General features: G+C 62.1%; 5 protein-coding genes across 14 annotated transcripts; 3 read left to right on the top strand and 2 right to left on the bottom strand.

The window, feature by feature from the left end:
* The first annotated feature begins 27,169 nt into the window (after positions 1–27,169).
* GPR132 (G protein-coupled receptor 132) lies at positions 27,170–45,774 on the top strand. Of its 4 annotated transcripts, none has more exons than XM_045060637.1 (6): positions 27,170–27,495; positions 27,871–27,997; positions 29,451–30,981; positions 33,372–33,523; positions 37,919–38,036; positions 43,418–45,774. In XM_045060637.1, exons 5-6 carry the CDS (start codon positions 38,030–38,032, stop codon positions 44,539–44,541), a joined length of 1,131 nt encoding a protein of 376 aa, XP_044916572.1. In that variant the 5' UTR covers positions 27,170–27,495; positions 27,871–27,997; positions 29,451–30,981; positions 33,372–33,523; positions 37,919–38,029; the 3' UTR covers positions 44,542–45,774. The 4 variants fall into 4 exon arrangements, with proteins under 4 accessions (XP_044916572.1, XP_044916574.1, XP_023111899.2 ...); XM_045060639.1 differs by having other exon boundaries at positions 27,871–30,461; positions 30,768–30,981; XM_023256131.2 differs by lacking the exons at positions 27,170–27,495; positions 27,871–27,997; positions 29,451–30,981 and having other exon boundaries at positions 31,468–33,523.
* A 12,552-nt stretch (positions 45,775–58,326) lies between these two features.
* CDCA4 (cell division cycle associated 4) lies at positions 58,327–68,963 on the top strand. 4 transcript variants are annotated; one of them, XM_023256130.2, is made up of 2 exons: positions 58,327–58,468; positions 66,530–68,963. In XM_023256130.2, exon 2 carries the CDS (start codon positions 66,536–66,538, stop codon positions 67,217–67,219), a length of 684 nt encoding a protein of 227 aa, XP_023111898.2. In that variant the 5' UTR covers positions 58,327–58,468; positions 66,530–66,535; the 3' UTR covers positions 67,220–68,963. The 4 variants fall into 4 exon arrangements, with proteins under 4 accessions (XP_023111898.2, XP_044916570.1, XP_044916571.1 ...); XM_045060635.1 differs by lacking the exon at positions 58,327–58,468 and adding an exon at positions 58,700–61,371; XM_045060636.1 differs by lacking the exon at positions 58,327–58,468 and adding an exon at positions 64,452–64,936.
* A 5,062-nt stretch (positions 68,964–74,025) lies between these two features.
* Positions 74,026–80,852, bottom strand: CLBA1 (clathrin binding box of aftiphilin containing 1). 2 transcript variants are annotated; one of them, XM_006933159.5, is made up of 5 exons: positions 80,392–80,852; positions 78,692–78,837; positions 76,999–77,128; positions 75,816–75,929; positions 74,026–74,823 (listed from the first exon to the last, which is right to left on the bottom strand). In XM_006933159.5, exons 1-5 carry the CDS (start codon positions 80,839–80,841, stop codon positions 74,659–74,661), a joined length of 1,005 nt encoding a protein of 334 aa, XP_006933221.3. In that variant the 5' UTR covers positions 80,842–80,852; the 3' UTR covers positions 74,026–74,658. The 2 variants fall into 2 exon arrangements, with proteins under 2 accessions (XP_006933221.3, XP_044916569.1); XM_045060634.1 differs by having other exon boundaries at positions 80,620–80,852.
* A 6,292-nt stretch (positions 80,853–87,144) lies between these two features.
* Positions 87,145–120,618, top strand: AHNAK2 (AHNAK nucleoprotein 2). Of its 3 annotated transcripts, XM_045060632.1 has the most exons (8): positions 87,145–87,214; positions 99,912–99,970; positions 100,065–100,163; positions 100,768–100,878; positions 101,680–101,830; positions 102,104–102,288; positions 102,432–104,084; positions 104,610–120,618. In XM_045060632.1, the coding sequence occupies exons 1-8, from the start codon at positions 87,160–87,162 to the stop codon at positions 120,087–120,089; spliced, it is 17,793 nt and encodes a 5,930-aa protein (XP_044916567.1). In that variant the 5' UTR covers positions 87,145–87,159; the 3' UTR covers positions 120,090–120,618. The 3 variants fall into 3 exon arrangements, with proteins under 3 accessions (XP_044916567.1, XP_044916565.1, XP_044916566.1); XM_045060630.1 differs by having other exon boundaries at positions 102,432–120,618; XM_045060631.1 differs by lacking the exon at positions 87,145–87,214 and adding an exon at positions 93,322–93,410 and having other exon boundaries at positions 102,432–120,618.
* A 1,255-nt stretch (positions 120,619–121,873) lies between these two features.
* On the bottom strand, positions 121,874–130,289 carry PLD4 (phospholipase D family member 4). Its single transcript, XM_003988052.6, has 11 exons — positions 130,044–130,289; positions 129,466–129,659; positions 127,523–127,716; positions 126,962–127,145; positions 126,700–126,820; positions 126,187–126,314; positions 125,423–125,623; positions 124,726–124,865; positions 124,419–124,584; positions 124,234–124,330; positions 121,874–123,731 (listed from the first exon to the last, which is right to left on the bottom strand). Exons 2-11 carry the CDS (start codon positions 129,490–129,492, stop codon positions 123,529–123,531), a joined length of 1,461 nt encoding a protein of 486 aa, XP_003988101.2. The 5' UTR covers positions 129,493–129,659; positions 130,044–130,289; the 3' UTR covers positions 121,874–123,528.
* Between the last annotated feature and the right edge of the window lie 5,764 nt (positions 130,290–136,053).

Here is a 136,053-nt window from a genome sequence, read left to right as displayed (position 1 = left end):
AGAAATTCTTTCTGGTTCTTCCTGTTTAACAGCTTCGTTGAGGTATGTTTTCTGTGCTGCAAAATCCACTTGCTTGAAGCGTGCGGTTCAATCATCTTTCACAGATTTAGAGGCTTGCAAGGGTCCCCCCAGTCTCATTTTAGAACGTCTCCATCTCGCCAGAAAGAGCAGGGCAGCCGGGGCAGGGCCCGGCCGAGTCCCGGAGGCCATGACCTCCCTCGACGGCAGACCCGCCTCCTCTGCACCACCTGTGGTCTTTTGTGTCTGGTCTCGTCTCCCGCGTGTCGGGACCTTGTTCTTTCGTCGCCAAGCTGTATTCCGTGGCCCGGACACGTCACGTCTCGTGTGTCCAGGCACCGTGGGTAGGCGTTTGGGTCGTTTCCAGCCGTGGGAGTCAGGCTGCCGTGAACACTCACGCTCGAGGTTCTGTGCGGACACGTTTTCCTTTCTCTTGGGTGGATTCTTGGGAGCGGAATTTCTGGGCCATATGGTAAATTTGAGTTTAATATTTTAAGAAACAGCCAAACTGCACCATTTTTCGTCCCTCTAGCAACGTGCAAGGAGCCCAGTTTCCCACGTCCTTGCCCACCCCTCGCCCTTCCCCCTTGCAGGCGCAGAAGTCCCCGAAGCACCAGTCAGAGCCTCGGCCGGTTGCACACGTGCACGCCAGCCTGGGCCGGGGGTTGGGTGGGAGCATTCGCTGGGCTTGAATGAATCTGACCACCCTGAGCCCGGCCCCCTCCAGGCTCCTGGCCAGGCCATGCGGCCCCCACCCCTGCCCGCGTGGACCCGCCTTCCTTCCCCTGACAGGCGCGTGGTGTAGGACTCTGCGTGGCCCAAAGGGGGGTCTGGCCTCGCCCTCGGCCCCTGGTCTCTAGGTCCTTGGAATGTGCTGCCTGATGAGATGGTCTCTGTTTACCCGGGGTCTGGGCCACACCAGCTCATCCCACAGCGGGATCAGGGTGGGGGCCTTGGGTCAGGCGGTACCAGTTTGACCTCCAGAGGTTCGGTCGACCACGGAACGCCAGCAGGGACCCTGGACGCCAGCGCTGGGTGGGCGCCCCCGGCTGGCAGTCCCGTGTGCGGGCGCCCCCACCTCCCAGTCGGGAAAGTCGTGCTGTTCTGACTGCAGGGGAGAGGATGGCAGAGGCCTGGCATGCGGACCCAGGGAGCAGGGGTGGGGGGGGGGTGTGACCGCTCTGCACCTCCTCCCCAGTCCGTTCGCAGGACGAACCACATTCCTGAGTGTATCGGCTCTCGTGAGTTCGGCCAGCGCCTGCAGTGAGGTCCAAACCCGAGCGTGGTCTCGGGGGCCCCCGAGGGGTGTCACCGGGGGTGTCACCGGGGGTGTCAGAGTGCGCTGGCCCTCTGCCCTCACAGCGGCCCTGTGCTGACCTCTCCTGAGGCCCCCAGCCCCCCACGGTCATCTAGACTCAGAACTAAGACCCGGCGTGCCCGGGGGACACAAGTCCCCTGGAACGCCCAGGGTGGTCATCCAAGAAGTGGGGGCACGGGCTGGTCAGGTTGCGGTCATTGACGGAGGTGGGCGGCGGCTGGGAGGACCCGAGGTTGCCGGTGGAGAGGAGGACTGGGGGACCCCTCCTGCCCCCTGGCTGCCCCCTCAGGGCCTCAGTGCCTCCTCTGGGCAGGGCCGACTTGGAGACCAGCACTCGAGAAGGGCTAACAGGGCCTTGGTCCGAGCCTTCCCAGGGCAACTCGGGTCCTCGTGGCCCGCCCGCACGACGGCTGCGCTGGGGGTACAGTGACCGCTCCCTTCGCGCAGTAAGAAACCAAGGCGGAGAGAGAGGTCGTGGAAGCGGCCGAGGGCCCACGGCCAGGGCAGCACTGACAGGCGTCCCCGGTCTCCCGCCTGCCTCACGGGAAGACGGCCCCCGGACGGTGCTTCTGTCCTCAGCATGGGTTTGGTCTCTGAATGAGGCGTGAGCCGGCCGCGGACAACGGGTGCACTAGCTGCCGGGAGCACATGGCGTTCTCAGGGACGCTGTGCCAGCTTGGAAGGACCCCCCCCCCTTCCCGCTTGGCACCTGTGACCTTTGACCCCTTCCTGAGGGGAAGAACCTCACGGGCGGGCTTTGGGCAGGAACTCAGCTCCAGCCCCAAGTGGACGCGGGGCCCTATGGCCCTGTCCCCACGGGCTCCAGGTGGCCGTTCACGCTGTCATCCCTCCTAGCCATGCATTTTGCTACTATTTTATTCAAAAATTTCAGCACTTCGGGGCGCCTGGGCGGCTCAGCTGGTTGAGCGTCCAACTGCGGCTCCGGGCATGATCGCGTGGTTTGCGAGTTCGAGCCCCGCATCGTGTCCTGTGCGGACAGCTCAGAGCCTGGAGCTGCTTCGGATTCTGGGTCCCCCTCTCTCTGCCCCTCCCTGCTCGTGCTCTGTCTCTCTGTCTCTCAAAAACAAATAAACATTAAAAAAAATGAAACATGACAGATTAACATATTATAAGACTAAATTTATATATTTAAGTGCTAATCAAAAGCATATATGTGGAATAGTTTTCTTTCCTAACTAAAGAAAGGCAATTAAAATATTTGTGGGGGGTGGTGCCTGGGAGGCTGGGTCGGTTAAGCGTCTGACTCTTGGTTTCGGCTCAGGTCATGATCTCACGGTTCATGGGTTCGAGCCCCACATCAGACTCTGTGCTGACAGCGTGGAGCCTGCTTGGGATTCTCTCTCTCCCTCTCCCCCCGCCTCTCTGTCCTTCCTAAGCTCACGTGCTCGCTCTCTCTCAGAAATGAATCAACATTAAGAAAACACATGACTGCTGCGTGCTGGGGCTATAAACAGAACCCCAGCCCTTCTCACCGAGTGCACCCGGCGTGGCCAGTCCCCCCGGAGCAGGATGGCGCGGGCTCAGGCTGTGCCCTCGCGGTGCCCCAGCTCTGCTGCCGCTGAACCGCTTCTGAGGGCGGCTGTGTCGCCCTGGGGGCACCAGGGCAAGAGTGGGCACGTTGGAGACGTGGGCCGGGCGAGGCCGAGCCCCGGGGAAAGCTGGCCGCGGGGCGGAGAGGTCCCGGCTGCGTGAGTGGGCGGGGCTTCGACGAAGGACAAAGCTTGTGACCTTGTTTGCTCACCGCGGCCCGCGAACTGACCGGCTCTGTCTGTCCGGGAAGCTTTGCTGTGAGGCGTTTCTCACGTGCACATGCTCAGACCTGCCCACTCTCCCACCGTGTGTGTTGCAGACATTTCCGCAAGTTCAGGGTCAACTGCGGCTTCCTCCTCTGAACGGAAGTGTTAGACGCGTGTGGTCGGACCGTCGCTTCGCTGTGTGCTGCACACTGTTTCCCGGCTGGTGCCTGTGGCTCTTGGCTGATCCGAAGTGGTCAGGTCTGTGGCCTCTCTCTGTGGTCCGGGGGCCATTCACTTCCTGATGGTTCTTCCTCCTCCCCCCCCCCCCCCCCCCCCCCCCCCCCCCCGCCCTGCCCCAGCTGGGACCAAACGAGGCCCTCGAGTGAAGTCAACAGACGGTCCAGTGCGCGTCTGGTCCCTCTCCGGTGGACGGTGGGTGTGGTTGGTACCTGGCCCCCGTGGGCACCCAGGCACTCGACCTTCGCTGGAAAGGGAAGCAAGGTGGGGCGGCCCTCCCGCGGCTGCCACCGTTTCCCGCGCGAGCCCGAGCGGGGACGCTCTTCTGTGGCCGTGGGAACAGGCCCGAGTCTCACCCCGACAGTCCAGGTCATGGGGCCTCCATCTAGCAGCCTTTGGTCCTGGCTCGGCGGGGTCCCGGAGCTGAACGTGGGGCTGCGTCTTCTGGTTCCCCAAATTCCCAAGTGCAGCGGGAACCGCAGCCTCCTTGAGGGGCCCCAATCACCCCGCGTGTGTAATAGGCCCCCCTGGAACCCGTGGGTTAAAACAACAGCCGTTCACGTGTTCGTGTTCTGCGGGGCGACGCTTCTGGCTCCGGGAGCGGTTCTCCCCGAGTTGTGGCCAGGCCGCCCCTGCCTCTGCCGTCCGTGTCCCCGAGGGCGTCTGAGGGGACTGGGGGCCCGCCGGGGTCCGGCCCGTTCCTGGCGGCCTCACACACGGGCCGGGCGGCTGACCGGCCCGGGGCTGGAGCACAGCCATCCTTCCCCAGGCTCCAGCCAGGGCTTGCACTCCGGGGGCAGCTCCCCAGTAATGGGAGCAACAGTGGCAGTCCCCTCGGACGCGTTCTCCCATCAAGCGAGCCGCGAGGCTGGTCTCTATAGGAGCAGCGAGGCCTTGCCTGAAGGGGGCCTCGGGTGTCTGCGGTCATGCGGGTCAAGCATGGGGTCAAGCCAGCCGTGGGTCCTGAAAGCCACTTCTGAGACTCAGCCGAGGTCCCTCCGAGCTTCCACGGTCTGCACACTCCATGTCAGGAGAGCTCTGTCCCCGAGGCTGACTCCTGGCCCCGACAGCACGGGCGGTGGAAGGGACTTCGGCCTTGGGTGGCCACCCGTGCTCACTGGGAGGAGCGAAGTACCCAGAAACGTGTGTTTCGGCGGTGCGAGCGGCCGGGGCCTGCACTGCGGTCTAAGACGTAATGTGATGTGATCGGGGGTTTTGGATTCTGAGCTCAAGGACCGGTCAGAGAACAGGAGTCCAGAAGCACCGCAAGGGTCTCTGGTCTCTCGTGGCCGCTGCGTCGATGCACTCCCAAGGGAGACGAGCATCATCGGGGCTGGGGGCTGCCGGTTCCCACACGCGGGATTGACGTCCCTCCCCAGGCCCCTCTGTGAAGGCTGGGGCCCTGACGGGACAGAGCAGGACCTCAGAACTGGGAGGGAAGAAGATTCGGATCGCCAGGACGGCAGGATAATCGTGCTGAGCGGGAACAGCGCCCCGGGTCCCTCGAAGGGTCTGGTCCCGCCGTGCTGGCCGCGTCCACCCCACCTGGGGGGGGGGGTGCTCTGCGGGCCGCCCTCTCCGCTCCCTAGTCTGCAATCCGAACCGATCCCGGCAGGCCCTGGGGGACAAGCACAAACCTAACTGGGGAAAAGACGGCTTACACATCAAAAGATTTGCAAGATCTGTCACCTAATGGTCGGGTGACTAGGGCCGAGGTTTCTGCAAGTCCCAGGCCAGTGAGCGTGTGGACCCGACGGCTTCTTTCGAGATGCGTGCGGTTACAAGGGATTTAGAATTCCACGTTTTAGCTCAGAAGCTGGGGGTGCCCTCACCTTCTAGGGTGGTTGACGGACACCTGAGCCCACGGGCACCCGCTGGCTGAGGCCGGGGGACTGGTGGGGCCGGGCGCGACTCAGAGGGAGGCAGGAATCCACAGTAAGGGAGGAAGGGGTCCCCGGTCTCCCGATGCTGCTCCCACGAGGACCCCCCGCGGCGTGCCTGCGGTCAGCGAGGCCCCAAGGGCCCTGGCGAGGAAGGCGCAGGGGGCTGGGGACAGCTCGGGGCGTCCTCTCCAGGTGGCGGGTGGAGGGGCGCGCTGACCGCAATGCCGACGGATGGGGGGCAAACCTTTGGGGAGGGCCAGGCGGTAAAGACAAAAGCAAACATGAATGGATCTGAAAACTGGAAGAGCTAACCCTTTGGGGGCAAAAATCACAGAGAAGCAGAGCAACAGTTAGAAGGCCTAGTCAAGAAAAGGAGGGGGGCGCCCGGGGGGCTCGGTCGGCTGAGCCTCCGACTCCGGCTCAGGCCGTGATCTCCACGGTCTGTACGTTCGAGCCCCGCGTCGGGCTCTGTGCTGACAGCTCGGAGCCTGGAGCCTGCTTCCGATTCTGTGTCTCCCTCTCTCTGACCCTCCCCGCTCATGCTCTGTCTCTCCCTGTCTCAAAAATAAATAAACGTTTAAAAAAATTTAATAAAAAGAAAAGGAGAAAGTTCAAGTGCACAGAAAAGGGAGAAAGAGGACAAGTGTCACAGGTATAGAACTTGTTTTCCATGATAGGAAACCATTTGATGAACAGCAAGCAAACATGTAAAGCCTGGTTGAAACAGCATTTTCTAGGAAAGTATTATCATTCATAATTATAATTATAACAGATCCCCGAGGAGGTTTAAGAATCCAAGTGCACCGGGGCGTCTGGGGGGCTCAGTCGGTTGAGCGTCCGACTCCGGCTCAGGCCGTGATCTCCACGGTCTGTACGTTCGAGCCCCGCGTCGGGCTCTGTGCTGACAGTGGGGAGCCCACTGCAGATCCTCTCCCTCCCTCTCTCTGCCCCTTGGCTGCTCGATCGCTCTCAAAAGTAAACGAACATTGAAAAAAAATAAAGTTGTGGGCTGCAGAATCTGGTCACCTGAGACTCTGTTTCTATCAACTTTGTCCCCCTTGATCACGGGTCGCCTTCTCACACTTCTTCTCCATCTGGTCGTTGTTTACTGTGTTCCAGACACGGTGGTTGTTGTGTCGAAAGGTGTCTCGACGATGGGACCATCTTTTAAAAGATGTTGTTTTGCTCTGGACGGCAGTTAAAGTCCCGGAGGACTGTCTGGTCACGTCAGGTTTGGCTGGATGCTTCGAAGGGTGGGGCTGTTCCGCGTTTGTTCTTGGTCATATGTGGTGGCCTTTATTGTGGAGTGTGTTTCTTATTCCTAAACCCTGGCCTTGCTGGGGTCTCACCTGATCTCCCCAGGTGCCCAGCGGGGACGCTTCCCTCCGGCTGGGCAAGAACACGGTGTCGCCCAGCCCTGTGTCCCCGGCTCGGCCCACAGCCCTGCGCCGCCCCCCCTCCCCCCCTCTCAGCCCACAGCCCTGTGTCCCCGAGCTTCCCTGCACGGTACAGCCTGGACCCCAGGCAGGCGGCTGAGGAGAACCCCCACGCACGCGCAGGCGCTGTGTGTTGTGATTTACAAAATGAGAAATCTGCATTTGGCTTTGTCCGCATCCCTGGCACCTGCTCCAGAAGCCCTAGAATCCCCGCGAGGGGGACCAGGGAGGTGCCTTCTGTGATGTTAATGAGGTGGCTCTGGAAACCACTTTGGGTGGGAGCTGGTTGCCTGGGGGCTGTCGGCTTCCTCCGTCCTGACCTCTGGGGAGGGGACAGCGGCTGAATCTGTCACCCAGCGATTTAACCAGGCCAGCCTACGGAAGGAAAGCTCCAGGAAACCTAAGAGGACGGGGTTCCGAGAGCTTCCAGGTGGGTGAACCCTGCCAGCCATGTGCCCCGGGTGCCGCGCGCACCGGACGCTGCTGGGTCCCTACGCGTCTCTTCATCCGGGTGTTGCTCCATGTGCTTCGACGCCTGTTGTAATAAACGGGTTTCCTGAGTTCTCTGAGCCACTTAGCAAGTTAACCGAACCCAAGGAAGGGGCACGAGAACCTCTGATTTACAGCCAGTCGGTCAGAAGCACAGGTGACAACCCGCACGTGGACCGGGCATCGGAAGTGAGGGCCAGGGGACGACCCTTGGGGCCTCTCCAGGTGGTCTGAACTGAGCTGGGTGCAGGACCATCCACCTACTGGGGGGGGGGGTGGCGTCGCTGGGTGTGGGGAAAAGGCCCCCCCCCGCCCCGCAAGGGACCTGGCATCAGGCTCCCACCACATGCCCTTATGGCGCGAAGCTGCCTCCTGTCCTCTGCCTGCTGCCCCTCCAGCAGCACTGCACTCTGATGTCCCTTCCTCAGCCCGTGAGGCTGCCGGCCTGTGGTTTGGTTCCAACCCTCTGTACCCCGGAAGGAACTCAAGACAAAAAAAAACGGGGAAAGGGTGCCCGGGTGGCTCAGCGTGTTAAGCATCCAACTTCAGCTCAGGTCCTGATCTCATGGTTCGTGAGTTCGAGACCCGCATCGGGCTCTGTGCTGACAGCTCGGAGCCTGGAGCCTGCTTCAGATTCTGTGTCTCCCTCTCTCTCTCTCTGCCCCTCTCCCACTCATGCCCCCACTCTGTTTCTGTCAAAAATAAATACACTTTTAAATAAATAAATAAATAAATAAATAATCTTTAAAAAAATAAAAAATAAAATCTTTTTAAAAACTGCAACGAAGGAAATACAATATTAGTTTTTGCAGACGATACGATTAAATATCTGGAAAATCCAGGAGGATCGATTTAGATTCTTTTTTTTTTTTTTTTTAGTGTTTATTTATTTTTGAGAGAGAGAGAGACAGAGCATGAGCACGGGAGAGGCAGAGAGAGAGGGAGACACAGAATCCAAAGCAGGCTCCGGGCCCCGAGCTGTCAGCCCAGAGCCCGACGCGGGGCTAGAACTCGGGACCAGCGATATCCTGACCCAGGCCGAAGTCGGACGCCCAGCCGACCGGGCCACCCAGGCGCCCCTCGACTTAGATTCTATCACCAACTCTATTTCGGTGCTGTGACTGCGACAAAAGCAACGTAATTATTGGCCTGGTCGCTACAAAACCAGCTTGTTTGCAGGAAGGGTCCTGAGAGGGAAGATCCCGGCGGCCAGAGTGCTACCTGGTGACAGTGCCCAGGAATAAGGTTAACAAGAAACTCCTAAGATCCAAAGTAAGAGGACTCATACCGCACTGAGGGACACACACGGGAATGTAGCACGGTCCGGGTCAGGAGACCGGGCGTCCTAAAGATAACAGTCTCCATGCCCGGGAATGTATCTCACGGATGTGACTTCACAGGTGTGGAATGAAGCACGTGTGCGATCCATTCGGCGGAGGCTTGTCTGCAATCGCAGAAGGCCGGACACGTCTCCGAAGGCCAGCGGGCCGGCTCAGTGAACCGTGGTGCACGTACAGCGGCTGATGTCGCCACCGCGAACAAGGCTGCCTTCTAGGGACTGATAGAGGGCCGTCTCCCAGACTGACGGACACGTGAAGGAAACCAGTGTGCTGAAGGTACGATATGCGATCATCTGTGAGGTGTGTGTGTTGGAAATTTATAAAAGGTTTGGCTTCAAGCAAAAGAAAACCGAACTTAGCGTGATGTCAACAAATAGCGGTCTATTTCCCCCCAAGAGGCCCAGAGGAAGTGGTCTCCCGGCAGCCCGGCGTTTCCCCTCGGCCTTGTTGCCTCGTTGTTACAAGACGGCTGCCTCTTCTCCCCAAGTCGCGGCCGTGCTCAAGGAGGGAAAGGAGAAGGGAAAGGCAGTTTCAGTCACACCTGTCCCACGCGTTACGGAAAAGCAAATGTTTTCTCTGTCCTCTCCCGGGCCCAGCAGCAGCTCCTGGCTGCAGGGAAGCCTGGGCGGTACGGCCACCAACCAAGGCTGGGGACCGTGTGACAGACAAGGGCAGGGAGACAAGGCAGAGAAAGTGTTGCCGTGTTGGTCATACCGAGGGTGTCTTCAGAAGAACGCATTAGAGGTTGTGGGGCTGGTCGGCTCTGGGAGGGGACAAGTTGTCTGGAGCAGGGCAGCGGGGGCCGACTCTATCCCGTGGATCTAACACCGGGCGCATTTACTACCTATGCAAGAAACCAAGAACAATATACTTTTCAAAACAAGAGACCAGTAACCAAGCCATGGCTTTAAAAATGCCACATTCAAGGGGCGCCCGGGTGGCTCCGTCACTTAAGTGTCCGACTTCGGCTCAGCTCATGATCTCACGGTTCGTGGGTTCGAGCCCCGCGTCGGGCTCTGTGCTGATGGCTCAGACCCTGGAGCCTGCTTTAGACTCTGCGTCTCCCTCTCCCTCGGCCCCTCCCCTGCTCACGCTCTGTCTCTGTCTCTGAACAATTAATAAACCTTAAAAAAATTTTTTAAAAAGCCACATTCAGCAACTTTTTTTTAAAGTGCTCGGTAGTGATTGGGTTGAAGAGAAATTCATAAAGTAAATCCCCAAATGCATAGAATTTAAGAATAAAGGAGCTTCAGTGTAAAATTTGTGGGACACGTTTAAATAGTATTAGAAACAACTGTATAGCTTTGTTAGAAATAAAGAAGAAAGGAAATAATAAAGATACAGACTACGATGGAACAAAGACAAAAACAGAAAAGAAATCGTGAGGAAGTCAAAGCTGGCTTCGAGACTGATGGCAAATAACAAAAGAAACAACAAAACGTAGGACAAAAGGGAGAATTAACTATAGCTGTATGAGAGTTATTGTTTTTTATTTTTTTTAACATTTATGTATTTTTTGAGAGACAGAGACAGGGTGTGAGTGGATGAGTGCAGAGAGAGAGGGAGACACAGAACGTGAAGCAGGCTCCAGGCTCTGAGCTGTCCGCACAGAGCCCGACAGGGGCACAATCCCATGAACTGTGAGGTCATGACCTATGCCAAAATCAGGAGTCAGTCCCCCAGGCACCCCTGTAAGAAACATTTTGTAAAAAGTACACACGAATAAATCTGAAAACCCGGAGTTATAGAAAATTTAAAATACTGAAATTGGGACCAGAAGAAATAGAAAGCCACGAGAGTCTAACAATCATTTGACAATCACAATAATAGCCAAACCTCCCCACCAGCACGCACACGCCTCCCAAAGCCCCCACCCTGCGGGTACCCCAGATGAAATCCACCAAATCCTTGGGGACAGATAACCCATATGACATATAAGTGTTCCAGAAAAAGAGAAAGAGAGAAAAGTGGTCCAACCCATGTTATGAAGCTAGTATAGAGATAGTCTAGGAAGCACTCGATCAGTGAATTCTACACCAGTTTTAAAAATCCTTGGGGCGCCTGGGTGGCGCAGTCGGTTAAGCGTCCGACTTCAGCCAGGTCACGATCTCGCAGTCCGTGAGTTCGAGCCCCACGTCGGGCTCTGGGCTGATGGCTCAGAGCCTGGAGCCTGTTTCCGATTCTGTGTCTCCCTCTCTCTCTGCCCCTCTCCCGTTCATGCTCTGTCTCTCTCTGTCCCAAAAATAAATAAACGTTGAAAAAAAAATTAAAAAAAAAATCCTAAAGTGTTGGGGCACCTGGGTGGCTCAGTCGGTTAAGGGTCTGTCTTTGGCCCAAGTCGTGATCTTGCCATTTGTGAGTTGGACCCTTGCATTGAACTCTCTGCTGTCAGTGCAGAGCCCACTTTGGATCCTCTGTCTCCCTCTCTTTGTCCCTCCCCTACTCGTGCGTGCTCTCTCTCTCTCAAAGTAAACATTTAAAAAATCTCAAAGAAACCCTTAAAGTATTAGCTAACTAAAATCCAACAGTGTGTTAAGGTCACACAAACTTTATATCAGGAATGTAGGCGTAGTTCAAATTAGAAGATTTAACACAGCAATTCACCAGGTTAAAGATGGAAAGTCAGATCATTCTTACATTGATGCAGATTAAAGTATTTGACAAAGTTTAATGCATACTCATTATTAAAAAAAACAACAACAACAAGAAACTTAGAAAATAAGAACCAGAGGGAATTTCCCTAATATGCAAGTGCTGTCACAGCCAAACCTGGCAAATGTAACAGAAACACATAACATAAGAGTGTTTATTCTTACAATTTCTGTTCAGTGTTATTCTGGATGTCCAATGTGATAAGACAAGAAAAAGAAATCAGCAATTTAGGAACTAGATGGAGGCAGACCAAATTACAATGTCATGTATTTTTCAGATAACATGATAACTCACACTGAAATGCCAAAATAATCAACAGATTAACTACTAGTACTATTCTGAGTTCAACAGGGCTGCTTTGATAAAAAACAGTAAGCAGTGTTCCCCTAAGTCACTGGAAAAAAAGAAACAGGAAAAATGTTACTTAAAAAATATATGTATCGGGGTACCTGGCTGGCTCGGTCAGTAGAGCACAAGACTCTTGATCTCGGGGTTATGAGTTCAAGCCCTGAGTTGGATGTGGAGATTACTTGAAATAAAATCTAAAAAAACCCCATATATATATATATATATATATATATATATATATATATATATGATATTCCGGAATTAATTTGGAACCCACGAGTCCTTTATGGAGGGAATCCCCCTAAAAGCCCCCAAAACCTGAACCGTCCTTCCAGGCCTTAACAGGAGACTGGAATAAACGCCATCTGTCTGCCACGTGTGTGGGTGGGGCCAGGCTGTGAGGCCCATGCTTGCCAGGTCTAGCACCCGCACTCTTGTGGGTCTGGAGGCCTGCGGAGGCTCTGAGCAGTGGAGCAGGTCTCTGCTCTGCTAGCGTCATGGTCCCTCCGGGTCTGTCTTTGATCCCCGCTGGCCCACGGCCGGATTGAGTTGCCCTGGACCCCAGCACCAGCCTCCACGGGTGCTGGGACCGGGCCTTTCCTAAGGATGCCACTCCCATACTGGCCTCTCCAGGAACGAGAGGCCCTGGCCCCTCTACCCCACATGGCTGGTCACGGGTCAGCGGGCTGTGTTGGCATTCTCTGCTCAGCTCTTCATGGCTCGAACTCCTGAGAGAGACATCCGGGTGGTGACCAGGCCTGCCTGGGTTCTTCTCAGCCTGTGAGGAATGCCAGGGCGTGCTGGAGCATGCCCACCCACGGCCTGGCTCAGCCGAGCTTGTGTGTGTGTGTGTGTGTGTGTGTGTGTGTGTGTGCGTGTGCGCGGTGGGTTTGGGGGACCTGGGGCTGACCCTGCAGAAGAACCGGAGTCAGCTCCTCCCTGAGCCTAAAGAGCGGGGGTGGGGTGGGGGCTTGAACTCCCAGGGGCATTTGGAGCAGGCAGGCCAGGGCGTGGTCCCTTCTGCTCAGCTACGTGGACCCTGGAGTTGCTGCATGACACCCAGCCAGTCACGAAAACTCTCTGGGGTGCTGCGCCCAGCCAAGGGCCTGGCCCTGGCCCAGGGTCCCATTCTGTGGACTTTGGTGAAGGCTCTCCCTCTGCCCTGGGCTCAGACACGGGACGTGCAGAAGCGGCAGGCCCTGGGGAGGCCAGAGGGTTTCTCGGTGATTCGGATGCAGCCTGGGCCGGGGGCAGGGAGAAGGTGTGGGGCTGTGGGGGGAGCTTGCCAGGGATGTGTGAGCATGGAAGGAGGCAGAGGAGGGCGGCGGCCGGACGGGCTTTGCACAAGAGGCCACACTTCTTGAGCTCTGGCAGGGGAAGGGAAGGGTGGGCACCAGAGGGGGCGCTGCTGAGCAGGGGCTCCATGGGAACTCGAGTTTGATCCGGGGGCTCTGGGGAGCTACTCCCGGCTTTAAAGCAGACTGTCAGATGTCTCTTGGCGGGTAGCCAAAATGGAGGGGGTTTCGGGGAGCAGAAAGGGGAGGGGGCAGGTGAGGAGGGGGACTGGAGTGTAGGAGGTTGAGGTCAGAGGACGGAGTGAAGGGGGTGCTGAGTGATGGGGCCTGTGGGTAGGATCCTGAGAGAGTCCCGAGGCTGGCTGGTGGTCCCATTGGGGGTCAGGAGTCCCCGGCACATACTGGGGGCTCCACCAGGTCACCCAGGAGGGTGCCAGGTCCCAGCGACAGAAGAGGCTGGGGAGAGGCCAGAGGAAGCTGTGTGCCTCCAGGGGTCCCGTTAGTAGGGTGTCAGGCTGGCACAGCTTTGTCAGCCGCAGCGGAAGATCACTGAGTCCTTACTCACCTCTAGAAATCTGTCTTGATGACTCAAAATTCAAACAGTGATGGACAGTGATTTTCACTGCAGAATTATCTGGAAGCCACCTTAATACCCAACAATAGGAGATTTATTCAGTAAAAACTGGTCCAACCTGAAAGATGGATTATTCCACGACCCTGTACACCACACCCTCTCCATGTCTGTTGGGCTGGTCTTCCCTAAAATTCACCCTTGACGATGTCAGTCCCCCCTGCTCAAACACCTCTGTGGCTCCCCACTTCCCTCAGGACCGCGTTGGAGCCCAGCCTCCTCCATGCTGACGTCCACAGTTACATTCTGCGCCGGGTGGGGGGGGGGCACCTTTCCTGCTGATCTGTTTGCTCCTGGGAGCCCTGTCCTGTGCCTTTTAAGACCCACCGGACTCCCCCTGCCCTCCGAGCACTTCCTGCCCAGGTGAGCCGGGCCTAGGAGTGAGGGCCCGCCTGGGGCCCGGAGGACGAGGCTTGCGGCCCAGCCGGCCCTCCAGCCCACCCCCAGGCCCAGCCCTCCCTGGGGGGCCCCTCACTTTCCCCCAGGGCCCGGGATCCGTCCCGGTCTCCCCAGCCCTCCACGACCTCCGCGAGAGTCACGGCCCTCGAAGGCAGGAGGGGTGCGGCTCCCAGCGGACCCGGGGCGCCCCACAGCTAGGTGTTAAATGAATTAACAGGGGCCCGGAGGCGGGGCTGAACGGTGAAGGTCAGCCGTCCGACACAGCGTCCCGAGCCCCCGGCCCGCTCTCACCTCCCGCCCCAGGCCCCGCCGCGCCCCGCGCCAACCTGCTTCCCAGACCACGCGGGGCGCCTCACCCCAGCCTCCGCGCTCGGGCCCTCCCCGCTTACCCCACCTCCCCCCTCCCCGAGCCCGCCCCCGCAGGTCCCACCCTTCAGCGCGCCCGGGCCACCGCCCTGGGGGGGGTGTGTGTGCCTGCCCGGGGGGGGGGGGGGGGGGGGGGGGGGGAGAACGTGCTCCGGGACGGCTTCACCCCTTCCCCGGGGCCGTCTGTCGGCCCGGCCCCGGCCCGCAGACCCCTCCTGCAGCTCCCTGCCCCGCCAGGAATGCAGGAATGCGCGCGGGGCCAGGGCGGGGCGCGGGCCGGGGGCGGCCGCCGGGCCCGCAGCGACACGCTCGGGAAGCCGGGCACGGAGGCGCGTTCGGCCGCGCGCCCCGCCCCGGGCGCGTGGAAGGCTCCGGACACCCCGTGGGTCCTGCCACACTCCATTCTTCCACTTGGGCGGAGGCTTTGCCAAGAACGCGCGCCTGCACCCGGGGGACCGTGCCTTGCCCCCTCCTCCAGGAAGCACTCCCCGTTTGTAGACCTGAGGACCTGGCCCGGCTCCGCCCCTCTCCCACATCCCCAGGGGAAGGCACCCCGTTGGGAAAGGACACCCCAGGTCTCTGGCAGGGCCTGGGAGCCAGACCCGACCAGGTGGGCAGCAGAACAGAGCCTGAGTCCTGCTGAGACACAGGCAGGGCCCAGACGTGCGAGGGAAGGTTCCCCAAGGGCCAGGCTGCTCGGGCTTGGGGCGCCTGGGCGCCCCCCTTTCCGCAGGTGGTGCCCTGCTGGGGTCCCTTCTCCGGGCAGCAAGGGGTGGATGGAGCGGGTCCCAGACAGGCCTCTGGGGGAGGGGGGATGCCAGCTGGCGACGTCCATCCGGCAGGTGAGCAGACCTAGGACGGAGCCTGGCCATCCTGCTGGGGCCTCTGCCCCTCAGGAGCCCCTGATGAGACCCGACCTGCTTGGGGCTTTGAGCCTCTGCTCTCTCACCCGGGCTCAGAGGGCGGCCCCTCGTTCCAGAGTCAGGGGTGCTCAGCGGCAGTGACGCGGGGTGCACGGAGTGAATGGGCCGTTGTCACAGGCTCAGGGAGGCTATTCCAGTCAGGAAGCAAGCACAGCAGTGGGGAGGCCTGTGGTCTCCTGCGGGGCTGGCTCCCCTGCCATCAGGCATGAGGCCCCGGACGTCCCGGGGCCCCTCCTAGTACTGGGTGGTCCAAAGCCCTGACCAACACGAGGCGCCCCAGGGGTCTCGAGAGGGGACGTGGAGGTGGGAGGTGATCAGAGGGTGGCCTGGCAGGTAGGGAGGAGTCAAGGCCAGGTTCCCCCCCCCACCCCCCGGGGTGGGGGAAGGCTGGGGGAGGGGCAGAGCGCTGCGGCACTGACAGGCTGCAGGTGGGGAACAGACCCGGGCCCACAGGTGAGGGGCCAGGACCGCCACCCAGCTGGGAAGAGGGGAGTCAGGAAAGTCCCGGGGCGCCCGCCTGCCCCCCCACCCCCGGCTTCCCCTGTGGCCTGGCTGGCAAGGCCCGGCGCGCCCGGCTCCCTGGAGCTGGCAGGGATCAAAGGGCGGAAAGCCGTCCTCCGCCCTCGCCCACTGAGACAGGAATCCGTGGCCCCAGGGGACGGAATCCACAGCCACATGCCGGGTGCCCTGGTGGCCACGAGGCAAGGGCGGGGCAGGGCAGGAGCGCCAAGACTGGCACCACAGAGCGTGGGAACCAGGCCTCCGCCAGCTCCCAGGTAGGCGGTGCCCTCCGCCGCCCGGCTGTGGCCTTTGCCCCTCGCGCCCTCCCTCGAGGGCCCCAGCAGGACAGGCGAGGGGTCCACCTTGCCAGGAGGTGGGGGTTCCTGGGGAGGGTGGGGACTCTCCGCTGCCGGGCAGCGGGAGGGGCGGGGGGCGGTCGCCGTCGCTACCTGGGGGAGACCCAGCCCTGACCCCCACCGAGCCCTCTGGGCCCACAGGGGCAGGGAGAGCATCTCGGGGGAGGGGGCCATCCCCGGCAGGCGTCATCACGCGGAGCACGGGATGCTGGCACACTCACACGTGCACACACACGTCCACACACAGCCTGCGGCAACTTGCTCTCTGGCAGGAAGGCGGCCTTGCCTGTCTGGCTGCAGCCCCAGAGCTCCCTGGGGGGGTGGGGAGGGGTCAGTGCGCGTCTGGCCAGAGCTGAAGCGCCTGTGGACCCCACAGGGCAAGGCCACGGCCGCAGAGACATGCTGTGCCCGGTGGGGGTGGAGCCCTGACCCCCAAGGGCACACACCAGCCAGGCGTCACCCTCTGCCCGGGGGGTCGGGGGTCGGGGGTCGGCCCTTCCCACCTCCCACCCCCACCTCACAGGTGAAGAAATAGGCCCAGAGAGGCCAGGTGACTTTCCCAGAGTCACACAGCAAGGTAGTGGCGACGCGGCAGATCCAAGGCGGGCTCGGTGAAACCTTGAAGACGCAGACCTTAGGCTCCCGAGAGCCAGGTGGGTCGCGCCCCTTCTCTGGCCTCAGTCTCCTCGCCTGGGAAGTGGGCTCGCAGTGACCACCTGGCAGAGCTCTCCAGGAGCCTCTCCTCTGCTCCCAGGCCCAGCCCAGCCCAGCCCCCAGCTCAGGGGTCCTGATGCGCTCTAACGCTGCACCTGAAGCAAGCGCCCCCTGGTGGCCACTGATGGTATGAAGCCACCGTCCTCTGTCCTTGGTGATGATGGCACAGGTTGAGAAGGCACCTGAGGAGGGAGGGGAAGGAGTGGGCCTGGGGGAGAGGGGCTGTGGGGAGGCCACAGGGCACAGGGGCTCCTGGGCTGGAGCGGCGTCCCTGGGGGCTCACGCATGCTACAGACGGAGGGCCTGGGGACAGTGTCACTCCCCCTGGGGCGTCCGCAGGGCAGGCTGCAAACACCAGGTCAGGAGCTTGGAGCAGATCCTGTGGGCAGCTGAAGGCCTCTGGGCCCGACGGACTCATCCCAGGGTGGTTGCAGGGGAAACAGGGCCTGGGGCAGGGTCCGAACTCGAGAGGAGGGCAGCCCCAGCTATGGGAGCTGGCGAGGCTCCCGGCAGATGACCCAAGGGCCCCAGGGGCGCTCAGATGTGGGGTGTGGTCAGTCTGAGGCCTCCAGGCCACCAGGCTGGGGGAGGTGGAGGCCAGCCCTCGGGGCCTTCAGGAGATCGGGACATTGACCCCTCTTCGGACCTTAGTACCAGGTGGCCTTGGGAGGCCTCCCCCTGCCCCTCCTCCCTCCGAGGCCCACCCTTTCCCGTCCTCCGTGGCACCTACCGAAGCACTGGCCTGGGAGGCCCACGGTCCGTGAGTGTGTGGATGGGACTTTGCTAAATGAATGAATGAATGGGGAGCCTCGTGTGGGGCTCCCAGTCTACCCTTGCGCCCTGCTCGTCCCAGCCTGGGGTCCAGCCACCGGCCCTGCGCCGCCCCTCCTGGTCAGAGCCAGTGGGCCGTGACGGTCGAGCACTGAGGAATCTGGGGCCAGAAGGACGAGGCTAGGGTGGGTGGGAGGCAGGGTCATCGGCCCAGCACCCCCAGCGTAGGGGTAGGGAGGCAGAGGAGCCATGCGGGGTGGAGGTCACACGGGCACAGGGCGGGCAAGGCAAGTCCATGGGGCCTCTCTGGCTCTGGGCGGGGGGCTGAGCTCGGGTTCAGGCTGGGGGAGGGGGCAATTCCCGCCCAGTCTCTGGGCCCAGGGCAAAGGGACAAGTCTTGGCTCGTATCTTGCCTTGTGGCCCTTGCTCCTTAAGCTACCGTCACTGTGAGGGTGGTGAGGCACCGGCCGGGGTGGGGGCAGGTGTCATGGCAGGGACAGGAGGAGGCTGAGCAGCAGCTCTGGGGAGGGGCTCCCGACTTTCCAGCATCCCCTGGGGAAGGGGCTCTGGGCACCCTTCTGGCCTCGGCAGCGAGCGTCCCCCCACCCCGTACACCCCCACATCCCAAGCTCCCAAGCGTGGGACTTCCTCCCCGGACCCTCAGTCCTGAGTGCCCCCACCTGTCCTGTGGCCGGTAAGCTTCCTGGGGACAATGCGGGGCTGGCCCTCCTTCCTGGGCCCTGTTGTCAGCTGGGACCTCTTGGGTGAACATCTGTGCTTGGGGCTCAAGCCTGCCTCCCCCTGGAACCGGGTGCCTCCTACTTCCCTGGACCCCGGATGAGAATGTGCTCCTGGTGAGGGTGTGTGTGTGGGGAGGCTGGGCAAGCCCGAGGGGCCAGCGCCTCCAGGGGCTGGCGCATGAGAAATGCTTACGCAACTCCCCTCCTAAGGAGTGGGCTTGGCAGAAGTGCCCGTGTGCGTGTGCACGCGTACGTACACGCACACACACCCGAGGGCAGACACGTGCACGGAGGTGAGCACGCGTTCACACCAGCACCTTCACACTCACGAGAACGCGCGTGCATGACACACGCGCACCCCACGCACGCGTGTGAGCCTACCCAAGCCTGAACCCGGGGGTGGGGGAGGGTTGGGGGGGGAGGGGAAGGCAGGCGCTCGGTGGCTTTGGACGCGGAGTGCTTCCTTTCTCTCCGTAACTGTAACAAGAACTCGCTTCCTGAGCGGGCACCAGGCACCTCTCCCCAGCTCCAGCGGGGTCCGCCCCCCCCCCCGCCCCCGCAAGGCTTTGGTGGAAGTAGCGCCCTTTGCACAATGGGGAAACGGAGGCACAGACTTTCAGTCAGGTGTCTGGGCTGCAGGGCCCTGGGGGGAGGGGTGGGGGCCGCCGGCTCCCCCCCCCACCCCAGGACTTCCAGGCGCGTGTGTCAGCGCGCTCGGCTTCGCCCCCACGGCCCCAGACGGCGGTTTGGCGCGGAGCGCTGGATTCCGAGGGGGCGGCGTGGCCCCAGGGCTTAGGGCGGGGTTGGGGGCCCGCCCCTGCACCCCCAGAGCGGCCCCGGCAGGAGCGGGTCTCCGCTCGAGCCGGAGCGCTCGCCGTTTTCCCGGGTGCCCGCAGGGGTGCCACGAATTCTCACCACCTTCGGGGCAGGCCCTGCCCTGCGGGGTCGCGGGAGGAGACCCTGGGGCTCGGTGGCGATCCCCGGGGTCGCAAACGCCCGCCCGCTTGGGCGAATCCCCGCGTGCGTTGGGGGGCGGCGTCTGGAGCATGAGAGCGAACCCAGTTGTGCCTCGATTTCCGCATCTGGAAAACGGAACAGCGGCCGCTCTACCCGAGCTACTGTGCCAATAAGATACGGCGGCGGGCGCCGTGCGTGCCCCCAGGGGTGCCGCCTGGGAACCAGGGCGCGGCCAGCCCTCCCGGGCCAGTCCTCGAGCCCCCCCTCCCCCCCGCCCGCCCTTCCCCGCCCCGGCAGAGCTCAGCCAGCGGCCACGACAGGCCCCGGCGCGCTCAGGCCGGCTTGGGTGGGGGGAGGGCAGGGGGTGGGCACCAGGAAGCCCCCCGGCCAAGCCAGGAGTCTGGGCAGCTTCGGGCAGGAGGGCTGGGGCGGTTGGGGCAGGGGTGTGGGGTGTGGGGCTGCAGCGAGGGGGAGCAGTCTGGGAGGGGTGAGCGGAGGGAGCGCGGAATCTCTGAATGCGCAGGGCGCGGGGAGCTCCGGGACCCCTCCGCTCCCCTAGGGCAGATGCCCCCTCCTGACCACCCCCACTCCCCGTACCTCTGGGCTATGCACGCTCCTTTCCTGCTGGGGAAACCGAGGCCCCGGGTGTGCAGTGCATCTGGCGGGAGCAGGGGCTGGAGGCGAGGGAGTCGGAGCAGCGCAGGGGTCCCGAGGAGCCCCCAGGAGCCGGTGGGGGGACGCGGGCGGCCCTGGCCGGAGAAGCAAGCCCTGAGCGCGGGCGCCGGGCCGGGGGTCGGGGTGAGCCCGCGCGCGGCCGGGAGCGACCCCGGAGCCGTGCCCGGAGGCGCAGTGAGGGCAGCCGCCAGCAAGCGGCGGGGCAGAGCCGGTTGTGGCTGCAGCTGGGCCCAGGAGGGGGCCAGGGAAGTCCCAGGCGGCTGTTCCTCCCGGTTCCTAGGAGAAAGGGGGTCCCTGCAGCCGGGAGGGCTGAGCCCGGCCGAGCTGGAAGAGGGGGAGGTGAGCCCTGGGCTTAGCTGGGGAGTGGCTGAGCCAGGAGAGTGTCGTCTGGGACTAGGGGCTCCCGACCTGAGCCTGGGGGTCTTTTGATCGGGGCTGGGCCACCGCGAGGGCACATCTCCCACCAGGGCCTGGCCGCTCACAGATGGGGGTGCCACTGAGCCTGCCCAGACCGGCCGGCCCCAGGCCGGCTGCATGTTGTGTCTCCCTTCCCAGGCACTGTGGCTGGGCAGGAATGTGGGCCAGGCTCCCCACAGACTAAGCACTTAGCCAGGAGGTGGGGTGGAGGGATCTGGGGGTCAGAGGCGCTGCACAGGTCAGAGAGAGCACAGGAGGGGCACTGAGGGCCAGACCTCTGTGCCTCGGCCCGCTGACCCTGACCTCAGCACCCCTCCCTGGTCTATGGTTTGGAGAAATGTCAATCACAGGGGAGAAGGATCTGGTAGACTTTCTATCTGAAGGTAACCGTAAGCGGGGGATTCCCTGAATCACGAAAAAAACTTTCCAGCTGACTTCCCAGCAGGTGGCAGGGCCTGAGTCATTAGTGGTTCAGTCCGTGGGCAGCCTGGGTGGGGGTGAGGGAGTCCGGCTGTCAGCAGTAACCCCCTCACCCCATATCAAAGCTCAGCCACAGAGCCAGCCCCGGGGCACTGTGCCCAGTGGGGGCTTCTCCCCGCCTCCGCCCCGCCCCCGGATGTTGCCAGCCTTGTGCCAGGAGACCCCCCCCCCGCCCAGACGCCTGCCCGACCAGGCCAGCTCCGTGGGGGGAGGAGGGGTGGGGTCGGACTCCCCTCTTCCAGCCACTGCCTGGGCCCCTGCCACCACTCAGAAGGAGTATGAGGTCATGACGGGAGTCAGGGGGCTTTCCAGCTTCAGGCTGCCAGCAGCGTCCCTCCTCTGGACGTGGGGGCCCAATTAGGGGTCAAAGGAGAGGGGAAAGGGGGCACCTGGGTGGCTCAGTCGGTTAAGCGTCCGACTTCGGCTCAGGTCACGATCTCGCGGTCCGTGGGTTCGAGCCCCACGTCGGGCTCTGTGCTGACAGCTCGGAGCCTGGAGCCTGTTTCAGATTCTGTCTCCCTCTCTCTCTGCCCCTCCCCCGCTCATGCTCTGTCTCTCTCTCTCTCTCTCTCCGTCAAAAATAAATAAGCATTAAAAAATTTAAAAAAAAAAAGGGAGAAGGGAAAGGCCAGGGGGGTCCTAGATACTAGCCACTGCCGGCCCCTCTTCTCCTCTTCCGCTGGTGTTCTTGGGGGTAGTCAGGGCCAGGTGGGGTGCAGGGATGTGGGCCCTCACTGTCTCACGGCAAAGTGTGGCAGCTGTGGGGATGTGGGGAGCGAGGGACGGGGCAGGTCTGTGTCCCCAGGGAGCCCCAGGCTGCCCCTGGCCCCTCTGTGTCCTGCTTGCCAGCCCAGACTTTGGGCTCAAGTGATTGCTGTGGCCCCTGGAAGCCGCACGGTGTGGCTGCCGCTCACGGTTTAATGAGCGTGATCAGGAAGCAGGTGACCCGTCACCCCAAGTCGAGCCACGAGGACCCAGGCCCTGGGCTCACAGGGCAAGGTGCCCACGGTAACATCCTCTCCGTCCTGAGAAATGTACAACCGCTTGATGGCGGGAAAAGTTGCCAGAGACCCCTGGGTCGCGGTTGGAATGATACTTACATGGAGCAGCTGAGGCAGGTGTATCCAAACCTGAATCTACACTTTCACAGAACACACACTCCCTTCAGTGGCCAGGACCCGCCCGCCCGCCCCTCTCCTGCCCACCTCACTCGCGCCCCGTGTCCGTCGACACCTCTGTCTTTTTCCTAAGCTCTTCCCTCCACTCACCCCACAGGGCTCGGCTTCGGTGTCCAAGAACCCTTTCCTGAGCCTGTGCAGTGAAGGGTCTGGGTGGTCCACACCCTGCACGTCCCAGAGAAGGGTCTGGCCCGGCACCTAGAAAGCAACCTCTGAGCCTTTGGAACGTCGGGGACCCCTGTCCCTTTTCTGGTCTGGAATTTGTACCCCAGAAGAGGCAATGCAGGCCCTGGGGGGGGGAGGGGTGCGGGGAGGAGGTGGCCATGGGCAACAGCCATCTGTAGCAGCCCCAAGGATCCAACCGCAGGACCTTTCTCTCGGTTTCCCCTTCACCGGGGCACCAGAGGTTCTAAGACAGAAGGGAAAAGAGGCATCGACGCCATCTGGAGCTAAGTAATGGGTCAGGGGCCTGGGTTTCTAAGAGGAGGAGGGCAGCTCCCAGGGTGACAACAAGGAGAACAGCCAGTTGCTAATTAGATGCTTGCCCTGCCACGCGGATGGGTCACGTAAACTTTCTCTCCGATGACCACTCTTATTCTGGGAAGGGCTCCCAATTTAGATTCTTCTAGGTATTTAAGAAAGGGCCAGAAGTTCCTCCTGAGGCCACAGGGTCTTGATTGCCTTCGGCTCAAAACAGTTCTCATACCAAAATGGCACAGGCTGGGGACGCTTGGCCTGAACGCCTTCAGATGCAACCATCCCTCCCTCCCTCCATCCAACCATCCCCCTTGTATTCCCCCCTCCATCTAACCATCTATCTGTCAACCACCCACCCATCCCCTCGTCCTTCCACCCGGCCATCTCTCTATCCGTTCACTCCAGCTCTCCCTTCTCCTGTGACCCCCACTTCTCATCTTATCGTGGGGGAGTGGCTTCAACTGAGAGCACCTTCCAGTCCCTGTGCCCTGGTGACTGGGAAGCCGAGAGAAAGATCCTGCGGTTGGATCCTTGGGGCTGCTACAGATGGCTGTTGCCCATGGCCACCTCCTGCCCGCACCCCTCCCCCCCCCCCAGGGCCTGCATTGCCTCTTCTGGGGTACAAATTCCAGACCAGAAAAGAGAGGGTGGTTCCTGTACATACAAAATTAATTTGTTTTTCTTCTGTCTTTTTAATCTGTCTCAGGTCAATTTTATTTGTAGACCAGCTGGAAGAAACTTTGAAGGGTAGAGGACACTTTTTCCTCCCCAACAGGTGGATGGAGGAAGTGTGGACGGAGGGATGTGTGAAGGAACAGATGTAGAGCAAGGTGCGAACTACAGGGTGTTAAGAGTGAGCATAGGGGCTCTCAGTGTGTGATCCTTTTAACTGTGCTGAGTGTTTGAAAGTACAGTCCAGCGTTGGGGAAAGTTTTATAGATGTGCACTGTAACACATACACTCGGACTGGTGCATAGCCCACAAGCTAAAGAAGAGATTGTAATGAGAAATTTAAAAGACCCAGAACTGCATGGTCAGGAGACAGGGCGTCTGCGGAGGGGAGAGCGGTAGGGCGGCCCCTCCGGGGAGCCAGCACAAAGCCTGCATTGGGGCGGGGGGAAGCCTCAGGATTTGCAAGCTGGGCCCCCACCTCGGGAAGCCAAGCAGACGGCCCGGGCGAGGCGGCGGCTGCAAAGGGGCTTGAGGCAATTCGGGGCGTGACGGAGACGTTTTACTCTGTGGGGCCAGCACTTACCCAAACGCATGCATTTGTCAAAAGTTGGAACCACATCCTGGACAGGGTGAACCATACTGTGCGTAAGCTATCCCCAATTTTGTAAATGAAATAAAAAAATGTTGGGGGGAAAAACAGAAGAAGCCCAAAGAAAGTTGAAAAACAAAGATAAAGGCGTGCCTGGGTGGCTCAGTCAGTTGAGCGTCCAACTCTTGATTTTGGCTCAGGTCGTGATCCCGGGGTTGTGGGGTGGGGCCCCCACGTCAGTCTCTGCACTAGTCAGGTTCTGCACTAAGCACGGAGTCTGCTTGGGATTCTCTCTCTCTCTTCCCTCTTCCCAGCTTGTGCAGTCTCTCTCAAAGTGTGTGTGTGTGTGTGTGTGTGTGAGAGAGAGAGAGAAAGAGAGAGAGAGAGAGAGAACCAGAGATAAAAGTAAGATTGGAGGGGTGCCTGGGTGGCTCAGGCGGTTGAGTGTCCGACTTCAGCTCAGGTCACGATCTCGTGGTTCGTGGGTTCAAGTCCCGCGTGGGGCTCTGTGCTGACTGCTTGGAGCCTGGAACCTGCTTCGGATTCTGTGTCTCCCTCTCTCTCTGCCCCTCCCCTGCCCTGTCTCTCTTAAAAATAAAAAATAAACATTAAAAACATTATTTAAAAGAAGTAAGACTGGAGGTCCGTGAAATAGCGAACAAAGCTGCAATAGAGGTCAATGAAGACAAAAGTTAGTTATTCGAAAAGTCAAACAACCAATGGAAGAGGCCAGCGACAGAAGCAACCAGAAGGGTCAGAAAAGGCACCAACGAATGAGATGCAGTATTAAAAGATGATAAGCCACAGACGGGCAGGAAGTGTCTGCAAACGTAAATCAGGTAAAGGACACGTATGCAGAATGTGTGAAGAGCTCTCAGGGCTCAACAGTGAAGAAACGACCCAATTTAAAAATGGGCCGCAGACATGAGCGCGGTGCCGAGGAAGGTGCGCGGCAGGAAGGAGGCCCGTGAGCACAGGAGCCGTTCCCCATCGCGGGTCATTAGGCAAAAGCAAATGAAAGCCACTGAGCGGTCCCAGGGCCGCCAGCTAGGACCTAGGATGCCCCCGCGCGTAGTGGCCGCCGCGAGGGCTGAAGATGTGCGGGGCTGTGGGTGGTGCAGCCGCCGTGGTCCCCGTGGGACGACTCCGGAGCCCCGTGCCCAGCGCTCGCTCGAGAGAAATGAAAACTCACGACCACGCATCCTCTACAGCAGCTTCCTTTATAACCACGAAAGACGGGAAAAACCACGGGCAAATGGATAACACACTGGTCCGTCCATGAGATAAATGCCATCCAGGCCCGAGAAGGAGGGGGCTACTCACCTGCAAACCACGGACGGATCTTCACGCGTTTTCGGTGGGAAACACGCCGGATTCACAGGCTGTACAATTCTGTTCGTGATGTTCTGGAAAAGGCAGGAGCAGAGAGAGGGGGAAATAGACCAGCGGTTGCCAGGGGTTGGGAGCGGGGGGGAAGCACCGACCCACGAGGGGCTGCAGGCCGAGGGGGGTTGGGGGTGCTCCTCTTGCATGTGGTTCCCCTGTGGCGGGGACACAGCAGTGTGCCTCTCTTAAGGCCCGTGGGACCGAATACCGGTGTGACTTCTACTGTTCGTAAATTAAAAATTAAAAAAAAAAAATCAATTCCAAAAAAGGGTGAACAGGAGAATACTGTAAACAGGCGTATGTCAGCATTTCTGGAAACATAGATGAGACAGACAAATTATTAGAAAAATAGAAAGAAAAAGCTTGACTAGTCCTATGGTCAGCAGGTCCATGGAAGCGATGGTTCAAAGTCGTCCGTGTGGACGCTTGGGTCTGGCAAGTGCGGATGTGGAGGTGGCAGAGAGCGTCGCAGCACAGCAGCCCCGAAGCCAGCGCGGGGCCAGCGGTCCTGCCCGCGCCTGATGGGTCACACTCTGCTCCCGCAGGCAGAAGAGCCAAGGAGAGCCCCGTCCCCGCTGTGGCCGCAGCCTGGACGGAGGCCTGTTCCCCTGTCCCCACCCCCACCCCCACCCCCACCACACTGACCGGGCTCTGCGGTGCGGCCTGGGGCTGTGGACAATGTGCCATCACCTCTGCTGTCGGAAAACCTTGGGGCTGGACGGCGGGGGGACCCCGAGGCACCCAGGGTGGCGTGCAACCTCCAGCAAGAAAGGAACATTTTCGGTGGCGCTGGGGCGGCTTCTCGCGGGTTGAGGCCGGGATGTCAGTTTGCCGAGCGGGGGTCACACAGGGAAAGCAGGACGAGGGGGCTCTCCGTGAAGATACAAGCCGCGTGGGCGTCCCAGCGAACCGACCCGAAAGGCATCCAACCTGGCAGGAGGAAGGAAGACTGTTTGCCGATGACGGGGTCCCGCGTGTAGCAAACCCTCCAGGTGTCACGAGAGGCCTGTTCCAACAAGCGCGGCCGGGAAGGAGCCCGACACAAAGGCGGCGCGGGGGTCCCGCTGCGTTTCCGGCCCTCGTGGCGAACTCCCGGAAGGGAAGTTGCAAAATCAATTTCCTCTTCGATAACATCAAAAAGAGTGAAATACTTGGAGTTAAGGTATCCAAGGAGACCACAGATTTGCACAGCGGAAAGAAATTACGGAAGACGTGAGTATGTCCCAAGTTCACGGACTGGGAAATGCCCGTGGAGTCTCGAGGGACCCCCAGTGGCGGAGAAAATTGACGGGGGGGGGGGGCAGGCCCGGGAGCAGACAGGTGAGGCTGGAGGCCAGCCTCCCAGCTCACAGCCCCCAGCCCTGCTTCTGGGCTCAGGGGCTCCAGACGTCCCCCTCCCCAGGGGGCTGCTGAGGGCTTCGCAGGTGACCCCTCACACCCCCCCCCGTCTGACCCCCGAGGAGCCGGTTCCTGCACACGTGATGGTGTGCAGGTGGGTGTGTGGTGTGTTTGTGTGTGCACACATGTGCAGCCACGCATGCGTGTGAAGGTGAGCAAGGCCTGGTCTCCGGGTGGGTGCTGGCGGGGCTGGGGTGGAAGGCTTGACCGAGGCCTCGTCCCCCTCCCCACTGGGCGGCAGGTGAGGGGCAGGAAGTGGACACGGCGCCTGCCTCTGGCCTGGATTTTCTATGAGGGGGAGAAGTGGCCCCTGCTGCCCCCGGGGAGCCCGTCAGAGCTTCACGCCTTCCCCCCGCCCCCCCAGCATAACCTCTGCAGTGGGCCAGCCGCACCCCTGCACCCCCGCCCTCCTGCCTGGCCCCACCTCACCACAGGCAGCTGACCTGTAGTGCCCTGAGGCCCCGGGTCTCCTCTGGGCAGCCCTTCGCTCCCCCCCGCCTAGCCGTCCCCTGGGCAATGCCCAGCTCCTGCCTCCGCCTCGCCTCCTGCCCGTATCCAGTGGGTCCTCGCCCCTGCTCTTCTGTCTCCTGGTGCTGGGGCCGCAGGCCTGGACGCCGCCCTCTGGCTCTGCCCTCACCCTGACGAGGCAGGGCAGCATGTGACGGAGCGCTCGGCCCCTCACAGAAAGGATCTACTCGCCACCACCCCCCCCCCCGGGAGACCCTGCAGGCCCAGGCCCTGCATTCACCCCTCCCAGCCTCACTGTCCCTGTCCCTCTGCCCCGACGCCCTTCCGGGCCCCAAGTCCTTCTGCAATGCTTCTGGTCGCACTCCTGGGGTGGCCACAGCGGCCTCTCTCTGGCGCCCGCTGACGTGAGGGGGCCCCCTCCGCGGTCTGTGGGCTCCCGGAGGACCCGCCTGGTCTCCAGAAGCTGCGCAGGGTGGTGCACAGGGCAGGGGCTCTGTAAGCACCCCGGCCTGGCATCCTGGGCCCCCTCCCCGCCATCCCACCCCCTCCAAGCTGGGCGTTACCAGACTGCTGAGACCTGAGGCTGGCTAGAGGCCCTGCAGAGGAAACCAAATTGCTTCCTGTGTGAGTTGTAGTGTCAGATGTCAGCAGTGTGTTTGCAGGGGCTGCTCTCTAGGAGGTGTCAGCCAGCTGCAGGGGCGGGGGGGGGGGTGGCTAGCCGCAGCCCCCACCCCACCCCACCCCTGGCATTCCCCGTCCGAGGGCACTTCTGCCTTTCTCTGTATTGCAGAGGGTGCAGGCTGGAGGAAGGCTCTGGGTCCCAGATGCCACGGGCCGGGGGGGGGGGTGGGGGGAAGGCAGGAAGGTGGGGGAGGGGGGGGCTGGGGACAGGGTCTCATCCAGGCTCCCAGGCAAGCCGCCCTGGCTGGGGGCGGGGGGGGAGAGGGTGGGTGGTTCTGCGGGGGGCGGCGCTGAGGGCCAGGGGCCTCCTCTCTGCAGCAGGCGGCCTGTGTGCCCGGCCCGCTCTCCACATGGGGACGGGGGCAGAGCGGTTCCCAGCCCTCCCCTGGTCCCACAGGCCGGCAGGCTCTCTGGAAGCACCATCACTGCCAACGTTTGGGGCCAGGTAATTCTTTGTGGTGGGGGAGGGGTGTTGTGTGCATTAGGGGACGTGTAGCGTCACCCGTGGCCCCCCAGCCCCAGACGTTAGGAGCGTCCCGCCCCAGTTGTGAAACCAAGAATGTCCCCTTGGGTGAGACATTGTCCTGCCTGGGGACCACCGGGGAGGCCCTGGCCTGGTCGTGCTGCAAGGGGGAGATGGTGGCCGGGGGTCTCCAGAGGCAGGAGGAATCCGGTGGGAAGGACCAGGTTTTTGTCTCCCGTCTGGGGCCGACCTCGGCAGTGTGGGGACTGGAGGAACGAGCCAGAAAAGAAGGTGGACGCTGACGCACGGTGCTCCGTGAGCCTCACCACCTGGCTGCCTGGACAGCGCTTCCTGAAGTGGCCAGGGGAGGGACAGCAGGCGGGGGCCTCCTGGTGCGTTGGGGGGATTCTTAGGTCCGTTTGTGTCCCGGGGCCGCGCGGCGCCCTCCGGCACAGTCCTCCCCGAACGGCCTGGTTCTGCACCTTCACGCGCAGCTCGCGGGTGCCCCGGTCGCCTCTGTCCCGCCAAGCGGGTGGCCGTCCTGCAGCGAAGGCCCACGGTCCTGCCGTGCCCCGCCCCCGACAGCACCCAGGACGTGAAGACCTCTGCTTTCTTCTGACGCTTATTGCTCTGTTTGCCACTTGGTCCGCGACCCCCCGGAACAGGTTTTCTTGGGCGCAAGGGACCCTTTGTGGTGCCCCAAACGCCCCATAATCCGAGGGTGGGCGTCCTCCTCCGCCCACCCGGCAGCAGCTCTGACGTCAGGAGGCTGCACCCACGCGTAATCTTTTGAGACTGGTTCCCACTGACGGGGAGGACGCTCAGGGCACGGTGGGTTCGGGGGCACCAAAGTGGATGGGGTGCCGACCTGCGGCCCGTGGGGCTCGCGGACTGAAGAGACAGGCGGACAGACAGGGCCGACGGCTGGTCACAAGAGCAGGGTCCGGTGTGGCTGTGACCCCCTCTGCAGGGCTCCGGGATCCTCTGCGTCCCCAGCAGGTAGAGGCGACACTGTGTGCACCCCCAAAACATCACCCGAAGTGACACTTGATACTTCCTGCTGAATAGCTGGTGGCCCTCGGAGACTCCGGGCTGCCCAACGAGGCTATTCGGCATCACGACCTTCCCCCGGAAGGGCGGACCTCTGTCGGTGCGCACAGAGGCCAGGAGCCACGCCCATCCTGCTTCCGGAGGCTGGACCGCGGAGGGGTCGCGGGGGCCTCCCCTTGTCCATCACGCCCCGGGGGCCTCCCCCGGACGCCCCTCTCCCCAGCTCGTCTGGTCCCTAGGCTCCTCCGTGCTTTTCCCAGCTCGACCCCTTCTGGTCCACTTTCATCCCAGGGCCTGCCGAGTGCACACCCCCCGACCCTGCCGGGTCAAAGAGAAGCTGGTGACCGAGTGTGCCCGAGGCAGCATCTGTCCCCCTCTCTCTTAGGCATCGGCAGACACAGCAGAGATCACGCCTTCCAGTCTCCCCTGCAGCCAGGCGTGGCCACAGCACCGCATTCCCCAGGATGCAGGGCTGGAAGGACTGGGCCGGAAGTCTGGGACGCCTCCTTACAGGCTGGGGGCTCCACCATCCTCCACTGTCCTCCTTCCTGATGCGTGAAATACAGCTGTGAAGGCCGGAGCTCAAGCAGCCACCTTTGACCACGAGATCAGGCACCAGCTTCCCAAGGCTGTGGACGCTTCCGTGTCAGCTCCGAGAGAGAAGACCCCTGTGTGTTGAGCGTGTTTATCCGTGGGGGTGGGGGCAGCCTGTCCTGGGCTGAAGGAGGGTTTATGGTTCACACTCAGCGTGTGGCCCGGTGGCAACGAGGGCTTCCAAATCACTGAGCTCTTGAGATGGCCCCTCTCGGAAGCCCCGTTGCTCCCCCGCCTCCTCCCTCTCAGGGCCACTCTCTTCAGAGCCGCGTCTGGAGGAACTCCTGTCCTTTTAGGAGGGAGCCCCCGCAGCCCCCTGCCTTCCCCTCCTCCATCACGACGGCCGAAGGCGGCAGAGCCACAGGAGGGTGGGGAGACGCGAGGAGTCAGGGAGGCTGGAAGGACCATTCGGAGCAGCAGAAACAGAGCATCCCAGCAAACAGGACCAGGCGTCCGCGGACAGACCGACGCCCACGACAAGGGAGGGTTTGTGCCAGGCACGTGGCGTGGGCAACCGACGGAGAAAGTGCACCTCGAGGGCAGGTCTAGGGAGACAAACCGTACGATCAACCCCACAGAGGCAGCGTGGGCAACTGCTCAGATTTGGGGCAAGTTTGGCATCTTTCAGAACGATGACCGTGCCTCACAGAGACACGCTGGAGATCCGGAGACCCGTGAGCCTGGTCCCCCAGGCCCCGGCAGCCAGCCGTCGACAGCAGCCCAGCGTTTTTCGACACGGGAATGGACACGCGGGGTGCGGTCCACCCGCACGCTGGGCGTCCCGACACCTGCTCCGGCACGGGTGAGCCCTGAGGACGCTACGCCGAGTGACACACACCCGTCACAGGGGGACAAAGCCTGTCTGAGCCACAAATAGAAGGTCCCCAGACTGGCCAGCCTCGCGGACACGGACAGCAGAGTGATGCCGGCCGGGGAAGGGCTGTTTGTGTTTCACGGGGACAGGGCTTCAGCCTGGGACCTTGGACATGTCCTGGAGGCGGTGGTGGCAGTGGCCAGTGTGGACGTACTTAATGCCACTGAGGCATACACGGAGAAGCGGTCGGAACTGTAGGTTTTGTGATACCTATGATTTCCCACATTCGAACAGACCGATGAGTCCTTGATGAGAGAGAGAGAGAGACTATGAGTGCTCAGCCACCTCTGGAGAGCTTCGCCAGAGGAACATGCTGGGTGACGGTGCCTCCCACACACGCCGGCCAGCGGATACGCGTGGAAGCGTCACGGAAGTGCAAAATCGGCACTTAGCGAAGCAGGTGAAATGTTGCCTTGGCGGGACTCCGAGTGACGCTAAGGCTCCCAGGGTGAGTGAGGAGGGGAGGGGAGGCGGTGAGGAGGGGAGGGAAGGCGGTGAGGAGGGGAGGGGAGGCGGTGAGGAGGGGAGGGGAGGCGGTGAGGAGGGGAGGGGAGGCGGTGAGGAGGGGAGGGGAGGCGGTGAGCCTCTTGTGTTACCACAGGCTCTCCAGAGGTGCGGCCACCAGAAACGCCAAACTGCCCCAAACCAGGCGGGAGAACCCCCCTTCCTAGTTTGGGAAACAGGTGACAGAAGAACACGTTAAATGACACCAGAAGGACCCAAGCGAGCAGATCCAACCGGCCGGGTCACTTTAAACCATCGACCCTATGGGCAGTGGGGGTGGGGAGGGGCCCAGCAGACACGGGCGGGGGTGCTCCACCCTCGCTCAGACCCTGGCTCGAGGGACCCGCTGTCAGACCACGTGGGGGCAACCGGGGAGGCACAGAGCGCAGGTGAGAGGCGGGGTGGCCGCGTGCCCTGGGGGGGGGGGGGGCGGAGGTGGACGCGCCAGTGTCCCGGGGGCTGAGTCGGGGGCCTGCGTTCCACTCAGTCGCTTGGACGCTTCTAGACGAAGCCCGTCCGAGGTCTTCACATCTGTTGAATCCAGGTGGTGGTTCCTCGAGGGCTCGTCACCCTGCCTCCTTTTCGTTATAAAGACTTTAGGACCCGGGAGGAGAATAGACACCCTTGAGTCCCTCGGCTGGGGGTGCCGACCGCCCTGGGCAGACACCCCGAGAGCCGGATCAGGTGGGAGAGAGTCGTCCTGCCCACCTTCCCTACCTTCTGAGATTCAATCTGAGACAATAGGACCTACTCGAAATGGTGAATGACTTCCGCTTCTGGTGAGACAGTGTGAACGAGGTGGCCCCGATGTGATGCGTGCAGAGTCCTTCCGGGTTCCGTGGGGGACCTTCCCAGCAGGAGTCAGGAGCCAGTGACCCCCGGGGGCACTGTCAGGTGGCTACGGCCCCCTTCCCCCCACCTGGAAGGCAATCGGCCCTCGGGAATAGGCCCCCGGCCCCTCGGCCAGGTGAGCTCACCCCTGCCTCTCGGCAGCCCCGTCCTCCGCTGAGACCTTCGTCCCACACACGCACGCCCTTCGCTGGGCCGGAGTCCGTGCCCCGGAAGAGGCCCTACCAGCGGTGGGGGTGGAGGGCTCAGCGGACCTAACTTGAACCGGCCGCCGTCCCTGACCCGGCCACCAGGGCACAGAGCCGATGGTGGTGCAGGTTGGAGCTGTGTCAGACCTGGACCCATCAGCGGGGCCGCAGGGGAGCCCCGGAAGACACGGACCCCTCCGTGGAGGCCCGGCCCGGACCCCGCCATCCCCGGCACACCTGGCCGGGTGGGGGCTGTGGCCCTGCTGAGGCCGGACCTCCCAGGCCACCCCGAGCCGCGGCCCCACCCGCTGGGGGCGGAGACCCGGGAGGCGTGTGGTGCTCGCGGGCAGTGGACAGGCCCCAGGCGGGTGTTTCCGGGAGACTGAGGTGCGCCCTGCGCCCAGACCTGTGCGGACTCCAGGCCCAGCGTTCTAGATACTCGGCAGCCACTCATGCCGAATCGCTGTTCGGGCCGGGCCCGAGCGGACTCCCGCCCAGAGCTGTGAGAGCCTGCAGGGTGGCAGGCTGAGTCCCGAGAGTCCCTTAGAGAAAGGGCGGCCTGGGGGACACCCCTCACAGGGGCCCTCCCGGCCCCGAACACGCCTGGGGGTGCGGCTGCCTTAGATCCGCCCCCACGTACTGTCCCTGCTGCAGGGCTGGGCACGGCCACCCGAGAAGTGCAGGGGGCCCATCCCTGCGCCCCCTGGACTGACAGAGTCAGGACCGGGTCAGGCCTTGGCAGTGGGGGAAGGCAGCGGATCACCTGCAGCCCCCTAGCGTTTCCCGAGGAAAGTGGGGTGGGGGTTTGGATTGCGGGTGCTTCAGCCTGGGGTCCTGTAAGCCGGACGGGAGACCGGCAGCTGGGCCCGCCAGGGCGGGGCGGCGCCTCGGTGCAGGACGCTGTGTCCCAGGTAACCCGTGTGGCCCCTCACAGAGAATCCCACCGGCGGAGTCCGATGCGCCCAGCCGGGATGAGCTCTGGGGCCAGACTCAGAGCCGAGGACAGGGTGCGCAGGCCCCTTCCCTCCAGTGGGAGCCCCGCCCCGGGCAAGGGAAGTGAGGAGGGAGGTCACCCCGTGAACCACCGCCAGGGGAGGGCGCACCGGGGGCCAGGGCGGGAGCCGTGTGTCTGGGTCGGCCGCGCACCAGCGGTCGCTCCAGCTGCTCCTGCCTGTGGGCCGAGCCAGCTGGGAAGGTCCTGAGCAAAGGCGGAGCGTGTGACCTGTGTCTGAGGTTGTCACCGCCGCGAGCCACAAGGAGAAGTAGGTCTGGGCTGCTTCCCTGCATCTGCCTCCAGGAGAGTTCAAGGCGCTAGGAGGATAACGGACGCCCCAACCCCGCCGGCCATCCTGGGCCCGCCCGTTTGCGGTTAGGAGAGTTTGAGAGCGATCTCTGGACCCCTGCTACTTCCTGAAAGTTCACAGCTGAGCATGAGGTCTGCCTCCCTGAGTAAGTCGTGGGCTCCATGTGCTGGGGAGCGGTCGGCAGGGGGGGCGCCCGGACAGGTGGGGGGCTGGGGTGATTTGTTGGCACAAAGGTGGGGGCTTGGTCGAGGGTCTTAACCTGGGGTCCTTCGCTCGGCCTCTTCCGAGTTCTCGCGGTGGTCGCTGCTCCAGGGGGCCCGTGAGTCGGAGCTCAGAGGCAGGTTCCTCTCCGGGGCGGGGAGTGGCACTTCCTGGCCGCTGTGGGACTGCGGCTGATTCTCAGGGTGTTTGGTGGGTGATATACAAAGCGCCTGGCTCCCTGGCCTCCAGGCCTGCTGGGGCCACGTGGGCATGAGGAGGACAGGCGGGACAGCGGGGTCTCTGCTGGGGCGACAGTGAGCCTGGCCGCAGGGCCTGGTCCTGGGGCCCCTCAGGATGCCGTCCGGTGTGGGGCCAAGGCCAGCGGGGTGTTCCATATCTGCCGAGAGCCGGGACGGGGAGTGAGACCCCACAGTCTCCCAGGTGCGTGTGTGCCCAGGAAGGTGACAGGATGGTTTCAGGGGACCTGCCAGGAGGAGGGGGGAGGCAGCCACCTGGGGTGGAGGGGGACACAACAATACAGACGGATGGGCTGGGGGGGGCATCAAGCTTGTTGCCAAAGACATGAAATGAATTAAGACAATTATTTTTAAGGACACTCGAACCCCAAGGTCGGGAGACCTGTGCTCTACTCGCTGAGCCAGCTGCGCGCCCTCGCAAATGAATTTTTAAGACTTGCACTTAAAATCTATGCGAGGAGGGGGAGCCTGGCCGGCTCAGTCAGCCGAGTACGTGACCCCTGATCTCGGGGTCGTGAGTTCGAGCCCCACGCTGGGCTGTAAAGCCTACTCAAAAAGAGTCTATCAAAAGGGGAAGAGTAGTGGCCTGGCCACCGGGCGTGGGAAACACACGTGGTCTGTGTGCCATGAGGGCCGGGGGCGCAGAAACTCCCGGCTGGGACGCAGAAACGAAGTCAGGGCTGGGTGTGAGAATGTGGGGAACGTGGAAGAACCCGAAATGTCCAGCAGTGTTCGTGAAACGGCCCCAGAAACCACAGACGATCCCCGGGGCTTTCAGCAACGTGTCGGGACAGGGGCGACAGTCAGGGTGGGGTGAAGACGGTGTGTGTCCCGTGGCTGTGCCTTGGGGTCTGTTTGAAAGTCCTGTCTGTCGTCAGAGCTGAGGAATATATTTGAGAAGCTGGGGGGACGGGCTGCCGGTGCAGCACGTGGTGGGAGATGCGCTCGTTCAGCGGGTTGTGTGTGAACAGCGACCGGTGAGGGCGCTCGCTGGGAGCGGAGCCGGGGGACCAGAAGGAGCCGCGAGGGGACTGGAGCCAGCTGTCACCGGAGCCCCGGTCAGGCTGGGGGGAGGTGGGGCCTGTGGGCCCCTGGGGATGTGGAGGCGCAGGGTCATGCCCGGGGCTGTGTGGCTGTCGTAGCTCCCCGAGAGAATAGACCGAGGACAGAGACCCTCCCACCCCAGGCCACCAGGCCCAGGCTGGCATTCCAGGCATGGCAGGCTTGTCCCTTCCCTGCGTCCCCGGGCTGGGAGCAGCCAGCTGGGTGAGGCCTGGCACCTGCAGCGGGCCGTCCCACGAGACCTGTCTCTCCGCCTGCCCCACAGCTGACACCCGCCTCTGTGGGTCCCCACGGCCACCCGCACACGCGGTGGCTCTCGGAAAGAACTGGCCACCGTACGTGACCATGAGCTGCTGTGGAGGGACACGGGGAGCCACCCCCGCCGCTCTTGGCCCCCCCCCCCCCCCACCTAACATCCAGCCCCGCGGGACGGCCAGGGTGCTCTGCGGCGGGTGGGGTGGGGACGCCGAGAGGGCACGGCCACTGCCACCCTGGCCGTGCCGGGTGCTGCGGCCAGCGCCCCCAACCCCCACGCAGGCGTGGGCTGCCCCGTGTCCCGGCCACCGGGATGATGCAGGGACCCGCCGAGGTTGGGCGGGAGCAAGGCGCTGGCCGGCTCCGGGGCTTGCTCGCCTTCAGGGGCGGGGGGAGAAAGCAGTGGCAGTAAGGGTGGCGGGCGGGGGACGACGGAAAACGGGGTCACCAGGTCCAGGGAGGCTCTGGGACGCCCGTGGGCTGAGATCCGGAGCCAGGGAGCACGAGAGGCTGTGGGGGAGAAGGCGGGCCGCCAGAGCGCTGGCGGGGGGCGGGCCGCACTGCCGGTGCCGGACGGTCAGGGAGGTGGCCCGGACCTGGACACGATCACCGGGCCCCCGCGGGCCGCGTGAGCACGCTGCCCCAGGACCCCCCTCGCCCCGCACCGTCTGCTCTCCACGCGGCCCCCGCAGGCCTCAGCTCAGAGGAGCGCGCTGTTTGCTCGGGCACCACTTCCTCCGGCGTTTGCAGAAGCGGCTGCGAGAGACCCCGCCCCTCCCCGCTCCTGTGTGCGCGGGGGAGACCGGGCAGTGCGGCCCCCGGGGACGGGCTCAGCCTCGCAACTTCCAGAATACTCGAGAGTTGGCGTGAGGGCGGCCGGGCCCGGAGCCCCTGCTGCAGGCAGCTCACCGTCGTGACGGAGGAACTCGGGCCCCGGGCTAAGGCTGCTGGCACCCACGCTCCCGGGGCTGCAGGACGTCCTGACGGCTTCCTGGTGGCCTGGCGTCCCCACAGCTCCTCGTTTGGGGGCCCCCCTTAGTCGGGCCCACCCCCTCACCCCTGGCCGGCCGGGGCTCCGTGCTGGGGGGTGGCGCCACGCGGGCCCTGCCAGGTCACAGCCGGGAGCGCCTTAGACCATCTCCTGCGGGGGCAGGGCCTTCTAGAACAGGCCACAGACCTGTCAGGGAACTCCCGGGGGCCGCCCCCCTTGTCGGGCCTTCCCAACTTGCAGGGGGCTGACCCGAGACCCGGGGGCGGGATGGGCAAGGCCCAGCGGCAGCCCTGCGGGCCCACGCCTGCCAGCGTGTCTGGGAACGTGGGCTCAGAAGGTCAACGTCACTTGGGAAACAACTTTCTAGACTCACCTTGTAGACTTCCAGGAACTACTTTCTGTAGCTTCAGGCAACCCCTGGCTTCCTGTGACCTCTGACTGCTGGAAACACGCCAAGGGGGGCCGGGCGGGTAATCTCCTGCGCTCTTAGGGTGCACCTCCCCTGCTCAGGCAGCTTCGGACGGGACTGGGGCCAGCACAGCAGCCCCTCTGGGCCCAGCCTCTGCCCCTGCAGGACAGAGAGGCCCATGGGCCTGCCTCACGGAGCACAGCAGGAGCCCACGGCCCCTTGGGGCTCCGGGCGTGCCCTGCACACTGTGGGAGCGTGGGTTTAGAGCGCCCGCCTTCTCCCAGACCCTCTCTGGCGGATAAGGGCGCCTCTGGTTAGGGAAGGAAGTATCGAGATAGGGTGCCGTGGATGCTGTCCCCCACCTGCCAGGGCCCTACAGGCATGGTGGGCGCTCTCCTGGGGGTCCTGGTCCTTTCCGTAGGGGGGAGGTGCCGTGACATGCCTGCAAGTCACACGCACTTCACATTTTGGGTCATCGTTTCGCCAGGGGAAATTCCTAGAAAGGATTTTACATGATCAAAAGTTAAGTGCGTCCCAGACTTTTGGAAGCATGCTGCACAATCGGGCCTGAAACATTCAAGCCGGTTTACGCTCTCATCAACGCAGTAAAGACACCCGCTTCCTCACGCTTTCGCCAACACTGAGAATTAGAGTCCTTTGTTTTTGTCAGCCTGATAGGCAAGAAAAGACTGCCCTTCTGACGTTGATGTTCGCATTTCTTTGATTATAAGTAGAGTCGAGCACTTTTTGGGTTTTTAGGAGCTGTTTATTACGTCTTTTGCAAAGTATCTGCTCATGGACTCCGAACCTTCTTATATTCATTCATTTTTAATTTTTTTTTTGATGTTTGTTTACTTTTGAGAGAGACAGAGACAGAATGCGAGTGGGTTGGGCCAGAGAGAGAGGGAGGCACAGAACCTGAAGCAGGCTCCAGGCTCCAAGCCGTCAGCACAGAGCCTGATGCAGGGCTCGAACTCACGAGCTGTGAGATCATGACCTCAGCCGAAGTCAGACGCTCAACCGACTGAGCCACCCAGGTGCCCCAAAACTTCCCATATTTATTGATTTGTAGATGTTCTTTGTATATTGAGGATCTGCTGTTATATCTATATATATCCAAACATATCTATGTATCATATATAGATATATCTATATATCATATATGTATCATATATATCATATATCTATATATATCCTATATATGATATATATACCATATATATCATATATAATTATACCTATATATCAAAATACAAGACTTGACACATAACAAATGCTCGCTAAGGGTTGAGTCATCTGTTGAATGACTTAATTTCTGATCTAATCTGATTTTCCTAAAGCCATTCCGTCCCACTCTTTGTCCAGGTCACTTTGAACTCTTGGAGCAAACTGCTCAGTAGGATCCAGAAGACACATGACATGTACTAGCAACCGGAGTGCGTGTTAGAGCCTCTCTGAGATCGGAGCAACTCAAGTATGCCAGGTGAGCCCCCTTCGCGTCTCCGTCGACTTTAACCACTTAGGAGGGACTGCAAGAATTTTTCTAGAATGCACGTCACCTCAACATGGGGGTAATTACTTCAGAACTTAGCGTGAAAAATAGCCTTGTCTAAAAAAAAACCGTCTCCGAAACAATAAAGGTGTAGGGTCTCCATCAAGACACAGGCAAGCGTCTGTTTCTTTGCTCTCGAGGCTCTGGGAAACACCAGGAACAGGACCGCGAGGGACCGGGGTCTCCTATCATGCCCATCTCTGGCCAAGTGCCGAGCCCCGGAGCTGTCACCTGTCACCTGTCTCCCGCCCTTTTCCCAGGGGGTCGGGGCCCTCGTGTGCGCCTGCGGGGGAGCGGGGGCAATTGACAAGTGGGCCCGACAGCTCCCAGGCCCCCGTGCCTCGGACCCTCGCCGGTAAATGGGGATGGCTGTGCCTGTCCCGGGGAGGGGGCGGGGAAGCCACCTCACACCCATTAGGACCATTAGGACGGCGACCCTCACAAAACAAAACACCAAAGTGTTGGCGAGGACGCGGAGAGACCGGGTCCCCGCGCACCGTCGGTGGGAACGTTAAGCTGGCGCGGCCGCTACGGGAAACAGCCCAGCGGTTCCTCACAAAGTCGAAAACAGAACTGCCGTGTGATGAGCAATCCCACTACGGGTATTTACCCGAAAGAAGTGAAAGCCGGGTGTCGAAGTGACGTTTGCACGCCCGAGTTCTCGGCAGCATGCGTCCGAAAGGGGAGGGGGAGTGGAAACGACCCGGGCCTCCATCGACGGAGGACTGCGTGAACGCACGCGGCCCAGCCTTAGCGCCGAAGGACGTTCGGACACTGGTGGCGGCAGGGACGGGCCTTGAGGACCTGGAGCCGAGTGAGGGAAGCCAGACATAGAAACACAAATCCTGTGTGACCCCACTCCTGCGGGGGCCTGGGGGGGTCGACTCCCAGGGACTGAGCAGAACGGGGCGCGGGCGCTGCGGGAGCCGAGGGGACTTCGGGTTTAACTTCCGGTTTAACGGGGACAGTGTGGCAGTGTTGCAAGCGTCCCCGGCGTCTCCTGAGGAACTGAAAGGCAGGGGCCAGGGGCAAAGGCTCTGGTAAGGGTGTGTCACCAGGAAGGACACAGACGTTCGTTTCTGTGACAGGTCCCAGAGGAGGCAGGGGAGGGAGGATGGGGTCCAGGGTGGCCCCGGGCGCAGGTCGGGCGGTCAGAGGGGGCCCAGGAGAGCAGGCTGGGCAGGAGAGGGAGGTGCCCGGGACGCGGCAGATTCCTTCCCCACGGCGGGTCCCCAGACAGTGCGTGCGTCTGCAGTGTCCCTGCCGCTTACAGCTGGGGGCTCACGCCTGAGGGCACGCTTTGTCCTTGTGACTCGTCCGCCCGCCACATCGCCTGCCCCTCAGGAGCACCGGTGAGGGAGGGCAGTGAGGACCCACCTCGGGCTCTGGCAGCTTGAGCCGGGGCTCAGGGCCGTTCTCCTCACTGGCTTCTTGCTGTTGGACGGGGTGGTGACTCAAAGGTGGCCGTCAGGTCACGCCTTCCTCCAGGGGCCTCTGTCACAAGCAGGTGCTGCAGGGGCCCCCGTGTCCGGGCGTCTTCCCAGTTGTAGGTGAAGGGACACTAGGGGCACCCCCTGGGGCTCCCACTTCCCATGCGGTGGCCCGTCGGCCAGCCTCAACGCGTTCCTGCTACGAAACACCTCAGAGCTGGGTCACACATCGGCCGAGCCCCGTGAAAGCTTGTCTGAACTCTCGAGGGGAAGGCAAGCCCTGAGCAGGGGTGGGGAAGGTGGTCAGCGGCCCTGGGCCGGGTGGGTGTCCGAGGCTGTGCACCGACGCGGTCCCTTCCGTCCCGGGGCATTGGGGTCCCCAGAACTCCAGAGCCCTGAGCGTCTCTGGCCCTCGGCTTCGTGTGATGCCACATGATGGTGACTGTCCCCTGTTACTGAATCTCAGTGAGAATCAGCACAGGGACATTCACAGGCCTAAGACGGCACAGAGGCCGTTCTACGTTTACGCCCTGACTCACTGCTGTCCGTTTCCTAATGGGCAGGGACAGCGGGTGAGCCGTGGCTCTGGTGCGGGAGTGGATGTGGGGCTTGAAAGGGGTCACCTGCATACGGGACCCCAAAGGACAGCCCTGGGCAGTGAGGGCTGGAGTGAATCCGAGGATCCCTGCCCGCTGGCCGCCAGAGCTCGGATGGGGGGTCCCAGGCGACTGGTGACGGGAGGCGATGCCCCTTCCACTCAGGCGATGCCCGCAGGTAGTGCCCAGCAAATGTGGGCTCAGAACCGCCGCCCACTTTCAAGGGAGCCGGGCTGTGGCGCACGGGCAGGGGCCAGACGGCTAGTGCCGCGGGGTTAGAGCCCTCAGCCCTCGGTGCCAGCTGCTGGGACGGCCTCATGGGTGCGACAGGGGCACCTGGGGCGCGTCAGGGGCACGCAGGGCACGGACTGAGCCAGAGGCCATCCGGACAGACTTGGAAAGGAGCCAGATGGAGTTTCCAGGAATGAAGGCTGTATCACTTGGACGAGTTAGACACCGATGAAGGGACTCCTACCCTATAGCTGGACACCAGCAGGCTCCTTGGATGGCACGGGTCACGGGGGCCGAGGTGGAGGAGGCCCCACAGCGGGATGAGACTCGTGTGTCCGACACAGCCGAGCAGAGCCCCGAGGGCGAAACCCGGGGTCCCTGCACACTGGTGGGATCGACACACTCTCGGATTCCACAGGTCCGAAGACAGGACAGCCAGACCGACGGGTGACTGCTCCCCGCTTTGGAGGCCAAAGGATGGAGCACAGGGCGTCCACGTGCCAAAGCCGCGGGGGACCCCTGGGTGAAGAGGGCGTCTCGGGTAGACCCGCGGGGGCTCCTACCAGCAAGGTCCTGTCCTTGGCAGAGGATGTCCTGAGGCAGGACGAGGGGTCTCAGGAAGGTGGCCCAGAGGAGGCAGGTGAGCCGGCAGGAGCCCGGCCGCCGCGTGGCTCGTCGCACAGGGCGGACGACAAGGCCAACGTGCGAAGCTAGAAACGCGCGAGCCCCCACATGACTGGAACCCTGGGGGGAGCGGTGCGTCGGCCAGTCGGGCCCAGAGAGATAGCGCTCGGGGCTCCCGGGCCACACGCTCAGGAGGGTGCAGACTCTGACCAGCTCCGGACACACGGAGGCACACATTTCGTTTCCAGGGTAATCTCTGAAAACCTAAAAATAGACTTGATAATAACTTCCAAATGAGTAGAGGCGGGAAACAGAATTTAAGAAGTAAACAAATCCAGACGATGTGTTGGCTCGCTTGGCGGGAAGGGAGAGTCTGTCCTAGCCGCTCTCCTTGGCTGGTGGAGGGCTGCCGTCTCCCTGTGTCCCCACACCGTCTTCCCCACCCGCGTCCCTGTGTGCGAATGTGCCCACGTAACAAGAACACGGTCCCCAGGGATTAGGGCCCACCCAAATGGCCTCATCTGAACCCGGCCGCCTCTGCAAAGACCGGCCCCAAATATGGTCATGTTCTAAGGTGCTGGGGTCAGGGGTCCCCCAGGTCTTTTTGCAGGGGGGGGGGCACAGTTCAACCCATAACAAAAGACAAAAGGGGAATAAAAGCAAACAGAAAAGCAGACAAAGGAGCACAAAGTAAGGTGGAGAAAAGCAACAAAACCATATCAGTGATGTCAAGAGTATAAACAGATTGCAATCGGTAACTGAGAGGCAGCGAGCGTCAGATTTCTAACTCCAGTCGGAAGCGTCACATCCAAACCATAAGGATGCAGTCTGGAAGTAGAAGGTGGGGAAAAAAATACCAATGGCTACTCCTCGAGAGAGAGCCGCTCTTTTTATATTAAGTACTAAACAAAGACTTAGTATTAAAAGCATTATTAGAAATTACACTGCCTTCCTGTGGTTGTGTTACAAATGACTACAAACATAGAGGCTTATAAATGCCCATCTTCATTGTTCAGGGGATGAGAGGGGAGAAATGGGCTAAAATCAGGGTGTCACAGCCGCGTTCCTCCTGGAGACTCAGGGAGAAGCCGTTTCCCTGCGTGTCCGGCTCCCAGAAGCTGCCCGCATCCCTGGGCTGGCAGCCCCTTCCTCCCTCTTCAGAAGGGCCAGTGGCCCCCACGTGCCCACATTCCGGGACCCTGTGACAGCACCGAGCCTGCCCCGGCAATCTACGGCAGCCTCCCTCTTTTCCTAGTGCCAGGCAATTCACAAACCCAATTCCATTTGCAACTCCTTCTGCCACGGAACCAGAGTTGCATGTGAGCCAATCAAGCTGCTAGACTCACAGGTTCTGGGATCGGGATGTGCACGTCTTTGGGGGGCGGGGGCGTTACTCCGCCGACCCCAGAGATGAAGAGACCATGACATAATAGTACAGAGGTCGATTCATCAGGAAATCAGAACCGTTTTTAACTCACACGCACCAATTAACAACGGCTTAAAACACATAAAGCAAACCTTGAGAGAACTACAAGAAGTACACAAATCCCCCATCACGACAGGGGGGGTTAATCACTTTTCTCCATAACTGACGGTTGAAGCAGGCAAGACGGTGCTGTGTACGAGCCGGGGTCAGGGGTGGGGGTCAAAGCATGAAAGCTGCCAGAGAAGGGCGGGGGGGGGGCACCCCGACTATTGAAAATGTGCACAGAAGAACGCTCACTCAACAATTAAAGAATACACTCTGGGGGTGCCTAGGTGTCTCAGTTGGTTAAGCGCCCGACTTTGCCCGGGTCATGATCTAGCAGTTGGTGAGTTCAAGTCCAGCGTCGGGCTGTGCTGACGGCTCGGAGCCTGGAGCTGCTTCGGATTCTGTGTCTCCCTCTCTCTCTGCCCCTGCCCTGCTCACATTCTGTCTCTCTCTGTCTCAAAAATAAACACTAAAGGGGCGCCTGGGTGGCGCAGTCGGTTAAGCGTCCGACTTCAGCCAGGTCACGATCTCGCGGTCCGTGAGTTCGAGCCCCGCGTCAGGCTCTGGGCTGATGGCTCAGAGCCTGGAGCCTGTTTCCGATTCTGTGTCTCCCTCTCTCTCTGCCCCTCCCCCGTTCATGCTCTGTCTCTCTCTGTCCCAAAAATAAATAAATGTTGAAAAAAATAAATAAATAAAAATAAAAATAAACACTAAAAAAAAAAAAGAATACACTCGTTTTCCGGCACACAAGCAACCCTTTGAGAAATGACCTCCGTGAGTTACAAGGACTCGGCGTCGCACAGCCCACGGGCTGTGACGCCGCCAGGCTGGAGCCCAAAAATCTGACAGGCATTTGGAGAACCCTTAAACGCCTGGTGCCTCTGGTCTGGAGCGAGCACGAGTCGTATGTTCTCTTGGTTCCCAGGCGCTCCCGTCCTCACGCTTGTCTCTGTCCCACAGGGAACGACACCCTAGCGAGCGGCCCTGTCTCGGCGACCCCGTTTCCCGGCACGGGCCCCTGTAACGTGTCCTTCGAGGACAGCAGAGCGGTCCTGGTGGTGGCGTACAGCCTCGTGTGCCTGCTGGGCTTCCCGGCCAACTGCCTGACGGCGTGGCTGACGCTGCTGCAGGCGCGGCAGGGCAACGTGCTGGCGGTCTACCTGTTCTGCCTGGCGCTGTGCGAGCTGCTCTACATCGGCACCCTGCCCCTCTGGGTCGTCTACATCCAGAACCAGCACCGCTGGACCCTGGGCCCGTGGGCCTGCAAGGTGACGGCCTACATCTTCTTCTGCAACCTGTACGTCAGCATCCTCTTCCTGTGCTGCGTCTCCTGCGACCGCTTCGCGGCGGTGGTGTATGCCCTGGAGACCCGAGGCCGCCGCCACCAGAGGACCGCCTTCCTCATCTCGGCGTCCGTCTTCCTCGTCGTCGGCCTCATCCACTACCCGGTGTTTGAGATGGAAGACAGGGACACCTGCTTCGAGACGCTGCCCACCAACACCAGGGTCGCCAGCTACTGCTACTCCCGCTTCGCCGTGGGGTTCGCCGTCCCTCTCTCCGTCATCGCGTTCACCAACCAGCGGATCTTCAGGAGCATCAAGCTGAGCACGGGCCTGAGCGCCGCCCAGAAGGCCAAGGCGAAGCGCCTGGCCATCGCGGTGGTGGTCATCTTCCTGGTCTGCTTCGCGCCCTACCACCTGGCGCTCCTCGTCAAGGCCGCCGCCTTTTCCTACTACAGGGGAGACCCGGGCTCCATGTGCGCCTTCGAAGCCAACCTGTACACGACCTCCGCGGTGTTCCTGTGCCTGTCCACGGCCAACGGCGTGGCCGACCCCATCATCTACGTGCTGGCCACGGGCCACTCGTGGCAAGAGGTGTCCAGGATCCACAGGGAATGGAGGAAGTGCTCCACGAGGACAGATGTTGTCAAGCTCACGTGTTCCAAGGACTCAGAGGAGGCGCCCCTGCCCACGACGCTCACTAACGGCCACACGATCCCCAGGATCGTCGAGTCCCCGGAGCCACAGCCGCGTGCGTGGGGCTCACCGTGCACCTTGGAGAGGCTGGGCGAAGAGTCCTGTTGAGCCCGCGTGGGAGCCCAGGAGCGGTGGCGTGGCTTCCCCGTCCGCTGAGCTTGCCAATGAGTGCCCGCAGCGCTGGCCGAGAAGCCCCCCTCTGGGAAACCTGCCAGGATCTCTCGTTCCTGGAGCCACGCTCTCCGTCGGCCCATCAGGGTCCCGTCCCCCCAGGCTCCTCCCCCACCGGGCCGACACAGGAGGCGGCTCGCCCAGGCAGCGCGCGGCTGGCAGGCCGGCCTCTTCGTCCACACACATCCCGGCCGGCTCACCCGGCCACTAGCAAACAGCAGGACTGTGGGCAGGGGCCGCGTGCCTGCCCGGTGCGGCCCTGCACGGTGCCGGTCACGCGCAGTGATGACTTTATTTCCCGTGCTTTTCTGCAAGCAGTGCTTGGATGACCGGATAGTACGGCAGGGGATCTCTGTGCTCCGTCTCAGGATGCCCTTCCCGCAGGGCCAGCTCGCTGTGGGACAGCCAAGGCCGACGAGGGGGCAGGAGCCCAGGCCGGAGGGCCCTCGGCCGGGCCGGCTCTGTGCCACGCAGGTGTGAGGTCGCGGGCTGCCGGGGACTCCTCGGGGGAGCCGTGGGCTGGGGCACCAACTGCTCTGACTTCAGCAGGGCAGCCGACGGGCCTCCTGTAAGGTGGCCCAGGTCGAGAGTGCTGGTGGACACTCAGCTAAAGGGTCAGACGCTCAGCTAAAGGGGCCCGGAGAACGGCTGGGCTTCATTCCTTCACGTCAAGGCTTCCCGGCCTCAATGCCAGGGGAGAGGCCGCCGAGGGCTTGCAACGGGGGGGGGGGGCTCAGGAGTGAGCAGGTGACGGCCCCAGGCCTCCAGCCCCTCCACCAGGTGCGGATGGAGTGTGGGTGGAGCATGGGACCCGGTCTGCCACGGGGCCCGAAAGTGGGCTCCCTGAAGACGCACAGCGTCGGGTCACATCCGGGCTCGTCTAGGCCAGGTCACGTTGCTGCCTCGGTTTCCCTATCCGTAACAAGGCCAACGACACCTACCGCACGCTGACCCACTACCTGTCCTTCGGGCACTTCACACACACCTGCAGCTCACGCCTCAAACAGGAGCCCGCGGGCTGTGCGCCCAGCGTGGGGGCCTGGGCACCCCGGGTCCCCCGGGCTGTGCCGGGCCGTCGTGTCACATTGTGCTCTCGTTTCTGTCCGTGGTGGTTCTTTGTGGTGAGAGCCATCGAAAAGATACACTTGGAAATAAAAATGCGAAAATACATGCCAGTCTCAGGTGCCTTCCTAACGAAATAATGCCACCTTCCCCTTTTCAGGGACGTGTTTTCCTCTAGGGCTGTCTGGGGGCACCAAGCCCGTGGGAAGGGTATGTGCCCAGGCTCTGGGGTGACGGCTGTGGCTTCAGGGCACAGTCCGGAACGCTCAGCGCTGGGGACGGAGCCCGGTGTCCCTGGACGGGGCGCTGGGGATGGAGCCCGGAGCCCGCGGACAGGCCCGCAAGGCGTCCATGCTGAGCCCGCGCCGTCCTGCCGGGGGCCATAACCACTCAGCACAGACTGAGCAGCTTAGCACCAAACTTGTTCTCTCCGGCCGCCGTCGCGGGGGCTGGCCGTCCAAGATCAAGGTGTCTGCAGGGTGGGCTCCTTCTGGGGGCTCTGGGGGGGGGATCCCTTCCAGACTCTTCTCTCAGCTGTGGGCGGTGCCCGCCATCCCCGGCCTGACTCCCGCGTCGGCCTCCGTGTCGGCGCCCTTCTCCTCTGGGACTCTCCGCCTCTCCTCCCTGTCCCAGGGCCAAGTGCTGGGCTCCAGTGGCCGCGGGGCACGGGCACAGGCGCGCTGGGTTCACAGCTGTCCCGGCCCAGCGTGCTCCGCTTCCTGTCCTTTGTCCTCGGGGAGCTCAGAGCCTGCACCCCCTCCCCGTGGGCACCAGGGTGACCAGGCTGCCCGAGGGCCCCTGGCCGGTGCTGCTTTGGCGGGGGGCGGGGGGCGGAGGGCGGGGGGAGGCTCCCGGGTCTTTCCACACCTCAGCATGAGAGGCAGCGTGGTCCCGGTGCCTCAGTACCACCCCAGGAGCGCGTTCCGGACAGGAGAGAAGGAACAGATGGTTGGCTTTCGCCGGCACGTGGGTCTGAGCTCTGTGCTAGGGGCTCTGTGGGGGGTGTCTCCTCTTGTCACCATAGGTCGCTGACGGGCGGGGGGGGGTGGGAAGACTGACGCCTGGTGGGGCGGGGCCTCATGCACGAGGTAGAGCGGCTGGAGCCGGGGTGGGCCGGGGTCTTGGGCCGGGGGTGTGACCTGCAGGGTCCCCTTCCCTGGGGGTCTCAGAGGGTGCTGAAGGCCCGACCAGCTCGGTGTCCACACTAAGACACTACTCAATCCACACCCCGCAGTGTTAGCTGAAGGGCTGCTGGGGGAGCCCAGGTGGGAGGGGCTGGGCTCTGGCCACATGCCAGCTCCGGTGTGGGCGCAGGAGCACCCGGGGAGCAAGGCCGGCCCTGTCCTTGGGTATGAGATCTTGGGGGCAAGAGGCAGAGGGCACCAGGCCCGAATCCCAGCCGAACAGGGACAGCTGGGGACGTGGTGGGCACGGGCTGGCCTGGTCCGTCCCGTCCGCCTGGCCGTGCTCCCCTCCTTGAAGATTAGTAATAGTGTCGTCCTCACTCGCTGACCGCAGTCCTCTCGTGTTTTCATCTGACATGTGCTGCTTCCAGAAACTTCTCTGGTGAGCAGTGGGGCTGTGCTGGTGAGCAGACCAGATATCCAAACATGAGACCTTCACTCACCCCCCACCATGCCCCCTCATCTTCCCGACTCACCGTACCCCCCACTCCCCTCCACCCTCCACCTTCTCATCCCCCCACTTACTCCCCCACTCGCCCCCCCCAGTCCCTAACCCCCTCTCCCTCTCCCTCCCACCTCCCACTGCCTCACCCATTCACTCTGGGTCCCCCTCTCCCCTCTTCCATCTGTTCCCTCCACGAAATGCTCCCTTGGGCGCCGGAGGGAGGAGGGACGCCGGCAGTGAGGTCCACCCTCACAGTCCCGAGGCCAGCGCCCCAGGTGGGAGCCCTGAGACCCCTGCAGGGTGGCGCCCCCCTCACCTGGAGCCCACCACCCTCACTCCTAGGCTTTCTCCCTCAAGCGTGTCCCCAGATGGGGCCGCCTGCTGTTTGCTCACTACGGCCTTCCCAGCTCCCTGGACACGGCCTGTGCCTGAGTGGTCCCCTCTTGTTCCTCGAGGGACAACGGGGGCCAGATGGCCACGTGTGTGGGCGAGCTCCGTGCCAGCTGGGGAGCCCACACAGAACCCTCACATAGGACCAACCTACCGGGCACCCTCAGTTCCTGCCCTGACAAATACACCAGCACATCAGGTGCAGGTGGGGCCCCTCCTCAGCCCACCCCACCCTCCGGGCACTGCTGGTGGCTGTGGCCCACAGGTGCACACCCCGGGTGGACCCCACAGGAGAGGCCGGAAGGGCGCAGCCGGGAGTTCCGGGCCCCTCGGTCCTCAGTCGGTCTAGAAGGGGTGGCATGTCCCCGACCCCGAAGCCTCTTGCCCCTGGAAGGGGTGCGTGCAGGCTCTCCTGAGTGGTGCACAGGGAGTAGGCGGGGCTGGCCGTGGGACATGGGCTCCTGAGGACAGCTCGCTTTGGCCAGGTCACTCCACCCTGTGTCTTCACTGGGGAAATGCCTGCAGGGCCGCTGGGGACATTAACTGAGATCATGTATGTCCCTGGCTTAAGCTGGCCTGACACAGGGTGTATGCTCTAAGTAGGTTAAACACTGTTCTTGGGGTCCTGGGAGGTGCCAAGTTCGCGGCGGCCCCTGCAGGTGCCGCGTGCGGGCACCAGGGGGCAGCACGGCCCCGTTGGCCCCGGTCTTGTTCTAAGGGAGGAAGGCGCAGGAGGCCACGGACGGGGCCGCGGAGCCCAGCCGCCTGGGCGGAGGGGGGTTGGTGACCCCGAAAGCCTCCTGCGCGCAGAGCTGGGTCTAAGGAGAGAAACGACCAGTGGCCTTGAGCCCTGACGACGAACGACAGCCACGCCATCACTGACAGTGCCATCAGTCCCCAAGCCAGGGGCAGGGGTGGGGCTCAGGACTGGGGTCCGGGAGGGGCCCCCTCGCGGATCCGGGAGGGGGCGGAGGCCAGCGGGGCAGAGACTCGGCGCCAGGGCAGCGCGCGGCGGCAGCAAGTCCCCCCGGGAGGCACCGCCGCCCGCCCTGCGCCCCTTCGGCAAACTCCACCGGGACCACGGAGGCACACGGTAACGAGTGTCGGTGCACACGCGCAGAGGTCACAGCCCTGGCACACGGCCGGCAGGACGGAGAGGGGGCGGCTGCTCCCGGAAACAGCCTGGCGGCCCCCCAAACGGCTACTCAGGCGTCGCCCCCCGCCGGGCAGAACCACGCCTGCGGCCTCCCGAGGCTGACGGCACCGTCCACACGGGGACGCGCACCCGAAGGTCCACGGGGCACACTCGCGATGGCCGGAGGGTGGAAACAGGCCAGCAAAATGCGGTCTATCCCCCGGTGGGACGTGGCTGAGCCCAGAAGAGTAAGATACTGATACGCTGCATGCACCGCGGACCGACCAGAGGGCAGCTCGGCCTTGGACGGACCCCGACGGCAGCTGGGCCACCGACGGACCCGGAGGGCAGCTGGGCCACGGAGGGACCTCAAGAGCAGCACGGAGAGACAGGAGCAGACACGAAAGGCCACGTGGAGTAGGATTCCACTTCTCTGACATGTGCAGAATGGGAAAATCTGTGCGGACAGAGCAGGTTCAGAGTTGGGAGGGGCGGTGGGGGGTACAGCTGAAGGGGACAGGCTTCTTCCTGGGGGGCTGGTTGCACATACCTGTGACTGTGGCGAAACCACTGACCCGTAGCCTCAGAGAGGTATGTTGTATGCTATGTGATTATGTCTCGATAAAGCAGTTTAAAAAAACAAAGACGCATCAGACTGTGGCCCCGAAGCCCCTAAAGGGACAGTCTGGGGCCACCATGGCTCAGAGGGGGGCGGGGGGAGGCTGAGATCCTCGGCTGCCGTGGCAGGGAGAAACCCAGATGCACCCCCTCCCCCAGTCCAGTGTGGTTTGAGGCAACCGGGCGGCAGAGGGGGCCTGGCAGCTCAGGACCTGCCTCCCAGCAGCCTCAGCCCCCAGCCGTCAGGTGGGAGGTCAGCAGGGCACCCGTTGTCCGTGCTGCTCAGGAGACAGTCCCCTCCCTGCATCATGATCATTCCTGACCAGCCTGGGGGTGAGCAGCCCTGCCCTGCCTGTCCTTTTGCCCCTGGGTTTGGGCCCAGGGTGGGCTCTGATTTCTTAAATGTCAGCCTACATCCAAATCACTGAGGGGCCCTGTTAAACACAGAAGGGACCAAGGGCACCTGGGTAGCTCAGTCGGTTGAGCATCTGACTTCGGCTCAGGTCATGATCTCGCGGTCCATGAGTTCGAGCCCCGCGTCGGGCTCTGTGCTGACAGCTCAGAGTCTGGACCCTGCTTCGGACTCTGTGTCCCCCTCCCTCTCTGTTCCACCCCACTTGCACTCTGTCTCTCTCTCAAAAATAAATAAAGATTAAGAAAAAAACTTTTTAAATACAGAAGGGACCCAGCCCCATGGCTCCTGAGTCAGAGCGTTTGCCTCTGGGAGACCCTGGCTCATGTCCACACCTAGAGAGCCTTTGAGCCTCAGCCCGAGGCCATCAGAACGGCGCATATCCAATTTCGACCAGTGAGAGGTGGGCCTGGAACTCAGCTTGCCTCCTGGAGGCAAGGCTCTTTCCCTGGACCCGCTTCAAGGCCAGGTGCAAGGTCTGGAGCTGCTGCAGTCACTCTAGGACTGTGGGCAAAGACATGGAACCAGAAAGCCCGTACCAAGGGGAGGGCCTCCGTGTCCCGCACCTGCCATCCCACTCCTTGGCCGCGTCAGGGCCGGTGACGTCGTCCTGCAATACCCCCCTGCTCTGTGCCCGGGGCCTGCCCCCCCCGGAGGGCATGGCAGCCGCCCCACCCAAACCTCCTCTCCTTCCGCTCTCTCACACTGGCACCCGCCTCGGCTTCTCTGCGATTTCACAGGGACGCTATTTTCTTTCCTGTACTCTCACACCCACGTTTGCTCTTACAAATTGCCCGTGATACCTCCGTGCGGACAGCTGGGGTGTCACGGGCCCTGCTGACGCTCGTCCGCCCCCTCCCCCACCTCCAGTCCTGTTCTCCCTTGAGATCATCACGGGCTGTGCACCTTTGCAGACTCCTCCAGACTATTCCTAAACACTGACTTGCCTACGTAGGCACCCGTGGAAACTACGTGGGACTGTTTTTGCTTTTATCCGATTCTCCATTTTGAAATAACTTCCAATCTGCAGAAAAGTGGTACACTCAGTACTAAGAAATTCTGGATATTCTCTCTCTTTACCTAGATTCCCCACCGGTCAACATTTTATGGCATTTTCCTTATTATTCAGTCTCTCCTTCCACACAACTATTTATTTCTGCGCCGTCTGAGAATAAGGAGTCTCTCCTGCAAAAGCGTAGTGCAGTCTGAAAACTCGGGAAATCACCACCGATCTAACCCCCCCCATCTTGACATGCTGCGCGTGTCTCTGCAGCATGCCCTTCCTTAGCTGTGTCTGTGTCCTGTGCTTTCTGTATTTCTGTGGGGCCCCCTGGGAGGCGAGGCCGTGTCCTCCTCCTCACGTCCCGCCTGCCGGAGGCCCTGAGTGCCCAGCCAGCCGGCACCGCTCGCGTGAGGTCTCGCCACTTGGGTGAGATAACACCTGCCAAGACCCCTCCCTGTGAAGATAACTGCTGAGCACCTTGCACTCATTAGTAAGTAATGAATTAGTGAGTAGTTGCACTCACTAGTAAGCAGCTAATTAGTAAGTGGTTACGAAGCAGTTCATAGGGACAGCGCTTGCGATTTCTTTGACGAGGCTGGGGTTCCCTTCCCTCTTGGGGGTGTGCCTTCTTACATCTGGACCGATGTCAGCACGGATTCTGGGCTGCTGTCCTACTCGAGGGCCTACCGTCCGCAACTTTCGGTGGGATCCTGCGTCCTTTGGACGCGTCGTTCTGTTTAGGCGCTTCCTTACCTTCTGGTACAAGATGCCGAGCTCACTCAGCTCAGCCTTTTCCCGGAGGGGCCCCAGCTCCTCTCAGCGGAGAGCAGTGCGAGTGAGAGCCGGGCCCAGGGACGCCTGCTGTCACCAGGCGGCACCGTTTCCAGAGCGGGAAGATCTGTGCGTGTGTCCACAAACCCGCGTGCAGACTCATATGTTAAGCCGAGTGTCCTCTGCTCTCTCCACCTTCCCGACACCCCAGCGCTGGGCTGAGCTGCATTGGCGCCCTTCTCCATTCGTTCGGGGATTTTCCTGTGCGGTCCCCAACAGCCAAAGGCTGGTCCCCACGGCGGGAAAGGGAAGGAGGAAAAAGGGAGCGGAGTGCGAAGACACGGCTGATTTGTGGGAGTGGGCTCTCCAGGGTGGTTGGAGGGTCCTGGCACGGGTCCGAGCCAGGCGGCGGCCGTGGGCAGACCGAGGGCTGCAGATTGGAGGCAGAGATGAGCAAAAGAGAGGCGTCGGGGGGACCCCAAGGTCTTTGGCGGAGTGGTGAGCAGCTGATTGAACCAGTAAAGGGAACAGGACGCTTTGGGTGGGGGAGGCAGACTTCCATTTCAGATGTGTAGGGTGTAGACAGAAGTGGTTTGAGGACTGGGCCCTGGGACACTGCAACGTCTGGAGGGGGGAGAAGAGGAGGAACCAGAGATGGGGTTCTGCAGGGGGGGCCCAGGGAGGCCCAGAGGAAAAGCAGGCAGGTGGGCCAACAGGCCTCTAGGGGTCCCCGAGATGGGGCCACCCAGTGGCTGACACGGATGGTGACGGGGGCACGTGGGCATAGCTAGCAGTTACCCCTGTAAGGAGACCGAGGGCCCCTTCAACAAAATCAAGTCCCAGCCCTCCGAGGATGCCCACCTCCAGGGCTCACCCTTGGAGGTCATGCGTGGAGAGGCAAGCCTCAGAGGTGTGGGGGAGGGGGGAGCGGGTGGGCAGAGGGGACCCCGAGGGTCTGGTGGCATCTGTGAGTTCAGGCACCGTGTGGCCTGTGTGCACCCCAAGGTTATGCTGGGGGGACGGGCTGCCAGGGGCATTTTCAGGGTGCCGGTCCATGACCCTCTGCCTGCCCCTGAGGCCTGGGCCCACACAGAGGGGAGGGTCCCCCTGCTCGGCTGGTGCCGGTGGCCTCAAGGGAGATGCCCGGCCCCCGCCGACCGTCTCCCTGGGCACCGAGGGGGTCTGGGCTGTTCGCCTGGTCGGGAACACAGAGGCTGGGGAGCTGGGGGTGGGGTCTGCACGGGCAGAGAACAGCACGGTCCCCGGCCAGAGACCCAGGCAGAGGAGTGGCGCTGGCCGGGGCTGGGCGTGCGGGGAGGAGACGAGGGGCCGAAGGCAGACGCGCTTCCTGTCCACCTGGGCTCCCTGGGCCCAGCTCACCTGCCCCCCCCTTCCCGTGCAGCCCCAGAGAGTTGGGCGGATTTCTGTCCCTCCAGCACATCCAGCCCGTCTGTGATGAGGGCGGCTCTGAGCAGCACAAAACCAAACGACATAAAGGAAAGCATTTCTTAATGTCATCCTTTTTCTTTGTTCTCATTTTCGTAAACAACAGAGTACAACAAGGAAACTCCCAGGATTCTGCCCACCTGAGGACGCCTCGTAGGAAAGGTTCACAAGTGACACACTGATGCCGGCAGCAACGTTCCCGATGTCGACATCCAGCTGACTCCTCAAAGTGTGAGTGTAAGCGTGGCCGCGTCCAGAGGGCTGGGCGATGAGGCCGGACTGGTGAGGTAAACCCCCTGACCTACTTTAGCTGGCAGCATTTGTGTCCCCTGCCCAGTCCCCACCCCCTCCAGCAGCAGACAAGAGATTCTGGGAAAGGGGGTGGGGGGTCAGGGTTGGGGTCCAGCGAGGGTCCACACTGGCAGGTGGGCCTGGAGCATCTCTGGGGCAGGGCCACATGGCTCACAGCCTCGGAGTCCCCTCTGTGCCCGGGCCCGTCACCCCCCCCACCCCACCCCCACACTGTGCCCGGGCCCGTCACGCCCCCACCCCACCTCTATCTACCTGCCAGACAGGAGCTGACAAGTGGACCCCCCCAGAGCGTGGTCCCAGGCGAGCCCAGGTGTCCCAGAGTGCGAAGGGACAGGCAGGGGCTGTGGCTCCTCTCTTTCTGCCTGGACGTGGCCGGGACATATGCAGGGCTGGCTCTATAGAGGGGGCTCTGCAAGAGGCCGGAGAGCCACATGCACGGTTTTCTTTAGTACAGAAGAGACTGGATTCTTTGACCGGCTCAGACACACATGTGGTAAGGAGTCCCCAGGATTAAAGGCAGACATGAGGCTCGAAGCCGACCTGGGCCCGTGGCCAGTGCATCGCCTGGGTTGGCCGCTGGGGCCCGCCTCTGTGGACCCTGCCCTAGACGTCTTAATCGGCTTATTTATTGGAGCACGAGTAGAGAATGTCCCCCACGGGACCGTATCAAACAAACGTTAGCCACCTTCACTCAGACCAAGTATGGACAGTCTCGGGGTCCCAGAAATCTCCCCGGGGCCTCCCCCAAGCCCACTGTCCCCTTCCTCAGAATAGCTCCACTTGATCTGAACTTTCCATCTGTGGAATGGGCGTGCGCTCTGCAGTCTGGCTTCTTTCTCTCAATGTTCTGTGCTGAGACCCATCCGTGCTGCCCTGGGCAGTGACGGCTTAGCTGGCGGTGTGGCCTGGTGGTGCGGGCCCCGCCCCTCATGCCCATTCTCCTGCTGGGGGGTGCTTGGGTTGTTTTCCCTTTGGGGCTGTAATGGAGAGTCCCTTCTATGGGCATTCGGGTACAAGTGTTTTTGTGAACGGGTGTCTGTCCCACGGTTCTCCGGAGCGGCCGTCCCAGCTCACAGTGTGGCCGCCCTTCTCCACGACCTCCTGGCTGTCCCTGGCCCTTTGCCTTTCCATACAGATTTTAGAATCAACTTGTCAGTGTCCACGAAACCAAGTGAGGGCTGGGATTCGGAGGGCACTGAACTGAAGGTAGGTTTGAGAGAACCGGTCTCTTTACGAAGGTGAGTTTCCAGCGGGGGCCCCAGCACTTTCCCCAACTTGAACAGCCACTGACCTCCCAGCAGGGCTTTGCGCTTTCCAGGGGCGGTTCTTACACATCTGTAATTAGATTTAGCTGGCGCCGATGTTTTTGGTGCTTTGCAACGGTATCATTAAAACATTAAAGACTCCACACTCAGCACGGAGCCCAATACGGGTCTCGATCCCACCACCCTGGGATCATGACCTGAGCCGAAATCAAGAGTCCGACGCTCAACTGACTGAGCTACCCAGGCGCCCCTAAAGAATGTTACAGTGGCCTGTTACTTGCATATATAAATATGATTATCTGATGGTCATGCTTAAATCTTTATTCATTTGATCCATTCACCTGGAGATTCGCTATGGACGGAATTGTGTCTCCCTCAAATTCCTCTGTCCAAGTCCCGGCCCCCAGCGTGATGGTCTTTGGAGGCAGGGCTTTTGGGAGGTAATTAAGGTTAAAAGAGCTGGGAAGGCAGGGCTGCTGGCTTCAGCACAGGAAAAACTCTCCCTCTCTTCCTTCCTGTCCCCTTCCGGGCACTCCTGTCCCGTTGTGGACACCAGAAACCAAACCTGGATGGCCAAACGCTCCCCTTGGCCTTCCAAACTCCAGAACCGGGAGAACGCAAATCACGAGGGTCTCAGTCCCCCGTCTGGGGTCTCTGGTTTCGGCAGCGCTCCAGGCTAAGATGAGGTTCTGTGGATTTTCTACATTCGAAAACCGATCTTTTAGGGGCGCCTGGGTGGCGCAGTCGGTTAAGCGTCCGGCTTCAGCCAGGTCACGATCTCGCGGTCCGTGAGTTCGAGCCCCGCGTCAGGCTCTGGGCTGATGGCTCGGAGCCTGGAGCCTGTTTCCGATTCTATGTCTCCCTCTCTCTCTGCCCCTCCCCGGTTCATGCTCTGTCTCTCTCTGTCCCAAAAATAAAAATGTTGGAAAAAAAAATTTAAAAAAAAGAAAACCGATCTTCTGGGAATAATGACTCCAGTTCTTTGCAAATCCTTTTCCTCGCCTATTTGCCACCCCCAGCCCCCCTCCCCGCACAATGTCCGGTATAAGCGTGGGAGCAGAAATCCGCCCCTGGCTCCTGATCCCAGGAGGAAGCTTTCACTGTTTCACCAGTCACCGCGGCACCGCCTGTAGGTTCTTGTAAATGCACTTCACTTCGATGGAGTGAGCCCCCTTGTTGTGGAGCAGAAATAGGGCCTTGCCCAAGGAGGGGTCTGTTCTTTGCCCCGGGTCCTGGGGGGTGATCCCGAAACCCCTGGGCTGTCCTGCCTGCGGTGGCGAGTGTTGGAGGGGGGTGCAGGGACCACACCGCAGAGCGGAATACAGGGAGGGGGCCTCGGGTCACTTGGTGTGGAAGCCCCAGGCGTGGGGCCCTCCTGGTCCCCCCCCCCATGAACTTCTTCCCCTGCGGGAGTTTAATGGGCACACTTTCAGTAATAGACCACGACTGTAAGCTTTCAACAGGTTCGGTGAGTCTTTGTACTGAATTATTGAAGTGGGGGTGGTCCTGGCGGCCCCCAACTTGCAGCGCAGGTCGGAAGTGAGGGTGGCATTGTGCACTGCTCCTAACCTTGCACTTGTATATTTAGTTTGCTACGTGTCTTATCACGGATGTGGGCTCATGTCATCAGGTGATTCTTCTCCACGTGTGGAGATTTTCAGCTATTTTTCTTCCTGCGTTTTATTAACGTCGGGAATTGTTTTGGTTGGTTTGGAACGTTAACCTTCTGTCCGCCGGAATGACCCTAACGTGGCTGTGATGGTCGTCTTCTCACGGGGCTGGAGTTGCTGACATTTTGGTTGGAAGTTGACGAGGGCTCGGCCCGTGCTTCCTCCCCCTTGCCACCCCCACCCTTTCAAGCTTTAGCATCGGGGCGATGTCGGCCCTCTCGGTGGGAAGACTTCCTTCCTGATTCTCCAGAACGCTTCGTGTAAGATGCTGCTACGTCTTCCATTGGGGTCCTCTCAATACATCCTAGTTCTCCTGGTCATTAATTCTCATGGAGAAAATGAGTGCTGTTTTTAAACCTCTGATAATTCCAGTATCAGGATCAGCCGTGAGTCTGTTAGTATTGTGTGGGCGGGTTTTTTTGTTTGTTTTCCCCTTGTTTTTCCCTCATTTTTTGGTTTTGTGTCTAGCTCTGCCTGTTTTCATTTAATGCTGAACATGCTGGGTGAAAAAGAGTGGTGGCTCCGGATACCCTTACTCCAGAGATGTTGGATTTTTGCCCATCTGATAGCACGAACGGCATCTAGGGTAGTCGAATATGCTCGGCTCGTATTCTGAGGCCCAGCACCGGCCTCTTCACCAGTTAGGCACTGAACCGTGCCCACTTTCTATCGGTCTGTCCACCTTGCTTTCACGTGTGTTAAGGGGCGCGTGGCATATGTCTAGGAGCAAAATCTCCCTCTAGCTTTTCCACTGTTTGACAAAAGGACATTTTTTAAAAATTTTTTTTCAACGTTTTTTATTTATTTTTGGGACAGAGAGAGAGCATGAACGGGGGAAGGGCAGAGAGAGAGGGAGACACAGACACAGAATCGGAAACAGGCTCCAGGCTCTGAGCCATCAGCCCAGAGCCTGATGCGGGGGCTCGAACTCACGGGCCGCGAGATCGTGACCTGGCTGAAGTCGGACGCTCAACCGACTGCGCCACCCAGGCGCCCCCAAAAGGACATTTTAAATTTGTGCAGTCACACTGGTCACAGCCCATAGTCCCCCCACCCCAGGGCTGCCGTACCCTAAGTGGCCTCCCTACATCTCCCCTCTCCCCCTCCCAGGTGCGTTCTCCACAGCGATGCTCTCCCGGCCCCCCTCAGAACCTGCCCCTCTTCTGCACAACCCTCCAGTGATCTCCAGCTCACCCCCTCCCTTCAACTCCCTTCCTCTCCAGCCCGGAATTCTCTCCGTCTTCCATGCCCCCTTTTTCCCAGAGGCCCGTGTGCCTAGGGTGCCCACCTCACCTTGGCTTTTCCTGACAGCATGAGGGGCACCACACTCACAGCCACCCCCCCATCACGTGACACAGCAGACCCAGAAGGGCTTTTATTGCCTGTAACTGCAGCCCTGGCCTGCACAAGAGCAATGTTGGTTGAATTAACAGTCAGGATTTGCTCCTCTATTTACCTTTTCCCCTGAGAAAATTTTTTAAAAACCTCCCCTGCTTTGGAGTTTCATGGTTTCACTTCTTACATGAAACCCGGGAAGTTCCTACAGTGACCTGGGCTGGGTGGGGGGGGGTGAGCTGCTGCCCCTTGCTGCTCCCCCCTCCTCCCACAGCTCTGACTCCCCCCCTTCCCTCCCCTCCCAGCCCACAGCTCTGACTGCCCCCAGCTTCCACATCCTCCCTCTCCCATCCCCTCCTCCAGCCCACAGCTCTGACTCCCCCCACCCTCTCCTCCCCTCCCCTTCCAGCCCACGGTTCTGACTCCTCCCACCCAACCCTCCCGTCCCCCCCTCTCAGGCCCACTGCGCCGACTCCCCTCACCCTCCCCTCCAGTCCCAGTCTTCTCCCGCCACGCCCCGCCCCGAAGGCCCTGCGCCGGCGCGCTGGGGCCGCGCGCGGAGACCTGGGAGCGGACGGGGGCGGGGCGGCCAGGACGCGGGCCCCCAACGGCCAACGCGGCCGCGCGGGAACTCGCGCGCCGGGCCCCGCCCGCGGTTTGAACAGGAGGCCCCGCCCCCGCACTCGGCCAATCGGCGGGCGGGGCGGCCGGCGCCATGGCGACCCTTTGTGGGCGCGGGGAGGCCCCGCCCGGCCCCGCCCCGCCGGCCCCGCCCCTCCCTCGGCGGCGGGCGCGGGCGCGGAAGGCTGCGGCCAGGTGAGCGTCTCGGCGCGGGCGGCGGGCTTTGTGCGGCGGCGGGCGGGCCTGGGCGCCCGGGGTGGGGGCTGCGGACCCCCGGGGGGAGGCCGGGGTCGCGGGGGCGGGGAGGGGGCGCGACGCGGGCCGCCGGCTCCCCCCGCCCGCCCGCCCGGAGGGCCGTCCGCCACCTGGGAATCCCCCCTCGTGCCGGCTGCCCTGCGCTACTGGCGTCCGAAAGTACTGCCTGCGCCCCCCCCCCCTCCCCGGCTCTCCTCACGCTGCGGGCTTTTTAAGAGGGGAAGCGCGAAGCGGGGTCGGCGGGGCCGCTGGGGCGGTGCGGCCTCCGAGGGCAGCCCCCACTGCCTTCCTGCCTTGGACTTGGGAAGGGTCCGCGCGGGGAGCCCGGCCGACTTGAGTTTCCAGCCCTGATCAGAGTCCCCGCGCTCCCCTCCTCGCCCTCGCCCGTGCTCATCTTTCGCCCCTTCCCCGGTGGTGCGGGATGCCCGCGCTCCTGGGTTTCCTCCTAGCCCGCCTTACGGAGTGAGTGGGTGGCTGGCCGCGCTGTGCTGGTGCCTCATCCCAAGTCTTCTGGGCAGCACGGGTTCCGCTAGTAATCTGATGCCCTTCCAGGATGGCCCAGCCGGGGCACCACGCTCTGGAGCCCTGGAGGGTAGCGAGGTCCGCCGCAGCCCGGGAGGGTCCACTTTCACTTCTTTTCCTTTGTTTCTGGGTTTGACTTGCTTGAAAAAGGAACGTTGGGGATATTTCGCAATGGCTTCTGCCCCCCGTTCTGTAGCAGACCCAGCTTCTCTTAAAGCTGGCAGGGGAGTTTCAAGGAGCTGATGGCGCCTGCTCCCTGTGCTATCCAGCTCTAGCTGCGTGGGCAGTGGAGGCGGGCATCGGGGAAGGGCGGGGTGGGATGTGGGAAGAGGAAGGTTCCCAGACCCCGGTTGGGAAACTCTTTTCAGTCGGCTCCTTGTGGCTGCCTGCGGTGGCACTCAGGTGTGTGGGGCGGTGCTGGGACTAGGAAAGGGATCAGAAACTCTTCCACTGGTCAAAGGCAAGCTTGAGTCCACCTCTCTGAAAGCCTGTTGTCTGCAAAGTAGGATCGCCAGGAAAAGGTTACCAGGTTACCAGGTGACCACAATTTGCCAGGAGATGCGCTGGTCCAAATCCAGGGTTTCCCAACTGTTTCCTCCTCTGGTGGCCTTTATGTCGCATGCACAGGACAGCAGGACCGAGCTAACTGTTGTTTTAAGACAAGAAAGAAATTGCCTGTTTACAAAATTAAGTTTGATGTCTTATAAACTTCCTGCATATAACTACTCTTTATTTTCAAGTTTTGGCACGTTTTACAATTGAAGTTGAAGTTCAGAATAAAAAGTCAGTTATGACTTTTTTCTAGGTAGAATGGCAGGTTTTATCCTGGGAAGAGGGCTGGGAAGTTTTTTTTTCAGCTTGCTAATGGGACATACTCCATGTAGAGGGAATCTGTGTATCATTCCAAGTCGCAAAAGTCCCCGAAATTCACTTGTTAGTAATTGCTGAAGGAAAGTCTCAGACGGTGATGATGAACCCACGGCTGGACTCCCAAGCAGCGCTTCTCAAGACTTTGCCACGCTTGCCGTGTCGTCCCATTTTCCTCTGGTGAGGTATTTCAAAGACAGTCCGATGTGTGCCAGAAACTGAAGTTCATGTTGGTCTGCCTGAAAACCCTGAGTGCGATGAGCTGAAGGTCGTGGTGAAGGGTCAGGTCTGAGCAGGTCTCAGCAGTCTGTCCCCTGCTGCCCCAGCTCTTCTGCTCGGAGTCTGGGGATCTGCATTTTCCACCGGCCTCGAGATTGCTGGCCACACGTTGTGAGAGCAGCTGCAGGAGAGGCCACTGGCCAGGGAGGGTGAGGGGTCCACCAGGCCAGGCTCCCCTTTGTCTTGGGGAGGGGGCCCTGATTGGGCAGACACAGCACCCCTCCCTGGCTCCACCTGCCACGTGGAACCACTCAGTCTGCTGTCTTCAATTTTTTTCTGTTGGTCACCCCTTGTTCTGGAGGCTGCTGTGCCTTGACCACGGGGTTGACACTGCTGGCCTGCTTGTCCATGGCTCAGGAGGGTTTGAGCAAAACACCATTGACCCTGAGGAGTTGATGGGGTGTGACTCAGCAAGACCTTCTGGCTATCTGGAGTGGACGGAGGTGTGTAATACGGAGGTTTGTTCTGGAAACACGCTTGTTATCCAAAGCACCTGCATCGCAAAGCGAATTTCCCCATAAGAAATACCGGAAACTCAGATGATTCGTTGTACAACCCAAATATACTCATATAAAAATGGTTACGGTGCTGTAATACAACATAATAAAATGCAGATTACAAAGCTGAATTAACCTGCCCTTTGAAAACCCTCCTGGCTGGTGTGAGGGGCACAAGAGAGGAGGGTTGCTGTGTAGGACGACTTTTATCACTGACGGAATCATTGCTCTCTGTTGGCTCCATGGAATCTTCCGTGCAACTCCAACAAAGAACCTGTCCGATGACCTAGAATGAAGCAAAGGGTTCCTGAGCTCCCTCTTGGATGGAAAAGCAAAGGACGGTCCAGAGGTGCTTTGAAGGGACAAAAATACACCAGTGCCAGTTGTGGGCACCTTCCAACGTCCTGAAAAATCACTGATTTCTTCCAAACACCGCGGCCTGAGACCGAGCGTCTGAGCATGGGAGATGATCACGCACAATCCCACAGCGAGTGAGCAAGAGAGAGAGAGAACTATTGGCCAGTTGTGATCATGTGACATCTGGCGGCACGTACTGCTCATATCGCAGGACGCCGCTCGTGTATCAAGTTAAAATTTATTCGAAATGTTTACCGGTCTTGCAGAACAAGTTACTCGCAGTCCAAGGTTTTACTGTACTCTCTTGTTGGGAACTTAATGGTGAGTCAGGCTCTGTAGTTAGGACAGTTTGGGAAGTCTGGGGTCTCGTGTCCTGTGTTCAAAGGGTCAGGCGCCCCAGGCCATAGTCATGGGCTGCCCAAGAAGGTGGGCTTGGACCAGTCCGGCCGGGGGATCTGTGTGCTCACCTCCAACTGCCTTCAGAACCATATTGTGTGCTGTGTCCCAGACACAAACGTAGGAGGGTGAGTCTCACCGGCCACCTTCTGGGCTCGGCCTGACGCATCTCCCTGACACAGGCTCTGGTGGCAGCCCAGTGGCTCTTGTGGTTGAATGTGCTGCCCTCGAAGTCCTTCTCAGGTCGCAAGTCTGCCAGCATTTTCTTGTACAGAGTATAACAAAACCTAACAGTTGCTCAGGATTTGGCCCATTTGAAGCCAGTAATTCGAGTGACTCTGAGCACATACTGGTCCTGGCATGCTGATCCAGGCACTTAGTGATACACGGGAGGCAGTGTCTAAAATGGTTTGGATTCACATTAACGTAGCCTGCCCCCGTCAACTCGTTTACGTGTTTTTCTTTATCAAGCCATCGCTGAATACGGTGAAATGAACAGTTATTACTTGTGCTGCTCAGTGAATCTGACGAATGCCCTTCTCCTGTCTGGATAGGGTGCATTTCCGTCGTCCTGGAGAGTTCTGGATGATCCCATCTCCTCCACTGGCAGCCCCTCTGCTATTTGCACCTTAGGTTAGCTTTCCCTTTTCCAGAAGTTCATATGAATGGAGTCGTATGGTACCTGTTTCTTTGGTCTTGCTTTGTGAATTGGGCATAGCGTTTGAGGCCCATCCTTGCTGTTGCATAGACGAGTGTGGATTTTGTTGCTGGGGAGTGTTCTGTTGTCAGACACACCACAGTTTACCCATTCGACTTGCTTATTTTGAATCTGAAAATAATGTTTACGTCTGGGGTGGTGACACAGGGTAATGGCAGAGGCACGGAGGAGGAGCTGGAATAATGGGCAAGGTGAAGGGGAGCTTCCAGCGATTGTGAAAGAACCATACAGAAAAACCTGGTGGAGGGTGAACTGACTCAGCCTTCCCAGAGAGCGGCTTGATATCGTCCATCATGAGCCTTACAACTGCCCCTACCTTTTTAAGCCCTTGTAGAAACTCCGGAATCAAGTGCTACAAATACCAACATCCAGGGTTAGAACCTAGCATCACTGTGAGCAGTGTGAATGTCAGGGAACAAGGCTCTGTTCTTCATAGCGACGCACGGCTGTCGGAGGTGATGGTGAACCTTTACACGACATGGAAAATGTGACCAGCAGGAAAGCAGAACTTGCAACGAGCTCTCAGATGCACAGAGAAGAATGTGCTTAGGACAATGCTAAGAACCTGCGTGATAATAGGTTCAGAGGGGCAGAACCGGGGTGGTTTTTGTCTTCTACTTTCTTCTTTTTTTTTTTTTAACGTTTGTTTATTTTTTTTTTTTAATTTTTTTTTCAACGTTTATTTTTATTTTTGGGACAGAGAGAGACAGAGCATGAACGGGGGAGGGGCAGAGAGAGAGGGAGACACAGAATCGGAAACAGGCTCCAGGCTCTGAGCCATCAGCCCAGAGCCCGACGCGGGGCTCGAACTCCCGGACCGCGAGATCGTGACCTGGCTGAAGTCGGACGCTTAACCGACTGCGCCACCCAGGCGCCCCAACGTTTGTTTATTTTTGAGAGAGAGCATGAGCAGGGGAGGGGCAGAGAGAGGGACACAGCATCCAAAGCAGGCTCCAGGCTCCGAGCTGTCACACACGGCCAGATGCGGGGCTTGACCCACAGACGGTGAGATCATGACCTGAGCCAAAGTCGGACACTTAACTGACTGAGCTGCCCAGGCCCCCTGTCTTGTACTTTCTGATACTCTTCTCAACTATCGACAGTGAGCTGCGGAGACAAACGGAGGCACCCGTGTGAGAAGAGCAAAAGCTGTTTACTGGACGCAGTTGCAGCCAGGGAGTGGGTCACTGCCTGGCTTGCAGCCACTCGGGTAGCTGCACTTGGCTACAGACGGCCGAGTGGCAGCACCGCCTCCTGGAACAGGGCTCCGGGGCCCCGGTGGGCCTGCAGGCTGGGGGAGCAAGGAGCCCTGGTGGTTTTATGGGGAGCACGTTTGGCCTTTCTAGGAAGTGGGGACAAGTATTAGGGAAGCCCTCAGTTATTGAAGTCCTTTCCTTGGGGCGACTGTGACAGAAGTCATTGGCTTCCTGGCCTGTCACTGGAGATAGAAGTCTGACTTCCTGGGCTGTGTTAGCCTTAAAAATAAGTCAGTTATTTTACCAGCAAAAATGGGTGTATTTGGGAATAACAGAATAGCAGTTCCAGGTGTGAAAAATAGTAGAAGGAAACGCCGTTTCAAATGGCATCCGGAGGTGGGCAGGGGAGCTCTCACACTCATTGCCACTGCAGACCCAACAGGAAGAGATGCACCTTGCACACAGGTACTACCTGTTAGTGTCCCAGCAGGAGAAAAGAAGGTTTCCTCCTTCCCCGGCAACCGCCCAGCCAATGAGAGATGGTTGCAGCCCAGCCAATGAGAGGGCAACCGCCCAGCCAATGAGAGATGGTTGCAGCCCAGCCAATGAGAGGCCGTCCCAGCTCAGCCAATGAGAGGCCTCTATACTTCGAATTCCCAGTTTATTCCAATAGACTTTGTTTACAATAGCCCCATTCCCTAGCCTCTTCTCCCCCCCCCCTTAAAAAAAATACCAATTGAAATTTTGTTATTCCCAAATACGCCCATCTTTTGCTGGTGAAATAACTGGCAGGTTTTTTGTTGTTGTTTTTGTTGTTTGTTTGTTTGGTTTTGAGAAAGCGTGTGCAAGCAAGAGAAGGGCAGAGAGAGAGGGACTATTAGGCTACACGCCCAGCACAGAGCCTGACTTGGGGGCTCAGTCTCACGAGTGGAGCCAAGATCAAGAGTCAGAACTTTGGGACGCCTGGGTGGCTTAGTCGGTTGGGCACCTGACGTCGGGTCTGGTCATGATCTCAGGTTCGTGGGTTTGAACCTCGCGTCAGGGTCTGTGCTGACAACTCAGAGCCTGCGGCCTGCTTCGGATTCTGTGTCTCCCGCTCTCTTTGCCTCTCCCCCGCTCACACACGCTCTCTCAAAAATAAGTAAACATTAAAAAAAGAGAGAGAGACACTTAACTAGTTGAGCCACCCAGGTGTCCTGGAAGTTTTATTGTTAAAGTTAACAGGACAAGCAAGCTCTTTCAAAGCCATAGGCAAATCCAACAAAGGAGAGTAAGGAGGTAGTTGGGAGGAAAGGAGAAGGAGGAGAAAAGCGGGAGTTCAGGGTGGTGACTTTCTCATTGCCTGAGTGGCACGGGTGCTCAGGTCCTTGTGGGGGAGGCGGTGGGCTCATTTCCCTGCGGGGCCTATAACTGGTGATTTCTTCCTGGGATCGGACAGTGAGTGGTCCTGGCTCCCCCTTCCAGCCTCTCCGTTGTAGTGAGTTTGTCTTTGTTTTCTTAGCTGGTTGCTACAGGGAAGGGTTGGGGTCCTGGATGGATCTAGCGACCGTCCTCAACATACGGTCTTTCGGAGCAGGTATGAATAAGGGCTCTCTCTGGGCGGTTCCTGCTGTGATGTGTGTCTAGCTCGGTCTGCGGCCGCTGTTGACCGTCCTGGCGAGGCTGGCCCCGAGTCCATCCTGGGCGTGAGAGGCCCCTCCCTGCTGGACCGACAGCTCACAAACTCGCGTCTCGGGCTTGCGTCTTGGACCCCTGAGGAGAGGGAGGTGGGCCCCCAGGGAGCCGGGTGCTCGATGTGGCACCTTGAGCTCTGTGAGCTGTGGGTCTCTGCTCCCAGCTGCCCCCGTGGTGGTGCTCACCCTTGCCGTGCAGGGCCAGCAGGAGGGGCAGCCCAGAGTCCTTCTGGTGGTAACTGGGGCCACTTGAGTGAGTTTTGTTGGGCCCTGAATCAAGTCGGTTGTCATCCAGGTTTGGGATTTTAGAGTTGGTTGAAAAGAGAACTAAAAGTTAAACGTGGGGGGCGGGGGGCACTTGGCTGGCTCACTTCATTAAGCACCCGACTCTTGATTTCGGCTCAGGTCACGATCTCGCGGTTTGTGAGTTCGAGCCCCACTTCGCGCTCTGCGCTGACAGCACAGAGCCTGCTTGCGATTCTCTGTCTCCCCCTCTCTCTCTCTCTGCCCCCTCCCCTGCTCCCATTCTTCTCTTTCGAAGAAAAAAAAAGCCGAAGAGATACAGTGGTTTGCCACAGAGGAACCCTGGACACTTAATTCTCCCCCCCCCTCCCGCCCCCTCACAGGTTATCTTGTAGTTTGACCTAATCTTACATTCATTCTCAGTGTACTCATCCATTCTAAGTAAGTGACTTTTACAAAAGTGATGAGAGAAAAAACTTGTGTAAAAGTTGTATTTGCCGCCACAACAAAAACCTTGACTCCTGTACCACCAGCAGTGAGTGAAACCACTTTCGTGTGTTTTGGTGGTAAACGCTTTAATTCACTTGTTTACAAACCGCTGATTCAAGTAAGTGTGAGCCAGGTGCTATGGTGGAAACGGTAGAGAGTTTCAGAGACTGTGGGTAAGTCCAACCTGTTTGCTGTTCTGGGAAAAGTAGGCGGGGGGGGGGGGGGGGGGGGATAAGCTAGGGTTACTTAGTGTTTTAGGCTTTTTATTTGGGAGTAATTGTAGACACACAGGCCCTCGGGGAGAAATGATCTGGAGGGGCACCTTCTCGCTGTTTTTTGTTTTTTTTTTTAATTTTTTTTTTCAACGTTTATTTATTTTTGGGACAGAGAGAGAGACAGAGCATGAACGGGGGAGGGGCAGAGAGAGAGGGAGACACAGAATTGGAAACAGGCTCCAGGCTCTGAGCCATCAGCCCAGAGCCCGACACGGGGCTCGAACTCACAGACCGCGAGATCGTGACTTGGCTGAAGTCGGACGCTTAACCGACTGCGCCACCCAGGCGCCCCATCCTTCTCGCTGTTTAAAGAGGGTGCCGGGCGTGGCCGTGCTGCAGGTACCTAAGGACGCTCACGGAGGGGGGAAGGGGTGGCCACGGCAGCCCCCGCCCGAACCCCCACCTTTGGCGACTGCAGACTGAGTCGGGCGGGGGGTGTCTGGGGGGACTCTGGAACGTGCTAATCGGGGCCCGCCTCCCTCTCTGCAGGGCAGGATGTTCGCACGAGGGTTGAAGAGGAAGAGCTCGGAGGACGCAGAGGACGCCGACGGGGGCGTGGCGGGCCTTCCGGCCGCCCCCTCCTACACCCTGCAGCGGCAGTCGCTCTTGGACATGTCCCTCGTCAAGCTCCAGCTGTGCCACATGCTGGTCGAGCCCAACCTCTGCCGCTCGGTCCTCATAGCCAACACGGTCCGGCAGATCCAGGAAGAGATGACCCAGGACGGGACCTGGCGGGTGGTGGCGCCCCAGGCCGCAGGGCGGGCACCCCTGGACCGCCTCGTCTCCACGGAGATCCTGTGCCGCTCGGGGCGGGAGCAGGAGGGCGAGGGAGACTGCCCCCTGCCAGACCCGGCCCCGGGACAGGCCCCAAGGCGCCCGCAGAGCAGCCCCTGGGGACTGGACGGCTCCCGGGAGGGCAGAGGGGGCTTTCAGAAATCGCTGGATCACATATTTGAAACGCTGGAGAATAAAACCCCCGGGTCCGTGGAAGAGCTGTTTTCGGACGTGGACAGCTCCTACTACGACCTGGACGCAGTGCTGACCGGCATGGTGGGCGGCGCCCCCACCGGCCCCGGGCTCCCCGCCTTCGCGCCCACGGCCGCTGCGCCCCCTAGTTCCACCTGCAGGTCGGATCTGGGCGAGCTGGAGCACACCGTGGAGATCCTGGTGGAGACCTGAGAGGGCAGCCGGCCCCCAGTGGGACTCGTGGCGGAGGGGCCCCTGCGGCCTCTGGAGTGCGTGGCCTGGGCGTCTGCGGGCTCGGCCCCTGGTGTGTCTGCGACGGGGAGAACGTTCCAGAACAGCATCCCGTTGCCCTGTGCCCTCTGTCCTCCTCCAGCGGGCTGGGCGGTTTCCTTCGGGCTAGCCATCCGAGCCGGCCTGACGCCCGCCGGCGCCCCGGGTGCCGGCCCCTCTGTCCTCCGTCCCGCCACAGCTCTGTGCAGGGCCCGTCCCCGGCTCGGTGTCCAGCCTTGTGTAATTTTAGATAGGTGACGTTTTTTAAATTAAGTTTTATATGTTTGGGGCAATATTTTGTCTTAAGATCTATTTTTTAAACTTTTTATACTTTTTTTAGATTTTGTCAGCTATTCAAAGTATATTTTTCCTATAAACGTTTTCTGCTGCTACATTAGGAACTTATAACCTGAACAGTTGCAGTTGGTGTATTTCATCGTTTAAGGTTTAAATAAGGACTTTGTTTCGGGTGGAACTTCGGGCAGCTCCGTGTAGTGCACGTGTGTCATGAATTTCCACTTCACGTCGGTGCGAACCTTCTCCACGTCCTCGCCGGGGGGAGCAGTGCCTCTTAGTCTCCAGTGTCCTTACCGGCTCCTCAGCGCCGGCTGTGTCTTCGTTAGAATCACATGCGGATTCTGGGGGGTTATTTATGCCTATTTATATGTAAGTGTTGGAGAAGGGCCCATCCTGTCCACCGGAGATCTCGGGGCGGGGTCTCAGGCGGTGCCTTCAGAGGATCCGACCCTCGCGGCCCCTCCCGTGCCCCTGCCGTGTTCCCAGCGCCACTGGGCTTTCCCTGTGCCCCGCCGCTGTCGAGAGTCCCCCGACGGTGTGAACATTAAACAAGGGGAACCTCGCTCAAAGGGAGTCAGGAGGCCAGAAGGGGGCTTTCGCGCCGCACCTGCGGACGTCGAGAGTTGCCGGTTACAGACCCTACAGAAGACCCCTGGACGGGAAGGAGTCAGTGCCAGCCACCACGGGAAAAGATGCACATTTGCTCTCCCACCAGAAGCTGACGGCCCGCGACCACTCAGCCAGAGAGAAGCCCTCGTCACCCTGGACCCTGCTTCTCTCCAGTGGACTTTGGTTCAGAGCAGCCCTCCCGGCTCCCTCCTTTCTCCGTAAGTGACGTTCCTCCCGTTGGTTGCTCGGGCTTGCCTGTGGTTCTCCCAGGTCGCAGTTCTGTTATTCCTGAATAAACCTAGTTTGCTGGTAAAATAACCGACGTTTATTTTAAGGTCAACACTGGCCACACTGGTGTGCACGGAGTCTGCCGCGTGCCAGGTGACACTAGTGCTGGGACAGAACCGTAAGGTTAAGTCAGGTCCAGTCCAGAACTAAGGAAGTCTGGACTCCTGCCATGTATGGCTTCTCAGTCCCGAGGGCAGTTGATGGTGGGGTTGGTGGGGCGGTGCCACTTAAGTGGGCTCTGGTGTACCGTGTCTGCACCCCTGAACCTGCCCTGGCCGCGGGGAGTGGCCAGACCTTCTGTATTGTTTTCACTAGTTTACAAGTAAGACTGTGCTCACCCCGTCCCACCCCTGCCCAGTTGCTGTTTCTCATGCTTTTTCCTCCTTACCCAGCCCTTAGCCAAAAAAGGTTTGTTTTCTCTCATGCGTAGGACCATTCTTTAATATCAGTCGTGTATACACCACTTTATTAAAAAACTATCCGACAAACAAAATGGAAGTGTGTTTATTATCTGCTTCGTTATGCCACGGCATAATCCTTGAGTGGATCTTTTTCGGCTGGATTACCTATTTCGCTTGTGTTAAATATGTGTTAAATACGAGGTGGACCATTTTCACCTTGCTGAGCAGACAGGCTTCTGGTTCGGCACCCCTCCTCTCTCCCAGTTCCCCAGGCAGGAGCAAAGGCAGCGCCCTTGGAGGAGCCAGTGGTGGGATGCGACATCCCACGGGTTGCTGTTTCCTTCCGATTTTGAAAGTACTTTTGCCTCGTGGAAAACAGTGTATGTGTTTTATAACCAATAAACCTGAAGCAATGTGGAAATTAGTAAGGGAACTTCGTTTAGAATGGAGTCAGGAGGCCAGCAGGGGGAGTTCTCACGGCCACCATTCCTTGCCCACTGCAGAGACCCAATGGGATGAATTGCGCCTTGCTCATGGATACTGTGTTACTCTCCCAGCAGGGGGAAGGAAGGTTTCCTCCTCCCCTGGCAACAGCCCAGCCAATGAGAGACCGTCCCAGCTGAGCCCAGAAGAGATGGTCATAGCCCAGCAAATGAGAGACTGTCCCAGCTCAGCCAATGAGAAACCTCAATACTTCCCACTTTATACTTCCCAGTTTACTCCAATGGATTTTTTGCTTACAACAGTCCGTCCCACCTGCCACTCCTCAATAAAATAGCATCCTCCTCTCCGTGGTGTTTGCTTTTGGCTCTGGGGGAGAGCTTGCTTGTGTTGTACTGAAATCCTGTTATTCCCAGGTAGATCCATCTTTTGCTGATAAAATAACTGGCAGTTTTATTTTTAAGGTTAACTAGTATTTTGTGTCTTTATAGCATTTTTTTTAACGTTTATTTTTGAGCGAGACAGAAAGTGAGCAGGGGAGGGGCAAGAGAGAGAGGGAGACAAACAATCCGAAGCAGGCTACGGGCTCTGAGCTGTCAGCACAGAGCCCGACGGGCTTGAACCCACAAACTGAGATCGTGACCTGAGCCGAAGTCAGACGTTCAACCTACTGAGCCACCCAGGCGCCCCTGTATCATTTCTTTATTTTTCGGTCTTGGTAGTAGTTGCAGTGTCTGTCTTCCCGCTTTCGAAAGTGTAGCATTTTCTGAAAATGTGGACCATGGTGCGCTCCGGGGGAGGAGCCAAGCAGGGCCTTCGGGGCCCCCACCTCACTGACAGCTAACCCTGAGCTCCCAGCTCTTACCGGCGCCCTTTTCCCCTTTGCTCTTCTGATGGTCTCCCAGCTGCCGCTCTCGTTCCAGAGGCTCCCTCCTGGTGCTTGGTGGCCTGGCCGTCCTGGGCAGGGCCAAGTGGGGGGGGGGTGCTGGCCCTCGGTCATCCCAGCCATGCTGGTGGACACCCCGACTCCCCTAGAAGCACCTGAGCTTCTCCGCTGAGGAGCAGAGGCAGGTGGCTGGTTGCTGAGGACGGACCTAACGTAAATGCAGGACTCGGGCCCTGTAAGCGCCAGTGCGGACATGGTCACGTGTTTTATAACCGTTGCAGAAGGAAGGTGTGGGGACCGCAGCGCGCTCAGGCTGCTGTGTTCACCCCACCTGTCCGTGCAGCTCTGCGCTCTGGGTCAGGGAGGTGGTCATCAGCACCAAGACCATCCTCCCCGGGAGAGCAGGAAAACAAGGAGAGGAGCCTGGGTCCACAGTGGCCCCCAGCAGCTGCCGGGCACCCTGAGTCAGTGGCCTGTGGCCTGACGCGCCCTCACGCAGGGGGTGCCTCTTGACCCTGTGTCCCAGGATTCACCTACCCCAAGGTCAGGGGTGGGGCAATATCAGGGGCCTGGCCTAGTTCTGTAGCCGGAGCCTGTGTGCCCAAAGCCCAGGCCTCATGGTGAGGACGGAGACGTGGGTGAGCTCCCTGCCCCATGGCCATGCTGCGGGGGCCGCCCAGTGGGTACGGGGGTCACCCTGGTGAGCGTGCACACATGTGCATGCACGTGTGTGTGCCTGTTGGGCGAGGCACACGGGGTGATTCCCTGGGGGTGGCTTGGGGTTTGCTTTTCTGTCCTGGACTGTTGTTCGTGTCCCCCAGATTCATATGTTGAAGCCTAACCCCCGGTGTGATGGCGTCAGGAGGGGCCTCTGGGAGGTGCTTTCCCCCTGCCCACCCCCCCTCCCCCCCGCCCTGGAGGCACACGGTGAAGGGGTGAAGTCGGCTGGCCGTGAACCAGGGCAGCCCCGCGGGTCTCCAGCCTCCAGCCCTGTCGGAAGGAACTGTTCTAGCGCCCGAGCCGCTGAGACGCAGCTGAGACACGGTGTCACCCCTGGCGCCTGCCCGTCCCATAGGACACCTCCCGCCCGTCTGGTCCCCGCGTCGCGGAAGCCGCCTGCATCCTGTGCTCGGGGCCCAGAGCCCGGGCCTCGGCCCCGTCTTCCTTCGTGCGGACAGCACGCGCTGGGGGGCCCGGCGACAGGAGGGGCCTGAGGGGGGCCACGGGAGTCTCAGAGGAAGCGGAGGAAGGCCTTCCTGGAGGACAGGACGCACCCTCAAGTCGGGGGGCCGGCGGCCTCTGTGCCTGTTGCCAGTGGCGACCGGTTGCCACCTTCGTTCTCTGCTTTTTCCTCAAAGACTCTTAGAGCAGATGTGAGATGTTGAGACATCTTGCCGGTGAGTACATCCTAGACCTCAGAACCGCAACCCCGTGTGGCGGTGAGGAGACAGACACTAATCCCTCCACACCGGCCCCCGCAACGCGGAGCTCCGTCACCGGGGTGCCGCGTGCACCTGAACTGCGGGGACCGATTGGTGGCGGTTCGCGCGGGAAGGGACCGGCGCCGCTCTGCCCGGCTCGGGTCCGGCAGTGGAGCGCGGGGTCGGAGAGGGTCTGTCCTGCTGGCTGGCGGGGGGGGGGGGGGGGTTGCCGGTCACCTCCTGTGTGTCCGCGTCGAGCACGGGCCTTGGCTCCAGTCGTCGCCGCTCCCGTCTGGGTGGCTTCTGCTCTCATGTCCGTTCTTTGAGCCTACAGCTCTCTCTCCGGCACCTTGACGTGACAGCCCGGCCGGTGGCTCTTAGGCTGGCCTCGTTCCCTGATGCGCGCGCGCACGGTGGCCGTCCCCTCCAAGCTGTCCCTCCCGCCGCCCCGTTTGGGTGCCACACCTCCGTCCTCATTCGGTTTAACCTGAGGAGCCCGCCCGCGTCCTCCCTGTGGAAGAGTTCTTGGCCATTAAATCCTCGAATATCTCTCCCCTTTGGCTCCGGCTCCTGGTCCGCCCCGCAGACCCCGGACACTCGGTTCTGTCTTCCTCCCCACTCTGGTCTGCGTCCTGCCCGGATGTTTCCCGGTGACCCCTCTTCGCTGGGCCCTCCTGCAGAAGGACTCACCCTCGAGGTCACGGCCTTCATTTCTGGCACCTCCATTCTTCCGTTTGACCATTTCCACGTCTTCCGCGTGTGGCCCGCTTTTCCGCTGGATCCCCACCTCTTCTTATTTCCCGGTCTTTGGCGTTACCCGCCTGGGCCCTCTCTGCTTCTGCTCCCGTTGACTGGGGATCAGGGTTTTGTTGCATCTGGATCGTCTTGCGAGGTTTTCCCGAGTGCCGGGCGTTTGGGTGAGGGGAGCAGAGACTGGAATGTCTCACAGCCCGACAGGTTCCTGGCGGGGCGTGTCCTCCTCACCTGCCGTTCGGCTGGGTCTGGGCCCCGTGGCAGCTCGGTGAGTGTCGCCCGGGCCTCGAGGTGGCAACAGGGCAGCACTGCTGAGGCGCTGGCCGTCAGCCTGTTTCTGAGCCGGGCCACCATGACCTCAGATCACCGGAGGCTCCCTCTGCCTCCGTCCCAGGTCCATCCACCCCGCTGCTCTTCCTGGCCCTGGCGGACCACCCTCTCCCAGGGCAAGGGCCTGGCCCCGCCACTCCTCCCGGAGGGAGCTCTCGGTTTCCGGCCTCCACTTCTGAGAGGCTGGCTTCTACTTGGGGGTTTTCTGCAGGCTGTCCCCCCCTCACACCCACTCTTACCATTGCGAGCCCTCCGCGAGGGCTGAGAGCCGCACACCTACTGGGTGCTGGCCCTCGAGACCCCAGACTCCGCCAGCAGGCCGGGCAGCCACCCCAGGGTCCTGCCCCGCCCCTGGGGGCACCGAATTTAATTAACGTAGGCTCCTGTGTGTCCTCAGCTCTGTGATTATTTTGAACCCTGACTGTGTAGCTAACGGGGCATGTTCTGGTCAGGGTGACAGTGGCAGTCTCTTGGGATGGGTGTCCCTGAGTCAGGGGACCGGTCCGCACTGACCCTCCCGGCTCACTAGGCCCCCAGCTTGAGCAGACTGGCCAGACATCAGGACAGGGAACCAGAGCCAAACTTGCTGTCCACTTGCACGTGGACCGAGGGACAGGGACAGCCCTCCCTCTGGCTCGGGGAGCCAGACGCTGGGCTGGCTGGGGCTCAGGGGCGGTCACTTTTCTGAGGTCTGTGAGGCACTGGCTTACCGGCAGTGGGGCGGGGGGCAGCCATGGGGGGTTCAGTGCCCGCGTCTGAGAGGGACTCTGGGTGGCAGGAGGCAGGACACAGAATGGCCTATTTTAGCTTCAGGTCTGACTTTAACCAGAGGCTGGAGATGATGGCAGGGCCCCAGGAGGCCCCAAGGTGGTTCTGCCCTTTGGTGAAAGCAGTGTGAGAACACTTGTGCCTTTTTCTGGCTGAAAATAAAAAATCAGGGCAGATTCCCAGACATATGGCACTAAAAAGAAACAAAACAAAACTGTTACCCCTTAACACGAACCTCAAAACCACATGCAGTCTGGCGGAGGGTGGCCAAGGACCCACTGTGCTGGTCCTCCCCGTGATAGGTGACATCTGCCGGTCAGTGTGTCCCCACTGCTCACTCTTTGGGTCTGACACCTGGGTTGACGGAGCTGGCATCTGAGGCCAGCCCCCTGTTGTGGTCTCCCGGCCACAAGTGTGGCCTTGGAGGGACAGAAAGGTCTTCTCTGCCAGCCTGGGGTCCCTAGGCCTCTGCAGAGGGACGGGGCCGGGGCTGCCGGGCAGGCACAGGCTGAGATGACGAGATGACTCTGGCAACAGACCCACACAGCAGATGAATCAGCGAGAACATGGGCTTATCTGGGCCATTTTATTTAATAAAATTTTACAAAACTCAGTGCCTCCGCCAGAACCAGAGCACGCTCGCTTGCTCGGGGTTGGAGAGGAGGGCCGACGCAGAGAGAGGCCGCTGGATGGCAGTGGTCCAGGTGAGCACTCACGGGGCTCTGGGGAGACCACGGCTTTCCTGCCGCGTGGGCCCTGCCCAACGTGCGCCCGAAACACACTCAGGGCTTCCTGGGTGCCGGGACGGCTGTCTCCAGGTGACACCCCCCACCGAGAGCCAGGCCACCCCGGTGCGCCCCCCGCAGTGCTACGCCGGCAGCCGGACCTGGGGTCCCTCACCAGGCAGAGGACCCCAGTGCCACCCGGGTTCATGTGAGGCTGGGGCGGAGCTCCTGGGGGGCACGGGGCGCCTCCTTCCTGTTGGGGACAGCTCTGCAGAAGGACATACTCCTAAAGCGGTCAGACCCCAGCGTGGGCCAGTAGGCGCGGGAGTGGTTTGCACAGGGATCCCAGGAAACCGACTTGGGGTTTGAGAAACTCCCCCACAAAATGGTTCTGGTTTCCAGTAGCAAACTGAGCCAGTAAGAAAATGTAAACTTTCTCATAAAAATACCAAGGACTCCCGTCTTAGCAAACGTTACTATTAAACAAAGTCATTTTTAGGTTACGTGGACTGAAAATCTTCTTTTTCCGTGGAACTGGGATGTACTGGCCGCTGCTGCGTAAGGGGGTCTTCAGAAAGAGGCTCCACGCAGTCAGGCTCCCCTGTCTGCCGCCGGAGGGCCCCGCGAGCTGGCATGGGAGGAGGGGCACGGTCAGGGTGTGGAAGGGCCAGCGGACCCGCTGTCCCGGGGGCCAGCCTGCTGCGCCCCGCCCCGCGGGGCTTTCTCTCCTGTCCTCACACGGTCAACGTGAACGCGCACGGGACGCCGCCGACAGCTCCCTGGCTTCCCGCAGAGCAAATGGGGCACCACGCCGGGAGGACGGCCAGGCTGTGTGCCGGGGCCAGGGCCGCATGGGGCCTCCTCGACCCGAGTGATTCTACGACCTCAGCCCGTGGCCCCCCCAAGCAGCCGTGGGCCCGTTTCCTACGAGGGGTCACAAGGCCCTTGTGCTGTGTGTTGGGCCCTTCCCGCCCGTTTCCCGCAGCGTCTGTGAACCGCCCCCTGCACCTGCTGCGGACGTGTGGGCTACTGTGAGTGGAGCCGCTGCGGAAGCTTCTATGTCTTACTGCTCTAAGATGGTCCCTGCCTCCTGCCCTGTGGCATTTTCCAAAGAGCAGGTCTACCAGCGTGCTTGGGCGTTGCTGCAGATGGCCCGTGCGACCAGGCGACAGCGCCCTCTCCCGCGCTCCATCCTGCCCTCCCAGGGTCCGCGCAGCAGCCCGGCCCTCCCCAGCACGCACTGTCCCCCGTGTGCCGCTGCCTGCCTGGGGCCGGGGGCCTGCCGAGCTGACCCCACCGGTGTCCCAGCTCCTGGTACCGGGAGGAGAGCAGAGGCGCCCTCACTCCCAGGAAAGGCTTAGCCTCCCCCCGCCGCCCGCTTGGCCGCGCCCCCCTCCCCCCTCCCCCCAACCCGCTGCCCAGTGGAGCCTGGCCGTCCTGTGGTTTCCCTGCGGCCACCCGCCGCCTTCCAGTTCCCCTGGGAGACCTGCCCCCACCGGCCGCACCTGCCCAGACTGTGGGAACGCGCCTTTCTCACGAGTCCGCGGCACTTAGGTGGGAAGTGCCAACACACACCCACGCGGCCAGCACGGCCCACGGCCTGTCCAGGGGCCGGCTCACCTGGGTGTGGACCAGGGCCCTGCAGGGCTGCGCACAGACGGTGCGCACACCTAGTTCTTCAGGCTCTTGGAGGTCGGAACGTTCCAGAACGTGACCCAGGTCTCCAGAAAGGTCCTAGTGAGACAAACCAGTGTCAGCCAGCGAGAAGGAAGCTAAAAGGCCACTTTGCTCTTTCTCTTTGGCAACTCAGAGCCCTCTGGCACAGTGCCCTGGAATACTGCCACATGGTGACTTGGTCCCCATCCTGCTGGCACCCGGCCCAGGGCCACCCTGTCCCCCCAGGACTGCAGGGCCCCTCCACCTCCTCAAGTCAAGTCTTTCGCCACCTCCAGGGTGAGCCCCCGGCCCTGGAGCTGTCCCACCTCGGAGCCTCCGGTTCAGGAGGCCGCCCCCTTCCCCGGCTTCCTGGCCGCTTTCCTCGCACGAACACAGCGCCAGGGTGGCCTCGGGGCCCCTTGCTTCCCTCCTGGTCGGCCCCACGAGGCCCCTCGGCCAGGACAGCCTCGGCTCCCAAGGCCCTGTCTTCGCTGAGGCCTGCGAGCCCCTTTTAGGTTTCCCGCGTTTGAACATTTTCATAACACGTAAAAACGGAAAAGCGTCTCTGCCCAGTCCGTTGCCAAAAGATTGGTCTTGCTGCGATTTGCGTCTCGGCTCACTCGCAGCCGGCCCTCCCGCTGCAGCCCAGGCCTCGCCAGCCTCTCCCCTGCCACCCCTCCGCTCCGGCTTTGCTGGCTTCCAGCCCAGGGGCGAGGGCCCCACCTGGTGGCTAACCTCACACCTCTGCCTGCTGCGCTCAGGCCGCAGCTCCAGCCCCCTCCTCCACCCTCCCCTCCTCAAGGGGAGCCCCCCCTCAACCCGCCTGCCGCCCCCCCACCATGCTGTGTGTGTCATCGCCTTCTGCCACAGCCCCTCCTCACTGCGTGGCGAGGGCTGGGCCGCGCGGGGACATCCGTCAGCCTGGCGCAGGGCAGGTGCCTGATGCCGAAGAACTGACCCATCTCGCCCCTTCCCTGCCTGCGTTCCACGCTCCCCCCACCGTGCTGGAAACCAGTGAGTCTTCTCTCCCACCTGCTGTTTCCTGGCAACAAGGTCCCCTACCCCCCCGGCCGTGGCCTCAGGATGGCCCGCCAGGTCGCTGCGGAGCCCGGCTGCGCCCCCGGAGTCACAGCTACACCCGCATCACCTTCCGGGCAGCATCCATTCCGAGAACAAGCAACAAGTTTTCCTGGCACCGGGACTCGCTCCAGAGCCATCGGGAAGTGGATGTGCTATCTGTGTTCTGAAGAGCTCCCCAGAGCCTCCTGGACTCAGAACTGGAAAAGAAATGCATTAATTAAATTAATTGAAAGGTAACGAGAAAGCCTTCGGAGGAAAAGCAAAGATGGGCAGTGGACCTTTGAAAATCCTGAGAGCAGAGTGTCCCCTGCAGAAACACCAGGCCGTGTCACCGGGCATTTACTCAGCCAACACCTGCTACCCCGGGGACACCCGGCACGCCTTCCCTCCTCTCCTGCTTTATTTCTCCCCTGAGAGCACACCCCTGGCGCTGCCTGACTTCTCATCACGACTCAGTGTCTCCTCCAAGCGGTGGAAGCTCCTAGAGCCCGGTGCTCCTCTGGTTTTGTTCCTCAGCAGCTGGGGGACCGCGAGCGGCACTGGGTGCCACAGAGACGCTCGAAAACCGGGGGCAGAGCGACGCTCAGAGGACGAACCCCTGGGTGTCTCTCACGCACCGTCCACGGTCACGAGCCATCCCCCCACCACGTGCCGTCCACGATTTCTAGCCCCCCTTCAACCACGTGCCGTCCCCAGTTGCTGGCCCAGCTCCCACGGGGCAAGGGGAGGTGTGCCCACGGAGAACCACAGCAGGGGCAGTTACACCAAGTGCCCACATCATTCCCAAGTAGTCCTCTTGCTCGCACACCCCAAGGTACCCCCCGTCTTCCATCCCACAACCGGGCCCAGCCCCGCCAGCCCTGGCCCCCGGGACCACCCACCCTCTGGGTGTCTGAGGCTCATGCTGCCACCTGAGGCCCCTCTACCTGCCTGCTGGTCCGGACCACACCTCGGCGAAGCACCACGTCCGCAGGGCGTACGGCCCTCTGGGCCATGGTGGTCACAGCCCTCTGGGCTTCGGGCCTCTGTCCCCAGGCCTCTGCGGGGGCTTCCCGGGGCGGGGGGCAGCCACCGGCTTGGACCCCAGGAGTGGCCTGTCTGCAGAGCTCCCTCTCTGACAAAGAGGCATGGAGGGGCCAGGGGAGCCAGCTCCCGCCGACCTTCACCTCCTGCCGTGGCCTTGGCCCAGTGGACCTCAAACTTTCCCGCCAGGACGCACCACCCACTGAGCGGCCCTCGTCCCTCTGTCAGTCCCAGTGGAAGCGCGCCTTAGGCAATGGCCGTCTGCAAACAGCCGCGTGGTGACTCCTTTAGGAAGCCGGTCCCCAGGGCGGCCAGCCTTCCGCTCCGCACCAGATGCACACAGACTGTCGGGAACGTCCCTCCAGGGCGCCGGGCTGTTTTCTTGGGGGCCCAGGACCGTTCGGTCAGGTCACCCAGGAGGCCCCTGTGCTCACGGCCCAGGCCCCCGTCCTTTCCGCACCCCCAGCATGTGCAGGGAGGCACCAGGAGCTGGCACTCGCCGGCCCACCTTGCCCCGGGTGAGCTGATGGGGATGGAGGGGGCCACACGTGGGTCTGAGAGAAGGGACCGTGGCCAGAGCATCAACCCACATGCCCCTCTGTCCGTGAGGGCCCCATGGCCCCAAGGTTGTGGGGACTTCAGGAGAGACGGGCTCCCGATCAAGGTCCACTTTATCAACCAGAAGCATAAACTCAGAGTTGCCATGAGAAATGTCGGCTGCAATTTAAGTTCATTACCCCAGTATGTGTCCAGGTCCGCAGCCAGATTTCCCCTCACTGCTCGTTTCTAAGATGCGGTCTAAGGGGGAGACACCTTCAGTTGCCTGCTGCACTGGTACTTCCTGAAAAGCAAACCTGAAAACATCCTCATAGCTGAGAATGAGCTGAAAAGAAGAGAGAAACACATGGACGTTAGAAGAGATACGTTACAGGGTGCCCGGGTGGCTCCGTCGGTTAAGTATCTGACTTTAGCTCAGGTCATGATCTCACGGATCGTGAGTTCGAGTCCCACATCGGGCTCCACACTGATAGTGCAGAGTCTGCTTGGAATTCTCTCTCTCTGCCCCTTCCGTGTTCTCTCTCTAAAAAATAAATTAACAAGACAAAAAAAAAAAAAAGACTAGAAAAAATACATTACATCACCTTATACCAAATACATAATTTTGGCATTAATGATTGTACCATTACTGTTACCAAAACAGGACACGCTTGTTCCCATGGGGTGTGGGACAGCGAGATTAGGGCACAACACTCAAGCTCCGTCAGACACGTGAGAAAGAGGCACTCATAAAAATGTGTTTCCCGCATGTTAACTGGCTGGGAAATCTACCCGCACGACAGTAATGTGGCATTTCCTGGGAGATGATCTGAGGTTGGAAAGGTCAGGGCGTGAAGCCCTGAAATGAGGGCTGTCTGAAGTCCAGCAGGAAGTGACAGGTGTGCACGCTGGGAGGCTGGGGGCGAGGGCGGGGGTGCAAGCCGACAGGGCCGGGAACCCAGAGAGCTGTTGGAGACGTGCGTGCGCACGGTGTATATATTGAGGTCAGTGGGGTGGTTTTCTGCATTCACCTAGCGTCTCCTGCAAAGTTCACACTATCCTCAGATTGTTCCCTGACCTATTAATCACGCTGAAACACAAGTCCTGTTTCCAACACAAGTGGTGAGCAGAGCGGGCCCCATGCACAAAGGGGCCCGTCAGGGGCTGGGGAGAGCCCGGCTGCTCGGGAAACACACAGCTCGTCCCTAGAACCAGTGGAACCTTTCCTCTGGTCCCTTCTTCATCTTACTCCCTCTGTTCTCGTGGAATCCAGGGTTAGCCCTTGGGAAGAGACCGTAGAGGAAGGGAAGCCAGGGGCGGAAGAGGAAAACAAGAAAAAGCCGCATGAGATGCAGTCACAGAAAAGGTAGACCTGGTGGTCAGGTAGGGAAGGGCAGAGCAGGGCGCCCAGGGGATGAGGCCTGGGCTCTCCGGGCCATCCCCAGCACCCGATCGTCACACAGACTGCAAATGACCCTTGGTGATGCTGTCTAAACAGGCAGACTGACAGCTGAGACAAAAACCTCTCTCCCAAGTGCCCGACCTGAGGCCAGGAAAGCACAGCCGGGTTGAGGGCAGCCGGATGCTGGAGGCCTAAGGAGGGGACGGTGGGCACACGCATCGTAGAGGCCTCAGGAGGGGGGAGGCAAGACGAGGCCGATGTGCCCGACCCCGGACGGGTGGGCACAGAAAGCGGCCCAGTTCCCGAGTCCCCCCCAGGCGCGGTCCCCTTCTGCAGCCTCGTTCCTTCCCTGTGTCAGGAGGCCAGCCAGCCAAGGACGAAGGCCAAGAGAGAAACAGGCCTCCTGCCTGGCCAGCCCACTGAAGCTGGAGGCCGGCGGCGTGTAGAGCGCTCGCTGTGCCACACGGCGGCGGCGGACACGGGGACTGGCAGAAATACCTCGGAGGCGGAGGTGCCGGGGGTCCCGGCCGCCCCAGGCCCGCCCCGCTGAGGCTGGCCAGAACCCCGCTCCTTTGGAGTGGAGGCCGCGCTCTGCAGCCCGCGTCCCGCCTGTCTGTCCGGGAGTTCAAAGGGTTGGGAGAAGTGTGGAGACTTGGCTGAAGATTCCTGAAAGCCTTCGAACTCCCCCCAGGCGCTGCTGTGCTCCCCAGGGTCCGGAGTGCTGACCGTGCAGGCGGAAACGCCGTCGCCGCCCCCGGAGGTCCTGGGGGCGCTCCTCACGCACTGCGCCCCCGCTCCTCTCCGCCTCCCGGGCGCCGGGCTGGCCCCGCTGTCTCTAGAGGCCCAGTAGAGGGACACCTCGCCCGCTCCCTCGTTGCCCGCGCGCGGAGACCCGCAGACAGGGGGCGCGTGACCGGGCCCTGCCCCCCGCCGCCACTGGCCCTGCATTTCGGCGCCGCCGGGCCCGCATAGACGCCGCGGGGAGACACCCACACCGCCGTGCCGGGGCTGCCCAGCGCTGCACCGGGCGGGGGCCGGGGGCCGCCGGGGCCTCCTCGGCAGCGCGGGAGGCCTGCTGTGTGGCCAGGGTCGCTGTGGGACCGACACAAGCCGCCCGGGGGCAGGGGCCGGAGCCGCGGCCCGGCTTCCTCCTGCACGCGCCCGGGCGGCCGGTCCAGCGCAGCGGCGTGTCCCGGAGCACAGGAGTCCCCGAGAGCGGGGGCGGCGCGGGGCCCTGGGTCCCCGCGAGGGTCCGGCCTGCAGCCCACCTCTGCCGCTCCGCCGCCTCTGCCTGCGCGCGCGGCTGCCGTCCGTCGTCCCCACGCCCGCCCGTTGCCTGGCAACGGAACGCGCCAGCCCCCGCGCCGGCGCCCGCCGCCGTGACGTCACCGCCCCGCCCGGCCGCCGCTGCGCCTGCGCCGTGTCCGCCCGGCCCCTGGCCTCCCAGGAGGAGGGTCCTCGGTTCAGTTGGAGCGGCCCGGCGTCCCTGGTGCCCCCGATTCCGGACCTGCGGGGGTGCCGTCTCCACCGCCCGGCCGACCCCCGAATCCCAGAGCCGAGCTCCCCCAGCGTGAGGGCGCGTGGGGATCTGCCGCCTGCGGGCCGAAGGAGCGACGCCAACACCGGGCACAGCAGGCCCAGTGTGGGGCCTGGACAGCCTGCCCCTCCTGCTGCCTCCCGCCCCGGGGCAGGAGCACCAAGGGGCCAGCTTGGCCTCCCGCCAGCCCCTCCCAGGCAGGCCAGGCCGGTCCCCATCTGACCCCACCCCAGGCTCATGACACCCACCTTGGTGAGTCAGCTTGACTCCAGCCTCCCCAGCGCCATCATCAGATGCCTGAGCCATCATCAGATGCCTGAGCCTCACCGCGCTCCCCAGTCTCCCCCGCCCCCCCCCCCTCACGTTTCTCCACCCTGTGACCTCCTTGGGCCCTGTCCTGTTTGCATGAGTCGCCCGCTCTCCCTGGTCCTTCCCAGCCTAGCTATTGAAGTTTTAATTCTGAAAATTACCAGATGAGATCATACCTGACCTCTGGGCTGCAGCCTCCTGTCCCCTCCCTTCCCCTGAGCCAGCATTGCGGTGTGCATGCTATGCAGTCAGACTGCCCAGCTCTGGACAGACACCTACCTGATGACCCTGCGGGAACGTGACCAGATGCCAGCTCTTCTGCCTCGACGTCACCCCGGGGACAATGTTGATCCCAGGCACTCCTGCTGTGTACCCACTGCGTGGACCCCCCTCATCCATTGTCCTTGCCGTGCTCGTAGTCCAGGCAACTGGAAAGGGGTAGGAGAAGTGGTGCCGTCATGTACAGGTGGGGAAACTGAGGCCCAGGCCCAAAGGCCTGAGTGAGAAGTGTTGCTGGGGCTGGGACCAGCTCTTCTAAGCTCAGCAGTTTCCCGCACCCTGTGTGGACCTCAGTGAAGACTGAGGAAGGCACAGTGAGCTTCAGGGTGCAGGCGGGCTGGTCTGCATTCCCCGGCGTGGTAGCTGAATAACGCCTCCCGCAGGTGTCCACGTCCTGATGCCCAGAGCCTGTGAATCTGGGACCTTACGAGGCACAAGGGACTTTACAGACACGATTACATTCAGGCTTTTGAGATGGGGAGATAGTCCCGGATCACGCTGTTGAGGCCGACGTCCTTACAAGTAGGAAGCAGGAGGGTCGGAGTCTGAGAAAATGGAGAGACAGAAGCAGAGGCCAGAATGACGCAGGGCTATAAACCCAGGGATGCGGGCAGCCTCTCGAAGCTGAATGGGACAAGGAAGTTGGACCTCCCCTGAACACCCCCCCCAGGAGGACCGCAGTCCCACCGAGGCCTGGAACCGTTAGGGAATAAATGCAGGTTGGTTTAAGCCACTGTGTGGTTATTTTTTCCAGCAGTCATGGGAGACTAATATATCCGGTGACCCCTGGCTACTAAAAAGGTGCTGCCTTGGGGGAGCCGAGACTCAGGAGGTGGCAGAGGGGACTCGCCATTGGGTGCTCGGCGGTGGGGGAGGGGGGTGCAGCCCAGGTGCTGACAGGTGGCCCCTGGCTACTCAGGCCAGCGTCCAGGCAGGCCGGGCATGAGACGTGGGGGCACAGGCTGAGGGCCAGGCCTCCAGCTGGGTGGGTGGGGCAGGCTTCTGTTCAAGTTTCAAAGGCTCACCTGCTGGGGAGACTGGTCGGAGGGAGCGTAGTGCCTTTAAAGTAGGCGTGCAGGAGACACAAGCAGGACTCCCTGGAGGGTAGCGGAGGGGTTGGGTGCAGTGTGGTCAGGAGGAAGAGCCTGTGTGGCCCCCCCCACCTCCTCTCGGACACCTCCGTCCGCCCCTGATCTCCAGCCCCGCTGAACAGGAGTGGTGAACAGCTTCTCCACCACCAAGCTAAGCCTCAGGAGGAAGGGGCCAGCCTCCACTTGGCCCGGAGCCCCACAGTATCGTGTGCCTCGCAGCACTGCCTGATGAAGATGGGGAGGCGTCCCTTGCCCCCGGAAGCACCTGGGTGTCCTGCTTCTCTGGGGTTCTTGGACCTCAAGGAGGCCACCTGCCCCCAGGCCTGGAGCAGGCACTCAGCTTGCGGGAGACTGAGGCAGTTAGAGGCCAGGGGTCAGCAGACCCGAAGCTCCCCTGCTCCCACCTGTATCAGGACCGGATGGGGGGTGGGCAGATGGTGGCCGACAGGGTCCTAGATGTCCCACCACCCAGTCGTGCCTCTTGGGCTGGGCCGGGCCAGGGCAGGGACGACGGCAGAGCTATTTTTGTTTATGGCACTGCGGCAGCCGCAAGGAGACATCAATCATTGATGTTCTGGGCCTCCCTGCCCACCAGAGAGGCTCGGAGAGCAGCCAACCAGGAGGAGCGAACTCTGCTGAGGGGCTAAGCCTGTGGAGCCGGCAGCCACGACTCCTCATCCCGGCCCCACCGGTGCCCTGCATCCTAGGCTCTGGTTCCCAGGTACCCAGCCTCGGGAGGCTGCGGGCAAGCCTGAGAACCCTGACTGGCAGGCCAGGGCCAGGGCCGAGGCGTGGCCCCCAGTGTCCCCGGTGCGGTGGTCCCAGGGAGGAGGTGGAGCCCGTGTGGCCAGCAGGAGAGCACGTGGGGCGCTGCAGAACCACCACGTCCCCCACCACCCCGACCCTCAGATGCCACGTGGGGGCCGCGTCTGGGCCGGGGGTGGCTATGAGTTGAGCCCGAGACGCCGTGCTGGTGGGAGGACAGCAATTTCTGAGCTGTGTCCAACTGCCGTGGCCTTCCCCAGCAGGGCATCGGTCCCCAGCGGGGCCATCAGGACGGGGCGTTAGCTGGGCGTGACGACGGCAGCTCCTGGCAGCTCAGGGCTCTGCGGCAGGCTCACAGCCGGGCTTTGGCTGGGGGGCAGGGACAGGCGGGGAATGGGGGGAGCGGCAAGGCTGGGCTTCCCAGGCTCTGCCTGGGCAGCGTCCTCCCGTCTCCCCTGTGATCCTGGGGCCAGGCTGGGGCTTCTGAGGCGTCGGCAGGTGGGAGGAGGGACTGGGCCTGGGGAAGTGGGGCCCAGTCGGGCTGGCCCTGGGTGGGCGAGGGCCAGTGTGTGGGCCATCTCCCTGTCTGCAGGGGCAGCTCGCCATCACTGGTGCACACAGCTGAGGGGCCAGGCCCTCCTAGAGGTGAAGTGGGGCCCACAGGGGGCCCAGGGGAGTGTGCGGGGGTGAGCATAACAGGTGAAGTCAGCTCTCCGCTGAGAGCAGGCAGGAGAGGGGAGGGGGAAGCCTCTGGAGCAGGGGTGTCCTGTCCACCCCCACCCTGAATCTGGGGCCCTGAGCCAATGCCGAGCCAACTCCCTTGCTGCAGAGTGAGCAAGGCCCGAGGGTGACCGTGTAAGCCACCCAGCCCCCACCAAGGCCAAGGGCAGAAGTGGCCCCAGTCTCCCCCAGGCCCTGGCCGGTCAGGGGTCCCAAGGACCACTCGCCTGCAGAGGGGCTAGCTGGGGGCCAAGTGGGACCCTCCTCCTGGCCTCTGCTTAGGCAGGGCAGCCTCCTGGCCTCCCCACCCAGGGCCCCGTCATCCCCTCCCCCACACAGCTGGTAAGAGCCACCATAGCCCCACATGCATCGTGCTGGATAATCAGGACATGTCACATGGAACGAGACCGCCTCATTTGGGCAGGGACCCAGGGTCCACACGACTTTACCAAGGTCACTCACCCAATGGAGCAGGGGAACACAGAGCTGGGTCTGTACCCCAAGGTCCCTGATTATTCAAGACCGCTCCCTTGTTCCCAGGCCCCCACAGCCAGACTCACATACGCAGACAGGCAGGCAGGCTGAGATCCCAACAGATCTGGACAGATGCTGGACACACTAGGGACACAAACAGCACTCCCTCCCTGCACCCATGAGCGACAGGGCAGGGCAGGACCTCAGGAAGAGAGGAGAGCACAGGGTCCCTGGCTCCAGGGCAATGCTGCCCAGCCCAGGACAAAACACCGGGGCAAGAAAGGGGAGACCCACAGCCCGTGGTCTGCACCCGGAGGACAGGGCTGTGCCCCACTGTGGCATGGGCTCAATGGATGGGAGGCTGCCAGAGCCTCTTCCCAGAAGCGATGTGCGTGCCTGTGTGACCCGCTGCTGGAAGGCTGCCCGGCTGCGGCCTGGCTAGCGGGAACTGGCGTGCATGAGTCATCCTGCCGGGCAGGCTCACCTGGGCCCCACTGGCTGGGTGAGTCCGGGAGTAGAGTGCACGTGCGCGTGTCTGTGTCCTGTTGTGCACATCCGGGCACATGGGCCCGAATGGGTACATGGGTGTATGTGTGGGCGTGGGTGTGTGCCCGTCTCCATGCACAGGGACATACCAAGTAGATCCGTGACTGTGTATTAGTGTGAGTACGTGTGTCATCTCGACACGTGTGTGTGCATGTGTGTGTGCACGTCCACCTGTCTGTCCCGGCACCACCAGCACCATTCCTAGGAAGCCCGCAGGAATGGTCCTCCTTGGTGGCAGCTATGCTTCTCTGGGTCTGTGCTGGCCCAGGCCCCCCAGCCCCAGCCCCAGCAGGACCCACACCTCTGAGGCGCCCTTCCCCAGGTCTACGTCAGGCTGGACTGCAGCTCCCTCCCGCTTGGTGGGAACAGAATTCTCCTGGGCCTCTCCACTCCCCGCTCATTCGCCGAGGAGAGCCTCCTCCTGCACAACGCCAAGCTGGGGCCCAGGCCAGCCCGCAGCCGACCCCACTCCAGTCTTCAGCATGCCCCCTGCCGGCTTCTGGAACATCCTGGGTCCTTGTCTCCTTCCTCATGTTGCTGCTCTGGCCCAGCCCCCACTGTCTTGCAGAGCTTCTGACTTGCAGCAGTGTCCCCAGGGACAAACCGCCCCCCCCTCCGCCCCTCGTCCCAGCCCCTGGTGGTCTTTTCAAAGCTCTCTGACCAGTCTTGCTGCCCCCTGCCCCACGGCACCTGATTCTCAGCCCTGTGAGCTAGCCTGGGCTCTCTTACCCTGCCCTGCGCACACACACTACTCCGGGCTCTGGACTGAACTTCCGCACTCCTGACGTCCTAGCTTAGATTGACCCCTTGGGAGCCTGCCAGGAGCCCCTCCCCATGCACCCCCAACACCGTGCTAGCCGGCAGAGCACACCTCTAGACTGGGAGCCCCCAGGGCAGGGCCAGTGAGGCCACATCACATGCCCCTCGTCTCCTTGGACTCCCGCGGCCTCTATGGCCCCCAGGGCGCCCCGCCCCCCAGCTGAAATGTCCTTCTCTGGGCTGGGAGGTAAGACTGCGGGACGCGGGTCCAGTCCGGGAGCCTAGGCGCGGCGTGTGGAGCCCCCTCCCTGGGAGGGGCCCAGAGTCCACTGTCTGGACCCAGAAAGGCCAGCTGAGGGCGCTTGGCCGGCCCGCCGCAGGGGTCGGGACTGGCGGCTGGACGCGGGAGGGGCGGGGCGGGGTCCCGGGGGGCGTGGCCGGGTCGGGAGGGGGCGTGGCCCTGCGGACTGCAGCCAATGGGCTGGATGGGGCGGGGGCGGGGCAGGGGCCGGGCGGCCGCGGGGCCCCAGGGGGCGGGGCCTTGCGGGCTGCAGCCAATGGGCTGAATGAGGCGCGGGCGGGGCGGGGCGGGGCGGGGTCCGGGCGGCAGCGGGGTCCCGGGGCGCCGGCTCCGTCCGCAGTCAGAGGCTCGCGGCCCCGCGGCAGCGCCAGCCAGCGGAGGCAGAGCGCGGCGCCCGCCGGCTACCCGGCCGCCCGCGCGCCGGAGCCGAGACCAGCGACTGGACGCGACGGGCCGCCGCCGGCCCGCACCGCCCGGCCGCCGCGATGTGCGACTGTTTCCACATGGTGCTGCCCACCTGGCCCGGAGCCCCCGGCAGCGGTGCGCCTCCTCTCCGCCTGCAGCCCGCTCCCCTCGGGAGGGTGGGCTCCGCGCGGGGCCGCGCGCCGGGCGGGTCGGGGTGGGGCGCCTCGGGGACCGGCCCGGGCTCTCGCGCGCGGTCCTGCGCCTCGGGCTGCTTCCCTCCTGCTGCCTCTCTCCTGCCTCTCTCCGTCTCTGCCGCTCACTCCGTCTCTCCGGGTCGCTCGCTGACTCATCCCTACCACTCACTCTGTCGCTCCCCGCCTCGGTCACTCACTATCCCTGTCTGTCTTTTCCGTTTTGCCACTGTCCCCCTGCTCTAACCCTCTGGGACGTCGTCTTGTCCCTAGAGGCGGCCGCCTGGGGAGGGCCGCTCGCGTGAGTGGGGGCCGTGGGTGACCAGGCGTGGGGAGCTGCTGTCAGGCTTGCCCTCTGACCTGCTCTGGGAAGAGCAGCCTGGCTGGACCCCGAGTCAGGGCTGTTGGCCTTGGTCCAGAGTCCCATGCTGGGCTGGGTCCACAGTGTGTGGCCTCTGTGTGGCTTGGTCACCGGCTAGGTGGTGGCAATGAGGGGGCTAGACCCGAGGTCTGAGGCTTGGTGAGGGGCCTGAGTGTGGTCAGAGATCAGGCCACAGAGTAGCCCAGTGCTGGGCAAGGGAAGGCAGGTGTTGCCCATGGGGCAGTTCCCACTCCCCACGCCTCTGGCCACAGAATGGGAACTAGGAGCTCTTCGTTACCTGTCTGTCCCCGCACTAGGTCTGGTTCCAGAGGTTGCCTGTCTCAGCATCTTGCAGGGCAGGGTAGGGTGAGGCAGGGGCAGTTCCTGCAGCTCTGGGTCAGTGGTGCGGCAGCCACACCCAGGACATCTGGCCAGTTGCCATCTAGGGGGGGCTGGGGCCATGCTGCAATGGTGCAGCCCGGTCCCCACCGCTCAGGGTCACAGAGGTCGATGATGACAGTGGTGTGCTGAGACAGAGGGGCTCTGGGGACCCCTTGGCCTAGGCACACCCCTCCAGCTGCAGCAGGAGCCCCCATGGGCCCTTCTGGTGAACACGGCTGACCTCCTGTTTGGGCCCCCCTTGTCTGGGGGACAATGATGGCCCCCCGGCCCCCTCGTCCTGACTGTGGCCCCAGCCCACATCCTGGGGGATCTGCTGCATCACAGGGAAGGAGGGGCCATTGCCCTGCCTCCAGCATTCCACACTGGCCTCTGCCACCCCCCGACCCCTGCCCTCCCCCCACCCACACTCACAGGCTACCCAGAGGCTCCCAAGATGCAGGGTCTAAGGCCATCTCATCCGCCCTCCTGCCTTGAAAAGGCCTGTTCGGGCACCCCTCCCCAGCCGAGACCTCCATTCTCTGCTTTGACCTGGTGGTTCCCTGGCCACCCCTCACATCCTGCCTACAAACCCCTCTGCTCTTAGGGAATGAGGTCAGTGGTTCTCGTGGGGCATTAGTAGGAGACCTACTGGGTCGGAGCCCCTGGGGGTTCTGTCTGCTGTGCAGATGGCCAGGTCCTCCCCCACCCTTCACAGAAGCTAGGGAACGGGCATCCCTGATAAGGCCCCCTGGGGGCTGGTCCACGTCTTTCCAGCTGCAATTCCTTCGCAGCTGGCCAGAGGTGGACAGGTCTTGCTCTGCCCTCGTCTTTCTGCCCAGTCCAAACCTGCCCTCTCTGGCCAGTCACGCTAGGTCCTCTGAAGACCCCTCCCAGAGCCTGCGTGCACGTCTAACCCTCAGCCTGGGGAAGGAAGCCAACCACGTCCAGCCTGCAACCGGAGGCTGCCCCCTCGTGGCTGTGCCAGGAACACGCCGCTCAGGGATCCGCCCAGGCTCGGGGCGCCTCGGCCAGTCCGAGGCAGCTGGCCCCCAGCTCCTTCCAGGCCCCTTCCCCTATTCCCGTGTGGGGAGGGGGCTCCACCCGGCTGCACTGCCCCCACACAGGGCATCAACCGCTTCGCCCTGTGATGGGCACCAGCTGTCACATCCCTTCCTATCCCGGGGACGGCCAGTTTCTTCCCAAGGTAGAGCTGGGTCCCGGGCAACTAGACTGACAGGGAGCCCCCCACCGTGCCCACCCTGAGAAGCCCCCACCAGGTCCAGGGAGGCCTTGCTTATAGTGATGCACCATGAGGGGGATGGTCTGGGTGGTCTCTTCTTGGTGGGGGGCCGTGGTAATGCAGGGGTCCTTCCCAAGAGCGTTGCAATGTGGGGCGTCCCTGTGGTGGCCTCTGCACGGCCCTGGGCTTGGGGCTCCCAGGAGCCGCGGGCAGTGCCTTGTATCTGTGAACGGGAGTGACCACAGCTGTCCGCAGCAGAGGCTGGGCAGAGGGCTGTGTGGCCAGGGAGGCCGAGTGCCAGCGCCGGTGGCTAGTGTGTCTATGCTGTCCGCACTCATGGCTTTGCCCTCGGTTGTCCGCACCGGCGCAGGGCTGCACTCCCATTTTGCAGACGGGGACACTGAGTCTGGGAGCGACGAGGCCGAGCCCCACACCCCCCCCCCCCCCCGGAGCCTCTCTGCCTCTACGGGGGCCAGAGAGGCCACGCCACACTCTCAGTGCAGTGATGTCTGGCAGGTGCTGGCTCTGCCCTACCCCCCAGGCAGTGCTCTCCAGTGCCCCCCTCCAGCCTAAAGTGTCCCTGGCAGGGGCGGGCACCAAGGAGGAGGCAGCAGAGGTCGTCCTAGGCTGGGGTACCGACCCTCCCTGAGCTTTAACGGGCGGATTTTCTAAGCCACCACTGGTGGTGGCAGATGTGTTCCTGACGGCACCCTAGCTCTTCTCCCTGCGGAAAACTGAGGCCACACAGCCTGCTCCTGCCCCAAGGTCTCAGGGAAGTGGGTGGGGGAGGGCCCAGATATGCTAGGAGGGTCCCATGCCCCAAGGCCCCCTGCCTCCCCTGCGTCCCCACTCCACTGGGGCTCACTGTGGTCGGGCAGTGAGCCCATGGCAGGAACGCTCTCATGGCCTTCCCTCCCTCTGGCTGGGCTCTTCCATCCCTGGCTGGGCTAGGAGCTGCCTCTTCCAGGTAGCCCCCTGGCTTGCCGGGCCCACCCCCCACTCCCCTGCAGATTCCAACCCTCTCTGTATCCTTTCCCCCTTGACTGCCCTTTGCTGAAGGCTTCTGGGTTTCAGGTTCAGCCTGGGGCGGGCTGCCTGGGGGTGGGGAGCGGAGGTGTCTGGGAGAGGAAAGCAAGCAGGCAGGAGGGCCGTCCCCGTGGGACGAGATGGGGCCAGGCAGGAGGGGGGACACCCCTGCCCTGGGGTGGCATCGGGCCCCGTCTCCAGATAGCTTTCTGGAGGGACGCGGCACCCACATCACCGCCAGGGGACTGATGGACCTGTGGGCAGAGAGCCACGGGTAGAGGCTCGCTGGTGGGCTCCCGGGCCCTGCTGGGTCTGGGGTGGGAATCCTGACGGGGGTCTGCGAGCTGCACCGCCGCCCGTCCCCCTCCCCCTCCCCCACCCCCAGCCTGGACACATTGCCGGGTGTGGGTGTCAGAAAGGGGCAGCCGGGGATGGGACTTCGTGGGGTCCTCGTCTGGGCCTCACCTCCCTGTCAGCACCCCCTGCTGCTTGAGGGGCCTCCCGAGCCAGGAGGCTAGTGGACAGGAGACCCCATTTGGCCAAGCCATGCCCCCTGTGTTTGGGACTCAAGCCCCCTGCCGGCTGCCGCTCTGAGTGGGGTCAGCCTTGGGCGACCTGCGCCAGGCTCTGGTGCTCTGCCCCCTCCTGCGTCCCACGTCCCACATCCTGTTGACGCCCTCGTTCCCCGGAGCGGCGTGGGCCCCTCCCGGGTGGGGAAGAGGATGGCCTCCCCCCACCCCGGGCTCCCTCCCTGGCAGGCCTTACTCCCGGGTGGCACCAGCACCTCGGGGGTCTTCTGTGACACGCCCCGCTAGGAACGCCGTTCCTGGGCCTGGCCTCCTCCCCCGTCGCCCTGCCCGGCCCTGGACAGCAGCTGAGCTCCCACGGCGGCTCTGAGTGGGAGCCCAGGGTGCAGGTGGCTTTAACCACCTGTGCAGTGGGCATCAGCACACGTGTGCCGGGCAGCCTGGCCCTCAGGACCCGTGCTGCCGCAGCTCATCAGACCCCCTTCAGCTGCCCTAGCACCTGCCTGGCCACGGGGGGCCGGCAGCGGGGGGCCGGCAGGCGGGCAGGGCCTTGCACCGTGGCCCTTACCGGCCGGAGAGCCGGGTGGGACCCCCGTGGGACTGGACACTATCCCGGGGACGAGGAATGAAAGGTCTTGCCCCTGCAAGGCCACAGTGGTCTGGACCCAGAGCCCTGTATGTCCAGTTGTCCCATCTGGCTGGCACCTGTGTGGAACCACGGGCAGGGGAGCCGCCCGCACACAGCGCTGGCCACGGGCCACACGTGGGAGAGAGTCCAGGGTCCGAGCTGGGAAAGCACTCCGGGCAGAGTAAGCAGCACGTGCACCCCTGGGGGCCTGGGGGGGGTGTCGGGGAGGGGAGGGCAGGGCTGCAGCCTGCGGGCGGCTGGGGAACCAGGGCTACGGCAGGGCCCAGGGCTTGCGGCCGGCGGATCGGGAGGCTGGGGACGTGGCTCTGTGGGTTTGGGGCACCCGGGCTCAGGAGAGGAAGGGCGGGGGTGACCCTGCTTCTCCTCCGGGGAGGCTCAGCCCTGCCCTGGGGGAGGTGACATCTGCTGCGTGTCAGGCAGGAAACAGAGAGCTCCCAGGTGAGGACCATCTGGGCCACCAGCTTTCCTGTCTCACTGGACATAGAGTCATCTGTGACGGTTAAAGTTTTAGGGACAGGGGAGGCTGGGAGAGGCCTGGGTGCCGTCGTTCCTTCCCGGACTGGTGGCCCACCCCTGGGCTCAAGAGTGCCCGATGCCCCGGGCCCAGGCTGGCCAGAGTCTCCTTCCTGCCTGGGATCCCCCTTCCCGGCACCACACCCCAGGCCACCCCTGGCTTCTCCTGTTCTGCTGTGGGGCCTGCTGCCCTCGGCTGTCCCCAGAGCCCCCAACCTTGCTGATCCTGGCCTGTGGTGTCAGGCAGGGGTGTGTGCTCGGCCGCCCCACTGCCTCCTCCCCAGGGCCGGGCCTGACCCCACACTGCCCTGGAACCCCGTGTGGGTCCCTCAGCTGTGCAGGCCTGCTCCGACCTGCTCGTGGGGTGCAGATGCCGGCAGCCAGCCGGGCCCCACCCCGCGGGGCCGTGGGGCGCGGGGCGGGGCGGCTCCGGGACCCGGCAAGAGATCTGCCGAGGGCACGGCGGGTGCGGTCCTGCCCGGGCCTGCCGGGGCTCCTGCAGCCCGGTCGGGCCTGGGGTCCACGTCTTCCCACCCGCCCCTCGGTGCCCAGCGTGGGAGCTGAGTCCTGGGGCCGGCAGGGTGAGGTGACCAGATGTGGCAGACCAGGCGGCCGGAGCTTTGGGGAGCAGATGACCGGGGTCTTCAGCCACCACTTCTAGCCAAGTGACTGGGGAGGGGGTGACAGATGCAGGTTCCTGGCCCCCAAGGCACCCACCTGGAGACGTGGCAGCAGGGCTGGAAGGGTGGCCGGGGTCAGGCTGCCCCAGGGGGACTCGGCGGGTGAGCAGTGCCCCCCCCCCACAAGGTCACTCGCTCGCCCGGGGCCCTGGGGGGGCTGGGTCCTTCCCTGCTCTGGCCTTGCCGGTGTCTGCTGTGGAAGCAGCCGGCTGTGCCCTGGGCCGGGGCCTCAGCCCAGATGGGGCAGGGCTTTGTTGGAAGGGCCTATGTACGCCTTGGGCTGTGCCTCCCCTGCCCTGCACCCCCTAGCCTGGCCAGCTTCCTGCAGGGAAACTGAGGCACGGGGCCCAAGAAAAGCTTGCCCGGAGCGTCCTATCTGACATCTGCATCTGCGTACCTGTCTACACAGCAGGACTGGACCGGACTGCACGGGCGGGTGGTAGTGACTCAGACATCCCTGGGCGGGCGGGCGTTTCCTCTCCCAGTCAGCTGCTTGGGCTGGGGCGGGGGCGGGGGGGGGGGCTCTGGGGGAGGGGCGGGCTCCCCCGCTCCTTGAAGCCCAGGGGGAGGGACCTGGCCCAGCTCCGGGCCTGTGAGGGGGCCGCCCATCCCTCTGGTGGGGCTCCAGGCAGGCCTGAGGAGGAGGAGGCCAGGGCCTGGCAGCGGAGGAGGGCTGTGGAGGGGAGGGACCCGGGAGGGCAGCTGCAGGGAGCACCAGCTGGGACCTTCACTCCTGGGCAAGCTGGGAGGACTTCTGAGCTGGGTAAGCCACAGCGGCCGTGCTCTGTACCTGCCCCTGCCCCCTGCCCCCTGCCCCCTGCCCCCTGCCCCTGCCCCCTGCCCAAGTCCAGCCCTTGGGCCCCTGCCCTCTTCACTGCCCAGTCGGTCGGCCTGAGGGGGCTGGGTGGGGGGCTCGGGCTGGGGGAGCACGGCTGTTATGTCCCTGGCCCTCTGCCCTGCCTCAGCCCCAGCCCTCCTGAGGACAGGCATGTCAGTTCACGGCACCCAAGGCTGTGGCCAAGCATAGCCACTGCCATCCCGGGACAGGCAGGTCCCCAGGCTGGACCGTGAGGCCGGGGAGGGCTCCTCAGGCCAGGCCAGCTCCCCTGCAGGTGCCGCGTGGGCAGTGGGGGCCTGCAGGGGTGGGTGGGATGTCTGGGGGGTCCTGGCCTGTCAGCTCAGAGACAGAAATAGGCTCGGGCCCACCAGTCCCATCTGGGACGGGCGGGACTGTGGGGGCCTTTCCTTTTGGCTGCCGGGCCCTTTGGAGCTGGTGGGCTGGTGTGCCCCCCCCCCCATGCCTCAGTCTCTCCAGGTGCAGAAGGAGAGACGCTGGGCCCACCATTGCCCGCCTAGTCCCACAGCTCAGGGGCGTCCTCAGACTGGGTGGGACGTGCCCCTTCCCAAGAGATCCGCCCTGCTCCCCGTGTCCTTCCTGCACTAGCCCTTATTATGCACCTACTGTGTGCCGGGCTCTGAGCGCTTGGGGCCAGAGATGAGGCGGGGTGGCCACACTGGGCCCGTGAGTCGGCAGAGGAAGCAAACGTGAGAAGTGCCCGGGCCGGGGAGAGAGCCCGGTCTGGGGTGCGGCTCCAAAGGTCTGGGGCCCAGGCCTCTGCAGGCAGGACTGAGGGCGTCCTGGGGCTCGGCAGACGGGGCTGGGCATCTGGGGGCGGGACAGGGTGGTGTGGAAGTGTCCAGCTTGCAGCTGTAGCAGCAGCGGAGCCGGTGGGCCAGGACCCTCGTCCCCAGGCCAGGGCAACCAGGCAAGAGCCGTGGGGGCAGAGGCGGGAGCCGAGCTGGCCTCCCCAAGCAGCACGGTTACCCTGAGCAAGTCGGGAAGGGGGGCAGGCCCTGGCTGCCTGTGGGTGTTGCTTCGGGAAGTCTGAAGGTCTCATGACCAGTCAGCCGAGCCCAGCACTTTCCTCGTGAAGTTCCAGGATGGGGTGAGGCCCCAGCGTGCCGTGTGCCCGTGTCGGTCCTGGGCTCCAAGCCCAAGGGCAGTGTCCCCTGAGGGGAGAGCTGACTCGGGCGCCCCCATGGCTCCCTGCGTGGCTGGGGGGGCCTTGCCCGGGACCGTGTACCCGTGCTCGAGGGAGGGTTCCCGAGCCAGGCACACACGTCAACACCCACGGTCTCATAGGCGCATGCACGCACGCACCCACCCGTGATGGCTTCTCGGGCCACGGTCCAGGTCCCCGTTTGCAGCTCTCCTCCCTGCCTGTCCCAGATCCCCACTCCCACCGCTGCCCTGGCGGAACGCAAACACCCCCACCATCCCTGGCCCGCCTGGAGGGCAGCCAGTCTCCGTGCAGACTTGGGTTTTGTTTAAGCAAAGTTGCCCCACCCGTGGCTGGCCCTACTCTGGACCCTCCGAGCACCCCCACGGCCAGGGGCTGACAGGGGAGCCCCCAGCATGGTCCAGAGCCCTACGGGCAAGGTGAGCGTGGGGGTGTCATCCTGGGCAGACACCCCACTGTCTGCATCCCCCTGCACCTGCTCCCCCTGTCAGCTCACCTCACCTTGGCTCTGCCCTCTCCCCAGACCCACTTCCTTGAGCCCCGCCCTAGAATATTCCAACATTCTAGGGAGTGAAACTTTTCTGCTGACCCAGGTGCTTACTCCCCTCACCCCTCACCTCAAGTCCTGAGCCCCTCCTCCCCGACCCTGGGTACAAGCACCGGCCCCAGTTGGATGTTACAGTCACATCTGAGGCCATGGAAGGGTGAGGGTTTGGGGCTGGATGGACGCGGCAGGGCCCCGAGCCAGGAGGAGGCTGGGGGAGGGCCTTTGGGGGGACACCAGGTGCCAGCAGCCAGAACCGCTGGGCTGGCTCAGCCTGTCGCCCCTGCAAAGTGGGGGTGACTGTATTTTTAGTAGCCATTGTTCCAGACGACCGTCGGGGCTGGACTGTCCACAGAGCCTGTCTGTGGGGCCGCAGGGGGCAGGGGGCGGGTCAGGCAGAAGGACAGGACACCTTCCCCTGCAGTCGCCGCTGAGGGGGGCCCACGGGCATGGGGGCCGGTGGGACGAGGCTCTGGGGGGCACTGGGGCCTCCTCCCTCCCCGGGGTGCAGGCCCAAGGCTAGCAGTCTGCTGGCATCAGACAGGCGGGATTTCCTCCTTCCTGTTTGTGCGTCCCTGGGCCCGAGCGGGCCAGCCAGCGGCTGTGCCTACGGGGGTGCAGGAGGGCCTAGAGCCCGAGCCCGGCACCTCCTGGCACCTCCGTGGGGTGCGGCCTGGAACCGAGCGAGCCACCTGTTAGAGCCCGCTCGTCACCCTGCAGGGGTGTGGAGCCCGAGGGGCTGTGGTGAGGCTGGTTCCCAGCGAGGGGTGTGCCCCGGCCTCCGTGCTGTCAACACCTTTCCTCACCCGGGCCCTGGACGCCCACGGGACACTCCTGGAGTAGATTTGGGGGTGCAGCTTCTCAGGGCCGGGGATCCCTGCTGCACCGCGGGAGGCTCCCGCCGCCACGCGCCCCCATCCCACCCACCCCACCCCCAGGCACAGGGCGCCCAGCTGGCAGGTGGGGGTGGCCCTTCCCAGGCCTGTGGGACTCCGCCCCGCTGCCTCTCCAGGGACACGCCCGGGGAGAGGGCGGTCGCCAGCTCCTGTTTTGTTGTGTGACTCAGGGAAACGGCTGGGCTGCGGAGGCTCTGGGCGAGGACGGGCGGCCGGCCGCGGGTTTCTGGGCGGGCCGGTGACACCTGGCGGAGCTCCCCCTGAGCGGCCTCCCACCCCCCCCCCACCTCGCCTGATGGCCCGGGCCGCACCCCCGACCAGACCCTTCCTCTCCCGATGCGCTGCTGGCTGGGGTGGGTGGGCACCTGTGCGTCCCCTCGGCCCCAGCCGTGTCACCAGAGCTGGTGTGAGATCAGTGCGTTTCCTCTCGGGATGTTTAGTACGACTGGGGGGCGCCGGGCTCAGCTGTGTGTGTGGGAATGTTCTGAGTTGATCGCTAACTCATCACAGAAGCGTCTGGTCCGCTCTGCAGTGTCCGCAGGGGGCTTGTCTGCAGATAATCCAGTACGTCTGAATGTGCACATTCACGGGCATAAAGTTGATGGTTTCCTCATTTCAACTTTATGTAGAATTTTAGAGATTCTCTCTTTTTAAAAAAAAATTGTTAATGGTTATTTTTGAGAGAGAGTGGGGAAGGGGGCACGTGGGGAAGGGGCAGAGAGAGGAGGGGACGCAAGATCGGAAGCGGGTTCTGAGCTGTCAGCACAGAGCCGGACGTGGGGCCCGAACCCACGAATCTGGGCCGAAGTTGGACACTCGACCAACTGAGCCGCCCAGGCGCCCCTTAAAGATTCTTTATCGGGGAAGAGTACAAATCCTAAGCGTGTGGCTTGATGCATTTTCCCCAAGTGGTCACACGCGTGTCCCCAGTGCCCCTGTGGAGAAGCAGCTGTCCGGGCACCAGAGGCCCTTCCCCCCAGGCTCTGCCCTCCCCAGAAAGCTTGTCACGTGAGTGGGCTTGTGCCTGACGGTGAACGGCATAGACTAGACTTCCGTCTGCACCCCTTTATCCGTCACGTCGTCGCCAGAGAGCATTCCATCGGACAAACAACCACGGTTTCTCCTCGTCCCACTGCCGGTGGGCATCTGAGACTTTCTGGTTTCTGGTACTACCATGGTGCCAGGATGGGCATTTCTGTACCTGTCCTTTGGGGAGTGCATTTTTGGGGGCACGCCCTTGGGTACCGAGCTGCTGGGCCGTAGAGCAGGGTGGTCAGACTTCAGTAGCTACTGCTGGCGGTTTTCCAAAGTGACTGTGCCGGGGCACCCAACGCCCACGTCAGGGTGGCGTTCCCGTCGCCCACGCGTGGGACAGCTCTCTGGGAGGTCCCCCTTGCCCGTTCCCGCCGTTCCACTGTGGCAGTGGAGCAGCATCTCGGAGCTCCCACTGGCCGCTGTCCCGAGGACCCAGCACGCCGTGCGCCTTTCCGTAAGTTAATTCACGGCTCGGCGTCGTCTGTTGTGAGAACTTGCCTTTCCAAGTTCTCGCCCCTTCTTCCGCTGGGTTGTCTGTCTTTGCCTTTTGTGTTGCACGAATTCTTTGTACATTTTGGGTAGGAGGCTGTGGTTTGGTAAGCGTGTTGCAAATCTCTGCCCAACCCGTGGCCTGACTGCTCACTCCCTCAGTGGTGTCTTCTGACGAACAGAAGCTCTTCACTTTCGCGAAGACCACTTGGCCATTTCCTTCAGGGAGCGCGCTTTCTGTATGCTGGTTAAGAGTCGCTTTCCTACCGCAAAGCCATTTCTGTTTATCTCCTGGAAGCTTCACTGTTAAGCCTTCCGCTTTGGAACGACAATCCCCGTGACGTTAATAGTTCCTGTGGCTGGCGTAAGGGTTGACATTTTTCTGCACGGATCGCCAACAGACCCAGCACGAGGGACTGAAAACACCTATCCGTTTCCCACAGCTTCGTGTCTAGGAGTCTGGTTCTGGGATCTTTGTTCTGTTCTGTTGGTTTTAATTTTAATTGGTTTAATTTGTTCATTCATTTTAAACGTTTATTTACTTATTTTGAGAGAGAGAGCGCATGGGGGAGGGGCAGAGAGAGAGGGGGACACAGAATCCGAAGCGGCTCCAGGCTCTGAGCTGTCAGCACCGAGCCCGACGCGGGGCTCGAACCCACGAACCGCGAGATCACGCCCTGAGCCGAAGTCGGACGCCCCGCCGACTGAGCCGCCTGGGCGTGCCTGCCTTGATTTTTGAAGGGTGGTTTGCTGGACGCGGGATTCTTGCTTCACAAGGTTTTCCCCTGAGCAGCTTGGGTGCCTCGGGCCGCGTCCTCCCGGCTCCCCGGGCGTCGGGCGTGAACTGTGCGGCCGAGCCCGTCACAGGCGGGTCTCGCTTCTCTGGCCACTTTCACACCTTTCTCCTCCTCTTCAACCCCGCGGCCCGGATGCGTTCGGGGCCGGGCTTCTCTGTGTGTGGCACGCTGCGACCGCCGCTGCGACCGCCGCGTACCGTTGGAAACCACATTTCCTCCGCCTCTTTCTCTCTCTCCTTTCCTTCGACTGCTTGTGTGCCGCTGGGCTGAACGTGGCCCTGCGACCTCACGTGCGCTTTCGTTCTCTTGAACCTTTTTTCCTCTGTTCTCCAAATTGCACAATTTCTTCTTCTTCTTCTTCTTCTTCTTCTTCTTCTTCTTCTTCTTCAACTTCTTAGTTTACTCATCCTCTCGGGAAACTTCTCCGCGATTTTCAGGAATCACCAATGGTCCCTGCAGACTCTTTCCTCCTCATTGCTGGCGCCCACATGGCGTTTGCAGACCTCCTGACGTCCTTAGCTCTGTTCTTGCGTCCCTTTCCCCGTTTTCCTTCGTGTACAGGCCGTGTCTTACGAGTCCACGTTTGGGTTCGCTGTTCCCGCACGATCCAAGGGATCATAAACCGCGCCACCATCAAAATGGGCTCTGAATCCAATACGAAGATGACTCTGGTGTGGTCTCGTCCATTTGGCTCCTTTTTCCCGAATTTCTGTCTTAGGTACGGTCGCCTTTCCGGGGTGAGAAGAAGCATCAGTGACCAGCTACTTGCGCTGACGTCGTCGGGCGGTCACGAACTTCCTGGTGCGGGTCATTGCTGTGTGGTTCACGATTGCGGCCGAGCCTCCCGCAGCCAGGGGGTTGAAAAGACCAAAGTGGCCAATTTCTCTTCACTTTCGAGTTTTTCGATTCTTTCTTCTGGCATCTCAGTTCTGATACTGAGTCCCAGTAGTACATTTTTCAACTCCAGAATCTCTGTGTAGCTTTGTTGTCACTTGTACGTCTTTGCGACGACGTCTCTTCACTAAGCCATCGTACTTCCCATTTCTCGCGGCTGCTTGGAAGTCTGTGCTCAATCCAACACCTGTGGACATTCAGAGAATTTCCAGCACTTGCTTGTTCCCCCGTATGGATCATACTTCGCTGTTTCTTTGCGTGTCGCGTAACCCTCGGCTGACTGCTGGACACCGTGGGTTCCTACCGCGGCAGCCCTGCACCCCGGCCTCCCTCGGGGCTGGGCGCGTTCTTTCCTGCGTGTTTGCTTACCGACTTTCTTGGACTAAATCCGTGACGTGTGCCTTGTCTGAGCTCCCCTCGTGCAGGCTCTCTGCCATCCGGCCTGCGCGTGCCCTCAGGCCCGGCGTCCGGGATGGGGCCACGTGTGCACGAACACGGTGCGTAGACTCTCCGGGGCCCCTCCCCCCGGGTCCGCCGTCTGGTCTCCGCACCCCCGAGGCCGCACTGACTCAGCCTCTCTCTCCGCAGTGTCTGGCTGGCAGCTGCAGTCTGAGGACCCAGACGCAGAAACGGAAGAGGACCCCTCTGTAAGCAAGGCCCGGAGGATGCATGCCCTCCCGACACAGCCCCCGTCCTTTGGCGGGCCTGGGCAGAGCCCCCCTGATTGTCCTCTCCTGCCAGGTGATCGAAGGGCCGGTGGACGAGATCGTCCGGCCGAGGCCACAGGGGTCCTCGCCGGTCTACGAATGCACTGCTGAGGGTGCCGGCTTTGGACTCCCGGTAAGCCTGCCGGACGGAGACCCACAGGCTGAGGGAAAGTGCGGGTGTGGAGCCACAGGGGGCCGCGTCTCCTTCGTCGCCCCGTGTGGGCAACTGGCACCATTTGTGCAGCCACACGGCCCTGCCCTGCCTTGCCCTGCCGCCCCCTGGGCCACGGTTCCAGCCGTTCCCACATCCTGACCTTCTGTCCCTCGGGACCCCTCCCTTCAGGTGGCCGGGACGCAGTTGAGAGGGCGCATGCATGCGTGTGTGCGTGCGGGGGAAGAGAGCCCGCACTCGACGTGCACACGTGCCGTCTCGCGGAGGAGGCCCGGGGGGAGGCCGGGGAGGGGGCCCGGGGGGCCGGGGGAGGCCCGGGGGGCGCCTTCTTGCTAAATCCTTGTTTTCTTGTATTTCCTCCTCCCCCTCCACACAAAACCCCAGTTGCCGTGGGGTTTGCCCTGGGTGCGGGCGCTGGGGCCTGGGGGCTGGGCCCGGTCGGGAAGCACCAGGGCCAAGGGCCGCCGCCCCACGCGCTCGGCTCCCTGGCACGCGGCACCGCTCCGGGCCCCCCACGTGCTCGGGGCTGGGGCAGGTGGGTGACCCCTGGCATCTGTGCCTGCAGGGGGAGGACACAAGGAGAAGGCGGGCTTCCTCGGGCTCGGGGGGTCGGAGGTCCTGGTGGAAGCGAGACTCGGGAGACGCTCGAACGTTTTCCAGGATGAGTCGTCAGCAGGTGGGTGTGGCCGCGCCCGAGGGTCGGGGTGGGGGGGCCCCCGCTCTGAGGGGGTGGGAGTGGCGGGTCGGAGCAAGGAGAGGGACTTGCCTGTCGCTTTTGTCAGGCCTGGTCTGTGGGCAGGGGCTCCAGAGGCTGGTCCGGGCTTCCCCTGAAACCTACGGGGGGGGGGGGGTGGCAGGGACACCGGGCCGGTAGAGCCAGGCGCGTGGGCCTCGGTGTCCCCGGCTGTGTAATGGGTGCAGCTGCTTCACAAGCCAGGGGCGAGGCTGGGTTCCGGGGGCTCCCTGTGAGGAGGGCGCGCTGCCTCCCGAGGCGGCCTGCTCTGCCGTCGGTGGGTCAGCACCTCTGAAGCCAGCTGGGACCGGAAGTGTCCGCTGGGTCTGAGGTCAGGCTGGCCGCACCGTGTGCCGTGCGCCCCGGGGGCTCCTCAGAGAGTATCAGCCACGCCGCACGTCATCGCTGCCGGAGTGTGTGAAGAAAGAACGAGACTTTGGCCGCCCAGCCGGAAGGCCAGCCTCCTCGGCCCCGTTGGGCCTACGGGGCTGCCCCCGAGTCCTGGCGGGTGGGGGTGGGGGTACGAGGAGGCCGCTCCCACCGGAGGTGGCTTGCAGCTGGCTTCCTCCGGAGCTCGGACACACAGCCTGGGCTCTGGCTGGGGGCTCCTCCTCTTCCCCGCATCACCTGGATGAGGGGCGGGACTCTGGGGTCCCCGTGTGCAGGGCAGGGGGGCTCCCAGCACCGATGGCCACAGCGGCACAGGCCGATGGTTGCCACGGCCCCTGTGTGCTTCTGATCCAGTCCGTGCAAGAGGCGACAGAGGTGACGCTGAGGACAGACGTGGAGGCCGGAGCCAGCGGCTACAGCGTCACAGGGGGCGGGGACCGAGGGATTTTCGTCAAGCAAGTGCTGAAGGACTCCTCCGCCGCCAAGCTCTTCAGCCTAAGAGAAGGTGCCCTGGCCGCCCCACCCCTGCGGTACCCACGGGTCCCACCAGGACGGGAGGGCCCCGGGGCTCAGGACGCCCCCGAGGACCCCGCCAGGCCCTTTTGGGCTGAGCCGGGCTTGCTCTCTGTGCGGCTGGGTGGCCTCCTTCCCACGCAGGGCTCCGTGCAGGGTGGGCTGGGCTCCCCATCAGGGGCCCCTCTCACACACCCCTGTATCTCTGGAAGGAAGGGCGAGAGCGGGGAAACTGAGGCCAAGGGCCCACTCTGTGTTTGTCTAGGTGATCAGCTGCTCAGTGCAACCATATTCTTTGACAACATTAAATATGAAGACGCTCTCAAAATTCTTCAGTACTCAGAGCCTTACAAGGTTCAATTCCAAGTCAGACGGAAACGTCCTGCCGCAGGGGATGAGGAAGGGGTCTCCGGTGGCGCTCAGGCCGGCCGCAAGGACAGTGAGACGCAGGTGAGGCTGGGCCCCGCCGACCGCCCTGCTCCCGGGCCCGAGGCTGAGTGGGGGGCGCCCTCCCCTCCCGCATCTGTCTTGTGAGCCCAGGGCCCTAGAATTCCCACGCTACTGCTGCCATGCTCCCTGTCCTTGTATTTCAGGAAAAAGATGTCGCCGATGGGTGCACAGAGACCCCCACGAAGACTGTGGAAGGAAGTGGAGACAAGGAGAGACTGATCTCCAAGCCCAGAGAGGGCAGGGGCAGGCCATCCCAAAACGAGAGGCTCTCCTGGCCCAAATTCCAGTCAATAAAGACCAAGCCCAGGTCAGGGCCGCGGAGGTCACACAGCTCTTCAGAGGCCTGTGAGCGAGGACACCCACCTGACATGTCCCCCACGAGCACAGACACAGAGGCCCAGCTCCCAACAGAGGAGCAGGAGCAGAAGGCAGGACCGGACGGCCAGCGGAGGAGAAGGTTCCTGAACCTGCGATTCAGAGTGGGCTCAGGGAAGGGTCCAACACCGGGGGCGAGGCCGAGCACAGAGGTCCAGTCTGGGGTCCTAGAGGAGGCAGCATCCTGGGATGACAGCCAAGAGGGCGCCAAGGCCAGCACAGACAGGACGGTGGAGGGACCAGAGGGGACATCAGCTCTCACTGCCCAGCAGCCCGTGGAGCCGGGCCGCCCCAGCGAGGGAGCCTGGGGGGACGGGGCCAGCGTGGCACCCAGGCGCCGAAGAAAGACAAAGGAAGTGAAGGACCAGGTCGACTCGGTGTCAGACGGGAAACCCGGGATGGACTCAGGCCCAAAGCCAGGTGGAGACGGCCACAGAGAAGCAGTCCAGGGCACAGAAACTGGGATTGCCACATCGGCTCTGCAAGGCAAAGTGGACACACAGGGCCGCCAGCCGGAGTTCCAAATCCAAATACCCGATGTCAAAACGCCCAGCTTTGAATTCTGCAAAGAAACAATGCCAGACAGAGAAGCGGGCACAGCAGCACGAGTGCAGGGACCCAGACACGGAGGTCCTACAGCAGAGGGCACGGGCATGAAAGAGCAGCCTGACCACAGACCGGGACCACAGGTGGCTGGAAAGCCCGCAGGGCCCCTGACAGAACGGGACGAAGGAGGAGCAGAGGGAGCTGAGGCAGGGCACGGAGAGGCACACGCCGAAGAGGGGGACACACACGCACAGGGCAGACAGGAGAGGAAAACTAGGTTCAAATTCAAAACACCCTCATTCGGGTGGTCTCCAGGAAAGGACATAAAATCAGGTCAGGAACAGGTCAGAGAAATGGAGAGCACGCTCACCATTCTGACCGCAGAGAGAGGTGCCAGAGTCAAACAGTCAGAACGCGAAAAAACAAAATTAGACACACCTGAGGTAGACTCAAGAGCCACGGAGGGAGAAAGAGAGGGTGTTCAGACAACTCAAGCCGATTTTACACTGGGAGAAAGGGAGGTGGCCGCCAGAGACAGCAAGTTCAAAATGCCCAGGTTCAAGATGCCATCTTTCGGTGCCTCCGTGCCAAGCAAGTCCTTGGAGGCCACGGTGGACGTGTCCCTGCCCAAGATCCAGGCGGAAGTGTCCCTGCCTTCCATGGAAGCTGAGGTCAAGAGCAATGATGTGACCATTGAGCTGCCATCTGCTGACTTAGAACTCAAGACATCCACGGTGGGGGAGAAGGTTCCAGAAGGCCAAATCCCTGAAGGGGAGCTCCAGGAACCCTCGGCAGGAGCCAGAGTCAAAGGGCACCTGCCCAAGGTGCACATGCCCAGCATGAAGATGCCGAAAGTGGATTTTAAGACACCCCAGGTGGACATCAAGGGGCCCAAGGTGGACATCAAGGGACCCAAGGTGGACCTAAAGGGCCCCAAAGGGGAGGTGAGCATGCCAGATGTGGAGGGGACACTGCTGAGTGCAGATGTGGATGTCCAGGCACCCACCACCAAGTTGGAGGGTGACGTTACCCTGGGAGACAAGGAGGTGGCCGCTAGAGACAGCAAGTTCAAAATGCCTAAGTTCAAGATGCCTTCCTTTGGTGCCTCAGCGCCAAGCAAGTCCTTGGAGGCCGCGGTGGACGTTTCCATGCCCAAGATCCAGGCAGAAGTGTCCCTGCCTTCCATGGAAGCTGAGGTCAAGACCAGTGATGTGACCATTGAGCTGCCATCCGCTGACTTAGAACTCAAGACTTCCACGGTGGCCCAGAAGCTCCCTGATGTTCAGGTGCCTGAGGGAGAGCTCCGGGAGCCCTCAGCAGGAGCCGGGTTCAAAGGGCACCTGCCCAAGGTGCACATGCCCAGCATCAAGATGCCCGAAGTGGACATCAAAGCCCCCCAGGTGGACATCAAGGGGCCCCAGGTGGACATCAAGGGACCCAAGGTGGACCTAAAGGGCCCCAAAGGGGAGGTGAGCATGCCAGATGTGGAGGGGACACTGCTGAGTGCAGATGTGGATGTCCAGGCACCCACCACCAAGTTGGAGGGTGACGTTACCCTGGGAGACAAGGAGGTGGCCGCTAGAGACAGCAAGTTCAAAATGCCCAAGTTCAAGATGCCTTCCTTCGGTGCCTCAGCGCCAAGCAAGTCCTTGGAGGCCGCGGTGGACGTTTCCGTGCCCAAGATCCAGGCAGAAGTGTCCCTGCCTTCCATGGAAGCTGAGGTCAAGACCAGTGATGTGACCGTTGAGCTGCCATCTGCTGACCTAGAACTCAAGACTTCCACGGTGGCCCAGAAGCTCCCTGATGTTCAGGTGCCCGAGGGAGAGCTCCAGGAATCCTCAGCAGGAGCCGGGTTCAAAGGGCACCTGCCCAAGGTGCACATGCCCAGCATCAAGATGCCCAAAGTGGACTTTAAGGCACCCCAGGTTGACATCAAGGGGCCCAAGGTGGATATCAAAGGACCCAAAGGGGAGGTGAGTGCCCCTGATGTGGATGTGACCCTGCCAAGTGTGGAGATGGATGTCCAGGCACCCACCGCCAAGTTGGAGGGTGACGTTACCCTGGGAGACAAGGAGGTGACCGCTAGAGACAGCAAGTTCAAAATGCCCAAGTTCAAGATGCCATCTTTCGGTGCCTCGGCGCCAAGCAAGTCCTTGGAGGCCGCGGTGGACGTGTCCCTGCCCAAGATCCAGGCAGAAGCATCCCTGCCCTCCATGGAAGCTGAGGTCAAGACCAGTGATGTGACCGTTGAGCTGCCATCTGCCGACCTAGAGGTGAAGACTGCCATGGTGGGCATGAAGCTTCCAGAAGGCCAAATCCCTGAAGGGGAGCTCCAGGAACCTTCGGCAGGAGCCGGAGTCAAAGGGCACCTGCCCAAGGTGCACATGCCCAGCATGAAGATGCCCAAAGTGGACTTTAAGGCACCCCAAGTGGACATCAAGGGGCCCAAGTTCGACATGAAGGCCCCCCAGGTGGACATCAAGGGGCCCAAGGTGGACCTGAAGGGCCCAAAAGGGGAGGTGAGTGCGCCCGACGTGGATGTGACCCTGCCCAGCGCAGACGTGGACGTCCAGGCACCCACGGCCAAGTTGGAGGGTGACGTTACCCTGGGAGACAAGGAGGTGACCGCTAGAGACAGCAAGTTCAAAATGCCCAAGTTCAAGATGCCATCTTTCGGTGCCTCGGCACCAAGCAAGTCCTTGGAGGCCGCGGTGGACGTGTCCCTGCCCAAGATCCAGGCAGAAGTGTCCCTGCCCTCCATGGAAGCTGAGGTCAAGTCCAGTGATGTGACCGTTGAGCTGCCATCTGCCGACCTAGAGGTCAAGACTGCCATGGTGGGCATGAAGCTTCCAGAAGGCCAAATCCCTGAAGGGGAGCTCCAGGAACCCTCGGCAGGAGCCGGAGTCAAAGGGCACCTGCCCAAGGTGCACATGCCCAGCATGAAGATGCCCAAAGTGGACTTTAAGGCGCCCCAGGTGGACATCAAGGGGCCCAAGGTGGACGTCAAAGGACCCAAGGTGGACCTGAAGGGCCCCAAAGGGGAGGTGACCGCCCCTGACGTGGAAATGACCCTGCCCAGTGTGCAGATGGACGTCCAGGGACCCACTGCCAAGCTGGAGGGTGACGTTACCCTGGGAGACAAGGAGGTGGCCGCTAGAGACAGCAAGTTCAAAATGCCCAAGTTCAAGATGCCTTCCTTCGGTGCCTCAGCGCCAAGCAAGTCCTTGGAGGCCGCGGTGGACGTTTCCGTGCCCAAGATCCAGGCAGAAGTGTCCCTGCCTTCCATGGAAGCTGAGGTCAAGACCAGCGATGTGACCGTTGAGCTGCCATCTGCTGACCTAGAACTCAAGACCTCCACGGTGGCCCAGAAGCTCCCTGATGTTCAGGTGCCCAAGGGAGAGCTCCAGGAATCCTCAGCAGGAGCCGGGTTCAAAGGGCACCTGCCCAAGGTGCACATGCCCAGCATCAAGATGCCCAAAGTGGACTTTAAGGCACCCCAGGTTGACATCAAGGGGCCCAAGGTGGATATCAAAGGACCCAAAGGGGAGGTGAGTGCCCCTGACGTGGATGTGACCCTGCCAAGTGTGGAGATGGATGTCCAGGCACCCACCGCCAAGTTGGAGGGTGACGTTACCCTGGGAGACAAGGAGGTGACCGCTAGAGACAGCAAGTTCAAAATGCCCAAGTTCAAGATGCCATCTTTCGGTGCCTCGGCGCCAAGCAAGTCCTTGGAGGCCGCGGTGGACGTGTCCCTGCCCAAGATCCAGGCAGAAGCATCCCTGCCCTCCATGGAAGCTGAGGTCAAGACCAGTGATGTGACCGTTGAGCTGCCATCTGCTGACCTAGAACTCAAGACTTCCACGGTGGCCCAGAAGCTCCCTGATGTTCAGGTGCCCGAGGGAGAGCTCCAGGAATCCTCAGCAGGAGCCGGGTTCAAAGGGCACCTGCCCAAGGTGCACATGCCCAGCATGAAGATGCCCAAAGTGGATTTTAAGGCGCCCCAGGTGGACATCAAGGCACCCAAGTTGGACGTCAAAGGACCCAAGGTGGACCTGAAGGGCCCCAAAGGGGAGGTGACCGCCCCTGACGTGGAAGTGACCCTGCCCAGTGTGCAGATGGACGTCCAGGGACCCACTGCCAAGCTGGAGGGTGACATTACCCTGGGAGACAAGGAGGTGGCCGCTAGAGACAGCAAGTTCAAAATGCCCAAGTTCAAGATGCCTTCCTTCGGTGCCTCAGCGCCAAGCAAGTCCTTGGAGGCCGCGGTGGACGTTTCCGTGCCCAAGATCCAGGCAGAAGTGTCCCTGCCTTCCATGGAAGCTGAGGTCAAGACCAGTGATGTGACCGTTGAGCTGCCATCTGCTGACCTAGAACTCAAGACTTCCACGGTGGCCCAGAAGCTCCCTGATGTTCAGGTGCCCGAGGGAGAGCTCCAGGAATCCTCAGCAGGAGCCGGGTTCAAAGGGCACCTGCCCAAGGTGCACATGCCCAGCATCAAGATGCCCAAAGTGGACTTTAAGGCACCCCAGGTTGACATCAAGGGGCCCAAGGTGGATATCAAAGGACCCAAAGGGGAGGTGAGTGCCCCTGACGTGGATGTGACCCTGCCAAGTGTGGAGATGGATGTCCAGGCACCCACCGCCAAGTTGGAGGGTGACGTTACCCTGGGAGACAAGGAGGTGACCGCTAGAGACAGCAAGTTCAAAATGCCCAAGTTCAAGATGCCATCTTTCGGTGCCTCGGCGCCAAGCAAGTCCTTGGAGGCCGCGGTGGACGTGTCCCTGCCCAAGATCCAGGCAGAAGCATCCCTGCCCTCCATGGAAGCTGAGGTCAAGACCAGTGATGTGACCGTTGAGCTGCCATCTGCCGACCTAGAGGTGAAGACTGCCATGGTGGGCATGAAGCTTCCAGAAGGCCAAATCCCTGAAGGGGAGCTCCAGGAACCTTCGGCAGGAGCCGGAGTCAAAGGGCACCTGCCCAAGGTGCACATGCCCAGCATGAAGATGCCCAAAGTGGACTTTAAGGCACCCCAAGTGGACATCAAGGGGCCCAAGTTCGACATGAAGGCCCCCCAGGTGGACATCAAGGGGCCCAAGGTGGACCTGAAGGGCCCAAAAGGGGAGGTGAGTGCGCCCGACGTGGATGTGACCCTGCCCAGCGCAGACGTGGACGTCCAGGCACCCACGGCCAAGTTGGAGGGTGACGTTACCCTGGGAGACAAGGAGGTGACCGCTAGAGACAGCAAGTTCAAAATGCCCAAGTTCAAGATGCCATCTTTCGGTGCCTCGGCACCAAGCAAGTCCTTGGAGGCCGCGGTGGACGTGTCCCTGCCCAAGATCCAGGCAGAAGTGTCCCTGCCCTCCATGGAAGCTGAGGTCAAGTCCAGTGATGTGACCGTTGAGCTGCCATCTGCCGACCTAGAGGTCAAGACTGCCATGGTGGGCATGAAGCTTCCAGAAGGCCAAATCCCTGAAGGGGAGCTCCAGGAACCCTCGGCAGGAGCCGGAGTCAAAGGGCACCTGCCCAAGGTGCACATGCCCAGCATGAAGATGCCCAAAGTGGACTTTAAGGCGCCCCAGGTGGACATCAAGGGGCCCAAGGTGGACGTCAAAGGACCCAAGGTGGACCTGAAGGGCCCCAAAGGGGAGGTGACCGCCCCTGACGTGGAAATGACCCTGCCCAGTGTGCAGATGGACGTCCAGGGACCCACTGCCAAGCTGGAGGGTGACGTTACCCTGGGAGACAAGGAGGTGGCCGCTAGAGACAGCAAGTTCAAAATGCCCAAGTTCAAGATGCCTTCCTTCGGTGCCTCAGCGCCAAGCAAGTCCTTGGAGGCCGCGGTGGACGTTTCCGTGCCCAGGATCCAGGCGGAAGTGTCCCTGCCTTCCATGGAAGCTGAGGTCAAGACCAGCGATGTGACCGTTGAGCTGCCATCTGCTGACCTAGAACTCAAGACCTCCACGGTGGCCCAGAAGCTCCCTGATGTTCAGGTGCCCGAGGGAGAGCTCCAGGAATCCTCAGCAGGAGCCGGGTTCAAAGGGCACCTGCCCAAGGTGCACATGCCCAGCATCAAGATGCCCAAAGTGGACTTTAAGGCACCCCAGGTTGACATCAAGGGGCCCAAGGTGGATATCAAAGGACCCAAAGGGGAGGTGAGTGCCCCTGACGTGGATGTGACCCTGCCAAGTGTGGAGATGGATGTCCAGGCACCCACCGCCAAGTTGGAGGGTGACGTTACCCTGGGAGACAAGGAGGTGACCGCTAGAGACAGCAAGTTCAAAATGCCCAAGTTCAAGATGCCATCTTTCGGTGCCTCGGCGCCAAGCAAGTCCTTGGAGGCCGCGGTGGACGTGTCCCTGCCCAAGATCCAGGCAGAAGCATCCCTGCCCTCCATGGAAGCTGACGTCAAGACCAGTGATGTGACCGTTGAGCTGCCATCTGCCGACCTAGAGGTGAAGACTGCCATGGTGGGCATGAAGCTTCCAGAAGGCCAAATCCCTGAAGGGGAGCTCCAGGAACCTTCGGCAGGAGCCGGAGTCAAAGGGCACCTGCCCAAGGTGCACATGCCCAGCATGAAGATGCCCAAAGTGGACTTTAAGGCACCCCAAGTGGACATCAAGGGGCCCAAGTTCGACATGAAGGCCCCCCAGGTGGACATCAAGGGGCCCAAGGTGGACCTGAAGGGCCCAAAAGGGGAGGTGAGTGCGCCCGACGTGGATGTGACCCTGCCCAGCACAGACGTGGACGTCCAGGCACCCACGGCCAAGTTGGAGGGTGACGTTACCCTGGGAGACAAGGAGGTGACCGCTAGAGACAGCAAGTTCAAAATGCCCAAGTTCAAGATGCCATCTTTCGGTGCCTCGGCACCAAGCAAGTCCTTGGAGGCCGCGGTGGACGTGTCCCTGCCCAAGATCCAGGCAGAAGCATCCCTGCCCTCCATGGAAGCTGAGGTCAAGTCCAGTGATGTGACCGTTGAGCTGCCATCTGCCGACCTAGAGGTCAAGACTGCCATGGTGGGCATGAAGCTTCCAGAAGGCCAAATCCCTGAAGGGGAGCTCCAGGAACCCTCGGCAGGAGCCGGAGTCAAAGGGCACCTGCCCAAGGTGCACATGCCCAGCATGAAGATGCCCAAAGTGGACTTTAAGGCGCCCCAGGTGGACATCAAGGCGCCCAAGTTGGACGTCAAAGGACCCAAGGTGGACCTGAAGGGCCCCAAAGGGGAGGTGACCGCCCCTGACGTGGAAGTGACCCTGCCCAGTGTGCAGATGGACGTCCAGGGACCCACTGCCAAGCTGGAGGGTGACATTACCCTGGGAGACAAGGAGGTGGCCGCTAGAGACAGCAAGTTCAAAATGCCCAAGTTCAAGATGCCTTCCTTCGGTGCCTCAGCGCCAAGCAAGTCCTTGGAGGCCGCGGTGGACGTTTCCGTGCCCAAGATCCAGGCGGAAGTGTCCCTGCCTTCCATGGAAGCTGAGGTCAAGACCAGTGATGTGACCGTTGAGCTGCCATCTGCTGACCTAGAACTCAAGACTTCCACGGTGGCCCAGAAGCTCCCTGATGTTCAGGTGCCCGAGGGAGAGCTCCAGGAATCCTCAGCAGGAACCGGGTTCAAAGGGCACCTGCCCAAGGTGCACATGCCCAGCATCAAGATGCCCAAAGTGGACTTTAAGGCACCCCAGGTTGACATCAAGGGGCCCAAGGTGGATATCAAAGGACCCAAAGGGGAGGTGAGTGCGCCCGACGTGGATGTGACCCTGCCCAGCGCAGACGTGGACGTCCAGGCACCCACGGCCAAGTTGGAGGGTGACGTTACCCTGGGAGACAAGGAGGTGACCGCTAGAGACAGCAAGTTCAAAATGCCCAAGTTCAAGATGCCATCTTTCGGTGCCTCGGCGCCAAGCAAGTCCTTGGAGGCCGCGGTGGACGTGTCCCTGCCCAAGATCCAGGCAGAAGCATCCCTGCCCTCCATGGAAGCTGAGGTCAAGTCCAGTGATGTGACCGTTGAGCTGCCATCTGCCGACCTAGAGGTCAAGACTGCCATGGTGGGCATGAAGCTTCCAGAAGGCCAAATCCCTGAAGGGGAGCTCCAGGAACCCTCGGCAGGAGCCGGAGTCAAAGGGCACCTGCCCAAGGTGCACATGCCCAGCATGAAGATGCCCAAAGTGGACTTTAAGGCGCCCCAGGTGGACATCAAGGGGCCCAAGGTGGACGTCAAAGGACCCAAGGTGGACCTGAAGGGCCCCAAAGGGGAGGTGACCGCCCCTGACGTGGAAATGACCCTGCCCAGTGTGCAGATGGACGTCCAGGGACCCACTGCCAAGCTGGAGGGTGACGTTACCCTGGGAGACAAGGAGGTGGCCGCTAGAGACAGCAAGTTCAAAATGCCCAAGTTCAAGATGCCTTCCTTCGGTGCCTCAGCGCCAAGCAAGTCCTTGGAGGCCGCGGTGGACGTTTCCGTGCCCAGGATCCAGGCGGAAGTGTCCCTGCCTTCCATGGAAGCTGAGGTCAAGACCAGCGATGTGACCGTTGAGCTGCCATCTGCTGACCTAGAACTCAAGACCTCCACGGTGGCCCAGAAGCTCCCTGATGTTCAGGTGCCCGAGGGAGAGCTCCAGGAATCCTCAGCAGGAGCCGGGTTCAAAGGGCACCTGCCCAAGGTGCACATGCCCAGCATCAAGATGCCCAAAGTGGACTTTAAGGCACCCCAGGTTGACATCAAGGGGCCCAAGGTGGATATCAAAGGACCCAAAGGGGAGGTGAGTGCCCCTGACGTGGATGTGACCCTGCCAAGTGTGGAGATGGATGTCCAGGCACCCACCGCCAAGTTGGAGGGTGACGTTACCCTGGGAGACAAGGAGGTGACCGCTAGAGACAGCAAGTTCAAAATGCCCAAGTTCAAGATGCCATCTTTCGGTGCCTCGGCGCCAAGCAAGTCCTTGGAGGCCGCGGTGGACGTGTCCCTGCCCAAGATCCAGGCAGAAGCATCCCTGCCCTCCATGGAAGCTGAGGTCAAGACCAGTGATGTGACCGTTGAGCTGCCATCTGCCGACCTAGAGGTGAAGACTGCCATGGTGGGCATGAAGCTTCCAGAAGGCCAAATCCCTGAAGGGGAGCTCCAGGAACCTTCGGCAGGAGCCGGAGTCAAAGGGCACCTGCCCAAGGTGCACATGCCCAGCATGAAGATGCCCAAAGTGGACTTTAAGGCACCCCAAGTGGACATCAAGGGGCCCAAGTTCGACATGAAGGCCCCCCAGGTGGACATCAAGGGGCCCAAGGTGGACCTGAAGGGCCCAAAAGGGGAGGTGAGTGCGCCCGACGTGGATGTGACCCTGCCCAGCGCAGACGTGGACGTCCAGGCACCCACGGCCAAGTTGGAGGGTGACGTTACCCTGGGAGACAAGGAGGTGACCGCTAGAGACAGCAAGTTCAAAATGCCCAAGTTCAAGATGCCATCTTTCGGTGCCTCGGCACCAAGCAAGTCCTTGGAGGCCGCGGTGGACGTGTCCCTGCCCAAGATCCAGGCAGAAGCATCCCTGCCCTCCATGGAAGCTGAGGTCAAGTCCAGTGATGTGACCGTTGAGCTGCCATCTGCCGACCTAGAGGTCAAGACTGCCATGGTGGGCATGAAGCTTCCAGAAGGCCAAATCCCTGAAGGGGAGCTCCAGGAACCCTCGGCAGGAGCCGGAGTCAAAGGGCACCTGCCCAAGGTGCACATGCCCAGCATGAAGATGCCCAAAGTGGACTTTAAGGCGCCCCAGGTGGACATCAAGGGGCCCAAGTTGGACGTCAAAGGACCCAAGGTGGACCTGAAGGGCCCCAAAGGGGAGGTGACCGCCCCTGACGTGGAAGTGACCCTGCCCAGTGTGCAGATGGACGTCCAGGGACCCACTGCCAAGCTGGAGGGTGACGTTACCCTGGGAGACAAGGAGGTGGCCGCTAGAGACAGCAAGTTCAAAATGCCCAAGTTCAAGATGCCTTCCTTCGGTGCCTCAGCGCCAAGCAAGTCCTTGGAGGCCGCGGTGGATGTTTCCGTGCCCAAGATCCAGGCGGAAGTGTCCCTGCCTTCCATGGAAGCTGAGGTCAAGACCAGTGATGTGACCGTTGAGCTGCCATCTGCTGACCTAGAACTCAAGACTTCCACGGTGGCCCAGAAGCTCCCTGATGTTCAGGTGCCCGAGGGAGAGCTCCAGGAATCCTCAGCAGGAGCCGGGTTCAAAGGGCACCTGCCCAAGGTGCACATGCCCAGCATCAAGATGCCCAAAGTGGACTTTAAGGCACCCCAGGTTGACATCAAGGGGCCCAAGGTGGATATCAAAGGACCCAAAGGGGAGGTGAGTGCCCCTGACGTGGATGTGACCCTGCCAAGTGTGGAGATGGATGTCCAGGCACCCACCGCCAAGTTGGAGGGTGACGTTACCCTGGGAGACAAGGAGGTGACCGCTAGAGACAGCAAGTTCAAAATGCCCAAGTTCAAGATGCCATCTTTCGGTGCCTCGGCGCCAAGCAAGTCCTTGGAGGCCGCGGTGGACGTGTCCCTGCCCAAGATCCAGGCAGAAGCATCCCTGCCCTCCATGGAAGCTGAGGTCAAGACCAGTGATGTGACCATTGAGCTGCCATCTGCCGACCTAGAGGTGAAGACTGCCATGGTGGGCATGAAGCTTCCAGAAGGCCAAATCCCTGAAGGGGAGCTCCAGGAACCTTCGGCAGGAGCCGGAGTCAAAGGGCACCTGCCCAAGGTGCACATGCCCAGCATGAAGATGCCCAAAGTGGACTTTAAGGCACCCCAAGTGGACATCAAGGGGCCCAAGTTCGACATGAAGGCCCCCCAGGTGGACATCAAGGGGCCCAAGGTGGACCTGAAGGGCCCAAAAGGGGAGGTGAGTGCGCCCGACGTGGATGTGACCCTGCCCAGCGCAGACGTGGACGTCCAGGCACCCACGGCCAAGTTGGAGGGTGACGTTACCCTGGGAGACAAGGAGGTGACCGCTAGAGACAGCAAGTTCAAAATGCCCAAGTTCAAGATGCCATCTTTCGGTGCCTCGGCACCAAGCAAGTCCTTGGAGGCCGCGGTGGACGTGTCCCTGCCCAAGATCCAGGCAGAAGTGTCCCTGCCCTCCATGGAAGCTGAGGTCAAGTCCAGTGATGTGACCGTTGAGCTGCCATCTGCCGACCTAGAGGTCAAGACTGCCATGGTGGGCATGAAGCTTCCAGAAGGCCAAATCCCTGAAGGGGAGCTCCAGGAACCCTCGGCAGGAGCCGGAGTCAAAGGGCACCTGCCCAAGGTGCACATGCCCAGCATGAAGATGCCCAAAGTGGACTTCAAGGCGCCCAAGTTCGACATGAAAGCCCCCCAGGTGGACATCAAGGGGCCCAAGGTGGACCTGAAGGGCCCCAAAGAGGAGGTGACCGCCCCTGACGTGGAAGTGACCCTGCCCAGTGTGCAGATGGACGTCCATGGACCCACTGCCAAGCTGGAGGGTGACGTTACCCTGGGAGACAAGGAGGTGGCCGCTAGAGACAGCAAGTTCAAAATGCCCAAGTTCAAGATGCCTTCCTTCGGTGCCTCAGCGCCAAGCAAGTCCTTGGAGGCCGCGGTGGACGTGTCCGTGCCCAAGATCCAGGCGGAAGTGTCCCTGCCCTCCATGGAAGCTGAGGTCAAGTCCAGTGATGTGACCGTTGAGCTGCCATCTGCTGACCTAGAACTCAAGACTTCCACAGTGGGTGAGAAGCTCCCTGATGTTCAGGTGCCCGAGGTAGAGCTCCAGGAGTCCTCAACAGGAGCCGGGTTCAAAGGGCACCTGCCCAAGGTGCACATGCCCAGCATCAAGATGCCCAAAGTGGACATCAAAGCCCCCCAGGTTGACATCAAGGGGCCCAAAGTGGATATCAAAGGACCCAAACGGGAGGTGAGTGCCCCTGACGTGGATGTGACCCTGCCCAGTGTGGAGATGGATGTCCAGGCACCCACTGCCAAGTTGGAGCGTGACGTTACCCTGGGAGACAAGGAGGTGACCGCTAGAGACAGCAAATTCAAAATGCCCAAGTTCAAGATGCCATCTTTTGGTGCCTCGGCACCAAGCAAGTCCTTGGAGGCCGCGGTGGACGTGTCCCTGCCCAAGATCCAGGCAGAAGCGTCCCTGCCCTCCATGGAAGCTGAGGTCAAGTCCAGTGATGTGACCGTTGAGCTGCCATCTGCCGACCTAGAGGTGAAGACTGCCATGGTGGGCATGAAGCTTCCAGAAGGCCAAATCCCTGAAGGGGAGCTCCAGGAACCTTCGGCAGGAGCCGGAGTCAAAGGGCACCTGCCCAAGGTGCACATGCCCAGCATGAAGATGCCCAAAGTGGACTTTAAGGCACCCCAAGTGGACATCAAGGGGCCCAAGTTCGACATGAAGGCCCCCGAGGTGGACATCAAGGGGCCCAAGGTGGACCTGAAGGGCTCAAAAGGAGAGGTGAGTGCACCCGACGTGGATGTGACCCTGCCCAGCGCGGACGTGGACGTCCAGGCACCCACGGCCAAGTTGGAGGGTGACATTACCCTGGGAGACAAGGAGGTGACCGCTAGAGACAGCAAGTTCAAAATGCCCAAGTTCAAGATGCCATCTTTCGGTGCCTCGGCACCAAGCAAGTCCTTGGAGGCCGTGGTGGACGTGTCCCTGCCCAAGATCCAGGGAGAAATGTCCCTGCCCTCCATGGAAGCTGTGGTCAAGTCCAGTGATGTGACCGTTGAGCTGCCATCTGCCGACCTAGAGGTGAAGACTGCCATGGTGGACATGAAGCTTCCAGAAGGCCAAATCCCTGAAGGGGAGCTCCAGGAACCCTTGGCAGGAGCCGGAGTCAAAGGGCACCTGCCCAAGGTGCACATGCCCAGCATGAAGATGCCCAAAGTGGACTTTAAGGCACCCCAGGTGGACATCAAGGCCCCCAAGTTGGACATGAAGGGACCCAAGGTGGACCTGAAGGGCCCAAAAGGGGAGGTGAGTGCTCCCGACGTGGATGTGACCCTGCCCAGAGCAGACGTGGACGTCCAGGCACCCACGGCCAAGTTGGAGGGTGACCTTACCTTGGGAGACAAGGGGGTGACTGCTAGAGACAGCAAGTTCAAAATGCCCAAGTTCAAGATGCCTTCCTTCGGTGCCTCAGCGCCAAGCAAGTCCTTGGAGGCTGCGGTGGACGTTTCCGTGCCCAAGGTCCAAGCGGAAGTGTCCCTGCCCTCCATGGAAGCTGAGGTCAAGTCCAGTGATGTGACCGTTGAGCTGCCATCTGCTGACCTAGAACTCAAGTCTGCCATCGTAGCCGACAAGCTCCCGGAGATCGAAATGCCCGAGGGGGAGCCCCAGGAACCCACGGCAGGAGCCGGACTCAAAGGGCACGTGCCCAAGGTGCACATGCCCAGCGTGAAGATGCCCAAAGTGGACTTTAACGCGCCCCAGGTGGACATCAAGGGCCCCAGGATGGACGTGAAGACCGCCGGAGGGGAGTTGAGCGCCCCCGACATGGATGTGACCCTGCCCAGCGTGGACGTGGACGCCCGGTCACCCAGGACTAAGTCAGATGTGGGTATGTCCTCTCGGAACCTGGAACTGTTTTCTAAAGGAAGCAAGTTGAAGGTTCCTAAAATCAACATTTCTTCTTCTGGTCACCCCAGTAGTAAGTCCTCTCTGGTCTCTCCACCTGTTGAGGGAATTGCCAAAGATGTTGACCTCAGTCCTTCTGGCCCCATGCATCCCGTCGTACGTGCTCGTGATGAGGATGCCGTCACAGTCAAAGGTGACGTAGGTCTCTCAATTGGGAAAGATGGAGGTCGAAGCAAAAGCAAAAAATCCCATTTTAAACTCCCCAAAGTCTTTTCTCCACCTGGGAAAACCCCTAAAGTGTTCTTAGCTTTTGGCGGAGAAGTTGCCATGCGTTCGCCTCCGAGCGAGTCTGCACATGGCGGGTCCCCGGGGCTGTCCAGCACTTCTGAAACTTCCCTGCCGGAGTCCCGGCCCGGCTGGCTCAGTGGTCCCCATGGGGATTCCTCTAGCCTCATTCCGGGTGAGGACGTCACACTTACAAAGTACCAGGTGACCATCCCCCGTGACCCCGCCTCCCCCGAGCTGCCCTGTGTAGGCCTGTCTGGGTCCCAGGCGGAGTCTCAGTTGCCCAGCGTGGCCGGTGCCGTGGACTCCCCATCCAGCGAGAATATTCTGCTGTCCCAGCCTGACGGCCACAGTGGCCCAGTGCACACCGTATTTCCTGAATCTTATGGCCGCGTGACTTTTCCTAAATTTCATCGACCAAAGTTCCAACTGTCATCCCCCCAATCAGCAGCTGGCATGGCGGAGCCCGGAGCTGCAGAGGGTGTCCCCGCCCTGTCCCCTCCCCTCCCTGAGTGGGGACCACACTCCTCGGCCAGGGAAGCCACGGGGTTCCCCTTGCCAGGCAGTCAGTTGCCGTCTGCAGGTGTCTCTGTGTCCACGGTGGCAGAGGGACCTGTGGGCACCGCGGGGACATCAGCAGTGGCTGGAGGGGAAGCCCCAGCCGGAGACGCGGAGCCTGAGGGGAGGGGCAGTCCTGTGAGAGCACCAAGAGTCAAGCTTCCCTCTTTCCACTGGTCCCCCCAAAAGGGGGCAGAGTCCAAAGCAGCCCCTGGAGCCCCCCCGCCACCGGGGGTTTCCCTGCCGCCAGCAGCAGCAGGTGAGGATGTGAGTCTTGGGCAGGAGGGAGAGAAGGGGGTGGTCACAGCACCCGCCCTCGCCCTACTGAAGGTCTCACCTCCCACAATGACGGCTTCCACAGGAGGGACCGGCGGAAGTGGCGGGGGCGGGGGTGCAGGTGCAGCAGCTGGGCCCCCAGAGGGAGCGGACGTGACCCTCCACCCCACACAGGCCCACGCTCCCGGTGCCGGCTTCGTCGAAGATGCGCTCAGACCCGCCGAGGCCCCGCCGGAGGCGAGCCTGTCCACCCGTGGCCCGTCCCTTGGAGACAGCAGCAGAGAGCACGGTCTCGGGGACGGCTCACAAAGCCAGCTTTGTGGGGAGGTGATGGCCCCCTCGACAGAGGTCCCCCTGCAGCCGTCCCGGACAACCCCAGATGCCGCCTCCCCCACGGAGGGGAGCCCAGCGCGGGAGGCGGCAGCGGGAGTCACTCCGGCCGGCCCCAGGGAGAGCTGGTTTAGAATGCCCGCGCTGCGTCTGCCCAGCTTCAGGCGCCCCTCCAAGGAGAGGCCTGGGTCTGCAGGGCTGGGGGCTCAGGGGCCCGCGCCTGCCACCAGTGCGCCAGGGGAGGGACAGGCACCGACCACGGTCCGGAGTCAGGGTGTCCCTGTTCCTGAGTCCGAGGAGGAGACGACTAAGTGCCCGCGGCCCCTGGAGGCCGGTGCCGACGTGGGAACCACTGGCATCGAAGCTTCTCACACAGACGTTCCGCAGAGGAATCTAGACCTTCAGGCCCCTGCTGCCGGCATGTCCACTCCCGAGGTCAGGGTCCGGCCAGGCGAAGGCTCCCTGCCCCTCCGGGTGTGCGGGACACTCGCAGAGCCCCACGGGCCTCCAGGAGAAGCAGGCCAGCGCCCCCTTGCTGGGACAGCAGCAGCGCAGGGCCCGGCCGGGGGCCCGGAGGAGCCGCCTCCCCAGCCCGAAGGCCCCCTCAGACTGAGGGCCTCCAGTACCGACGTGCCGTCCCAGGTTTCCGTGGTCAACGTGGGTCAAGTCTGGGAGGACTCTGTGCTCACTGTCCAGTTCCCCAAGTTAAAGGTTCCGAGGTTCAGCTTCCCAGCCCCCAGCGGGGAGGCTGACGTTTTCGTGCCCCGTGTCAGAGAGCTGCCGTCCCCACAGAGCCATCCTGACACTGCCCTGCTCGGGCAAAGCCCCGGCGCCCGGGACGCCGGCGTCCTGAAGGCGCCCGAGGCCGTCTCCTCAGAAGCCGCCCCCATCTGTAAGGTCAGGGTGCACATTCAGAGCGCGGAGGCCGAGAGCAGGCAGGTCACCGTACAAAGCACGGTGACAGCCATGTACACGGAGCTCTCGGAGCCCCAGGCTCTTCCTGCCCGGATCGTGCGGGAGTCAGAGGTCCCTGCGTCAGAGGCCCAAACGCCTTCCTACGGGTTCTCCTTACTAAAGGGGAGGGTCCCTGAGCCCACCGCTCGGTCGCAGGCACACGCGGTGACTGCGGACCCTGGGCCAAGAGGGCGCCTTCACCAGCCAGCCCCAGGAGCAGGACCTGTTTCTGGAGACCCGCAGCCTGACACCGGAGAGCCCTTTGAAATTCTCTCTCCCGATGGAGACGTGCCGGGAATGCCAGCCTGCTCTCCTGACCTCCGCTCTGGCCATGGGCCTGCAGACAGCTGTTCTGACGAGGAGCCGGCGGAAATTCTCGAGTTCCCGCCAGAAGAGGGCCGGGAGGCGGCGGCTGCCCTGGCAGAGGAGGACGGGGCCCCCAGAGCGAAAGCAGAAGGTAAAAGGTCCTCCGGCCTGTTCCGGTTTTGGCTCCCCAGCATCGGGTTTTCTTCCTCTGTCGCCGAGGCCGGCACTGACCCCCAGGCCGAAGCCCCGAGACCCGCTCCGGTCCAGACGCAGCCCGAGGCACGGCCGCCGCACCCGCAGGAGAGAGCGGGCTGGTTTCGATTGCCCAGGTTGGGCTTCTCCTCGTCTCCCACCAAGAAAAGCAAGAGTGCGGAGGCGGAGGCGGGTCCGGCCGAGCAGCACCTCCAGGAAGAGGCAGGCACCTTCTTTGACGCCCGAGAAAGCTTCTCCCCCGAGGAGCAGGAAGAGGGGGGGTCGGCGGAGGCCGCGGACTCCGGGGCGATGGTGGCCTCCGCGGCGAGAACCGAGCTGATCCTGCTGGAGGGGGACGGAGCCGCCAGCCGGGCCCCGGAGCCCAGGCCCGGCAGCGAATGAGGGCCGGGCGGGGGAGACCCTTCCCCGGAGGACGGGCGCCCAAACGAAATCCCGAGACAGAGGCCCCGCCGCGCACGGGGCTCCCGTCCCGCGGCCCACGGGACTGAGGCGCAGGGCGGCGGTGCCCGGACGGACGTGGCCCTCCGGGGCGGGAGCCCTGTGGGGACCCCCGGGGTAGCGGGGCCGCGGAGGGTGTAGAAGTAGTTCCGCTGTCCTGTGGCCCCTGTCTGGTCCCGCCCCGTCTCAGGTGGAGTCTGGCGCCTTCCAGGAAGCCCCCCCCCCCCACCTGCTTGCCTGTCACGAGCTCACTCCTGGCCTCACCCAGGCGAGCTTGGGGACGACACGCGACACGCACGCGGGGCAGAGGGAGGTGGCTGCGGGCGGGTGAGCCAGCCGAGGGGGCACCCGTCCGTGCCTGCACGGCCCCGCGCGGTCCCCGAGCCCCTTCGCGCACACGCTGCCACCAGGCCTCCCGCGGAAGCTCCCTGGCTGTCCCCAGACGGGCAATAAAGGACAGGATGCACCCACAGCACTGGCTGCGAGGTCTTGTGTTCCGCTCGCGCTCCCCACGCGCGCCCAGAACCAGTCTGGGCCGAGTTGCCGTGGGAGAGAGTTCGGGGGGACCTTAGAGCAGACCTTCGCTTACCCGCGTGTCCGTCAGATCCTTCTCGAGTCAGCGGCTGTGAGAGACCGAAAGGAAGGAGGCGCGGGCCGGGAGCTCAGTGTGGCCACGCTGCCACTGCTCGGCGGGAAGGACAGGGACAGAGCAGGGCAGTTGGCCGTGACAGGCCGTCTGGGAGGCCTTCCTTCACCTCCTTCCCAGCAGCCACGGGGAACACAAGGGGGGGGGCAGCAGAGTGAGGCTCCAGGGTCCGCCACCCCCGTGTCAGCTCTCCACCCCCCTCCGCTGCCCGCGGCGCTCGTCCTGGGCCCAGGGCACCCGCCCGCTCTCCCCTCCCTCCTTGCCCCTGCTGGCTCCCGGAGACCCGCCACCTCGCCCCCTGAGGGGAAGGGCTGCTCTTGGGCTGAGGGGAGGGTGCAGCAGCGAAGAGCTGGGCTGGGAGCCCCCCACGCGGTGCTGCCCTGGCAGGGAGGAGCGGGGCTGGAGCGCGCCCCCTCGCCCCCGCGCACACGGGCCTTTCCCTGTGGCGGGCTGGGCGAGCCACCCAAGTCAGGGGATGTGAAATTATGGCAAGTGGGCACGAGGCCTCTGGGCGGTTCACGAATGAGGACGGAGAAGGAGGTCGGTGGGGTCTTTGTCCCAAAGGTCCAGTGAGGCCATCCCACCGTCCAGGCGCCGGCAGCCTCCCTCTCCCATCCGTCCTGCAGACACGGTGAGTGCGGCCCTCCTGGGGACCCCGCCGTGGGGGTCTGCCTGACTCCACGGGGTTCTCGCCTCCCCTGAAGCTGGGGTCAAGACCCGAGGCCCCGGGGCCCTGGCGCCGGAGGCGGGAGGGGCCGCAGAGTCTCCCGACGGGGCCTCGATGCTGCGTGGACCCACCCGGGCCGCGTCCCCGTGCTCCCACAGACCGGCCGCCGAAGACAATGTGCATTTAAGACCTCCCGGTCCCTCCCTGTGGGTCGGGGGTCCGAGCACAGCTCAGCGGGGTCCTCTGCTCGGGGCCCCACAGGCTGCGAGCCGGGGCTGGGCTCTCGTGGCTGGCACCGTTCAGTGGGGCAGCTCCGTGTGCCCGGGGCACCGTCAGCGCCCTGCCGCCCCGGCCTCGCGGTTTGCTTCTTCACGCCCGCAAGGAACAGACTCCCAGCAAGATGCCGGCACAAGCTTGCGTCGCACGGTCACCGCCGCACATTCTATTGGCTACAGGCGAAGGCAGGGGTTCCTCACCCCCAAGCGGAGGGGATCACACGGGAGTGTGGGTTCCAGGAGGTGGGGGCATGGGGGCCATTTTAGAGTGTGTCCATCCCCCCCCCCAAGAAGCAGCCGCATCAAGGCCCCCCGGGGCATCTCTTGAGGCTCGTCAAGCTGGGTCTCCCGTGGGGTCTGCTTTGGAGCAGGCCTTCAAGCCTGCCACCGAGGTGTGACCACCACTTCCGCTGGCTGATGGCCACCGGGCCACTGGACCCGTCATCCCAGCGTGGCCTGGGGCCCAGAGCCCGGGGACAGGCCACGCGCTCTGAGACACACAGGAAGCGGAGGGCAAACCCACACCGGCAGCCGTGGAGAGCAGAGCGGGTCTCGGATGGTGTCTGCTCCCGAGGGGAGCTGCCGTGCGCCACGTGAGCCCGGGGTGGGAGGCTGGGCAGCCACTGGGGCTTGGCTGGGTCAAGTGCGGCCCACACGCAGACCAGCTCCCAGAGGCCCTGGACGCCTTGCAGGGCCACGTGGCCCCCAGGCACACCCTCCGGACCCGTGCAGGGCTGGGCGGGGAGGCGGGCTGGGTTGGGAGACCCTCTTCACCGACGAGGACGCGGATGCGTAAGGTGCCCCACCCCAGCCCATCTGGCTCTCTCCGGGGCAGAGGGGACCGGGCGAGGCAGGGAGGAGGAGCCCCAAGATGTGGGGAGAGGAGGATCTGCTATCCACTCCCTTAGGTCCCTCGGCGTCCAGTGTCCCTTGGACCACTGAGCCAGCCCCAAGCGCCAGCCTAGGGCAGCCACAGGGTCTCCACGGGCCAGGTGGGCTCCAAAGCCTTGGCCAGAAGCCAGGAGGTGACGGAGGCCGGGGTGCCCGGAGACAGGCCTCTGGTCCGGCAGGAGGCTGGGAGCCGAGGGAGGTGTCCGACGGGATTCAGACCCTGCCTCTGCAGTGTCGGCCTCAGCCTCTGCAGGGCAGCTCCCAGGACAGGGGGCTCCAGGCCGCGTGTATCCAGGTCCCCACCCTGCCCCCGCCCCCTGCTCAAAACCAGGTTCTCTGGACGCTGCCCGGAGTCCTGGACCCCCCACGCACCAGGACCACCCCACGGGCCCAGGCGCCCACCTCGCCTCTCCGAGACCCGCCCTCACAGTCCTGGGTCCCCCTGTCCCGGCACCTGCCTCTGCCCCGTCCCCTGGTTCCTGTGGGCAGGGAGCGGACAGCAGCGAGAGTCAGCGGCTCTCTTAAGGTCGCAAGGAGCAGACAGCAGCTTCACCCGGCAGCCGTGTGGACCCTCACAGGGTCGGGGGTGCTGAACTCCGACCTGGGGCCAGCGGGAGGGGGTGCAGCCCATGTGGGACTCACACAGAGAGGCAGGGAGGTGCAGGGGGCCTCTGAAGCAACCCCCCTTGTGGGTGGGGACTGTGGCTCTCAGATCAGGGGGGAGCATCCCGGAGGGCTCTCTGCAGGAGGTGAGGTTTAAGAGGGGATGGTTCAGAGAGCTGAGGGCTGGCAAACAGTTTGCACCTGCCAGGAGTTGGGAAGTCCTGGCCCTGAGCGGGGCTTGTGAGGGTGGGGACAGGCCACCGGGAGCCATGGGGCCGGGGAATCAGGTGTGGCTGGACCTCAACCCTGCCAAGCGCAGTCCTGACCCTGGGCTTGTCCGTCCAGGCCCACGGCGTAGGGGGAATCCCAGTCCCGTTCGAACAGGTGCCGTAACTGCTCCTGCACGGTGGGCACCCCCGGCCGAGCGCGGGAGGCCCTCTGGCTGACCACCAGGCCTGCCCCTGAGGTGCTGCTGAAGTAATCTTCCGACCAGTTGGAGGTGCCTGTGGGGGGTGGGGTGGGGAAGAGTCCCTGACGACCGGGCGCGCACAGGGACTCTGCCGCCTGGCCCAGGCGTGTGGCTCAGCCACAGCTTCGGGGACAGGTGTGCATGGCCGCTGGCGTCCCCTCAGGTGCGGCTGGGGGCGGGGCAAGGGCCCCTCCTGTGTGAGGCTCCACCCACAGCCTCCTGGGACGGGTGGGACTCAGGGCTCTGACAACCCTGTGCTCAGGACTCACCACCTGCCCGTGGGGCCGGGTCGCAGCGGGGCTGGCCGCCTGGTCCTCGGAGCCCCGCCGGGCACCCTAGCCCTCGGCCCTGAGGGGCCCCCGCTGGACAGAAGGGCAGTGTCGCCTTCGGCACCCAGGCCCGGCCACGCTCGAGGGCCACGGCCCCCTTCTGTGGGTTTATGTGGCCCCCGCGTCCCGTACAGTTGGCCCCGGAAAGGCTCGAGGGCCCGGGGACGCCCAGGCCCGAGCCCACCGCCCACCGCCCTCGCTGCTCACCTATGTAGGCCGCCTTCTCTGTGACCATGAACTTGCTGTGGTTCACCCTGCTGAACGGGATGTTGGAGTGGTTCCTCACAGGCACAATGAAGACTTTCTTTGGGGAACGGAGAGGGGGCGGGTCAGGAAGGGGCGGGGCCGCCCCGCCCCCTGCATCCCGTCCGGCGCAGGGAGTGGGTGCCCACCACGTCCACAGAGACGCCGGCCTCGGGGTCGCTGAGAGCCTGCAGGGACCGCAGGCCGGGGAACATCCTGGGGTCTGTGTGCAGCCAGCAGCTGACCAGCAGACGCACGCGCACGCCCCTGTTGAAGGCCGCTGTCCGCAGCGCGGTGTCCAGCACCGGCCAGTACCTGGGGGAGGCAGGGTCGGGGTCTTGGGCCGGCGGGGTCCCTGCCTGCCAGCCGCGGGCGGGCAGGGGCCCCCGCGGGACGGGGAACGGCAGCGGAGGGGCCTCCACCCTGCAGGGCCGCCGGGCTCCCACCCGGACCCACCTGGCGGGGCGGCTGAAGCGCGTGGTGGGGAAGTACTCCATCACCGAGGCGTAGATGAACTCCTGGGCGCCCCCCATCACCGCCAGCAGCGCCTCCAGGTCCCCGGTGCGGCCGTGCGGGCAGAGCAGAGGAGGCGATGCCTGTTCGGGGAGGGGGTCCCTGAGGGCACGGCCGACCCCGAGCCGCGCGCTTTCTGGACCTGTGACCCTAGCGTGCGCCCCACCCCCCGCCCCGCCCCAGCGTTTGGGAACCTGGAGGAAACCGAGAGGTGCTGCCTGGAGAGGGGGGGAGACTCGGGGCGGCCTCCAGTCTTGGAGGGAGAGCCTGGAAGCCGGCAGGCCTCCCCCCCACCCCTCCCCGCCCACCCGGGGCCATGTAGGCCGGACTTCCTGGAACAGGGCCCCGCCCCCCCACCCGTGCAGGCCTTCAGGGGCTCCATGCTGGGTCTCCTCCTCCCCCACCCTCCCTGGTCCCAAGCCGAGGCCCCTCGAGCCCACCCGGCAGTGTGCTTGGAGCCCCCCCCCCAGGACCCCAGGGCGCCCTGCCACCTCCCAGGCTGCCTGTCTCCCATGGACGGTGATGACTGGCATCCTCCCCTGCAGCTGGGTCCCTCCCCTCCCCGGCCCCCCAGACCGGTGCCCCGAGGACCTGCCCCAGACCTCCCTGGGTGTCTGGCCGGCTCCTCAGCCCCTCTCACCGAGAAGTAGGCAGTGGTGGGCACCCCCTCAAAGCGGTCCCGGAGGGGCTGGAAGCGGTTGATGTGGGACGAGAGGTTCCGAGGCCAGGCTCTGGGGAGGACGGCCTTCGGCGCCCCCAGCACCCAGTAGGTCTGGAAGGTCTTCTCCAGGTCCCGGGCCAGGCGGCTGCAGTTGTAGATGATGATGCCGAGCTCCTTCACCTGCAGGGACAGGGCAGCGGCTGCGGGAGGCGGCCCCGAGGTGCGCGTGTGCGCGTGTGTGGCCCCCCAGGCAGAGCGCAGCCACCCCCCCCACTGGCAGCGGGTCCAGGCAGCGTCACCCGCAGGAGCCACGACGGACAGCGTGCTCGGGGGAGGCGATGAGGTGGGGGTGCCCAGGGCTCCCGGCTCTTCTCGCGCACTGGGTTTTAGTAATCAGAGCGACACACGCGTCTCGCAAAAAACCAGGAAATGCATAAAGTCGTTCTTCGTGTCACGGTCCGGCCACAGACGCAGCTGTCCTTGCCGCCCCCGTCCTTGCACTGGGTTTCGACGTGGTCCGCAGGTGTCCGTGTAAGTGACTGGCACGGCCTTCCCCGGGGCACCATGGTGTTGCCCAGTGTGAGTCAGCGGCCGCCGAGGTCCCTGCCTACTGACCCGGCTCTGGCGGCTCCCCGCGGGGCCCCGCTTGATGATGAGCTGCAGGGGACGTCAGGCCGAGCCCCCGGGAGTGTGGGCGGTGGACAAGCTCCGGGTGGTCTCCCCGCGCTGGGCTCCGGACCCACCTGTGTCAGGGAGCGCCAGTCCATGTTGGCACTGCCCAAGTAGACGTGCCGTGCGTCCACGACCCAGAATTTGGAATGCAAGACGCCGCCGGTGAGCTTCCGCAGGGGCACGTACCGCACCTGGGCACCTGGCCGAGAGTTCGGGGCGCTGTGGCGAGGCTGGCTCTCAGCCCTGTACGTCGGGTCGACGTGTGGACCCTCACATCGGTCCTCAGCCGATGCCATCAGCGCCCCCACTTTACAGGTGGGGAAATGGAGGCGTTGACCGGCCCGGGATCCCTCCGGGCAGCCCAAGTCCGGAGCCCAGGTTTGCACGGATTGCGCCCACGGCCGCTTGCTCCCTGGCTGAGCTGCCCGCCCGAGCCCCACCCCCACCCCGCGCTCCGCCCCGTGGAAAATGACCCCCCGGCCCTGGCCGCCCGCCCTCCTGGCGACCGAGGGGAGCAGGGGCGGCCTTTCCCGGCCTCTCCCCTTGTCCCTGGGCGCAGAGGCCCAGGCCGGGCGGCCGCCTACCTTGGGCTGCCAGCACCCGCAGGTCAGTGGACTTCCTGGCCAGCGACGGGCTGCTGGTGGCCACGGCCAGGGAGACGTTCCTGGCCAGCCGCTGCTGCAGCTTGCTCAGAAGGGCCTCTCCCTGCGGGGCCAGGCCGGCCGTGAGGGTGACCCCCGCCGAGCCGGAGGGACCCAGACCTTTCCCCAGGAGCCCGCCCTGCACTCCCACGGCTCAGAGCCAGAGACACGTGCCCGGAGGGGGCGGGCCGGGCCCCGGTCGTACCGGCCGGGAAGACGAGTCGTTGACCCCGATGTCAGGCCCCGTGAGGGACCAGTAGAAGGAGGCCACGTGGATGCTCTCCTGGGCGGCATCCAGCAGCTGCGACCAGGCCTGGGCGAGGGGCTGGGCAGACGGGCTGCCGGCCGCGGAGGGCAGGTCCTGCGGGATGCTTTCCACAAGGACAAGCCTGCAGGAGGGGCACAGGGGCCAGCGTCCCCTCCGTCTACCTCCGTCCCCGCCGGCCGGCCGCGCCGGAGGGGCCGCTGCCAACGTGGGGCCCCGCCCAGGCCGAGGGTGCGTGCAGGGGGTGCCACCAGACTGGGCGGGGCACACCTGAGCCGCTGGAGGGCTGTGGGCCTGAGCAGGTATTTGGGTCTGGGCCGCCTACCGGTGCGGAGGCCCTTGGAGGCGGCCCAAGATGGCCCCGGGGAAGGGCTGGACCGGAGGTGGTGAGTGTGCGGGCTGGGCTGCGCAGGAAGCGCGGGCAGGTGGGAGCAGGGGCGCCACCCCGGGGCAGGGGACGGGGGCGGCGGGGCGGGGTGGGGAGCCGAGAAGCCCACTCACCGGCAGGAGTCCTGCTGCTGCTGCCGGGCCCCCCCTGGCAGGGGCTCCTGGGCCGGGCTGGAGCCGTGGCCCCGGGGCCTGGTGGGCCCTTCCTCGGGGTGCAGCTGGCCCCAGGTGGGGGACAGGTGCCCTTGCCACAGGAGGTAGACCAGGGTCATGGCACCGAGCCATAGCACAGCCAGCGCTCCCGGAACCTGAAGGGGAGAAGGGCATCACTGTGGGGTCCCCAGATGGCCTGGGCTGACGTGGCCCCCCCGGGGCCCCCCGAGAGGACCAGGCCTGCGGCAGGGTGGGGCCCAACAGGCAAGGGGTTGGCGAGGATGGCACTGAGCAGGGCCCAAGCCCACTGTACCGGGGGTCGGGGGGCCTGGGGCGCGCTCTGTGACCCCATGCTGTCCCCCAGCCCCCCCCCCCCCGGAGACAGGGAGGCGCGCAGGTGCAGAGCCCCCTGCTGGTCTGGCCCGGGGCTCGGCCTGGCTTCAGCACCCCCTCCCCTGGGCCCCCACTTCCACCGCACTGGCCTCCGTCCCATGGGCTGTGGCGTCACCGGGAGCTCCAGCCCCGCCTGGAATGGCCCCGCGGTGCCCGGGCAGCTGGGGCCCCCACAGAGGCTTCCCCCCTCCTGCCCAAGACGGCGCCCCGCTGCCCTCCCCCTGGGAGGCCTGGCCTTCCGGTGGTGGTCTCTGTGCGGAGGCTGAAGAGCAGGCGTGTGTGCGTGTACGTGTGTGTGCGTGTGCGTGCGTGTGTCCGTCTGCGCCTGGGACCCGGCCCTCGGGCTGTTTTCCCCTCTCAGTTTCCCTCTCATGGGGGTGTCGGTGTCTGAATCTCGGTTCCTTCTTTCAGCCACATGTGTGCCGAGTCCCGGAGTCACTTCTGCTTTCAGCCGGGCCCCCCTTACAGACCTTTAGGTGGCCGCACGGGCTCTGTGGGTGGGACCAGAGGAACCTGGCTCGGCCTCCGAGCCTGGGGTTCGCTCTAAGGCCGCCCCCCACAGGGTACCCTGGCCTGCCTCAGTGTGGGGAGCGGTCGGCCGCACGAGGCGCGTCTGCCCTGAGCCGGAACGTGAGGGGGCGGTGGGGACCCCCAGAAGCCAGAACAGGGCCTCAGGCAGAGCCACGGAGGTCCGACACCACGGCCTGCCAGAGTCCCCCGGAGGGGAGCTCGGGGCGTCGAGGTGCCCCCTCCACCTGGCCGAGCTGAGCTCAGGGGCTGCCCCTACCGCCCCCCCGCCAACCTGGGGGATCCGGGTCCGCGACCAGGCCTTCACTCTCAGGAGAGGCAGTCGGTGTGAAGTCCGGGCTGGGGACGGGGCCAAGGCGGCACTAGGGACATCCCTGCACACCCTCCCCGGATGCACCACACGGAAAAGGGCCTGTCCCCCAGGTGTCCCAGGCAGAAGGCAGCTCAGAACCCTAGGGCCCCCATCCGGGACTTGGAGCTGTCTCAGGCACCGCCCCCCCCCCCCCCCCGGCCACTGATGCCCAGAGCACATCATCTCCTTCGGCCACTGGGAACAACACTGGGAGGCCGGCCACGCAGGGCGGCCCTGGGCCACTGCAGCGCTGGCGACCTCACATCCAGGGCTGGGCAGAGGGTGACCCGCTAGCACTGTGGGCGGGGAGACCCTGCGGGGCAGCTCCAAGCACCCCCGGCCCCGCGGCAGGCAGCCCTGGGACCCTGCAGGTGTCAGAGGTCATGGCTGGAGGCGTGGACTTCCTGCCCTGCAGGGCGCAGAGCGTGGGACGAGGCTGCCTGGCCCAGGCAGGGGAGAGGGCCTGCCGGCCGCTGGCCGGGACGCCCCGAGGCCCTGCTTCTCCCGGCTGCACAGGCCGGAGGGGGAAGGGGGGAGGCCTGGAGACCCCCGGGCCCAGGGCTGCTGGCAGCCTGCTTCCAGGGCCCTCCGCCTGGCTCTCCCGTCCGGCTGTGGCGCGGCTGGCACTTACCCCTGGGGCTCCTGCCTTGGCGTTCATCCTGCTCCAGCGGCAGACTGCGGGCCCCCAGCTCTGTGAGGGCGGGCGGGTTCCGGCGGCCTCCACCCCGGCCCACCTGCCTCCTCTCTGTAGCTGCTGCTTCCCCTTCTGGCCACTTCCTCTTTGTCCTGAGTACCTCCCTCTGCACCCCCCGCAGACATCTGGAGCTGGGTGAGCCAGCCGGGGAGGGGGGGCGGTGGTGAGGGCCTGCAAACTTTCACCTCCAGAGAAAATCTGCCCCTCCCGGGGGAGGCACTCTCTAGTCACAGGCTTGGGTATCGGTCAGGCTTGCTGCCGGCCACAGAGACCCGAGGAGGCCTGATTGTCCCCTTCTCTCTCCCACTAACCAGGTTTAGGGGCTGGTGGCCGGGAGACGGGGTGGGCTCCACAGCCACTGGGAGCCAGGTCCCTCTAGCTCTCAGCTCCCACTCCCTAGCGGTGACCACAGCCTCGTGGCTCCACAAAGGCTGCTGGAGTTCAGCCATCACCTCCGCGTCCTAGGGGCATGAGGGACATCCCAGAAGTCCCACAGGGCTTCCACTTCCACTTACGTATCAAGACTGAAACGAATAGATTCCCCACAGGATCGCCACACGAGTGCCGCCCCTCACAAGAGCAGCGACTCCTTGATGTTAATGGGTCATAGTTCTGGTTTCTTATTCTGTTCAGGCTGCCATAACGAGACAGTGAGGACTGGGGGGGGGGGGGGCTGGTAAACAGCACACACCTGCTCCTCACAGCTCTGGGGGCTGGGAGCGCAAGGTCGAGGCGCCAGCAGGTAGGGTGTCCTTGCGAGGGTGTCCTGGCTCGCCTGCTGTGTCCTCGGGGGGGGGGGGGGGAGGGGCGGGGGCTCTCTGCAGGCTCCGTCCTGAGGGCACCGATAGCCTCTCGGGGGCTCCGCCCTCCTGCCCTCCCGGCCTCCTGCCAGCCCACCTCCCGACGCCATCCCAAACCCATCCTCCCGCGCCCCTCCCCCTCCCCTTTTCTCCCCCCTGCGAGCCGGAGGGGGCAGGGATGGCTGCGGGGGGGCTGCAGCCGCGGGTCCCCCGCTAGGGACGCGAAATCCGTGCTAGGAAAACGCTCGGCCCTGCTCCCAGCACGCAGCCCAGGGCTGACACTCTGGGGCCACACGTCCAGCTCCTCAGTGGCTTGACCCAAGCAGACCTCGGTGCCCCTCCCTCTGCGGCGGCTTCGCGGACCCTTCTGGGAGGAGCTTTCCGGCTCGGCCGTGACATCACAAGGCTCTTTCTTTCTTCTCTCGTTTCTTAGTTTTGTCATGTCCCCTCCCCCGTCTTATTGAGAATATAACTGACACGTGATGTCGTATTAGCTTCCGGGGTGAACACGATTGATATTTCCAGACGCTGCAAAGTGACCAGCGGGTCGGGTCACCCCCCACCGCACGCCGTCAGTGCTTTGCTGTGACGAGCGCTGACACCCACTCTCTTAGCGGCCGTGCTCGCCGTGCTGCCCGCCACAGCCCAGGACCCATCTGCCTGGCGGCTGTAAGCGTGGCCCACGGCCCCCCACGGGGGCTGCTCCCCCCCACCCCCACCCCCCAGCAACCGGGGCTGTTCTCTGTTTTTGTGAGCCCGGTGTTCTCAGACTCCACCCAAGGGATCGACCCTCCGGTGTTTGTCTTTCCCTGACTCCCCTCGGGTCACGGGATGCCCGCAAGGCCCAGCCAAGGTCACCGGTGGTGGGATTTCCTTCTTCTTCGTGGCTGAGTCGTATTCTGTTGCCTCTGTGAATGCCCACCACATCTTTTTTTAAGTTTATTTATTTATTTTGAGAGAGAGAGAAGGAGAGAACCAGCAGGGAAGGGGCAGAGAAAGAGAGAGAATCCCAGGCAGGCTCCGTGCTGTCGGCACACAGCCCGACGCGGGGCTCGATCTCACGAACCGCGGGATCATGACCTGAGCCGAAACCAAGAGCCGGGCACTCGGCCGACAGAGCCCCTCAGGCGCCCCCCACACCACGACTCCTTTATGCATTTGTCTGCCGGTGGACGCGCAGGGTGTTGCCGCGGTGTGCTGTCGTGAAGAGCGCTGCAGGGGACGTGGGGGCGCGCGGCTCCCCCAGGACGGAGGCTCCCCGTCCACCGCCAGGTTTTCTCCCCCAGCCGTGTGTGTCCTTGTATCTCTTTCCTCTTACGTGGAAAATGCTGGTTCCCACCAGCGTCACTATGATTATTTATTAGCTTTGGCTTGTCACATCTTTATCACGACGTCCAAGGAGCAATCCTAACGTCACCGCTCCGTGCGGCCGGGCTGGTGGGCAAGTCCCGCCCCTTCGCCGGGACTGCCTCGCGCTCCGCACGCACCTACTGACATCGCCCGGGTTTCTCTCCCTGAACCTGTTAGTGGAGCGGGTCAGGGAGTTTCTCGGGTGTAATTTCCCTCCGTCTCCCGGGAGGGCCCCATACGAATCGCGATCACGCGCGGTCGGACTGGCTGCGGCGGTAACGGACTTCAGCTCGTCCATCCGTGCTCACCACCGTCACTCGTCACACTTCTTTCTCATCCCGCGTCGCCTGGTTTTCGTATTTAAATTATATCAGAGTCCTGGAATGGATTCGGTACGCACCCCCTTCTCCCCTTCTCCCTACATTTCAAGTTTGTAAAAACAGGCTAAAATACCCCTTTTCATTTGCGGGGAGCCTGGGAACCTGTCGTGATTTTTCACATCTCTGGGGGAAGGCGGTCAACCATGAATTCAGTTTCTTTAGTGGTTACAGGACCGTTCAGGCTTTCTGTTTCTCTGAGAGTCACATTTGGCCAATGATCTTTTTCTAGGAACGTGTCTGTTTGTTCGCTCTTACCAGTCGTCCGGACAAAGGGTATGGGTAACACCACCCTCCTCCCGCATCCGCCCCCCACGCCCACGGGGACGCCCCCTCTTCCTTCCACACACTGGCCTTTATGCCTCCTATCTTTTCTCCCCCTTTTGGGAGATCGCGTCAGAATTCCGGCGATTTCATTAATATTTTTTCAAGAAATCCACTTTGATATTTTTTCTTTCCATTAGGATTTCACCTTTCATTGCATGCATCCTTCTGCCTCCTGTCATATAGTACATATTTCTGTGGTTATTTTTCTGCCTTAAGCTGGATGTTTGACTCCTTAATCCCCAGCTCTCTTTGCTGCTACAACTGTTTAAGGGATCTGTTTTCTTTTTTTTTTTTCTTTTTTTTTTATGTTTATTTATGATTGAGAGACAGAGAGAGACAGAGCATGAACGGGGGAGGGGCCGAGAGACAGGGAGACACAGAATCGGAAGCGGGCTCCAGGCTCCGAGCCGTCGGCACAGAGCCCGACGCGGGGCTGGAACTCACGGACCGCGAGATCGTGACCCGGCTGAAGTCGGACGCTTAACCGACTGCGCCACCCAGGCGCCCAGGCCCGGCTTTTTAAAAATATCCTTCTACCTTAGGCTGGTGCATGTTCTTGTATTTCAGATCTGCGTCCTACGAGTAACAGAGCGGGGGCGCCTGGGGGGCTCAGTCGATTGAGCATCCGACTTCGGCTCAGGTCACGCTCTCACGGTTCGTGGGTTCGGGCCCCGCGTCGGGCTCGGTGCTGACGGCTCGGGCCTGGAGCCTGCTTCGGATTCCGTGGCTCCCCCTCCCTCTCTGCCCCTCCCCCGCCCATGCTCTGTGTCTCAAAAACGAACAAACATGGCAAAAGCCCTCCTCGTCTGTGGTCTTCTGGAATGGTCCGAGGGTGCCGCAGGGTTTCCCTTTCTTTCTTAAAATCTCAGCTTTGCGTCCGGTTCCAATTTTACGTTCAGCTCACGGTTCTAGATGTTCTGGTCGTCAGAGGGGAAGCAGAAAGCGTGAGGGGCTGAGAAGCCGGGTAGGAAGGCAGAATGCGTCGGGCAGACTCGCCAAGCCAGGGGGGAAACACCGCGTTCCAGCAATGCCGGGGCCTCCAGGACTGAGGGTCCAGATCCTCCAGAGAAAGAGGAGCAGACCCTCCGGGACGGCTTTCCTCCTGAGGCACCTGCTGACTCGTGTGCTGCACGGGACATGAGCACAGGGGGGCTCTGGACCATTACCGCTCTGGGGACGCGGAGTTGAGCTCAGGGCGACCTTCAGAGGACGGCGCTGGTGACGTCATGCGCCTCACAGGTGGGACTCCTGGGGACTCCAGGAGAGCAGAGCCCCGGAAGGACGGGCAGACAGGAGGTAGAACAAGCCTTGTCTACAGCTCAGTCCCTGAGTGGATTGAAGGGATCCGTCCCTCTCTGGGGTGATCCTCTCTGATAAGTGTAACCTCATCCACAGGATCTCTTTTCGTCCCCGTTCACAATGTCTGTCACTTTAAATTCAGAGTCCCTGGGGGTTTCTGGCTCAGTCAGTTAGGTATCTGACTTGATTTCAGCTCAGGTCATAATCTCATGGTCGTGAGATCAAGCCCCATATCTGGCTCGGTGTTGAGCTTAAAGCCTGCTTGGGATTCTCATTCTCTCTCTCTCTCTCTCTCTCTTTCTCTCTCAGAAACAAACAAAAAAGGGTCACCAGACATCAAGGGACACCGGGCTGGCTCAGTCAGAGGAATGTGTGACTCTTAACCTCGGGGTCATGAGTATGAGCCCCACATTGGGTGTGGAGATTACTTAAAATAAAGAAACTTAAAGGGCGCCTGGGTGGTTCAGTCTGTTGGGCATCCGACTTTGGCTCAGCTCATGACCTCACGGTCCATGAGTTCCAGCCCCGCACTGGGCTCTGTGCTGACAGCTCGGAGCCTGGAGCCTGCTTGGGGTTCTGTGTCTCCCTCTCTCTCTGCCCCTTCCCCTCTCATGCTCTCTCTCTCCTTCAGAAATAAATTAAAAAACATTAAAAAAATTTTTTTTTTAATAAATAAACTTAAACTTAAAAAAAAGAGCCACCCAGACGTCAGCACATCGAGCCAAGAGGAGACGCAGGGGTCAAGTATTGGAGCTATCAAACGAGTTTGGCAACAGCCGTGATTAACATGTTCAGAACAACAAATGGCAAGATGGAAATTTTCACTTGGAGAAAGGAGACGTTCTTTTTAAATCAAAGAAACTCTAGAATTAAAAATGAAATAACCACAGTAAAAAGTGCAACGTATGGGTTCACGGCCAGGACAGAAGTGCAGGAGGCCTAGCGAGCTGTGACGTAGACACAATAAAAGATGAACACAAGGAGGAAAAATGCATAGAAAATGCGGGAAAGAGCATGACAGGCACACAGGACATGCACACAGGTTTAACGCATGAATAAACTGAGCCCGAGCAAGGGGAATTGGGAAATTGGGGCAGAATTATATCTGAAGAGGGATGGCTGAGGCTTTCCCCAAACTGGCGAAAGGCCAGTTCAAGAAGTGCCACACACCTCAACACAGAGGAGCGCAGAGATGCTCCTGATTGTAGGAAAACCACCGAAAAACTAAAACGAAAGAGAAAACCTAAAACAGCCGGAAAGGAAGACGCCATCTAGAAAGGCAGCAGTAACGCGTTTGGCCTCTCCACGCAAGTAAGGAAATCCAGAAGACGACGGAACGGTGTATTTTAAGCGCCAGAAAAAGGTAACTGCCAACTTGGAGTATTATATCAATGTGCCAAGTGAAAGGAAAAGGCAAAATGAAAACATTTCCAAACACTCCCCACTCGAGAAGTAGAGAGATTTCGTCACAGCAAACCTATATACCAAAACCAAAAATCTCAGTGACGGTCTATTGGAAAATGAGCCCAGGTGGAAACATGGAAATGCCGGCTGAAAAGAAGAGTGCAAATACGTCAGGACCTTTAGGGCATGTTGACTGCAGAAATCAATAAGACAATTCATTGCAGGGTTTATAATATTTGCGGAGTTAAAATGCCTGCTCGTAACAGCACATAGGTGGGAGAGGCAGACGGATTTAAAGAGCTGGAAGGTCTGTATGTGGTCTAGGAAGTAGCAAAACTGCAAACTCACACTGGGTCCTAATAAGTGAAAGATAAACTTTATAACTGAATTTTAGAGTTGTGAATTATTTTGTAATTGCCAGGAAGCAGTAAAAAGAACAATTCACATTAGACCATAATAAGTGAAAGATGGGTTTTATAATTGTTTGGGTACCTACTAAGAGTATAACGAAAGTATTACTAACAAGCAAATGGGGAAACAAGCAAATGGGGAAGAAGAAGAGGAGGAGGAGGAGGAAGGGAGGGAGAGGGAGGAGGAGGAGAAGGAGAAGGAAAAGAATACTTGATTAATCCTAACACAAAAAGGGAAGAAAAATGGAATAACAGATATAATATAGCAGATTTAAAGTTAAATATGTTGGTAATTGCCCGGAATCTACTAAAAACACCCCAACTAAAAAATAGATATTGTCAGACTGAGTTTTGTAAAACAAAATCTACAAAAGTTTAAATAAAAGGATGAAAAAGGATGTTATGATAACACCAACCAGAGAAAAGCTAGATATACGGATATCATACCAAGTAGACTTTAAGGCAAGAAAAATAACTCGGGATAAAGAAGACTTCATGATGATAAAAGGGCTCATCAACCAGGAATATAGCAACTAAATTGTACGCAACTGATAACAT

The sequence above is a fragment of the Felis catus genome, chromosome B3 (genome assembly GCF_018350175.1).
Source record: "Felis catus isolate Fca126 chromosome B3, F.catus_Fca126_mat1.0, whole genome shotgun sequence".
Taxonomy (NCBI): Eukaryota; Metazoa; Chordata; class Mammalia; order Carnivora; family Felidae; genus Felis; species Felis catus.
Note: the sequence above shows the minus strand (reverse complement) of the source record. Positions and strands in the feature narration are given on the sequence as shown.

Bases quoted from the DNA above. Each gene is read 5' to 3' on its own strand.
- CLBA1 (XM_006933159.5), bottom strand. From the start codon at position 80,841: ATGCAGGGCCAGTGGCGGCGGGGGGCAGGGCCCGGTCACGCGCCCCCT. The intron at 78,838-80,391 runs GTATTTCTGCCA...TCTTCTTTTCAG, and splicing joins CCGGCACCTCCGCCTCCGAG to CTCATTCTCAGCTATGAGGA. The intron at 74,824-75,815 runs GTGAGCCGGCCC...CTCCCATGCCAG, and splicing joins GGGCCCTGGTCCACACCCAG to CTCGCGGGGCCCTCCGGCGG.
- AHNAK2 (XM_045060630.1), top strand. From the start codon at position 87,160: ATGTGCGACTGTTTCCACATGGTGCTGCCCACCTGGCCCGGAGCCCCC. The intron at 87,215-99,911 runs GTGCGCCTCCTC...CTCTCTCCGCAG, and splicing joins GCCCGGAGCCCCCGGCAGCG to TGTCTGGCTGGCAGCTGCAG. The intron at 99,971-100,064 runs GTAAGCAAGGCC...CTCTCCTGCCAG, and splicing joins AAACGGAAGAGGACCCCTCT to GTGATCGAAGGGCCGGTGGA.
- PLD4 (XM_003988052.6), bottom strand. From the start codon at position 129,492: ATGAACGCCAAGGCAGGAGCCCCAGGG. The intron at 127,146-127,522 runs GTGAGTGGGCTT...CCCCTCCTGCAG, and splicing joins CAGCAGCAGGACTCCTGCCG to GCTTGTCCTTGTGGAAAGCA. The intron at 126,821-126,961 runs GTACGACCGGGG...CTGGCCCCGCAG, and splicing joins ACGACTCGTCTTCCCGGCCG to GGAGAGGCCCTTCTGAGCAA.